The sequence below is a fragment of the Arvicola amphibius genome, chromosome 8 (assembly GCF_903992535.2).
Source record: "Arvicola amphibius chromosome 8, mArvAmp1.2, whole genome shotgun sequence".
In the NCBI taxonomy this organism is placed as follows: domain Eukaryota; kingdom Metazoa; phylum Chordata; class Mammalia; order Rodentia; family Cricetidae; genus Arvicola; species Arvicola amphibius.
The window spans coordinates 75,083,142-75,224,874 of NC_052054.1; the positions used below are offsets into that span (position 1 = coordinate 75,083,142).

At 51.6% G+C, this 141,733-nt stretch overlaps 3 protein-coding genes and 1 non-coding gene across 13 annotated transcripts; 2 read left to right on the forward strand and 2 right to left on the reverse strand.

The window, feature by feature from the left end:
- Positions 1 to 8,578: 8,578 nt before the first annotated feature.
- Grik5 (glutamate ionotropic receptor kainate type subunit 5) lies at positions 8,579 to 69,705 on the reverse strand. Its single transcript, XM_038339450.1, has 20 exons — positions 69,657 to 69,705; positions 66,191 to 66,319; positions 65,750 to 65,914; positions 62,745 to 62,842; positions 62,500 to 62,665; positions 60,421 to 60,599; positions 58,493 to 58,546; positions 58,239 to 58,400; positions 57,135 to 57,287; positions 56,640 to 56,744; positions 56,428 to 56,535; positions 44,309 to 44,512; positions 22,940 to 23,053; positions 22,669 to 22,778; positions 22,140 to 22,313; positions 14,059 to 14,224; positions 13,506 to 13,731; positions 12,058 to 12,186; positions 11,845 to 11,966; positions 8,579 to 9,004 (listed from the first exon to the last, which is right to left on the reverse strand). The coding sequence occupies exons 2-20, from the start codon at positions 66,267 to 66,269 to the stop codon at positions 8,579 to 8,581; spliced, it is 2,940 nt and encodes a 979-aa protein (XP_038195378.1). The 5' UTR covers positions 66,270 to 66,319; positions 69,657 to 69,705.
- On the forward strand, positions 42,201 to 42,274 carry Trnag-acc. The gene has a single exon. It is a non-coding gene; the product is annotated as a tRNA-Gly (tRNA).
- Positions 69,706 to 76,607: 6,902 nt separating the features above from the next.
- Znf574 (zinc finger protein 574) lies at positions 76,608 to 81,966 on the forward strand. Of its 2 annotated transcripts, XM_038339089.1 has the most exons (2): positions 76,608 to 76,735; positions 79,002 to 81,966. In XM_038339089.1, exon 2 carries the CDS (start codon positions 79,022 to 79,024, stop codon positions 81,710 to 81,712), a length of 2,691 nt encoding a protein of 896 aa, XP_038195017.1. In that variant the 5' UTR covers positions 76,608 to 76,735; positions 79,002 to 79,021; the 3' UTR covers positions 81,713 to 81,966. The 2 variants fall into 2 exon arrangements, with proteins under 2 accessions (XP_038195017.1, XP_041911447.1); XM_042055513.1 differs by lacking the exon at positions 76,608 to 76,735 and having other exon boundaries at positions 77,017 to 81,966.
- A 9,402-nt stretch (positions 81,967 to 91,368) lies between these two features.
- Pou2f2 (POU class 2 homeobox 2) lies at positions 91,369 to 130,782 on the reverse strand. 9 transcript variants are annotated; one of them, XM_038339196.1, is made up of 15 exons: positions 130,739 to 130,782; positions 119,376 to 119,441; positions 119,254 to 119,288; positions 119,072 to 119,128; positions 114,429 to 114,545; positions 98,937 to 99,042; positions 98,751 to 98,842; positions 96,456 to 96,569; positions 96,162 to 96,303; positions 95,912 to 96,060; positions 95,656 to 95,832; positions 94,257 to 94,323; positions 92,427 to 92,628; positions 92,246 to 92,319; positions 91,369 to 91,972 (listed from the first exon to the last, which is right to left on the reverse strand). In XM_038339196.1, exons 1-15 carry the CDS (start codon positions 130,764 to 130,766, stop codon positions 91,647 to 91,649), a joined length of 1,752 nt encoding a protein of 583 aa, XP_038195124.1. In that variant the 5' UTR covers positions 130,767 to 130,782; the 3' UTR covers positions 91,369 to 91,646. The 9 variants fall into 9 exon arrangements, with proteins under 9 accessions (XP_038195124.1, XP_038195123.1, XP_038195122.1 ...); XM_038339195.1 differs by having other exon boundaries at positions 96,456 to 96,617; XM_038339194.1 differs by having other exon boundaries at positions 114,429 to 114,611.
- Between the last annotated feature and the right edge of the window lie 10,951 nt (positions 130,783 to 141,733).

Sequence of the window (141,733 nt, forward strand, 5' to 3'; positions counted from 1 at the left end):
GGCTTTCCCAGAACTCCCTATGTATCACAGACTGGAACTCATAACAATCCTCCTGCCTCAAACTTCCAATTGCTGGATATGGTCATGAACCACCATGTCTGTCTCTGAGTGTGTGTGTGTGTGTGTGTGTGTGCACATGCGTGTGCTCATCTTTGAGACAAGGTCTCATACAGTCTAGGCTGGTCTTGAACTCGTTATGTAGCCAGGCTAATTTCTGTTCCTCCTGCCTCCAGCTCTGCAGTGCTGGATTACTGCGGCACCAGACAGTGTCCACAGAGCGAGTGCTGGAACCAACCCAGGGCTTTGCGCACGCCAGGCCTGTGTTCTGCCCACTGAGCTGCACCCCAGCATTCAATGTATCCTTTTGTCTCTTCCTCGGGCCTGTTGAACTTTCCTGGACTGCTGTCTCTGGCGTCTTTCTCTCTGCTCTGTCTCGCTAGCTGTTTGGCATTTATTTGCTAGCTTGTACGCTTCTCCTTCGGCCTCTGTGTCTCTCCCGTCTCTATGTCTCACTGAGATTGCTTCTCTCCTTTGTCTCTCCTCCCATTTGGTGCTGTCTGTCTTTCTGTCCCTGGCTCTCGCCATCTGTCTCCGATACTATCTCAATACTCAATCTCTGAGCCTCGGGGTCGCCTCTATTTCCCAGGTGGCATCTGCCGGGATCTCAGGTCACCTCTGAGGGCCCGTGTTGTCGTTGTCTTGCTCTGCAGGGGCGTGGCCATCATCCTTACCTCCTCAGGGCATTTCCTGGGGTCACTGCCTCGTTCTTGCCCGTGTCACCTCTTCTCTGGTTTGTCCATCTTGCCCTAAATCTTTCTCTCTGTCAGTTTTTCTCCCTTACTCTCACTCTGGGATCTTCCTGCCTCCATCCCTTTATGTGTCTCTGTCTCAACTAGAGATTCCCTTTCTTTCTTAGACTGCTTTTATTCTGTCTGTCTGCCCCTCCCCCACAGGTATCTTACCATGTAGATCAGGCTATTCTCCATTTGTGGTGGGCCTCCTGCTCCTGCCTTTTAAACATCTGGCTGCCAGGCTGGAGTAGGACACCCAGCTCTGACTGTCTGTGTGTCTGTCTCTCTCCTTGCTCTACGTATTTCCATCTCTGCACACTTTGGCACCTGACTTTCCAGTGCAAGGTCTCCATGGAGGTCAATGCCTGTCTCCCCTGCTCTTTGCTTGGCTGGTTTCCTACATTGTGGATGCCTCAAAGGACTCAGCCGATCTTGGGGGACCCCCAGAGGCCAGGGAAATCAGGAGAGGAAAGGGCACTCCAGATGACAGCTGGGACAAAGGCTCTGGTGGGAGGCACTGTGCTACCTATCAGTAGTCACAGGCTTAATGGGGAAGATGTGACTCTGATTCTTCTGAGGACAGCTGTGTACTGCAGACAGTCTTGAACAGTCAGGACTCAAGGAACGAGCATGAACTGGGAGGGGGTACTGAAGAGCAAGAAAAAAAAGCCTTAGGCCCGGACTGAGTTCCAATTTGATGACCTGGGCAGGTGGGGAGCATGGCACCCAAGGCTGGCAGGCTCGGTGGGCTGAGGCTCAATGCTTGCTGAGGGCTGCAGACAGATCCTGCAGGCCCAGGGCCAAGCTGGGATCCGAGGCTCAGCACAGCTCAGCGTTAATCTCCTTGTGACCTTGTAGCAGTCTGACTTGCCTGCTGTCTGCCCCCAGACCCAGAGCTGACTTTGGAGTATAGGGAGGAGCCATAGCCTCGGAAGCCTGGGAATTCCAAGGAGGGGGTGCACTGGAGAGGCGGGAGCTTGGCTCCTGGCCAGCCCTGCAGCAGTACTGCGCCTCAGACAAGGAGGCACGGAGACTTGGGGACAAGAGGTTGATCCTCCACCCCCCTGAATTACGGGCTGCAGGGTGGCGTGTCCACCTCTGCAGATGAGGCAGGCACAGGGAGGGATGTGACAATAGCAAGTCAAGTTGCAGAAGTGAGCAGGGTGACAGGCACAAGAAGAGATGGGGTCTGGCAGAAATAGGGGGATCAGCTGCCCCATTCCCAAATCCCTAGGGAGCTGCAGTGTGGGCTCTGACACAGAAGGGCTGGGACCTGGACTCCTAGGTGTGAGGGAAGAGGCTGGGCCTGACCTCCAAGGTCTAAGGGAGGGGGACGGGGGTCAGAACCCTCCTGTCTGAGAAGAGAGGGCAGGAGCCTGGAAGGACAGTGACGCCCACTCCCCTGGCAACCCAAGCCTTAGTTCCTGCTTGCCCTTGCCATGACCAGCCTCCCTTGAGGGTGGCTTCCATCTGTTGGCACGAAGAACTGAGGCTTTCCCAGGGAAGGCAGGAAGACCAGATGGACACACTGCGGGGCAGGAGCACCTCTAGGGGTGGGGGACATGCCTGTCTTGCTGCAGTCCGCCTCTGCGGCTCCTAGCCATTTCCCATGCGGTCTGTCTCCCTGCCACCTGCGTGGCTCACACAGCCTCTGCATGCCACTGCCCCCACCCCAGGGTACCTGTGACGTCCTTTCTAAACCTCTACCTCAGCCTACCTGCTGAGCCCAGCCTCCTCTTCCCATCTCTCAGGTGGGCTATTTATTTGTTTGTTTGTTTATTATTGGGGTAGAAATGTCTTTCCCTTTCTCTCCATGTCAGCCTCAGTTTCTCTTTTTGTCTCTGTCTTTCCACATCCGTCTGCCACCTCAGTCTCTCTCGGCGTCTATGTCTTGTTCCTTTCTTTGTTTTTCGGTGTCTCTCTCCCATGGTTTCTGCCCGTGTCTGTCTCTCCCACATCTAAGTCATTTCCTTCCCCACCTCATCCCCATTTCCTTATCTAAGACCCCCCTTGCCCAAAGCACTGTACCCCTCCCTTCACAGCCAATCTTCCACATTCCCCAGCTTCATTCCACTTACCTGAAAGCCATCACCGACTCTCATCCCCCCTTTCTCCCCTAATCTTCCTCCACCTAGTTCTCCTTCTCATCCCCCCCTTGCCCACCCAACCCCCATATCAGTAGCTCCATCCCCCACCTTCATCTGTAGGCCCTTCAGCCTCCATCCGCCATCTTTCTCCCCATCTTTCATGTTCCCTTTGGCTCCCCCATGGTGACCCTTTCTCTTTATCCCGTGGTCCCGCAACCCATCCTCTTCCTTCCCTGACAGACCCCCCCCCCCCAGTTCCCAACCCAGACACACAGGGAGGAATCCAGGGCTGCAGCAGGGGTCAGGTGGTCAGTCAGGGGAGGAGGCTGCATCTGCTGGAGAGACGTACAGACAGAAAAGGACACACGGACACGGAGGCAAGGACACAGCCAGGCATGCAAGCTCCCCCCACCACATGGCTGTGCTTGTACACCCTTAGCCAGGCATTTGTCTGTCAGCCATTTCTCTCCTGCTCCTCCCCCTCCTCCCAGCCTTCATGTCTGTTCCCCCCAGATTAGGGCCCCTGCACAAACTCTGCAGCCCCAAGTCGGTCACTGCAGATCACCCTTATCCAGGCCTGGAAGGAGAAAGAGAGGTCGTCTCATATCCATCCCATAGCCTGTATCTATCTCCATTGGGCCAAGGGACCCGGGAAGCGGAGGGGGTCTTCATTGCCCCCTAAACACACTAACAGAGCTCTCAGACACACCCAGACAGGTTGCAGGCTTTTAGACGGAGTGGGGGAGGACACAGATGGCTGCAGACCCTGCTGCTAGAGGGAGTCGGGAGCACGCGCGCACGCATTCACCCTCAAGCAATTGCATTCATGCAACGGGCACACGAGCAACCGCACAAGGTCAAACCAAGATGCTAAGGGTTAGACCCCTCCCCTGTAGACAAAGCTACCAACATGCGCCACAGACCCCCTTCGACTCAGTAACCCGCTCTCCCTGACACACCATCACACGAACTTGTCAGGTCAGCCGGCACGAGGGTCCCCGCAGACTCGGCCCCAGAGTTCAGGAATGCGGGAGCCCCCAAACTCCCGCACAATCCAGTGTCACTAAACCCACAATGTCACACACACGCAGCGCCCTGCCTACCCCTGCACCTACCCCCATCTTGGCGGCTCCGTGGGAAGAGCGGCGGACGGGCTGCTAATTGGTGGCCGCAGGGCGGGCTCAGGCGCGGGCTTGGGCTGGTGGGCCTCTGCAGCGCCCGCGCCGCGGTGGGAGCGTGCGTCTGTCGGTCCGTGGGTCCCACCGCACAGAGGCTGCGGCGGCCGGGGCCTCCGCCTCCTCATATGCCCGCGCCCGCGGGGGGAGGCGGCCCCGGCCAATCAGGAGCGGTTATAAGATGACGGACAGCCCGAGGCCCGGCCTCCGGTACTGCAGCTGTACTCCCCCTTCCTCCCCACCGCTCCAACCTTGTCTCTGCAAAGTGGCGGCGCCACCCGGGAGCTGAGCACGGTGGGGGGTGGGGATCCCGGACACCCCACGGTGGATGATAGACCTAGAGACCCCTCTCAATGCAGGGAGGGACCTCAGGGATGGAGGCTCTGAGGGAGGAAGCACCCCGGAAACTGCCTTCTTCTGGGAGTTTAGTGGGCACAGGTTAGGAAGAAAGCCCCAGTGAGCTGCAGTAATGCAGGGCCCTAGACCACCACCATCTTGCAGTATGTAGAGGGACCCCAGGAGTCTGTGCTGGACACTGTTCAGGAAGAAGGTACTGCAGGAGAGGATATTGGTAGGGAAAGCTCCCGAATTGAGGAGGAGTATTGCAAAGGCAGGAAGGAGTCCTAAGACCCTGCTCACTGTGTCCCAGCCCTGACTGAGCTACCCAATGAGATACCACCACACACATCACACAGGAACACGGCAAAGCCAGAACACAAGAGGAAGCCCCAGGACGCATCTGCACCCCTATTAGACACCACAACAGGCTCACAATCATATCCCAGTCACACCTTCACACACAACACCAGTATCCTTCAACCAGAGGCTCAAAAACCGTTAGGAGGGGAATCCACGGAGAGCACACAGCTCTCACACCCACCACAGCCGCACAGAACCACAGTCACGATGCAGAAGTGCTGGGGAGAGGGCCCACGCCCTCAGAACACCACCTCACCGACTTGCATCACACACTGCACCACAACCGACCTTGCACCATCTTACACAGAATCAACAGAGTTCTCCCCTTGGCACCATTGCACACACGCAGGATGCACACTTCCTCCAGATACCTACATGAGCCTCTGTGGCCACTGATGTATGTGCACGCCATTAAACACACCTAAATACACAGTGCTCCCCAGTGGGTCAGGGCATAACACACGGTACAAACTGGACACATGTGCTGTGAATGACAGGCAATAATGTACACAGACCCACACATGACACAGTCATTCAGAACCAAACCACGGGGTACCATCCCACACATAATAATATGATCATGTATGACTTTGGTGCACCTCCAACATCTGAACATCCCTACCCACACACCACACCCACACCACAGTGTGTGTAAACAGGCACACAGGCACACACACACACACAAAACAGCCATTAGTTTCCACACTAGAGCGCGAGGAGTTGGCGCCTCCCGTCCCCACCCTGAGAGCACTTTGCTCATGAGGAACATTCCTGACTCTCCCTGGGAATGTTAGTAGAAATTAGGGGTGGGGAGAGGAGACGGGAGTGAGCCTGGCGCATGGGGTCAGGGTGTGGTGCGGATCAAGATTAAGACGGTCATGCACACCTTTAATCCCAGCACTGAGGAAGCACAGGCTGGCAGATCTCTGTGAATTCAAGGCCATCCAGGTCTACACAGCAAGCTCCAGGGCAGCCAGGGATACGTAGGGTGACCTTGCTTTAAAAAAAATGGATTAAGATGATACTGACTTCAAGGGGACATCCAAAAGACTGAAAACCAGAGAGAGGGACACAGAGACACCGACAGATGGCCTTGGGCAGGAATAGCTAGGATGGCAGTAGAAGGAGGAAGGGGGCTTTCCCTAGCACCTAGAGCTTCTTCACAACCCTGTTCTCTGATGGCCTGTTCCCTCTCTCCCACTGTCCTTTGTTGCCATGGTAACAGGAAGGCTGACTCTGCAGCAAAGGAGGTTGGGCCTGCAGATCAGCCTTGTTGCCATGGAGATGAGAAGGAGGAGGGGCCCCATCTTTCAGCTCAGGTGCTTTGCTCTCAGACACCCCTTCCTCAAATCTGTTCCCTATCCCCGGGATGGAGGGACTGTTACCAACATTTATCCATTTGTCCCTCCCTTTTCTCAATATGGAGGTCTGTGGCTGATCCACAGAGAACAGGGTTAGAGAGGCAGGCAAGGCTGGGGAGGGGGTCCCAGCCTCAAGGAAATATGTGCTTGTCCTTCCTTCTAGCCAGGCTGGGGGTCAGAGGCCCCCCCACATCCCACCCCAGAAACAGGCTCAGGCTCCCTCATGTAATCCCTTCTCAGACACTAGCCTGGCTAGACTGATGACTGGTGCATCATGCTCCCAGCGCTCTGCAGAAGTAGTGGGGGAGGGAAGACTTCGGAAGGTCACCATGATGGAGGACGACAGCAGAGCTCACAGGGAGAGGTGGAAGGAGTGAGATCAGAGCTACAGATAGAAGCCATACCAGAGCCAAAGAGAATTACAGACACAAGACAGAAGAGAAGATCTGCGAAGGCAGAGGAGGAAAAACAAAATAAAGCAAAACAGGAAGATTGTAGCAGACATGTTCACTGAGAGTGACGGACACGGGGAACCTTAGAATGCTGGACAGAGGACAGGTTTGCCAAACATGGAGACTTGGCGATAAAACGGGGAGAAACTTGGTGGGTTCAGAAATAAGGACAGACCCTAGAGAAGAGCAGTCTCGTGCTATTGGGATAGAAAGGGCCCGGGAAGCCAGAAAAATCCGCAATGATAGCCACTTCAACCCCAGGGTAGGGTGATTAATCAGTCCCTTAGAGAGCTGGAGACAGCAAAGATGTTGGGGATGGTCTGGAATGGCAAAAAAAGCAAGAGTCTGAGACACAGAAGCGGCCAAGTGGAGACTGAGGACACAGCGTTAAGTAGCCTGACATGGAGGTGCGGGGTGGGGGTCCCTTGGGGCGTGGCCTTCTGCCAGGGGACCACGGAAGGCTGGGCAGAGGCTGGGTTGCTGCGCGCCAGGCTGGCAGCGGGGGTGCTGAAACGGACAGCTCCCGAGTTCCCGTGGATTCTGAAGGGCGGGCCCAGCTTCTGCCCTCACCAGCTCCGGGATCTTAATATGTTCTCTCCAGAGTTCGGGTCCCCCTCAGTCTTCCTTTAGCTTTCTATGACTTCCTGTCTGTCACCCCAATTCCCTGTGCCCTTTATCTTCCGTTCCATTTGAGTTCCCACTTCCCCACCCCCGCCCGACTCTGTCCCCTTCTGCAATCTCTGTCTCTAAGAATCTCTCCCTCTGCCCCCGCCTCCTTCTCTCCTCTTTCTAGCCCTCACCCGTTTTGTCCTCAAGATCTTTCCTCTTCCCTATTTGTCTGCTTCTCCCCCACCCCCGCTGCATCTCTCTCCCTTTCCTGCTCGGCCTCGATCTGGCTCAGGCAGTGTGACCTTCAGTCGTCCTCTCTCCACAGAAACCTCGAGTGGCGAGAAAGGCGGGGACAGAAGGCAAGCCCACACTTCTCCCTGCTCAGCCTGCCCTCAGCTCCCTTCCTCCCCGCCTCTGCTTCCCCCCTTGAGGGCTGGGGAGGGCCTTAACTTCAAGGATCAGTCACTCTTGAAGGTGGTTTCACAGGGGCCACACACGCGACCCCCAAGTTCTCAAATCATTATAGCCCAGTACCATACCGCCACTATAGGTGCCACCCCAGGCTGTAACAGTCCCCAGGTTCTCCCATCCCCCAACCCCATCTGGTTTCATTCTTTCCGTGTCTTCCCTTCCAGTGTCTCCACCCTTCCAGATCCTGCATCTCTCCATTTGTCTCAGGGTCTCTGTGGCAGCCTCCTTCTGTCCTGAGAGAAGCAAGGTCAATGGAGAGGGGGCCAATGCCGGGACCTGAGCTGACCTGCATGCTTGTGGGCATTGCCCAAGGTGACGAGTGCGTGAATCTCCTGCTGTTCTCGCGGACTCCCAGGATCTAAAAATGCCCGCTGACCTCCCACCCCCCAGAAAATAAACCACACGTATCCCCAGTTTTGGGGTTTTGTTCTTTTTTTATTCCAACAGGGACTGAGATGTGGCAGGGGGAGGTATAGGGGCCCAACTGACCCTCTCCCTGGGGGCGTCTCATAGAAATCTGAGGTTTCTCCCCCCAAAATAGAGAGAAAGAGAAGAGAGGAGGGGCACCAGGAGACACCCACATGTCCAGAGGCCCTCCCCACCTCCAGAAGTGTGGAGAGCCGTGTCAAGTCTTGGGGAGTCTGAGCAGTCCCAGGTTGGGGTCCTCCCCGCGGACCGCTTTCCAACTCCGGGAGCGGCCCCCACAGTCCCCAGCCCTTGGAGTCCTCGGTCTCTGCGCTCCTCCCGCCCTCGGTGCGGGATGGAATGCGGGTGTCTGCGACACCCTCGCTCGAGTCCACTAGGGGGCGCAGGCCGGCTCCGGAGCTGGGCTGGAATTCACCGGGAACTGAAGGCAAAATCGCGGCTTCCTGTCCATCTGGGGCGCATCGCGTCCCTGAAGTCAGTTGGGGCGTATGCCGGCCCCGTCCACGGTCATTCGTGCTCTGTCAGCTCGCGGGGTCCAGTGGGGCCTGGCCGCGGTCGGGGCGGGCTGGTGGCTTCGGCTGGGGTGCCCAGGCCACGTGGGGGGGCCCCGGCCCCCGAAGCCCGCAGCGCCTGGATGCGCCTGCACTCTTGGCAGACGCGCACGTGCGTGCAGGGCGTGGGAACCGCGGGCCGGGGTCCCCCGGGAGGCCCCGGGTCGTCCAGGAGGCGCTGCGGACCCCCGTGCGCGCCCGCGTCCCCGCCCGCGCCGGCCGAGTAGAGCTTGCCGTTGCTGAGTCGCATCTCGCGGACCGCGCGCAGCGACAGCAGGGCCCGACTCGGGCCGCCCGGGCGCCGGCGCCGGCGGGAACGCGAGGTTTTGCGGCAAGACACGGCGTGGCGCAGCTCCTGCAGCATCTCCTGGCACACCGACACCTGGTGGTGGTGGGACGGTCACCGCGGGGCACGACGCGCCCTCCTCCCCGCACCATCTCCTTCTGCACCTCTCCTCTCCCTCCCACCCTCTCCTCACCTCCCAGTTCTGTTCCCATAGAGAATGCTTGTTTTCTGTACCCTCCCTCATCCCTCTCTCAGCTCCATGTTTCCTTGAGTTTGTCCCTGAGCCTGCCTTTTACTTTCTGATCCCTGTCTTTCCGCACAACATTTTCTGACTGCCCCTGTCCCCCCGTTTCTGCCCCACATTATTGCAAGGCATATTTTACCGAGTGCTCAGCACTGATCTGGGCACCCCTACTAACAGCAAAGAATAAAAGAGAATTCCTGGTTCTTGGGATGTAGGTCAGTGGTAGAGGCCTTACCCAACACGTGTAAGGTTCTGGGTTCCATCCCCAACAATGGAGAGAGAGAGAGAAAAATAGAGCCCAGCCCTCCTCAAGTATGCACACAGAAAACAACAAATGGGGACATGAGACATTCTGTCAGACAGGTGCTTGGGAGAGAAAACAGTCATAGTGTGTGTGTGGCTGGGCAGGATGCTGCCATCCAAGACAGTGCAGAAGAGGAAGTCCTCAGTGAGACTCCATGTGGAGGCTGCATGAGCCTCATGATAAAAGCCCCGCGGGTGGGGGAGACAGCACTGTAACAGGAAATCCAATGCAAAGGTGCTGAGGTGGGGCCTGGCTTGGGAGGAATGGGGAGAGAGGGAGGAGATGAGCAGAGAGTGAGGACCAGTTGAGTAAGGCCATCAGACCATGATAAGGCTCCAACGGGAGGCAAGGGAGAATTGATGTAGGAGACTGAAGGCTTTCTTAGGACTGCTTGAGCAGGCTGAGCAGGGAGCCCTGCAGGAAGGTTGAGGGTAGAGACCCTGCTGCAGCAGGCTGGAGCAGAGGGATGAGAGAGGCCTCTGGGCTGTCTTGTGAAGGCAGAGCCCACAGGGTTTGCCGAGAAATGGTGAGGGACAGGAAGGAGTGAGGGCTGGATCATGCTTGCACTTGGCACTGGAGACTCTGCCTTGTGGAGACAGAGCAATGCAAGCTTGGACACTTGGCATTGTGCTTCATTACTAGACATTCAAGTGGGGCACTGTTACAGACTGCGGAGCTCATGCCTTGGGGAGCTGAGACAGGAGAATGACTACTACAAGTGTCGGGCCAGCATAAGCTATGTAGTGAGTTCAAGGCCAGTGGGGGCTACATAACAAGGCCTTGTCTCCAAATACCAAACCAGGGTTAGTGAGATGGGTAGGCCACCGGGGCCGGTGACCTAAGTTCCTTCTCTGGGCCCCACAATGGTGGAGGGAGAGAATGGATTCCCCAAAGTTGACTCCTGACCTTCACGCTTGCATTCAAACTCAAAAGCTAATAAACAAAACCAAACAAAAATCTTAGGCTTGGGGAGACACACTTCTGGGAGTTATGGCACCTAGTCTCTATGTCCCACCCCTTGGCAGTCCTGTGGTCCTCTCCAACATTACATCAGGATTGTGCTGAGTGACAGGATGTGACCAGAATCTCCCATTTCTCTCTTGGATCGCTGCTCTGGGGGATATGAGCTGCCCAGGCAGGAGGGCACTTAAGCAACTCCATAGAGAGGCCCTCCTTCGAGGAACAAAGGCCTCCTGCCAGCTGCCACTAAGTGTATGCATTATGCTTTTAATTCTTGCTCTGGATGCTTGATGTCCTAGGATCTTACAGGCTGGTGGAAGGCTGTCTTTCTCAGAACCGGCCATGTTTCAGAGAACAAAGGGCCAACCTTCACAACAAACCAAACAGTAGTGGGTGAATCTAGAGAGATCTAGGGCTGCAGATCTAAGGCTGATGCAGGGGGACTGCCAGTTTAAGGCCATCCTGGGCTAAGGGCTGAATTCAAGGTTAGACAGGATAACTTAGTGAGACCCTCTCTTAAAATAGAAAGTAAAAATAGGGCTGAGGATATAGCTCACTGGCAGAGCACTTGCCAAGAAACTGCCAATGAAGGGCTTTGTGGTAGAACATTTGCCTGGCACACTCGAGGCCCTGGGTTCTATGCTCAGTACCACTGATACATTAAAAAAAAGACAGCCCCCATGTTCCAAGCCCACCAACCCGATTCCAACCAGCCAGTCCCTCCTCTGTCTTCTCTGCTGCATACAGTCTCTGCCCTGCCTTTTCCAGGAAAACATAAGGCAGACTGGCCCAGCCACTTCCTCACCCTGCGTCCCTCTCCTGGCACGTGCCACTCCTCAGTGGCACAGTCTTAGATGTGTGTGACAGGGGTACGCCTGCACTGCTACCACCCGAGAGGCTGAGGCGAACTGTGGCAATCCTCCTACCTCAGCTTCTCAAGGGCTAAGATTATGAAGTCACTATGCTTGGTTTGTCTGTCTGTCTGTCTCTCTCAAAAAGGGTGTCATGTGGCTCAGGCTGGGCTTGAACTCCTTATGCAGATGTGGACAGTCCTGAATGGCTGACCCGTGTGCCCACCTCTGCCTTCTGAGTGCACCGCCACACCAGCCGTTCCTGTTGTATTTCAGTATCCTGCCTCTCAGCCTTGGGGATCCTCCACACCCTTTCTTTGATGGGTCCTGGAACTCTCATCACTCCCTCGGCTCTCCTTCGCTCCTCTGTCCTTTCTCCTACCCTAGAACCTTTATCCAGTCCTCTGATCTGTCACCCCCTTTATCTAACCAGGGGTTTCTTGGCTCCCCTCTTACTTCTGGCTCCTCGATCCCCCTCCCCAACACCTCTTATATCCTCCCTCTACTTCATCCAATTTCCCACCACTTTGGGCCCTGGGGTCTCCCCGACTCCAACCCCAACCACAGTCAACCTCACCTCCTCGGACTCCGCTGACCTCCGCGTGGACCAGATGAATTCCATGACTGCCACGAAGACAGCAATGATGAGGCCACAGATGAGCACAACAAAAATACCTCCAATATTCTCCATGCCCAAACCTGGAGGGTGGGGACAGCCAGAGTATGGGCAGTGTGGGCGTGGGCCCAAGGGGCTTTTGGGAAAGAGCAGGCATAGGAAGCGGTGGCTGACCTTTGGCCCTGTGGTCCTCCTCCTTGGGGCACCGGCCGCCCTCCCACCACTTGCGCTTCAGGATCTCCAGCCTGTTGTTCTCTTGGAGCTGCAGGATGGCCAGCGTGATCTCATCCCGGAACGGGGAGCCTGGCCAGGCACATGAGGGGATCACCATGGGCCCCACTGCCCCCAAACCCCACCTGCCCTGCCACGTCTCCCAGCTTCTACCCAATCTTGTCACACAACAGCCAAGAGAGGTCAGGCCTCTCCAAGCCCTTGGCAACTATGACGAGGCTCTCTGTCAGGGGGCTGCCATTCCGAGGAGGCCAGCACACTGGCCTCCCGGCAGGTCCCCGCATCTGCCAGACAAAACTCTACTTTAGGGCCTTGACTTCTGCCCAGAACACCCTTTCTCTCCCCTCCCTCAGGTCTCTGCTTACACACTGGCTCCTCACGAGTCTTCTATGGCCACTTAATTCAAAATGGCACCAAGTTTTCCACTCCCTGTCAGTCTCTGCCTCTACATCTGTCCACAGCCCTTGTCAGCACCTACTGCTATAGAGCATGGCTCTGTCTGTGGTCTAAAATGCCTGCCACCTGGAAGGCCTCGCAGCAGTCGGCTTAGTGCATCCCTTCTGTGTCCGCCCCTTCCCCCTCATGTGTTCCCCTCAGGCTCTCTGCTCTGAAGTCCCATCTGAATGCCAGGCAGGAGAAGATGAGTGTTTCTTGGGTACCCAGGGGCCAAATTCTGGGCTGACAGAGTAAGCACCCAAGTCTCACGTTTGAGAAAACATTACCAAAGTCTGGAGACAAACTAGCACTTGGGTTTCTCGCGCTGGGCAGTGAAACAGTATGTATGGAACTACAAACTGTTTCTCCCTGCTCCTTCCTGCTTTTTCTGGGTGGTTGCTCTGAGCTAGGATATAGGCTTGGTGTAGAGAATATGAAGCAAAGAAAACCAAGTCTTAGCTGAGCATGGTGTTAGAGCTGAGCACGGAAGTGGTACACACAGACACACACACACACACACACACACCACACACGCACACACGTCCCTAGTGTCCCTAGTACGTGGAAGGTGGAGGTGGAAGGATCAAGAAGTTCAAGGTCATCCTCATCTATAACCTGACCTACTTGATGGTGAATCCTCACCTCAAAGAACTGAAAAACAAACAAACCCAAATCCTGTCTCCCACAGAGGTGTAGCACCTTGTAGTTCATGTTTACTGAGGAGTACATGCAAAGTCACCTCAGTTCTCTTAATATCCCCCGAGGCTCACTGGTTTCTAGGCTGGCTTTTTGCATGTTAAAAGTGTAGAAGCTCAGGATGGTGACCACACTTGTCCAGGGTCACACGGAAAGGCTGCTTGTCTTATGGAGTTGGGCGTGGGATATTCCTGAGCTCACACACACATCTTGTTTAGTCAGCCCCACATCCCACATTTCCGGTGCAGCCATGCTCATACCCAGCGGCATGCCGATGCCATAGCCCTTGGTGTCGAGGAGGCCCCCGATCTGGGTGAGGTTGCAATTGAGGCGCCGGTGGTACTCATTCATGGTGGACTCCAACAGGAAGGCGTAGCGGGAGTTGAGGACTCGGGCAATTCCTTCCTCAGTGCTCTTGACAAACACGCTAGGCTGTTTTGACTGCATGTAGTTCCACATCCGCTGGTATGTCTGGTACCGTGAGTTCTTGGCAGAGGGGGTATGAAGGAAGATGGGTGAGGGCCACTCTGATGGTTTCCCTTGAGCCCTGTCCCTTCCCTTTCCCACATACACAAGAGTAAATTCATCTCAGCTTGTAGCTCCCCCTCCTTCCTCCTGACAACTCATACCACTTGGCCCAACCCTCCCAGCAGCCTCCTTGACCCTGCTCTGCCTGTGCCACCCAGGTCTGCCTCCATGTTTCTGTTCACTGGGTGAGAGTCACTCTCCAGCCAGGCAGCGGCTCTCCCCGCAGCAGGTCAAGGATGTCGACTCCCCTCATACCTAGCCTGAGGGGTCCTAGGGGTAACCCACCTGGAAGAAGGTCATGGTGGAGCCGGCATGGATAGTGCCGTACTCAATGTTGGTCTGATCCGCCAGGTCGTCAGCCGACTCCACAGGCACCTCCATGCGCTGCACCGTGAGGAATGCGGCCAGGTTGGCCGTGTAGGAGGAGATGATGATCAAAGTGAAGGCCCACCTGAGGGGTGGGAAGCGTGAGCCACAGGCTGGAGTCATCTCTTGCACCTTGACCTGTAACCATGGCCCCCTCCTGAGTGGCTCCTCCTGACCCTTGACCCCAGTGGCTCTAACTTTCAAAAGGCTCAGTGCCTGCCAGTTAGGGCAGAGGGCTGGAGTGGGATTCTAGAGCTTGACTCCCAGGGTTAAGTACTGCTTCCAGAAACTTCTGACTCCAGGTATAAGAGAGGAAGATTGTCTGGAAATACGCTCTCAATGTGAGCAGCAAAAATGCTGAACAGAATAGAGGAAATCTTTAGCAGTGCAGAGATTAGAACTAGGGTCTCAAGCATGCTAGGCAAGTGCTCTGCCCCTGAGCCACACCCTAGTCCACACTGGGGGATTCTTGGCAGGGGCTCTACCACTGAGCCACGCCCCAGACCCTTACTGGGTATTCTAGGCAGGTGTGAAGATGAATGGGGTTTCAGAGACAGAACACTCAAAAGGAAAAAGGCACACAAAATAGGGTGGGGTGTCCCGAAACACAGGGTTCGCTTGAACCTTTTACTGGATATCAATGTGAGAAGTGAGACCTCATGAGGACAGAAAGACAAAGAACAACCCTGCAGTGTTCACACAGGGAGGGAATTACATCTGTAACTCCAGTTCCAGAGGATCTGATGCTCTCTTCCCTCTCTGGGCATTGTACACATGAGGGACACACACAACAGGCAGGCAAAATTGCCATCCATATAAAATAAACAAAATTCCACACACATACACACAAATAAAATGATGGGCAAGCTACACAATGTAAACACTAGGCATCCAGAAGCTGTAGTGTGGTGCTAACCTCAGAACAAGCACTGGGGCCAGGACCGAGAGACAGGATCCGATGACAGAGGGGACAGTTCAAGAGGACGGAACAGTCCCACATATCAGTGTCCATAATTACAGAGTTCAAAACTCAAAGTGGGGCTGGCAAGGGACAGTCCAGCGGGTCAAGGCATTTGTCACCAAGCCTGATGACATTTTGATCTCCAGGTCCCACATGGTGGAAGGAGAATGGACTCCCATAAGCTGTCCTCTGAGCTCCACAAGTGCTCCATGGCACGCACAGACCCCTCGGTAAATAAGGACAATCTTTGTTTGTTTGTTTTTAAGACAGGGTTTCTCTGTGTATTCCTGGGTGTCCTGGAACTCGCTCTGTAGATCAGGCTGGCCTCAAACTCACAGAGAACTACCTGCCTCTGCCTGTTGAGTGCTGGGATTAAAGGTGTGCACCACCACTGCCCAGCAATAAAGAAAAATTTTAAAAAGTAAAAACTGATTATACAGTGGAATGCTTGCCTACCTTCTCTCAGAGAGGAGCTAGGGCATGGCTCAGTGGTGGAGCCCCTGCCTAGAATCCCCAGTGAGGGGCTGGGGTGTGGCTCAGCTGTACAGAACCTGCCAGGAATTCACCAATAAAAGGCTGAGAGTATAGCTAAGAGGCAAAGTGTTTTTCCAAATATCTGGGTTTGACCTCGACAAGGGAGAAAAAAGAGGTGGGGGTGGGAGAGTGGGAGAGAGAGAGAGAAAGCAAACCCAGAGCAAAGTAGCCATCTGACAACTGCAGAGCACACAGGGAGACGCCACCACTTCCCTCTCTGTGGTTGATAGGACAGCCGCACAGAGATCAGTGAGGAGGCAGACGCCGTGGACAACCTCAAACCACTCACGCTCAATGACATTTCTAGAACATTTCACCCACCAACATTGCAATTCATCTCCAGGCAAGCACAGGGAACATTTCCCAAGACAGACCATATTGCAGAGCCACGGAACGAGTCTCAATAAATTTAAAAGGATTAAAGACCTACAGAGAATGCTCTCCAACCACAATGGAAGTGAATTAGAAATCAATAACGGAAAGAGCTGGAAAATCCCCAAGTCCTGGCTCAACTGGGCGTCTAGCTGGGTGACCTTGAGGCTAGGCTCTGGCGTCCTCACCTGGGCTGGTCTCATCATTGCTGGCTCTGCCACACAGGGATTTGTGAGGACTGGGCTAACCTAAAACACAGACTGTGCTAGGCACGTGCTTACTGTAACTGTCTCAATGACACTGCCCGACTCACGCAGGAGAATAGGTATCCAATGGGGTTGGCTGCAGGACCCCAGGGCAGCCATTTGTTCTACCCTGGCCTCCCCTGGTAACCCTCCTGTCCTGCCAAGTAACAGTGGCCAGGCCCTCTTGCAAGTCACAGACCCGAGGGATCCTCTCAGGCCCCACTGGCGTCTTAGCAGGCCTTAACAACAGGGCACTGGCCTCTGCCTAGCACATGTGCAAAATGTTCTGTGTTCGGGGAGAGTGGACAGAAGGGTAAATAATACAGCTTCCTGAGAAGCCAAACCTCTGATCCTGACATGACACCCGGGGACGGACATAATCTCTCCACACCCACCTCATGGGCCAATGTGATTCACTACCAAGAAATGACCTGGTGGCTGCCCAGCACACATCAGGTGCCAGGCTGGCCCTTGAGACCGCAACATGGTGGACAGGTGGAGGCAATGGGTACAGGGGGATAAGGACTGGCTGCTCACTGAGCTATATGGACAAGGTAAATTTGGGGTTAGCTGTTAGCACCTAAAAGAATCAGCCCAAGATGGCTGGATCCACGAAGAGGCTCAGATGAGGAGTCTGGAAGTGAGAATCCCTAGCCCGGTGCATTCAGGCATGGCCTGCAGTGGATACATGCATCTAGAGGGTGTTTCGTGTTGGGTCAGGTGTGGGGCACTTTGTCAGTTGTCCTGGTTTCTGCCAGTGGACGGGCTGACAACATAGAAAATTGAGGGCACGGCTCCCAAAGCCTGACTCCTCCACGCAAGGAAACATGTATTTCTTACACGGTCATAGTATGAATTGAAATCTCCAGAGCGCAGCTCTCACTCAAATTGAGGGCTGGATGCTGTTGTGTGGGGGAACTGCTGAAAAAATATCCACCATTTCTGGAAGTCACATTTAGGACAGCAATTCCACCGGTATTTGAGTCACCAAGTCTGAACGTTTGGGCCAGCTGCACCAGGTCCCAGTGATTCATACCAGCACCAGCACGTTCCTTTGCCAAATACTTCCGAGTGTCAAACGCTGAGCGTCAACAACGTTCCAATCAATGACCTTACTTCTCGGCATCCCGCACTGACTCATTATAAATAGATGTCACCTGTTTTGTTTCTGTCCTCTCTCATGTTCATGCACAAGCATTTGCTTATTGCTCTTATGTTATCCAATTACAGATTACATCACCTAGCTGGGCATTGTGGTGCGTACCTTTAACCCCAGCACTTGGGGCAGAGACAGGTGGATTTCTGTGAGTTTGCAGCCAGCCTGGTCTACATAGTGAGTTCCAGTATAGTCAAGGCTACATGGTGAGACTCTTTCTCAAAAAACAAACAAATAATACATCAAACCACCTTTTTTTTTTCTCATTACAACTAGAGCATTGTACTGAATAAAAGCTTTTTAAAAAATCTTGTGTCTCTGTACATGTGAATACAGTACCACTGGAGGCCAGAAGGGGGCGCTGGATCCCCTGGAGCTGCAGTTACAGGCAGTGGTGAGCCTGAGCCTACTAACTTGGGTGCTGGGAACTGAACTTGGGTCCCCTGCAAGAGCAGTACATGTTTTCTTAATCACTGAGCCATCTCACCAGCCCTAAAAAATTGAATATCACCTCAAGATGAAAAAGCATTAAAATAATATTAGTTATGAAAAGGGGGTCTGCAAACACTGCTGGTGCTGGTGGATTCATGGCAGGGTGGGGAGAAGGCAGTGGGCAGTGTGAAGCCGAAGCTGAGGACTGAAGTGCCAGCAGATGCTAGCAGGGGGCAGTAGTAGGGGGCACACATGCTGTCGGAGCTAAGGCGGTGACTGGACATATGGATACAATGGTCACATGTGAAGTGAGGGTTGAGGGGAGGGGAGAAGCCTTGCTGCTAGCTGGATCAGGCCGACGGGCTACTTGACAGGAGGGTGTGGAGACGGTAGCTGAGGAGGTAACCCGGAGACCTTTCTGGACACTGAGGTGTGAAGGTAGGCAGGGCTCAGAGAGCAAGGAGAGTGAGGTCAGGGGATTATCCACTTCCCAAAGAGTGACCAAGGGAGAGCCCCCTTGTGGTAAAGGTCAGCATTTGGGCATGCTGATTCAGTCCTGAGGTTGCAGGTATGGCTAGGGGAGACTGTGGGCTGAGTGAACACTGCCCAGGAGGCATGTTCTGACCAGGGCCCACGACGTCCCCTAGGATGACAGCATCGATGCCCTACAGTCCTCCTGCGGGATGGTGGGAACCTGGCCTGCAGTCACTGTCACTGAGTCACATGAGGAGACTAACAGTGTGGCTGAATGGGCAGAATGTGTGAGAGGACGAGGGGGTGTGGAAGAGCACGAGGCCGGGCAAACAGCTGCAGGGGGCGATGAATGGCTTCAGGGGTGACAAGAATGGGAGAGGGTAGGGAATGGCCGTGGTTAGACAGCGCGGCACTCAAGCAGCAGGTCCAGGCTGAGGAGGAAGAAGTTGGGCTCACAGAGTGGAGGCCACTGGCTCTGTGCCTTTAGGACAGTACAGACTCATCACCTGAGGACCACTGTCCACAGCTCTGTCAGGGCCCCTGTCCTCAGAAGCCCTGTGCAGCTGGTGCAGTGCTGTGCTGACCTCGCTAACACCTTTCATCCGGGATGTGAGGGAGCCAAATGAGCCCCTTCCACCGTCAGCACCAGACATCTGCCCCTCGACCCTTGGAAAACATCGACCTTTCAGAGCATGGTAAATGGGACTCCAGAGATGATATTAAGGGCTAAGACGAGGAAGTGATCCTAGACCGTGCAGACAGGCCTGGTGAACACAAGTGTGTGGATGTGGAAGCAAATCGGAGGTGAGTCTAGTGGAAGAGCAGTGGAATTTCAGGTTCTTCCAAGGTTGAGGCAGGAGGGCTGAAAGCTCAAGGCAAGCTGGGGCTATAAGAGAGAATTCCAGACAAGCATAAGCAGCTTGATGAGAACTTGTCTCAAAATACAAGAACAAAAATTTGGTTAGTGCTATGGCTCAGTGGTAGAGCCCCTGCCTAGAATCCCCCAGTGAGGGCTGGGGGTGTGGTTCATTGGGACAGCCCCTGCCTAGCATCGCCCAGGGGGGTAAGCAGCACTCCTGCTCAGCATGCACAAACCCCTAGGTTCAATATCTAGCTTTGCAAAAATAAATAACAAGTAAGAGAGAGATTTGATGAAGTTATGCTATTTTTGTTTGTTTGAAGAACGAGGACATAGGTCAGAGAATACAGGAGGATTGTAAAAGTTGGAAAAGATGACTCTTAGCCCTGTGAGATCTACGGCATGGACCACATGGTGACCAATGCTGCCTGACAAAGTTCCAGCATTTCAACATTGCAGACCACCCTTCTCCAGAACCTTTTAACTTTCATTTTAATGATTAGTGCCTTTCCCTTGGGAAATTTTGTGCCGGGATTTGGTAAAGGATGAAAATGTGTACAATGGTAGCCTCTCTAAACAAAACAATTCTTTGGAAAAAAATACCCACCACTGACCAAGTAACCAGGAGTCCCATTGTGCCCTCCTAATTACACCAAGAACAGGAATGTTAGATTTACTACACACGCAGGACCCCAAGGATGAAATGCCTACAATTCAGATCCAGAGCCTGAGGCCATTAAGGGCAAGAGTTCAGCTAATGAGTGTAGAGGAGTCAGAATGGTACAACATAATGGAAACAGGGTAGGACATCAGGACCGTCTCCTTTGGGAGTGGTAAGACGGGAACAGGTCCATACAGTAAGACTAAGAAACTGTATTCAATATAGGGTCTGCTCCCCAGAAGAAGTCCTTTTCCCAAAGCCAGGCATTTGGATAAGGGTCTCCATTCCTTCAGGGGCTTGAGGAAATGTCCTGCTTGCTAACAGCCCTTTTCTTAACCTGAGGGTACCTATTACCACAGTCAAGGCTACATTCCTCAGCCCCAGATCTCTAAACACACCCCAGTTTACAGCCCCTTGCCTCCTGCCCAATCCTTTGTGCAACTACAGAGAATAAAAGGTGTATTCTCTTTTCAATTAAATGCTGCTGGCAACCAACCTGATTCACACACCCCCATCCCCAGCGACTCTACACATCCTTTTTGGGACCTGAACCCCAGCCAAAGCAGGTCTCTGACAGATCTGGTTTGGGTTTCTGACTCCCAGAACCAAAAGACAGTACATTTGCGTCATTTTTTAAAATAATTGCCTTATTTATATGTGCACTGGCGTGAGGGTGTCAAATCCCCTGGAACTTGAGTTACAGACACTTTTAAGCTGCTATGTTGGTGTAGGGAATTGAACCTGGCGCCTCTGGAAGAGCAGTCAGTGCTCTTAATCACTGAGCCGCCTCTCCAGACCCATTTGTGTAATCTTAAAGCACTACATTGGTGGTGATCTTTGTAGCAGACATAGGAATGAACACAGAGGTACTGTCTGGATTTCTGTTTTTCCAGTGCTGGGTATTAAACTCAGGGCCTTGAGCACACTAGGCAAGTGTACACTTGGCTATATTCCTAGGCCCCATCCCTCCTCATTTTAAGACGAGGTTTCCTGTAGCTGAGGCTTTCCTCAAACTCAGTACAGCCAAGGATGCACTTGAAGGATGCTCCTGCCTGTACCTCCCAGTGCAGAGAACACAGGTGTCTACCACCAGGCCCTGTTTACGCACCGATGGGAACTGAAGCCAGATCTTCACACAGGCTAAGCAGGCACTTCACCACCAACTGAGCTATATCCTCCCATGCCTTGGCTGCTTGGTTGTTTACTGTTATTATTTGTGTGTGTGTGTGTGTGTGTGTGATGTGTGATGTGCACATCACAGTGTGTATGTGGAGGGCAGAGCTCTGCAGTTGATTCTTTCTGTGGGCTCTGAGATTGAACTCAGGTGGACAGGCTCACGCACAAGCATCTGTGCCCACTGGGCCATCTCTTTGGCCTTCTAGTTAAATTAGAGAGCTGTGAGTTCAGTGAGGGACCCCGTTTCTAATAATAAAGTGGAGAGCAATAGAGACGAAGGTCAGTGTCAGCCTCTGGCCTCCACACACTCTAGCACACATGTGCACACACAACTGCATGTATACATATATGCCCACACACATCTACCACATCCACCATCCACGCCAAAATACAACAAAAGATCCAAACAAACAAAAAGAAACTCACGCCTGCCTCGGTACATAAACATACTTGTGCATACACATGAATACACACACAAAATAAGCAAATAAACAAATATTTTTTTTTAAATGCAGGCCAGGCACGAGCTGTAGCTAGCATGAACTTCTGGGCGCATGTCCCAGGGGAAAATTAATCTTATCCAGGACACTGGGTCCCTACTCTAAATCTCTGGAACAACCAGGGCAATGTCTCAGACAGCAATAGCAACGCCCCTCTGGTCATGTCAGCACAGGCGACTCACTGACGCCCGAGCCATGGGCCCTTCCCTTTCCTCATGTGCTTAGGATGAACTTGGTCTCCTGTACATGCTAGGCAAGTACTCTACCACTAAACCATGGCCCTAATCCTTGGTATTTTTGGACGCTGTCTTATTAGTAGCCCATGGTGACCTTGAACTTGATATTTAAGGTCAAGCTACTCTCAAACTCACAATTCTTCTGTTCCAGCCATCTTCAAATGCTTATAAAGGTGACAGACTTTTCTGTCTAATTTTTCAGATGAGGGAGCCTGAGGCAAAGAGAGGGGACATCCCCTACCCAAGGCCATAGAGACGGTGGGCAACTGTTGAGGTTGGGCTCTTCATTGCATAGCATGGAGGGCACCGGGAACTCCCTGGAGAGAGTAAAGCAGCCCCTCTATCCCTGAATGGAAGCCTCCCAGCCCTGACAGTGTAGTACAACGGGGCTCACCAGACTCCGCTGACACAGCGCGTGGACAGCGCCCGGGGCATGATCTCTGATCCCTGTTGCATGAAGCCACCTACAGGGAACCAGAGGCTGTTGCCCAGCGTGTACTGGTTCTCCAGGATATGGGGACGCGCCCGAAGGCATGGGTGAGGATTGTACCACTCGTAAGGGCTCAGCCTGTGGAGAGATGAGTGGGTGGGTGAGGCGGAGGTGCAGAAAAGAGACCGGAAGAGGCGGGGAAAAGAGTGACGGACACATGCAGAAAAGGGGGAGGGCAGATAGCAGAGATGCTAACACATCACCAAAGTAGACTTTGCAGTGGAGGCAAGAGAAGAGAAGCAGAGAGAAAATGAAGGAAAGAGGCCTGCCAAAGCCCAAGTCAAACCCCCGAGGGGGGAGAGAGAAACAGACATGGCAAGAAAGACAGGAAGGCAGGTATAGGGCACCCGTGGCATTGACAGTGCCGGTGGTCTGTGCGCTGGACTCCGGCCTCTCTCCCCACCGGCTCCCCAGTAGCAGGTGGTCCACTCACCTGGCAGCCAGGAAAAGGACACAGCTGACAGCAAGGTAGGCAAGAAGCATGAAGAGCCACACAGCAGGGGAGAAGGGGTCCAGGAAGGAGAAGTAGCCAGGCTTGCGGCCCTAGGGATGGAAAGAACAGTGAGAGCAGCTACCCCTGCCACAAGGTGTGTGCTCAGCCCCTGCACCTTCCAGAAACTCCGAAGTCCGACCAGTCCACCAACCCCAGGTCCACTTAAGCCCATCTCTAGTCACCCTCCCCACCCCCAGCCCTGGAAAAGTACCATGTGCACTCTGTAGAGGATGCTGATCCCCAGGGTCATGAAGGGCTTGGAGAAGTCGATGACTTTCTCCCGCTCCGCGGTAATGGTGAAGGCTGCCACAGCCAAGTCTGCCTTCTGCTGGAGGGGAAGCAGGTAGGGTGGAGGGAGGGAGGCAGGAGACAGAGGTGGGCAGTTAGGGACACTAGAGGTATCTCCGTGAGAGTCAGAGCTGAGACTGGCCGCAGCTCTATCCCAGTCCCCCTGGCCTGCCGGCTCTGAACACTACTATGGTCAGGTCCATTGCAGCAGCCCTGCCTTTGGTTTGTCATGAGAAAGAGTCCCATTCTGCTCAGGCTAACCTTGAACTCATTATATAGTCAAGGCTAGCACTGATCTCCTCTTCCTCCCTAAGCCTCCTGAATGCTAGCACTACAGGCTTCACCTCCTAAATGTTAGCATTCAGGCTGACAGCCTTATTATTTTATTATTATTACTTGTTTTTTCCTCTCCCCCCTCTCTCTACTGGGTACCTATAGCTTTGAAGCCTGTCCTAGAACTCGCTTTGTAGGCCAGGCTAGCTTTAAACTCAGAGATCCACCTGCCTCTGCCTCCCGAGTGCTGAGATTAAAGGCGTGCGCCACCACTGCTCAGCTAATAGCCTTGTTTCATGAGAAAGCAGGAGACTAGTGTCCAAGCCACCAGGTCTCTGCCTTGTGCTGGGACCTTCGTTTCAATAGATGGTGCTTATTAATTGCTTACCAGAATGGATAGAAGTGTTTTGTTTTGTTTTTCATAGTGCCAATGTGCGTACACATGTTCATGTGTGTGGACAGGGATGTGTTCTATGCAAATATGAAGTCCAGAGGTTCAGGTTGGGTGTCTTCCTTGCCTGCTCTCTATTTTTTCTCTCGAGACAGGGTCTCTCTGTGTGGCCCTGGCTGTCCTGGAACTTGCTCTGTAGACCAGGCTGGCCTCGAACTCACAGAGATCCACCTACCTCTGCCTCCCGAATACTGAAATTAAAGGTGTGCGCGACCACCTCCTGGCTCCACCTTACTTTCTGAGGCAGGGTCTCTCACTGAATCTGGAGCTCAGTGGTTCAGCTACACAGCCTATTGATCAAGAGCCATGAATCATCCAGTCTCTTCTTCCCAGGCACTGCTGCTGTTCCTGGCTTTATAAGTGTGCCGGCGATCTGAACTCAGGTCCTCGCACTTGTGTGGAGAGGACTCTACCCACCGGGCCATCTCCTCACTCCCTGGACAGGATTTCCTCCTGATCCTCTCTGTCTAACCCAAAGCTCTCTGGGGGCATGGCTAGTTCCATTTACAGAAGGGGGAGTCTCAGAGAGGCAAGGGAGCAGCTGAGACCATGCAGTGGGTGTGACCACGACAGCAGGCACCGTGATCTAGACAGTGTCTGAAGGACACACTGGGCTAAGGTCCAGCTCAGCCGCAATGATCTTGGGGAAGGCTGCACACTTCTGGTGGGGAGGAGTGCTGTGGGATAGGTCCGAAGTGGTGCAAGTGTGAGACAGACAGAAAGGTGTAGCCTGGGCTGTCCTGACCTGCAGGGAACCCCTTTCTGCGTGAACTCAGGATCCTGTCACTTTGGGGACGTCAGTCAGCTGTTAGCTGAGGGCTGACACAAAGCAGGGAGGAGTCTGCATCTCACACGTGGGCATGCTCACACGTGCTGCACCTCACACACGGGCATGCTCACACGTGCTGCACCTCACACGCGGGAATGCTCACACATACTGCATCTCACACGCAGGCATGCTCACATGCGGGCATGCTCACACGTGCTGCATCTCACACGTGGACATGCTCAACACATGCAACACCTCACACGCAGGCATGCTCACACGTACTGCATCTCACACGTGGGCATGGTCACACGTACTGCAGCTCACATGCAGGCATGTTCACACGTGCTGCATCTCACACACGCTGCAGCTTACATGCGGGCATGCTCACGCATACTGCCTCACACACACTGTCCAGTCATTTCTACAGCACAGTGGGCTTCGTGCACTATGACTATGCATGTGCTGAGACACTGGCCAACAGTGACACACACATGGCTCATGGGGCCATGACAGACACATGAAACAGGGGCACACAGTGACATCTCTCAGTTGAGCAAGAGAACAGGTAGAGTGGGCCCAGGGAAAGTAAAGCATCACTTCTGCCCCACTCCCATGACTGTAGGACCTCAAGTAGGGGGTTCATGTGTCTAGACCTTGGCTTATTGTTCTGCAAAGGGGTTTGGTCATTGGAACACAGCTGTGCCCTTCCCCACACTTCAATTTTGTATCCTGGACTTCAGCCAGGAGATTCCCAAACCCAAATCTGGGAAGAGAGCTTGTCCTGGAGGGTGAAGCTGAGAACACAAGAAGCATAGCAGTCCAGGCAGAAAGAAAGTGGGCAGTCGCAGGAAGGGTGCGTCCCTAGGAAGGCTGGGGTTCAGGGCCCTAGAGAGTGTATCAAGAAGGGAGGACATAAGCCAGGATTGGAGCCCATGGTGTGATGACCTATGAGCCAGGTCATGACCTTTGTAACTGAGAGTGGCCTTAAACCCAAGAGAGAACAGGCACATGTAATTCAAGGTCAGAGAAAGATGCCACAGGCCCAAAGGACAACTATAAGACAGGTGGATCTCTATGAGTTCGAGGACAGCCTGGTCTACAGAGTGAATTCCAGACAGAGAAATCCTGACTCAAAAACAAAACAAAAAAACAAACAAAAATAAAAGCAAAATTCAACGTCAGCAATGGAGAGGTAGCTCAGCCTGGAAAGTGCTTTTCTGGCCAGCACAAGGCCCGGGTGAAATCCCTGGTACTGTGTGCAAAAGGTGGGCATGGTGGAATTCATTTGTGACCACAGCATCAGGGAGGCGGAGACAGGTGGATCCCTGGGGCTCAGAGGTCAGGCAGAGCAGTGTAGCTGGTGAGTCCAGGCCGGAGAGAGAGCCTGTCTCAAGTGAGGTGGACAGCATTTCTGAAGATGATGCTCAAGGGTGACACACACAAACAAGACGGTGTGGCGATGCCCAATTTTAACCCTAGCACCCGAGAGGTGGGCAAATGCAGGGGACTCTCTCAAGACCAGCCTGGTCTATAACTTAAAAACCCAAACCAGAAACAAACGAACCTAAGGTCAAGGAAAGAACAAATAGGCCCCAGTGGAATCCAGGGCCAGGGAGAGAGAAGGCAGATCACAAGGATCTGATGATGACCCAGAGCCGAGAGACACAGCGAAGGTCCAACAAGGAAGGCAGGGTGAATGAGGAGTAGCCTAATATAGCTGAGGTCCACAAGACAGCTCAGCCCTGAGGCATAACCAGAGGAGGTGTGTGGTGGTGTGCACAGGGATTCCTGGGGGCTGAGAGTGGGAGCGTTCATCCTTTTTTCTAAACTGGTCACATGTGTGAAGGTGAATTGGTGTGGGAACCATCATGACTAACACAGGGATCCTATCGTGTGTGTGTGTGTGTGTGTGTGTGTGTGTGTGCTTGTGCATCAGTAACAGTCCTTCCAGGGTGGCTCAGGACCCTAGTACAGACAGATGAAAACACTGGCCTTTCAGATATACCCCAGTGTTCTATGGTCCTTACATAAACTGTTCGGGGATCCCCCTTCCTCCCCAGACAGCCTGTAGGGTTCCTCTTTGCTCTCTGCCCATCTCTTGCGGCTCAGCAGCCTCTTTGTTCACCTGCCTCAGACCCCACACCTGCTGCCTCTTTCTCCTGCTCTGCTGGGGAATGCTCCCAGGTCTGTCCACTCCTCCCCTCTCCTTCACCCAGGTCTATGGTCTATGCTTCCCAGTGCTTTTCCTGGCAGTCACGCTTGCCCCCCAGCACCCTCCCATCTCTCACAAAGTGCACACTCACTCTCCAGATATAAGCTAAAGGGATGTCTCCTGTTCAAAACACATCACGAGGATGGAGAGATGACTCATTGGTTAAGAGCGTGTACTGCTCTTCACCAGCATCTACATGTGATGGAGGATTCTCATTGGCTAATAAACAAACTGCCTTGGCCAGCCCTTAGGTGGGTGGAGTAGACAGAACAGGATGAAGGAAGTGAGGTAGATGGCTCAGTCAGATGCCACGCCTCTCCTAAGTTAGGCAGACTGCTGTGCCTCTTCTCAGGAAGAGAGACGCGATGGAGCCAGCCACCAGGTCAGACATGCTGAATCTTTCCCGGTAAGACACCACTCGTGGTGTTACACAGATTGTTAGATATGGGTTAGTCAAGATGTGAGTAAGAGGCTGAAACTAAGGGCCAGGCAGTGTTTAAAAGAATACAATTTGTGTGTTGTTATTTCGGGGCAAAAGCTAGCAGACGGCTGGGAGCTGGGCGGCGGAAAGCAGCCAGCTCGCAGCTCCATACTACATACATGGAGGTTAAAAGTGTCTGTAACTCTAGGTCCAGGGGATCTGACACCTTCTTCTGACCTCTGTGGACATGAGGCATCCACGTGGTGCATGCAAAATACTCACACACATGAAATAAACCTTAAGAACAAACAAACTAATACACACACACAATGGCTTCCCCTATCACTCGGGAAGAGCTAGCCTCCTGTCTTGCTGGCACGCCTACATACACGGTCCTCTACAGAGTTTGCTCCAGCCACTGTGGCCTGCTTTTTGCTCTCCAACTCTGCAGACCCATTCCCTACTGCAGGGCCTCCCTAGCTCTTCCTTACCACCAGCAGCTAAAAACCAAACTCACGATCAAGGAAGAAAGAGACAGGTCTCAGCAACAGCTAACTCCTCAGTGTTGAGGAATCAGGCCTCCTAGAGCCCACCTCACCTCTGCCCCAGAGTCCTCTTTTCTCACATTACCGTTGCTGATTTGCATTCTCTTAAGTGTCTGTTTAGCAATGCATTAGGTGTGGTGGTGCACGCGTGCTTTGGATTCACTCAGGAGGCAGAGGCAGGCCGATCTCTGTGAGTGCAAGGTCACCCTGGTCTGCAATGTGCAATTCCAGGCCAACGAAGGCTCTATAGTGAAATCTGTCTTTTTTCAGAAGGGAAATGATCCCAGACATTCCTCCAAAGCCCCCCAGATAGCTCAGATTTCCCTTGACATCAGTAGCTTAAATTACAAAATGTCTGTTCACTTCTGTGCCTCTATTACTAAACCACAGACCCTTCAAAAGTGGGGCTATGTCATTTGTTTGTGGCAACTGCACAGAGACCAGGTCAGAGCAGCAGTTGATGTATCTCATCTTCCAGAATCCTTTGCTAAAGCCTGGGAACATCAACGCAGTCTCCCGGACCTCCGAGTTGCCTCCTCTCTTCTGTACCACCCTGGGACCCTAGTCCCATGTTTCCCCATGTGCAATACTCCCCTCTGTGGCCACCATTCTGCAGTTTCCCCAGAACAGCATGTTTGGTTCCAGAGTAACTCTATGCAGAGGGACCTTCAGACCCACATGTGAGGAAATAGAGGCTGGGGAGAATGGCCATTTGGATCTAGCTGACTCTGGGATTTGGAATCACTTGCCCCCTGATGGGGATTTTTCATGCCTGCAGTTCCCACCCTCCAAAGCTAGGAGCATCTGAAGTCACTCCCAAGTCAGACCCCGCCGTGTTTGCAGGGAGCCCAACACATGGGTGCTGACCACCCTTGTTCTAAAGGTTTATTTTTATTTTTGTATGAGCATTTGACTGTATGTATGTACACCACAGAGACCAGAAGAGGGCACCGGATCCCTGGAACTGGAGTTATAGACAGTTAGGAGTCACCATGTCAGTGCTGGGAGATGAACCTGGTCCTCTGTCCAGAGGCCGGTCCACGCACATCTGTCTCTCTCACCCTGGTTATAGTCACCACACTCGGCCCTTCTGACTCTGCTCCCAAACACCCGAGGAACGACATTATCCCCTCTGCCACTGACGCCGGCTCCGACTTAGAAAGCTCACTTCTATTCCCCAGACCACTAGGCTGGCAGCCTAAGGAACCCCAAACTACAACCATCACACCAGTCCTGCTTAAATGCCACAATAACACTCACTCTTCATCTACTGGCCAGCATTCTCAGCCGGCTTTTAAAGCCCGGAGCATCTCTGTCTTCTGCCTCTAAGGGCCTACTTCAAAATTCTCCCATGAGGCTTTGTTTCACCTGCTTTCACCTGCCCATTCTGCTCGTTCATCCATTCATCTACACAACACATCTTTTAGGACAAGAAAGGGCAGGGGAGAGGCAGGGTAGTGGAGCACTTATGACACCAGGGCAGGAAGAGCTATGGGAAGTAGGAGGACACAAGGGGAGGACAGACTGACGAGAGGCAAGAGGAGGATCAATAAAAATAAACACTGCAATGAAAACAATCAGTACTTTGACTAATAGCAAAAGAAATGATGGCGGTAGGGTCACCTGAATGCCCCAAAGCCAATAGAAACCCTTGTGACTGTCCCTCTGATCCGTCCAAACCCACATTCTAGGTGCTTACAACCCATTATTTCTCCAAATGTTCCACTAGAATCCACCAGTAGGGGGCGCTAGAGGAAGGCTTCGAGGATGCCAGAAGAGGGAAGGCTTGCTTTGCCAGGTCCCACCCACAGGGGGGCACTAGGGGAAGGTTGCAGGTTGTAGGATGGAGGGTTTGCTCCTGCCTGCCTCCAGATCTCCCTTCCTAGCTTGGGTAGCTGTGGTTCCTTCACCCTTTCCCTATAGCACCTGCAGAGCTGGCTTCTCCCGGAGCCGGCCTCCAGGGGGCCGAGTTACAGATTCTTTGGGCTTTCAAATAGCTCTAGCTTTCTTCCCTTTGCTACCAGAACTAGGGATGCAGACCAAGCTTAGCTGGAACATGGCCCCTTTGTTTACATATTGTCCGACTGCATTTCCGTTTGACAGAAGTGCTAAGTGCTTATGACCAAATGGCCTGAAAGTCAAATGTTTCCTGTGTGGCTCTTTACCGGGAAGTCTCTCACTCCTGACTCAGGGGTCTCTTATTCTCTTACTTAGCAAGTCAACGACTTGGTGAGGGTCCGTCTGAGGCATAAATGACCCCCAAGTCCCGATGGAGGCTCAGGTCACACAGCCCTCAGACCCAGGAGGAGTGTCTCAAAGGCCAAGTCAGAATGGAGGACATCGGTTCGCCTTCATAAGGGCCCACTGGCACCTGGTCCTGTCCATCTTGGGGGACTGAGCAGCCTGCATACTTCCTTGAGTCTGCTGCACAGCCAGCCCCGCTCCAAATGCAAAGCTGGAAGGGTCCTCTGGTAGGCAGGCAGATGGAAGTCACACTATCTAACGTGGTATGAATTGCCACGAACACCCAAACAACCTGCCAAATGTCAACAACACCAAGCCAAAAGGAGTCCCCTCCTCCGGGTCTAAGTCTGGGTTCTGTGGGACTCTGGGCTCTGAGTTGCTGTCTTTTGACTCCCCCAGTCTTACAGGCAGGAGTTGTTGCCACTTGCTAGTACTGATGGTTGAGCCACAGCCTAGTCTTGTATACGTGTGTACATGCCATCCGTGGTGCTCATGTGTGATCAGAGGACATCTCTCTCTCTCTACTCTGGGTCCCAGAGTCATCATAGCCATCACCATCATCACCAACATTTCCCCACTGAGCCACCTCACCGGCCCCTTTACCTTCTACTCTGGGACCAGGTCTTTGCAATCCTCTAGCCTTAGCCATGTGAGTGCTGGGAGTCCAGCAGCCCCACCATGCCAGACTAGTTAGCAATTCTCTCTTGGGCTGGGGAGGTGGCTCAGTGGGAAAAGAGCTTGCCGTGTGAGAATGGGGACCCGAGTCAGCTCCCTAACCCACGGAGAGGGGCATCACCTGTCATCTCAGTACCTAGGGGAGGGGACACACAGCTGACTTCATGGGGCTCACTGGCCAGTCAGTCTAGCTGGAAAGTTCAGTTAAGAGGACCCGGGTTCAGTGCCCAGCATCCACATGTCAGCTCATGCCCACCCGGAACTCCAGTTCCAGGGGATCCAAAGCCCTCTTCTGACTCCCCTGGGCACCAAGCACACATGTGTGATACACACATATAAGTGCAGGCAAACATTCATACACATAAAATACATTTTTTTAAGAAATAGGGTGTGCAGAGCCAGGCATGGTGATCCCAGCACAGTGGCAAGCAGATCTCTGTGAGTTCGAGGCCAGCCTGGTCTACAACAAGTTCCAGGACAGCTAGGACTCTGTTATACAGAGAAATCCTGTCTTGAGAAACAAAGAACAAAAAATAGGGTAGACAGTGTTAGAAGAGGATACTTCTCCTCCATATGAGCTTTGCGTGTACATGACCTGGCGTGTGTGGGCTCACGCGCACACGCATGCATGCATGCATGCATGCACGGACACACACACACATTCTACACATACACACAAGTCCGTCTGTTTAAACAACTATGAGGCAGGCACGAGTACACACTCCCACCAATCCCAGCACTTGGAGGACCGAGGGAAGAGGATCAAGAAGATAAGGGCTGGGGTATGGCTCAGTGCATTCATGAGGCTCTAGGTTCAATCTGCAGTACACACACACACACACACACACACACACACACATACACACACACACACACCCCTCCCTCATATGCCCACTATGATTCTGGTGAGTTAAGCAGTTGTTTTTATCTCCATATTGGTTGTGGCTGATTGATATCAGAAATGACTACTGCTAACCCCACTAAGGAAACTGCTTTCGGCTCCTTGGATGCGATCAGCGTACTGCTGGCCATGCAGTAGTCGGCACAAGACTGTAGGGACCTGGAGATCAAATTCTACAAAGTCCATATCAGGGCAGAAAGTGGGAACACTGATGTTGCCCGGAGGCAAGGCTCCGACGACAAGCACTCAGCTCCGGGAGGTCTTTAGAAATCAGTGTGGATGAAAAGGCATTTGCCGGGTCACTCGTGTGTCTGTCAGCTGCACTGATGTGCTCCAGTAAAGACACTTCATTTGGGACAGAAACTGCAGCTGAGTCATCACCTGATCGCCAGCACAATCACCCACAGTCATTCTCTAGGACCCATCTGTCTTCCCATGGACCACACAGGCAGTGGAATGGGGGTGGGGTCAGTACCTCTGCCCTTCCAAGCTGCTGATGTTAGGGCTAATCTCTGCAATTCTACAGAGGATAAAGAACTGCATTAGTGGGGCTGGAGAGATGGCTCAGGGGTTAAGAGCACTGGTTGCTCTTCCAGAGGTCCTGAGTTCAGTTCCCAGCACCATCCACCAACCGCATGGTGTCTCACAACCATCTGTAATGAAGTATTGCACTCTCTTTTGGCCTGCAGGCATACATGCAGACAGAACACTGCATACGTAGTAAATAAATAAATCTTAGAAAAAAAGAACTTTGTTAGAATTACTATGTAAAGAAAGATAGAACATTCTAAGGAATAGGTTCTTGCTACCACAGTGGCCCCGGTTCCCTGGGTCAGTGCTCAGGACACTAACCTGGGGTTCTACAAGCTTACAGAAATTCACATGAATTTCAAACATACAGCCAGGAACTGAGGAAACACAAGGTGGAGCCATCCCCCATCAGACGCTTTCTGGTAAACTCTGACCCAATCAGCCCTACCTTGATCCAGCAGGCAAAGCAGGAATAGTTTAAATCAAATGTTTCACCTTTTACCAAGATGACAGGGGGCAGCCTACAAAAGCAGTGACAAGGGATGGTTGTAGTCCTGAAAAGCAGTTCAAAAACAGACAACAAAGCCACAAAAAGCATCTGTCTGTCTGTCTTTGCTCTACCACTGAGCTACATTCCCAGCCCTCATCTAGTCTTTAAGGACAGGGTCTCACTGTGTAGCTCTGGCTGTGTAGACCAGGCTGACCTGAAACTCAGAGACCCACCAGTCTGCTCTGCTGGGGTCAGCGGTGTGCACCGCCACGCTCTGCTACCTGGCCATTCTATACAGAGAATCTGTCGGGAAAACAGTAAGGGGTTGGGAATGGTGGTGCGGGTCTACTATCTCAGCTCTCACGAGGTGGAGGTAGAGAGTTCAAGGTCATCCCAGCAAGTCCCAAGGCCAGCCTGGACTATGTGAGACTGTACCTCAAAAATTAATTAAGCTGGGCAGTGGTGGCACACATTTTTAATCCCAGCATCCAGAGGCAGAGGCAGGCCAGATCTCTGTGAGTATAAGGCCAGCCTGGTCTATAAAGTGAGTTCAGGTCAGTCAGGGATGTTACACAGGAAAACCCTGTCCAAAAAAACAAAACAAAACAAAACAAAAGAAACAAACAAAAAACCCACAAAAACTAAAAATCTTCAATCCCAGCACCCAGGAAAGCAGATGTAGATGGATCTTGGCGAGTTTGAGGCCAGCCTGGTCTATATAGTGGGTTCAAGGACAACCAGAGCTACACAAAGAAACCCTGCCTCAAAAAAGCAAAAAGGAAGAAAGAAAAGAAGCTGAGTGTAGTGACTGGCAAGTATATCCCGGTTACTCCTGAGGGTGAGGCAAGAGGATCACTTGAGTTCAGGACTTACATGAACAACATAGCAAGACCCCATCTCAAGGAAAAGATCAAGGGAAGAGAGAAAGGAAGCGATGGGAAGAAGGAAAGAGGGCTGGAGAGGTGGCTCAAGGTTGAGCGCATCAGCTGCTCCTGCAGAGGGCCCAGGTTCCATTTCAGCAGCCCCATGGCATCGTTTGTCTGCTTTTAACTCCAGTTCCAGAGGATCCACAGCCCTCTCTGGCTTTCACAGGCACCAGATACACATATATAGAAAGTTTTTTTTTTTTTTTAAAAAAAAACAACCTCTATTTAAAATGCTATGTAAGTAAAATAAATAAATAGATATCTGCATGTCGATTGCAGCCATGTATCATTCTGTTTAGGTTAAAAAAATTCAGGTACTATTTTGGGCCGTCCTCGTTGGCACGGCTTCCTTTCAGATTGATAATATCCACTGTTGGCAAGCGCTCAGGAAACTTGACATTCTCCTGCACTTTGGGTGGGAATATAAATTGGTGGAGCCTTTCTGAACAGCCATTTGGCAGTATGTACAATTCCTGTTCTTTGACCCGGCCCTCCTACTTCTCACAATGTATCCCTCAGGAACGTTCTCACAAACCCACAGGCCAAGTTCAGAGGGACAGAGGCCGTGCCAGCGAACACTGGATGCCACCCAGCCGGCTATCAATAGGGGATAGGCTTAATAACTCATGCGCCAGCCATAAACGGAATTCCCCGGTCTCCCTCTCAGTTTCAAACAAATGCAGCATACAAATGCAATTATTCTTTCTTACCCTGACCACTGCATAGTGGGAAGAGGATGGACTGTCCATTTGGTTGCTCCTGCCCAGCGCCAGGCAACCTGACTCCCTCCCACGCACATCCAGTGTGGCAGCACACCTGCCACGACTGCCACGCTAGCCCCGGCCACGTCGGCTAGGTCTGAGCCCCCTCTCGTCCAGCAGTCTCCCACACTAGCCGTCTGCTGCTTTCCCCTCCAGTAGCTGTTTCCCAAGAGAACAGCCAGACTACACACGTCCCCCTAGCAATTTAAAAAGACTCAAGTGGTCTGTTTGGTTAAATGTCGGGCTATGGAAAGGAATGTAAGAGAAGACTTGGTGGGAGGTGCTGGCTGTCAAGCATGCCTACCTGAGTTCAATCCCTGGACTCTACACGGTAGAAAGAACTGAATTCTCTGAATTGTTTTCTGACTTCCACTTGTGTGGCATGACATCCGTGTACACACACACACACACATACACACACACACACACACACACACACAGGTTTTTAAAAGGACTGTGGTACTGATACCTGTGATAATGTAGAAGACCCTCAAAAACAGCGTGGTATGATGCTGGAGAGATGGCTCAATGGCTAAGAGCACCAGCTGCTCTTTCTGTGTTCAGTTCCTAGCGCCACAATACTTGGTGGCTCACAATCAGTTGTAACTCTAGCTCTAGGGGGCTCTGACGCCCTCTTCTCATCCCCACAGTCACTGCATGCACGTGGCACACAGGCACACATGCAGGCAAAACACCCACATGCTTGAATAAATAAAATGTTTAAAAAAAATCACGAAGCCGGGCGGTGGTGGCGCACGCCTTTAATCCCAGCACTCGGGAGGCAGAGGCAGGCGGATCTCTGTGAGTTCGAGACCAGCCTGGTCTACAAGAGCTAGTTCCAGGACAGGCTCTAAAAAAAAAAAAGCTGCAGAGAAACCCTGTCTCGAAAAACCAAAAAAAAAAGAAAAAAGAAAAAAAAAAAAGAAAAAAAAAAATCACGAGTGAAAGAAACCAGATTCAAAAGTCTGCATGTTGGAGGACCTCACTTATATGAAGTATCTGTAACAGGTAACTCCATAGAGATGGAAGAGGATTGGTTTCCAAGCCTAGAGTGATGGAGGGGGGATTAAAAAATACTTATTTATTTACTTATTATGTATACAATATTCTATCTGCATGTATGCCTGCAGGCCAGTAGAGGGCACCAGACCTCATTACAGATGGTTGTGAGCCACCATGTGGTTGCTGGAATTGAACTCAGGACCTTTGGAAGATCAGGTAATGCTCTTAACCGCTGAGCCATCTCTCCAGCCCTAAATTACTTGTTTTTTAGCCGTGGTCTTCACTGGGGCTTCAGGAAGTGGGAATGATTACTTAATGAGTCCATGAGTCCAGGGATTTTTTTTTGAAAGGTTATGAAAATACTTTGGCATCAGATAGAGGTGGCGGTTGCACAGCAATGAGTGTATTAAATACCATTTCACTGTACTTTTGTTGTTTGAGACGGGGTCTTACTATGTAGCCCTGGCTGCAATTTACAGCTTTCCTCAGCTTAAACGCTAGAATTACAAGCAGAGTTGTGATTACTACGTGTGTCCTCTAGAATGGCCACTCTTGGGTTGGAGAGATGGTTCAGTAGTTAAGAGCACTCACTATTACAGAGGACCAGGGTTTGGTCCATGATGGCTTGACCATCTGCCACTCCAGTTCCAGAGGCTCCATCATCACCCTCTTCTGGCCTCTGTGAGAACTGCACACGTGGTGCAATAACATGCAGGCAAACGCTCAAATACATAAAATAAAATTAAAAAATTAAAATGGTATCAGGCATGAGGGAGCACATCTTTAATCCCAGCACTTGGGAGGCAGAAGCAGGCGAATCTCTGTGTGTTCTAGGCCAGCCTGGTCTACAAGAGCAAGTTTCAGGACTGTCCGGGTTGTTACACAGAGAAACCCTGTCTCAAAAAGGGGGTGGGGGAGATCATTTGACCACTAGGCCCTGCCGTGGCTTCCCTGCTTAAACCACGCAGTATCTCCACAAGGCTATACAAAAACACTCGGAATCTGTCTCCCCGGTCACCACCCCTGGGGTCTGTGCCCTGCCAGACCTTCACTGTCTCCCTTCCTCCTCACACAGCCATGCTTTCACACCTTCAAGGCAGATGATCAGTCCCACTTCCAGGCGACCCTCCGCTGGGGAACACCCTGCTTCCAGACCACTACCTTCATGCAGACAGTATGGATGTCAGTGTGGCGATTTCTCAGAAAATTAGGGAACAACCTTCCTCAAGACCCAATAATACAACTTTTGGGTATATATATCCAAAGGATTCTCAATCGTGCTACAAGGACATGTGCTCAGCTATGTTCATAGCAGCTTTGTTTGTCATAACCAGAATCTGGAAACAATCTAAATGCCCCTTGACTGAAGAATGGATAAGGAAAATGTGGTACATTTACACAATGGAGTACTACACAGCAGAAAAAAAAATCTTGAATTTTGCAGGAAAATAGATGGATCTAGAAAACATTATTTTGAGTGAGGTAACCCAGACACAGAAAGACAATTATCACATGTACTCACTCATAGGTGGTTTTTAAACATAAAGCAAAGAAAGCCAGCCTACAAACCACAATCCCAGAGAACTTAGACAACATTGTGGACACTAAGAGACTTACATAAATCTAATCTACATGGGAAGTAGAAAAAGACAAGATCTTCTGAGTAAATTGGGAGCATGGGGACCTTGGGGGAGGATTGAGGGGGCGAGGGGGAGAGGCAGGGAGGGGAGCAGAGAAAAATGTAGAACTCAATAAATATCAATAAAATAAAAAAAGATATATGGGCCGCCAAGATGGCTCAATTGGAAAAAGTGCTTATTGACAAATCTGATGATTTGCGTCCAATCCCCAAGACATGAGTACCACAAAGAGAGCATCAGCTCTACAAGATGTCCTCTGACCTTCATGTCTGTGCCATGGCACACCAAAGTTTTAAAAATGTAACTAATTTTTTTTAAATGAGACAAATCTATGTATACTGGCACACACCTTCAACCCCAGCACTAGGAGGTGCAGGCAGATGGAGTTCTGTAGCCTGGTCTGCATAATGAGACTCTGGGGAGGAAAACCATAAACAAACACACAAGTGAGGACGAAAGGGAAGAACAGATGACACAGCATTGCGTGTAACACGGAGCCACTGTATGCCTATTAGTCCACCACCACGGCAGTAGAAGCGGAGAAACAGAAATTCATGGTTGTTCCAGTCTACACAATGAGTTCCAAGCCAGTCTGACCTACGTGAGACTCAATTTGAGAAAAAAAATACTATATGTCAATGGATTTAAAGAAAATGACTGAGACTTCTACCCCATATTCCTCCTGTCTCCAAGCTGTGAGACCACTGTCCCTGCGCAGCCTCACTGAGTTCCCGCTACTCCCTCAGATGTCAGACCACTTTGTATCACACATTTGAGCCAGGGCCAACAAACGCATTGTGTTCTTGTTTTGTTTCTCGGTTTTTGAGACAGGGTTTCTCTGTAGCTTTGGAGCCTGTCCTGGAACTAGCTCTTGTAGACCAGGCTGGCCTTGAACTCACAAAGATCCGCCTGCCTCTGCCTCCCGAGTGCTGGGATTTAAGGCGTGCGCCACCACTGCCCGGCTTTCTTGTTTTGTTTCTATAGTACTGGAGATTGAACCTAGAACTCAGAGCCAAGATTGTGCAAGCTAAGCACTCTACCACTGAGCCAACTACACCCCAGTCACATGACTGTCCCCCACAAGGCAGCTCTGACTGTCCTGGAACTCATTCTGTAGATCAGTCTGGCCTCGAACTCACAGAGATCTACCTGTGTCTGCCTTCCGAGTGCTGGGATTAAAAGCATGCGTCATGATCGCCTGGTAAAGTAAATATATTTTGTGAAAGATAGAATAACTTCAACACAGTTTTGTAGCTGCAAAGTTATACACTCTACTTATGCAACAAGGTGATTTTGTTTACTGTTTTGTTTAGAGACAGGGTTTCTGGATACAGTCCAGGTTGGCCTTGAACTTTAGATCTTGCCTTGGCCTCCTGAGTGCTAGAATTACAGGTTTGCAATGCCATGCCTGGCTGCGAGATGATGCTTTATTTTTGGTTTTGATTCTTATTTTATGTGTAAGGGTGCTCTGTCTGAATGCGTGTCGGTGCCACTGGAGGACAGAGAGGGTTTTGGATGCGCTGGGACTGCAATTACATACAGTTCTGAGTCACCCTGTGGGTGTGTGGGAATCGAACCTGGGTCCTATGGAAGAGAAACTGTTGCTCTTAGTTGCTGAGTCACCTCTTCGGTCCCAAGACGATGGTTTTGTAGGCTCATGAGAGCTATCTTACAGCAATATTCCTTTTCATTTCTGTACCTACCTAACTTTCTTAACACGTTGACATTTTTGGAACTAGAACACCAATACAGCAGAGTATTTACAAATGCCAATCTAGGGAACTTGGTGCAATCCCTGGAGACAGGGTTGGATGGAGACTGTAAGCAGACTGGAGTCAGCCACAGTGTGTTTGAAGAACATTGTGTACCTGCACAGGCAGGGTTGGGCCACGGTTCTCCCGAGTCCTGGAGAGAGAGACGCTGTCCACTTGTTCAGCATCAGCTCATAGGGTCCTGCCCCCGGGGTGTGATATGCAAGGTGGTGTGGGCATTGTCTAGGCTATGACAACATGTGTGCTGATCTCATCGGTCCCTCAGTTATGCTCCCTAAGTTAGGGGTACACCAGAACTCAGATGGGTAGCTGCCTGTCTGCAGGTCCAGTTCAGACCAGGGCTATCTGACTCCACAGGCAATGCTCTAACACCTTTTGTCACACACCCCACTGACCATGACGTCAGCACTGAGCACCGACATGCTATGGTCCACCTTAAAAATGTTCCAATTTCATCCAAAGTTCTGTGAGGGGAAAATATTCTGTACTATTTCCAAAGGGGAAACTGAGGCTCAGCGAGATGTGGTGGCTTGCCAGCGATTCTGAGGGACCCACTGCCTCACCCCCCCACCCCACAAGCCTGGAGCTTACCAATCAGCTGCTAACCACTGTGCCACTGTTGTGGATACCAGTGGACCCTAGACTTTGACTGGAGATCAAGGAACTGGATGCCCAAGCGGCCCTGGGTGCTAGGAACACACAGTCCTACCAATGAAAGACGCTCCTTGACCAAGATCCTGATGTTTCCCAAGGGCAGATCACTGCTGAAGACGCTTTTATCATATCAGGAGTATAAAGGCCTCGAGGCAGGCTGCAGGGCGGATATCCTCACCCAGCCCAGCTCTAGAATGTCCCTTGGGATGAGGAGCAGGCACAACTGTATAGGAACTAAGCTAAGAACTGAGCTAGGCACGAGGAACTGAGCTTAGTTCCTAGCTCCCTCATTCTAAGCCCTCTGCCTCCCGAGGCTGGCCAAGGACGTCTGGTCTACCTCTCAGCGTCAGGAAAGCCTTATCTTGAAGCCCTGTGGCTTTGGCTGAAGCGAACAGCAGGTCAGACCTGCACTGCAGACTGAACAAACTAGTGTGGAATGACCCAAGGTGAGGCAGCTGGTGAGGAGATTAGCAAGGGGGCAGGGCTGGGGCTAGGGATGCCATTCATTTGGCAGAGAGCTTGTCTAGCATACATGAGGTTCTGGGTTTGACTCCCCAAGGGAATCGCTAGGGGAGTTCTAGGCCAACCTGGGATACGGATATGGGAGATTTTGTTAGGGAAGGAGGAAGGGAGGAAGTTAGGGAGGGAAATAAAAGGTCCTTGCAGAGGACCCAGATTTGGTTTCCAGCACCCACATGGCAGCTTACAATCATCTGTAACTCCAGTACAGGGGAAATCTCATGCCTTTTTTGGACCTCCATGGGCACTATACATGCTGGTAAATATTTATATATATAAAACAAAACAAATAAATCTTTAAGAAAGAAAAGAGGGTCAGAGCCTGAATTCCCAGCACAGAGGGAACAACAATCCCCAGCAATGGCCACAGGGTGTGATAAATGGACCAGATTCTGAGGATCCCTGGATGCAGCCTGGAGGTGCCAGTGTGTTGGGCTGCCTTCCGTCTGGAAGTCATTCTCCAGCTTGGGACCAGCTCACCCAGTCACTAACCCCGTGGCCTCCTTGCTTCTGAGGCAAATACTAATCCCTCATTGTGAGGCTATGGGAATGGGAAGCCTGGACAAAGGCCTGAAGGAACATTTGATCGGCCACAGCAAACACTGATCAGGTTGCTCTAGGCTTCCCAACTAATCCGCTGGGAGGTCTGCAAAGGGTGTAGCTTTAGGGACAGACACACGCAGCTGCAGCCCTGGGAACTGAGACGCACTCCACGCTGTGGAGCCCCAGGCCTCTAGCTGGCAAGAGGGCAGCGCTGCTCTGGAGTTAAGTAGTGACTGGAAAGCTGCCAGGACATGCGTGAAGTCAGCCAGGACAGCTACTGCTGCTGGGTGATGTGGAATGGACTCCCACGTGGTTCTGCAAGCCTGGCCACGCCACAGTAGGAGGCACAAACTCAGCAGGACCCAGTCTCAGCCTCTGTGTGCTCCCAGCCTGTGTCTCCTCCACTGTTCTCTCTGTAAATGTCCACAGCTGCCCCAGCAGACACAGGGACATGCTACTGCATTCTCCTTTCTGGCACTTTCTTCCTAGGAGTCAACAGGTCTGCGCTCACCAAGCCCTTCCTCCCCTAGTGTCTACTGCACACCGACTCCTGGTCCACCACACCCTCTACAATCTTTACTTTGGCCCTCAGGTTGGCCTATCCTCTTTCACACTTGAACCAGCTTGATCTGCAGTGGTTCACACTCTTTGACCTGCCCACTAAGGACAAGGCCAGGACTGGCGCGGCTATTCCAAGGCAAAGCAGAGAGCCTTGTACACAGTAGGTGCTCAATAATACCAGCTGGATGGCAAATGGATGACTGTATGCATGAACTGACCGTGCTGACAGGAGTAAGAACAATAACGGAACAGGTCACAGGCAGGTGGCACCTCTGCCTACCTAGCCTTGCCCCAAGTCTTTTATAAAGATTATCCGTTTGTTGCTCATAGTCATGCTACAGTGCCGGGAACCATTCTCCAATTTTATATGAAGGTAACCTGTCAAAGGTCACCCGGGCAGTACACAGCAGAAGCAAGATCTGAATGGGTCTGGCTGTGCTGTAATTTGGTCCTGGACACCAAATCCTGTGTTCATCTGGTGAGGCCAGAGCCATCAAGGTGAGGGAAGGTCTGCCTGAGGTCAGACAGACCTTAGCTGACAGCTGGCTTCAGTGGGTAAAGCCTAAGAGCCCAGAGCCCGCACAGTGGAAAGAGACAACCAACTCCTACGAGGTGATTTCCGGCACACACACACACACACACACACACACACACACACACACACACACACCATCTTTTCTTAAAAAGAGACACAGCCTGTGGATACAGGTCACGGGCAGGTCTGAACCTGGGGTGGATACAGGAACACTGGCTTTGGACCTTCTCCCCTCTGCTCAGGCCTCCTTTTCTGGGACTCAGGTCTTAGCACCCACTCTGGGGGCAGAAGACTTCAAACCAGCCGGCAGCTTCAGGGGACTGTGCCTTGGGGCTCGCCTGCAGGCTGCAGCAGGGAGACCAAGCAGCCAGGACTGGCCCCCACCTCTGCCTCCCCAGAGCAGCTCTGCTTTTGTCTGGGCTTCTGAAGACACTTTCAATGGAAGGAAAGGTTCTGCTGTTTAAATAACTTTAGAAAATCAATGCCCTGAGGGATAAATGTCCTTGTCTAACAAAACACCCGCTTGTGTCGATCTGGATGACATTCAGGGGTTCCAAAGGAGTGAGTTCTCTCTCTCTTGGGAGAGACAGGAGGGGGAGCCTAGCCGAGTCCAGTGTCAAGGCTGATCTCACTGCCGTTCCCTGCTCTGTCCACCAGCTCCTGTGTGGTGAACCACATGCCTGTTTTGCATAGCCTTTCCTCCCTCCATTCACCCACCTGGTTTTCTCTGGAATAAAAAAATTAAACCTATGAGGAGTCAGGGATGTGGCTCAGTTGGTAAGAGTGTTTGCCTACCATGCACAAAGTCCTGGGTTCAATCCCCAGCATCTCCCATAAGCTGGGCATAGTGGCAAATGCCGGAGAATGCTGGCACTTGGGAGGCGGAGGCAAATGATCAGGGTTATTGTCAGCTACAAACTAAATTAAAAAGCAGCCTGAAGTGGGGTGTGGTGGTACATGCCTTTAACCCAGCACTTGAGAGAGAGAGGCACATCTCTGTGGGTTTAAGGCCAGCCTGGTCTACAGAGTGAGTTCCAGGATAGTCAGGGCTACACAGAGAACCTGTCTCAGAAAAAAGTAAAATAAAATAAAAAAGATCAGCTTGAGCTACTGAGGCTTCTGCATGCATACACACACGTGCACACATATCTAGAAACACACATCCATTGAACACACGCACAAAAAATGGGGAGAGAAAACTCCACAGTCCCGTTGTCTGACAGGCAGCATGCGACGAACTGGTCCATGAGGCCTGAGATCCTCACTACAAGCCTGTCGGGTATTACCCCCATCTTAGGAAAGGGGAAAATGGAGCTTGGAGTTGGGAAAAGATCAATCCAAGGACTCCAGTTCAGGTTGGTGGGACTCCAGAATATTCTTTCCACTGTGCCCTTGCCTCCCACCTCTCACTCCTGCCTCTCCTCCCTCCTTACCTTCACGCAAGCACTTCCCACGCAAGGCAGGCCCAGCTGGCTCACTCAGAGCCACACTCTCAGAGGGCTCCCCATCTACAAACCATGTTCCCTCTGCTCCTCAGCACTTCCTCGCCTCCCGACTTCTTCACGCCTTTCCTTTTTTCAAAGATTTATTTACTTTATGTGCATTGGTATTTTGGCTGCATGTGTGTCTGTGTGAGGGCATCAGATCCCTTAGAACTGGAGCTACAGACAGTTGTGAGCTACCATGTGAGTGCTGGGAACTGAACCCAGGCCCTCTGGAAGAGCAGCCAGTGTTCTTACCTGCTGAATCATCTCTCCAGCCCCAACCTTTCCTTTTCTTTGAGGGGGATTGGTTGGGTTTTTTGAGACAGGGTCTTATTATGTAGCCTTGGCTGGTCTGGAAATCACCACGAGATTGGTGTTGGTAATTCTCTTGCTTTGGACCCTTGTCTGCCACTGTGAGAGTCTCGCCTTGCAGCCTGGGTTAGCTTAAACCTCTGATCTTCCCCCACAGCCTGCCATGTGATCAGAGAACAGGTGTGCATCCCCAGGACCTGATTTCCTGTTGATGCTCCCCACCCCCCACCCCCCGCCGGTCCATCCCTTCAGGCAGCAGCATCTCTTTGGGGAAGCCCCGGGTGCCAAGTGCTGAGTTAGAGTCAGGGGTCTGCTCTGGGTCTCTCCTATGAATTTTCTAAGTGAGAAACCACTGTGGTAACTTGCTCCTGGCCCGTAACAAGACTCTTAAGTTCTTGGGGGCAAAGTGTCTGCTCACTGAATCCAACACAGAGAAGGACACAGAGTTGGTGCTCCCCACACACCTACTGAGGAAAGGTGTGAGCTGACGGACAGCTCTGGATTTTTGTTTAGTTGGTTCTGCAACAAGGTCTCAGGTGACATAACCCCAGCTGGCCTCAAACTTGCAACCAATTTAGAACGACCTTGAATCCTCCTGCCTCCACCTCTCCAGTGCCAGGATTACAGGCCTGCACCACCACTCCTGGTTTACATGGATCGCGCCTGGGGTCTCTGGCACGCTATGCATGCCCTCTACCAACTGAGCCACACGCTCCGCCCCAGAAGACAACTCTTGGGGCCTGAAGTGAGCCAGGCCTTCCCGACGGAACCGGGCAGAGAGCAGTCCTTGCTCTTGGTCTTGCCTCCTAGAGGACGCATCCCTTGATGACTTCAGGCTACCTGATTCCTACTCTGTGTCACAGTCATTCACTCATCAAACCTCTGAACATAAGAGGAGCATCTGGCAAAAACGCAGGAGGTGACACAATGCCGTACTTTTCCTACCTGGCCCCGAGACACCCAGGGCAAAGGTAATTTAGCGCACCATCAACCTTTCGCCTGTTTCTTTTGCTTTGTGCTGATCTGGCCCCACCTTCCCTTCCTCTGTTCCCAGCCCCCTGCCAGCCATACCCGGTTGATGAGCTCGCCAACCATGCCTGTCCAGGAGCCATTTGGCTCAGGTGCCCCGTACAGTCCATCCTCTACCAACCGCAGGCGATACCGGAAGCGAAGCAGCTCCGCCAGCTCCCGAAGCATGTCCACACAGAAGCCCTCGAAGCGCTCGTTCCCCGACAAGGCCTGGAAGTTAGGCCTGCGCATGACATACGGGTTCTCCTGGGCGGGCAAGAGAGAGCAGAGGTCAGAGACTGAGAACTTGGGGGGTTGAGTCAGAGATCCCGGGGCCCAGGACCAGAGGTGTGGATGACAGAACCCCTGCATGCTTGTCCGCTTTTTCTGTTTGTTATTGTGTGGACGTGTTGGGGGGTGGGGACTGGAGTACAACCCCAGGTGCCACCCCTCAGGAGCCTTGATCTTTCTTTAATTGTATTTTGTATGTATGATGTTTGGCCTGCATGTGTGTTTGTGTACCATGTACATGCCTGCTGCCAGCAAAGGCGAGAGAGCATTGGATGCCTTGGACCTCAGGTGGCTGAGAGCTACCATGTAGTGCTGGGAACTGAACCCCGAGCCACCTCTCCAGCCTTGCCATCTGCCTTTTTTGTTTGTTTGTTTACTTGAGACAGTGTCTCTGCTTGGCCCAGAATAGGTAGAGTAAGGTAGGCAGAGTGGCTTGCAAGCCCCGGGGATCTGCCTGACCCTGCCTCCCAGGTATTAGGATTACGAGCCAGGCTGAGCTGTGTGCTGGTTTCTGAGACTTCCTCTCATGTCATCCAGGCTATCTCCAAACCCAATGTATAGACAAGAGCAGCCTTGAACTTCTGATCCTCCTGCCTCTGCCCAAGTGTGTGCGACCATACCTGGTGAAGGCACATATACTTCATTTGGAAATGCTGTGAGTGGCCGGGCGGTGGTAGTGCACACCCTTAACCCCAGCACTCGGGACACAGAGGCAAGCAGATCTCTGAGTTCGAAACCAGCCTGGTCTACAGAGTGAGTTATGGGACAGGCTCCAAAACCACACAGAAAAACCCTGTCTCAAAAAACCAAACAAAATAGAATAAAATACATGCTGTGAGTGGAGAGCGGGCCTGAAAGCCGAGGGGTTTGGGGATGCATCATGGGCTCTGCAGCCCCTTATGAGACTCCAGCAAAAACAAAAAGAAAGGGGGAACGCTGGGGGGACTCAGAATGGGCTGGCATCAAATCAGAATTCTCTTCTGACACACCTTACTCGTCATCCATTTTACACATACAAGTACACACATGACCCTGTCCAGTTCCACCAGACAGCCCTTGCTCTCTGTCGTTGCATACATGGGTAATTTCAATTTCGAGTTCTTCATCCGCCGCCCCCACCGCACAGCCAGCAGTGACTCACTAAACCAACTTTACGAGCCACCAATGTGGCCCACGAGAGTATCCCTCATCAGGATTTCGCTCTAGCCTGAGCTGCCACGAGGCAGGCAGGCATGACACGCCAGATGGTAAAACTGCAAGAGAATTTGGAAGCCTGGATTGTTCTGTAAAATCCCCTGATTATGAATGTCAGCGACTCATTCAAATTCTAATACCCTTTTTTTAGGCCACATGAACACACCTGCCAGTTTGCAATCTCTGGCTTTTTGCTGTGCGGATGGTCTTTTGTAGGTGTTGTTTTGAGATTTTAAATTTTTATGCATATGGGTGTTTTGCCTGCCTGTACATCTGTGTGCCGCGTACTTGCCTGGAGCCCAAAAGAGTCAGAAGAGGGCATTGGATCCCCTAGAACTGAAGTTATGGACGACTGTAAGACACCACGTGGGTGCTGGCAACCAAACTCAGGTTTCTGCAAGAATAGCCAGTGCTCTTAGTTTTGTTTTGTTTTTGAGACGAGGTCTCGGTATTTAGACCAGGCTAGCCCCAAACCCACAGAGATCCTCCTGCCTGTCACCTGAACTGGGATTGAAGACGATGCCTTCAAACTCACAATTCTCCTGTTTCAGTTTTCTGAATTCTAGGGTTATATGCTTATGTGTCACCGTCAGTAGTTACACTGAAGTAGACTTTACTGATCTCAGCATGACAAAGAAACACGGAGGCAGAGAGCCTTTCAGGGTACCAGCAGAGCAAGGGTGTCTGGAGGCCATTGCAATAAAAATGTAACTTATCTAGGCAGTGATTGTCTAAATGGGTGGCAGGACAGTGTTCCTTTACACAAAAGAATTTAGGACTCAAAAAATACCCAGGAGAGAACTCTTTGGTAATGATATCCACGATGTTTACCATGAGATAGACCCCTCCCTCTTTCCCTGTCCTGTGTGTAATCTTTAGATTACTTGGCTTGAAAAAATGATTTATCATTAGCCAGGCAGTAGTGGCCCACACCTCTAATCCCGTCACTGGGGAGGAGGCAGAGACGAGCAGATCTCCGCGAGTTAAAGGATGTGTGTGTGTGTGTGTGTGTGTACACAATGGAGAAAGGCATGCATCCATAGCACACATGTATAGGTCAGAGGATAACTCTGTGGAGTCTGTTCTATCCTTCCACCTTCATATGGGTTCCAGGGATCAAACTTGGGTTCTTAGGCTTTTCAGCAAGCGCCTTTGGCTGCTGATCCCTCTCACTGGCCCCAGATTATTTGGCTTTAAATCTTCACAGAAGTCTATAACAAAGTGAGTACTGTTAGAATTTTTTCTTTGCAAAGCTGGGGATTGAATCTAGGGCCTTGGCATGCTAAGCAAGCACTCTACTACTGAGTCACACCTCAACTCCTCACAGGGGGATTCTAGGCATGGGCTCTACCTCTGAGCCACACCCCAGACCCTCACTGGGGGATTCTAGGCAGGGGGTCTCCCACTGAGCCACACCCCCAGCCCCTCACTGGGGGATTCTAGGCAGGGGCTCTACCACTGAGCCACGCCCCAGCCCCTCACTGGGGGATTCTAGACAAGCCCTCTACTGAGGAGCTATAGTCAACCTTCTTTTTAAGTTTCCAACTTAAAGCAGGGCCTTGCTAACTTGCCCAGGCAGATCTTGAAGTCATACTGAAGACCAGAGGAGCCATGATTCTTCTACCTCAGTCTCCCAAATAACTGGAATGAAAGCCTGTGCTTGTTTTTTGTGCATGTGTACTGGAATTCAGAGAGGGCAGGTGGCAGTATCGGCTATTCTACCCTGCTGCCTCTTCCAACAGCAGGCGTAGGTCACTCCCCCACTGCTTGTGGTAGCTGGCTTTGTGACTTGTCTTGACAGGATGAGGTAGAAATCAAGTCAGCCGAATTCTGGAGCCTTAGCCTTCAGAGCAGTTCTGAGACTTCTAAGCCCAGGCTAGTCCAGAGGAGAACAGGTGAACTAGAGCCTGGAAGCCAAAAGGAGCACCCATGGACATTCTGGGCTTTCTATACTTTTTAGCTACCAGATGTATGTAGCCAGTGAGTTCCCAGGAAACATGATGAGAGCCACCAAGCAACACACAGAATCTCTAACAGTCTTAGTCTCTGAGTTTGGGGGGAGTTTTCAAAAGACCATAGACAGCCATTCTTCCCACAAGACCAGGTTATACCACAGGCCCTTGTATTCTCTGACCAACCAAAGCTGAGGGACACACAGAACAGAGGGAGCTGGAGCTTTTCTCCCGCCCAAGCAGCTTCTCCAAATCCAAAATTGTGGAAGCGGGGATGGGAATGTGAGATAACACTAATAATAGCGGTGGCTGCTAGCATTTCTTGTGGGCTTGCTATGTGACAGCTCTGTCAGCGTGGGAGGGCAGCGGTATTATTACCTCTGTCTTACAGCTGAGGACACGGAAGGCCAGAGGAACAAAGTCGTAAGTCAGTGAGACTCCAAAGGCCCAAAGACTGAGCTCAAGTGGACAGAGTGGGGCAGTGGGCATGGGAGAAGCCAGACTCCAGGTCAGAACACAGAGGAGGGTGCAGGCTAGGGGTAAGGCGTCCAGGCCAAGGCCACCAGGCAAAGAACAACAAAGGGAAGGAGAGAGTATAGGGCTGAGACCAATCCAGGCTGTACACACCAAAGTCACGCTCCTAAAGCCAACCTCCAAAGCAAAGACTGAGGGACCTGGGCTCAGGGTCTGTCTGCAGCAGCCTGAGGCTATAGAGATGATGGAGAAGGAAGCCTAGCATAGGACACGGGCTAAAAGGACTTTAACTTACAGTCCTGACATTCAACTAAATGGTTGAAGCTCCCTTTCTTCCCACCTCCCCCCACCCTTTTTTTTCTATATTAAGGGTTGAACCCGGGTTCCCATTGAGCAATGCTCCCAGTGCTGTTTGTTTGTTTGAGACAAAGTCTCACTAAATTGGCCAGGCTGGCCTTAAAGTAACTCTGTAGTCCAGCCTGGCCTTAAACGAACCTTTGATCCTCCCAGTGGTTCTTTGGTTGTCTGTTTGTTTGTCAAGACAGGGTTTCTCTGTAGCTTTGGAGCCTGTTTTGGAACTAGCTCTTGTAGACCAGGCTGGCCCCGAACTCACAGAGATCCGCCTGCTCTGCCTCCCAAGTGCTGGGATTAAAGGCGTGCGCCAGCACTGTCTGGCCCTCCCAGTGATTCTTAAAGGAGGCTCTTAGTCAAGATTATCAGACTTCTTTCAAGACACTGTTTCAGAACCCAAAGCTGGGGACAAGCTAAGGATGCTTCAGAGCCAGCTCTAAGAAGCTGTCTCACGAATGGATGAACATCTATGCACAGAAATACGGGTCCAAGAACAATCATTGCACCAGGGTTTGGGGTGGGAACAAAGATCTAATTTGGAACATGTTAGAGAGATCATCAGTGTCATAAAAGGATCCTAGGCAACTACAAAAATAGCAAGGTCTATAAGATATATTAAGAGGGAAAACCCACCAGCTACAGAACAATATGTACAATATGCTATTCTCTGTGAAAGAAGGATCTGGGATGTGCTTCTACATAGAGACATTTCTGGAAGAAAGAAAAATGAGGAACCAGGGAGGGACGGAGGCTTTTTGTCCTTATTAACTCTTGGGGTTTTTTGTTTGTTTCTCTTGAGACAGGCTCTCACTAGGTAATCCTGGTTGGCTGGAACTCGCTGTATATAGACCAGGTTGGCCTCAAATTCACAGATTCACCTGCCTTTGCCTCCTGAAGGCTGAGATTAAAAGTATGATCCCCCCTCACATAAACACAATGTCCTTATTACTCTTTATGAAAATCCTGTTTTTCCCCTTGGTTTAAGCTATCTTCTGTCCCCTAATCAATACCATGAATTTTTTTTTGTTTTGTTTTGTTTAAGGTAAGATCTCACACTGTGTCCTCAACTCCTTCCACCGAGTTCTGGGATTACAGGTGTGCACCACTACCCGGGGCTGGTGAGGACCTTAAAAACTAAAGTGATGTCCCTGAAAGTGGGTGGAGCCATGGTAAAGGGGAACATCCAACCATGGGGTGGGTGGTGGCTCCAGCGGGCAAAATGCAAAAGGGTGCAAGTGTGGAATCCTTAGCAAACATCTGCGTAACCCAGAGGTGGCAGGGACATGTGTAAGCCCAGTGCAAGGAGGAAGTGGAGAATGACAGACCAGGGGACAGGGTGAGCCCCCTGGGACCAATCTAGCAAAACAGCAAGCTCCAGACTGGAGAGAGAGAAATGGGGGGAGGGGACGAGCGAGAGCAAGCCGGGCAGGAGAGAGCCAATTCACACGTTTTCCTCTGACCTCTGGAACAGCACCGTGAAACCCTTATGAGCAAAACACATATATGCCCGCCCCCCGCCCCCCCCCCGCAGTGAAATGAAAATAAACAAGATAGAGGGGCTGGCAAGATGGCTTAGCGGGCAAAAGCATCAAAATTGTGATGGCCTGAGTTTGATCCCCAGAGCCCACATAAAAAGCAGATGTGGCTGTGTGTGGCAGTGCACATCTTTAATCCCAGCACTCAGGAGGGAGACGCAGGTGGTTCTCCGTGAGTTCAAGACTAGCTTGGTCTACAGAGCAAGTTCTAGGACAGCCCCAGCTGTTACACAGAGAAATTCTGTTTCGAAAAACCAAACAATAATCATACAAAGAGCCGGAGGTAACAGCTGAAATCTGGAATCTGAGATTCCACCCTACGGCAGGGGTGGATCAGAGGCTCACCTGACTACAAGCTCACAGGCTAGCCTACACAGAACAGCAACAAAAACAGGAGAGATCCTGCCTCAAAACAAGATGAGAGGAGAGAACCAGTTCTCAAAGTTATCCCTGAGCTCCACACATGGAAACATTAAAACTGGTTGAAGGGGGCCAGTGAGATGGCTCACGGGTAAAAGGCGCTTACCACCATGCCTAAAGACTTGCATTCCATCCCTGAGACCCACATGGTGGAAGACGAGAACCAACTCTAGCAAGTTGTACACACATGCGTGCGCACACACAGGCATATACACAGACAGACACAGACAAACACACAGAGACAGACAGACACACAGACAGAAACACACAGACACAGATACACACACACATAAACACAGAGACAGATACACAGACAGAAACACACAGAGAGACAGATACACACAGAGACACAGACAGACACACAGAGGCACACATACAGAAATACACACAGACAGATACACACAGACACAGATAGAAACATGCAGCACAGATACACACACACACAAAGAGACAGATACACAGACAGAAATACAGAGACACAGATACAAACATACACACACGCAAAGACAGAGACACAGACAGACACACAGAGACACACATACAGAAATACACACAGCAGATACACACACATACACAAAGGTCGATAAATAAGTGGAATCACTAGAAATAGTCTCATGTCTCATACATGCCAGGCAGACCCTCTAATGGTGAGCTATCTACAGAACCTCACTTTTACTCTTTATTCTGAGACAGGGTCTAAGTTACTCGGGTTGGCTTTAAAATTTCCTCTGTAACCACTGCATGCTACTTATGATCCTCTTGCCTTTCTTCAGAGTAGCTGGGGTCACAGTCCTGGCTTCAAACCTTATTTTATTATATTATTATTATTATTATTATTATTAATTACTGTTGTATGTGTGTGCACATGATGCACACGCATGGAAGTCAGAGGACAACTCTATGGAGTTGGTCCTTCTCTGCCCCCATTAGGTGGGCTCTGGGTATTGAACTCGGGTCATCAGGCTTATGTGGCAAGTGCTTTACTTGCTGGCCCAGCTTGAGATCTTTTTATCAAAAGGTTCAACTGAGAATAAAAAGGTGGGACTGGAGCAGTTGCTCGCTCTGCACTGCTCTTCCACAGGCAAGAGTGATTCTCAGCCCCGCATGGCAGCTCACAACCACCTGTAACTCTGGCTTCAGAGCTCTGACACCCTACTCTAGCCTCTTTAGGAACCAGACATACACGAGGGCAAAATACTCATATGCACTGTGCTGGCTAGTTCTTATGTCAACTTGACACAAGCCGGAGTCATCTGAGAGGAGGGAGTCTCAATGGAGAAAACATCTTCATAAAATTGGGCTGTAGGCAAGCCTGTAGGGCATTTTCTTAATTAGCGATTGATGTGGGAGGACTCAGCTCACTGTGGGTGGTGCGATCCCTGGGCTGGAGAGCCCAGGCATTATAAGAAAATACGCTAAATATGCCATGGAGAGTGTGTCACTGACATCACTCCTCCGTGACCTCCATCAGACCCTGTGTCCACGTTCCTGCCTCACTTCCCTGCAAGATGGACAAGCTGTAAGATGAAATCCTTTCTTCACCAAGTTGCTCATGATCAAGGTGTTCTACCACAGCAACAGAAACCTAAGGCACACATAAGATCATAAAAATAAAATAAATTTAAACATAATAAATAAATCATTTTAGGGTCTGGAGAGATGGCTCAGGGGTTAAGGGCAGCCCCAGAGGACCCGGGTTCAATCCCCAGCAACCACAGGGCAGCTCATAACTGTCTGTAACTCCACTTCCAGGGGATGTGACACCCTCACACAGACATACATGTGGGCGGGCACAACACCCATGCACATAAAATTTTAAAAAAAGGAGTAAACTTTTTAAGAAAATAGGCAAGGTGACTCACAGAGGGAGGGGAGATGTCCGTGATGCATGGTTTCAGGCAAAGGACATATCTCCAGAAAGTGGAATTCCAAAATTAACATAAAGGTCAAACAGAGCCCCCTTTGGGGACAGTACTGGGGTTGAGCCCAGGGCATTACAGACACATGGCAGGTGCTTTACCACTAAGCCACATCCCCAGCCCTTTTTTGGAGATGGGGGTCTCACTATGAAGCCCAGGCTGGCCCGGAACTCAAATCATCCTGCTTCCACCTCTCAATTCTGGGATCACAGTTGTGCACTCACTTCTTAAGCTCCAACATCTCAAAACACATCCCGGAAGAGGATTTTTTCAGATGGCTAATCGACACACAAAGGTGGTCAAATGCAAACAAAAGCACCACGCTGTCGTCGTCATCGGTGGTGGCACCTTTATGTACTGCCACCAGGGAAAATGGAGAATGATGGACCACTCAGTCACAGAGTGCGGGGAGAAGGGGAGTGGGACAGCCATTTTGGCAAAGGCTTGAGGCCTCTGCTAAAGCTCAGACACGCGTGACGCAGCATCCCCACGCCACAGAACACACCCATGGATGCCTCAAAACAAGGTCAGGAAAGTTACACGAAACAATGTTCTCAGTGCAACGACTCATGACAACAAGATCCAGTGCCCACCTACAGCTGACGGGTGCGTAAACTGTCAAGAGACTGAGCGCCACACAACCATGTGGCTCTTATAAAGACACCAGGCCAAAGGCGTCAGCTGTGACACCACACAATATAACACCATTTCTATGTACAAAGGTGGGAGGTTGGTGACTGGAAGGGAGACAGTGTCAGGACAGGGAGCCAGTTATATAAGTGTGTTTACTTTGTGAGAATTCAGAGATACAAGATTTATAATTTGTGCAAGTCACAAGAGTATGTATGTGTAGGTTACACTTTTAAACTTTTGTAAAACTCTCTTGAAGTTGGGGGCATGCTTCAGTGGTAGAACTTCTGCCCTTGAACCCCCGAGTGAGGGCTGGGGTGTGGCTCAGTGGTAGAGCCCCTGCCTAGAATCCCCCAGTGAGGGACCCTAGAGTTTGATACCCAGCAGGAGACAGGATAGGGACAGATGACCTCTTGAAAGTTAAAAAAATTAAACTAAAATAAAATAAAATAAAGTAGGGAAGGTTCTAGACCATTCCTGGAAAAGCTGCTTTTTATTGAGCCAGGACCCAAATCCACGTGCATGGATTCCGGGAGTGTGGTTTATGGGATCCTGACCTAACCCAATCCTTGATCACTGTTAGGAGCACTTTATGCTCTTACTTTTTGTTGTTTTGTTTTATTGAGACAGGCTCTCTCTAGGTAGTCCCGGCTGTCCTGGAACCCAGAGATCTGTCTGCCTCTGCCTTCAGAGTGCTGGGATTATGCATGTGCACCACCACACTAGTTTATCCCTTTACTTTTTTGGGGGGGGGGGTTTGAGACAGGGTTTCCCTGTAGTTTCTAGAGCCTGTCCTGGAACTAGCTCTTGTAGACCAGGCTGGCCTCGAACTCAGAGATCCGCCTGCCTCTGCCTCCCAAGTGCTGGGATTAAAGGCGTGCGCCACCACCGCCCGGCTATCCCTTTACTTTTAAAGTTAATGTTATTATTTTATGTGTTTGGGTGTCTTGCCTGCATGCATGCCTGTGTACTACACATAGTAATGCCTTTGGAGGCCAGAAGAGGGCATTAGGGGCCCGGGAACTGGAGTTACAGACAGTTGTTAACAACGACCAGGTGGATGCTGGGAACTGAACTGGGATCCTAGGTAGAGCAGTCAGTGCTCTTAACGCCTGAGCCACCTCTCCAGCCCTTTTTCCCCCTGTAAAAGTACCAGAGGCATAGAAGAGAGTGCTGCTTAGGTCACACGGGGTGTAGATGGCAGTGTCACGTCCACAACACAACTCTGAGGACACGAAGATACGGAAAGTGACAAGATGTGGTATTAGGGACAAGCACACAGATTCTGTCACCTCAGATCAGCTCTGACACCTTCTGGCTAGGCCATCTTCAACGTGTTCCCGAACCCTCCATTCTCATCTGAAAATGGTTTCCGTGAAGGTGCTGAGCTCAGAGCTCTGGAAACTGGGGCCTCAGCAGTGTGCTCAGCCATAGGACTGCTGACAGCCACATTTGCTAAGGATCCTGTTCCAGGCATTCAGCAGGGCGTGGCAGTGCACGTTTTTAATCCCAGCACTTGGGAGGCAGAAGCAGGTGGATCTCCGTAAATTCGAGGTCAGCCTGGTTTCCATAGAGTTCCAGGGCAGCCAGGGCTACATAGGGAGACACTGTCTCAACAACAAAGTAAAGTAAAATGATAAGTGAGAAAGTGCTGATGACCCAATGGGAGTGTCCAGCTCCACACAATGAGGATGTTTGTCTAAACTGACAAACACCCAAACGGCCTTGCTGCCCTATGGTCTCCGCACTCCTGTGCTCCACCTGTGAGCCTTTCCTCCAGCCTATGTCTGTCTTTATCTCGGGGAGCCCCTCATGACCTGGTATAGAATGAGTGCCCTGGTGTTGGTGCCACCTCCCCCTCAGTGCCCCTTAAGAGCACCTGTTCACTCGTTTATGTGTCTCTAGAATTTGGGCCTGGACAGGAACATAGCAGCTACAGCACATATTTAAGGAATTAAGAAAAAGAATGGAGTCCAGGAATCAAGAACAATATTGGTTCTCAGGCCTTGGGGACTCTCCTGAAATCCTCTCCCTAACTCTGCTCCCCACCAAGGCCTCACCGCTTTCAATTCCAGGACGTATCAGGGATGGAGCAGAATGCACACATAGGTGCCAACAGGCCCCCGTCAACCAGGCCTCAAGGCCCCTCAGAAAGGCCATTAGGAGGTGTCTGGCTTCCGTCTGCAAGCCATCTGTCCCTCTACAACTGGCTCGCTGGCTGTTCTCCATGGGTATTTGAGGTCCACTTTAGGTCAGAAGCTCCCTGGGGAATGGGCTGTTAATAAGGGCTCCTAACACCCTCTGGAAACTGTCTCTGAACTTCATGTCACAGCGATTAGCTGCCCGGCTCAGTGCTGTCGGGTATGGGGACAAAGCAGGCTGGAAGCCATAGACTTGGCTGCTGCAAAGAGCGAAGCCACCTGGCTTGTCCAGCCCCCAGGCCCAGCTGCTCCTGCCCACCAGGCCCCGTGTGTAACCCCCTCCATGACACAGTGCGGGCAGGAGGCAGCAGAACGCAATCGAGAGGGCTGGGCTCAGTCGGATGCTCTGCCCAGACAGGAACTTGCAGGGGGGCTTTCCTTACTTTTGTTTCCCAGCAAGGAAACAAAACTACTTCATCATGGAGCAACTGTGAGATCAAGAATGATACCTAGGAAAGGTCTAGTGCACAGTGGCTCCCAAGAGATTACTTTGTTTTGTTTTTGGAGACAGGACTTTATGTACCCCAGGCTGGCCTTGAACTCCTCATCCTCCTGTCTCCACTTCCTGAGTGTATGGCCTGTGGTGCAAAGTACCAGACCCAACCTTTGTGCATGCTAGGCAAGGACTCTACCAATTGAGACAGATCTCAGTTCCTCAAGAGCAACTGTTGACACACCAGGCCCACGTCTTGACTTAGTCGAAATAGGGATTGGGATTCCCCATGACACTAGATGGGCTCCTTGCTTGGTGCTCAGAGTCGAGGACTAGAGTTTCAAAGGACAGACTCAAGACTCCAGCCTTAGAGATGAGGCTTCCAGTCTTGGCTCTGCCACACGCTTGCTGTATAATTCACCTCTCTGACCCTAGGTGTCCACATTTTCAAGGTGGACACTAAACATCTGGTGTCTGTCGACACATTAGACTTGCAAGTGTGGTACAAAAGCCATTAAAGAGGACCTATCAGAGAACCTGGTTCCCACTGCAGGCCTATGTCCGCTGTGTCCTCTTCTACTCTGTCTGTGGCTGGAATGGTGACACCTTGGTCACAATCTGGACTGCACAGGACACATCCCCAGTTACACTACACTGCCCTGTGCTGCCCGAGGGACTCCTCCCCATCCTGAGGGGTTATGGCAGGCGCCGAAGATGTTCAGGGAAGATCCAGCACTAGGGCCTCTCCACCTACTCTCCCTGGCCTCATTTGGGTCACTCACCAGGATAGTCGTGACCACCAGTGTCTTGTTGGCTAGAGTCTGTGACAGGTTGATGTCCAGGGTAGTGGCGTTCATGGCCAGGGTCCTGTTCGAGTACCACACCCCTATCTGGGGACAGAGGGGACATCATCAGTACAAATGCTGTTTATATTCTTGGAAGCCTTATGGGCCACATCCCAGTAGGGCTCTAGTGTCACCCTGGGGCTGCTCACCTCACGGTGGCCCTGGCGGGACTTCTCCAGGATGCGCAGTGTGTAGTTGGTCCTCTGCCCTTTGCTGTTGAACTCAACCCGCCCGGTCAGCCCGTCATACTCTACCTAGCAGGGCGGGAGGTGGGGCAGAGGGAGAGGAGGCGGGGCCCAGAAATAGGAGGAAAAGCCAGGCAGGGAAGGCCAGGCAGGGGCGAGGCAGCCACGGGGAAAGGTGCAGAGACAGGTAAAAGGAACAGAAGAGGCAGGGTCAGAAAGAGGACAAGAGGACGATACATATACAAGAGAACAAAGGCAGAGGAGCAAGGCCCAAAGAGCACATAACCCCGACAGGGACCGTGGCATGGACAGACAGGACACAGGAATGAGGAGGCGGCCCAGGTAGTGGAGAGTCAGGATGGGAAAGGCAGAGGGTAGGCAGGATAGACACAGTCATTGCCCCTGCCTGAGGCGGCTGCTGCTCCCCACCTCCTCCATGACCCCTTGCTTCTGGCTCACCATGCGTAGGTAGTTCATGAGGCTGGTCCCATGGGGCCAAATGTTGGCCGAAGTACAGGCCAGTGGCTTGACGCCAATCTCCTGGCTTCGGTTCAGCTCTCGGACGGCGCTTACCACCACATGCACAGCGTCAAACATCAGGGCAGCAGACAGCTGAGTGAAGGAGAAGGCAAGGCCGGGCAAGAAAGTGTCAGCCCCCAAAAGTCTCCCGTGGAGTCACCCCAACCTTCAAACGCCCGTTCTTGAGGGTGTCGGAAACTGGTAGGTGGGGTAAGGGATGCGGGATGGACTACGGTGTCTTTCTGGGTACGTGGGTGACAGTGGGGAAAGTGTACTGTCTCGTGCTGTACACGGCCACGTCTGTTTGGAGAAGGTAATTTCTGAGTCTGTTGTTTTGTTGTTATTGTATTTTTGGTTTTATAAGGCTGGCCTGGAACTCGATATCTAGCTGAGGCTGGTCTTGAACTCCTGGTCCCTCTGTCTCTAGCTTCCAAATGCAGGGATTATAGGCATATGCCACCATGCTTGGCTTGTTTGAGAGGAGTTAGCCTCGATGGCCAGTTGTCTTCCTGAGACAGCCAGGTAACATCTGCGTGTGCCTGGGTCACACACGGTATGGGAAGGATGAACACGGAGTGAGCGAGGAGACAGGAGAGTTTAAGTGTTGATCCTGGCCATCTCAATCCCTTCCTGAGGTTCAGAGTCCTCCACTGCAGCATGGAGGAAGAGCTGCCTCCACCCTGAGCTCAGCTCTGGGGGTCATGGAGATGGCATGCCTTAGAACAAAGGCGAGGAAAGGCGGTGCTGAGAGCTACGTAGTGAGACCCTGTCTCCAAACAAGCAAACAAATAAAATAGGAAGTACAAGTGAGATCTTCCAGCCAAGGAGACATCTGAGCAAAAGCTTTGAGGGGGTATGCATGGAAATAGGGGCACAGGTGGGAAGGACAAACGCCCTGAGGCGTGCCTGCCCTGAGAGGTAGAGGGAGGCTTGGGTGGGCCACACTCATCACAGAGCCTCACTGAGGTCTTGGGTCCCACAGGGTCCTGTCCCCAGAGTCAGTGTGCAGTGTGTCTTAGTGCCAGTGGGTATCTACGCGCTCACCGCAGGCCCGGGATAGGTGCTGGCTTCACAGTTCTCTCTCCAGGACATGTTGAGACTGCGCACAAACTCCGGGTAGAAGGGATGGGAGGTGTTGAACATGGAAAAGCCCAGGATGTTGGAGGAGTCCTCTACAATACCATCCAGATGCAGGATAGGGAAGTCCTGGGACCAAGAAGAGGGGTGAGGCCTGAGGCAGGATTGGAGCAGGGAGGTGTGGTAGGCGGGGATTGGGAAGGGCATAGGTTGGTACGCACCATGGTGGTGAGGATGTACTTGTAAAACGCTGAGGTCATTCCTAGCTCCGAAGCCTGAAGAAGACAGCAGAGGCCAAGAGGCAGAGAACAGGGAAGGGGGACCCCAAGAGGGGAAGAGAGATTTAGAGGCAGGCCTGGTGAAGAGACAACCCAGATAGCAAGAGCGAGCAGGAGACAAGTGAGGGCCTGTTGAGTCCCCCGTGCTGGCCGGGGGAAACAATTTTCCTAGCAGAGAATGGGGCCCTCAGATGTCTACTGTTTCCTATGAAGGCACACAAGACTTCCTGCTGGAGACAGATGGAAGCCTGGGAAGGGGGGCAGGCAGGGACAGAGTCCTTAACCTTACCCCAAGTCACCCAAAACCATTGGTGTTGCCAGTGTTTAGAGCTCAGTCTGTTTGGCCATCCATCAGAAAAGCAGCCGGCTGCCAGGCCTGGGGGCACGGGCCTGTAATCCCAGCTACTCAGTTGGCTTAAGGTGCTGAGACTGTAAGCGCAAAGCCTGTCTGGGCTACAGAGAGCTTAAGGCCACGCTGGGCAACTCTGGAAAATCTTGGCTCAAACGAAAGTAAAAAGCAGACTGAGGATCGAACTTCAGTGGCAGAATCCTTGACTAACAGTTATGAAGCCCCAGATTCAATTCCCAGAAACATCAAAAGAAAAGAGGAGGGAGGGAAGGAAGGGAAAGGAGAGAGAAGACAGGAGGAGAAGGGAGGGGAGGAGGAAGGGCGGAAAGGAGGGAAGAAAAAGGATTTCTGTGATGGAAGGCAATCAGTTAGAATCTCGGGGTTCATTCTTTGAATCCCTTCCTCCTCACGATCCTTGAGGAGGACAGGTTGGATAATACCCAGCCTGACCCCACATGAGAATTCTAACAGTACATGGCTCCAGCTTGTTTTACTAGGGGAGTGGGAGCAGGGCATGGACCCGTGGCTATCAGGGAAGGGCAAGATGGAAGAGAGAAGAGACCTCAAAGCACACAGTTCCATGGGAGAGATCTTTGCCCAGGTGGCCTGTTAACCCAGAACCTCCTCCCTCAACCCTCTATATCCTCAAGAGTCTGCTTAACACTTCTTCCTGCAGGCTACGATCAGCAGTGACATATGGTTTTAATTAAGAGAAAAATAAATGAAAAACAAATGGAAAAAAATAATACAAATTTGATTATCAAGAAAAATTAAGCGCAGGGGAAGTGAATGAATGATTAATGAGTGTGGCTCACTGACGGATGAGATGTGCTAGGTCCATGGGGAGAAGTCCTGGAACTCTGGGCCCTTGCCTCCAGAACCCCAGCTTCTTTGTCTATATGATGTTAAAATATCAGACTTACGCAGTGCGGGAGAGCCCCAGTTAAGGATGTCCACGAACCCCTCAACACAGAGCTCCAAGAAAAGTCCTAAGGTTCTCACACCCAAGGTCAACCTGAACTGCCCGCCCAGAGAGCTCACCTCCCAAATGGGCTGGAGAGACGGCTCTGCTGTCAGGAGTGTGAAATGCTCCTGCAGAGAACCTAAGTTTCATTCCCAGCACCCACATGGCTCACAACCACCTGGAACTCCAGTTCCGGGGGAAACCCACACCTCTGGCATCAGCACTTACGTGCACACACCCCCGCACACATATACATAATTAAAAATTATAAATCTTTTTAAAACGAAACAAACCACAGTGACAACAGAGTCCTAAAGAGGGATGACTCAGACATTTAGTCTGGGCCAATGTGGCTCTAAGGACTTTCCCTGTTTCAAGCTCATTACCCTCACAAGCCAAAGAGGTAGGACCTACTGCTGTCTGCACTTCACAGAAAAAGAAAGGGACTATCCCAGGTCATGTGACCAGGGAGCTACAAAGCAGACAGACCCTATGAAACCCACAACCCACCACTGAAGTATCTGCCCCCCCGTTCTGTGGAAACAAGAGGGGGCCCACCTTACGAAGGACGAGGTGGGAGATGGACGCGTTGGCATCAATGATGATGGTAGAGACTTTGTCATCTCGGATCTCCTTGAGTAGCGGCGTGGGGTCCCGGCTGTCGTCCAGCATCCTCACTGACAGTGTCTCCTTAGAGATGAGAAAGCCTCGTACCAATTCTTCCAATCGAAGCAAGCCTGAAGGAAGGCCGGGCCCCAAGTTAGAGCCCTTCCTCTGCCTGCCCAGGCAGGGAGCACACAGATGTTCCTTCCCCTCTCCCAACATGGGGCAGCTGGGCCAAAGAAGACTGGAAAATGTGCTAAGAAGATGGAGTGGCTGTCTCCAAAACAGCTGGGACCCTTAGGGCACTCAGCTTGTGGACTTTATGCTTTGAGAGATTCCCTAAGTAAAATTCCCTGAGACATCTCCCCAGATTTCCAGATGTCTGACCTACCCTCTCCCACCCCTTCCTGGGTACACACTGGAATGTCTGACATAGTTAATTGTCTTCTCTGCCCATCTCCGTCCTTCGGGTGACAGGAGATCACTATGTGCCAGTTGCTCAGGCCAGAACCTTGACAGCAGGCTGAGTTCTTCTTCTTTTTTCTGCCCTCACTCACCGTGTCTCTATTTCAAAATACATCAGATCCTATCATGCCACATCATGGTCACTGCCCTGGCACAAGCCACTGCCATCTCTTGTCTCTTGCATTGGCCACGCTTGCTTGAGTCTGCTCCCCACACAACAGCCAGAGGGATGGAAGCAGATGTGGCTCTGCTCTGTGCCAAGTATCTCATCTCCTCTCTGTCATTTAATGTTTCCACTTGCTCCGGCCACATGGGCCTCCTCTTTGTCTCACGGAGTCAGCCTTCTGTCCTGCAGCCTTAGCCTGGCTGTTCCTCTACTTGGGACCCCATTTCTCCAGGTTCCTCCATGGCTGACCCTCACCTGCCCCGGATCTTTACTCAGACGTCGCCTTCTCTAAAAGGCCCATGCCCACTACTTCTCCTACCCCCACTCCCATTCATACGACAGGGACAACCATTTGTGTCTACCTGCCCCATGGCTGTCCTCCTAACGTGAGTCTGACTTCAGCAGGTGCTCAGTAGGAACCTCCAGAAAGAGAATTCCTCCCAGAAGTTCCAAAACTCAGTGCCCTCCCCCAACCTCCACACTCACAACCTGCCCCCAGACCACCACACTTGAACATCTCCGAGAACGTCACACTCAATGTGTGCTCTCAAACAGGCTGCTCTCCTCTTCCCTACTGACTTGGTGTCACTCACAACCTGAGCACTCTCCTTACCCCATCCAACTTTTCTCCTCAGGGAGGCCTAGCTCTCCACCCAACCGCCATCATTTCACCTAATGCATGTCTCCTGCCTCCTGCTGTTCCCTCTGACACTCGTACATCCCTGTGCAGTGTGTTACTTCTCACTACACAGATCTCGTCCTGCGCTGTTGCTTGGAAACCTCTAAGGCATCCCTGACCCCCTCACCTCACCGTTTCACACTCTTGGGAGTTGTACTCTGGTGCCTTCCACCTCTGTCCCACAAGGTCCAATGTTTCAAGTTCAGTTTAGAGGCAGCATTCTTAGGGTATGGGCTCTCGGCCTCAAACACAGTCAGAACCCTTTCCAAAGGACCCACACATCTCCTGGCAGCCCATGTGCCCCTCTGTGTCCCAAATGCTCAGTGGCCTGAGGTCCTTCTAGACTGAGAGTTGCATGCAGGGGGGCAATTACAAGCAAAATGAGATGATGAATACATATGAAAATGTCAAATGAGATCTATTATTTTGTAAACTAACTAAAAATTAATAACACATTTTTTAAAAGTTATGCACCAGCACAGCCCCCTGCCACCCTGCAAGCCTGGTGAGAGCTGGGCAAAAAGGGTTCACCACCAGTGAATCACACGGGTCGCTCTGGGACAAGAGGGATTCTATGGAACCAGGTGCCCCAGTTCCTAAAGGGGAAAGAGGCAATGGGAACTAAGAAGGTGCCTGGTGGAACCAGGGAACTGTGTGGGACATTAGGGCTCTTAGAAAGGGTTGTCTAGAGAGAATGTAAACAGAACAGCCAGTTCTCCCTCACACTCAGCCTTGGCGCAGATGAGGCTAGCCGAGGGGTAGTTAAAAGACTTGAGGATTCGGGAGACCGCCAGGCTGACGTCCTCATTACTGGGGTACAGGCTGACAGATGCGAAGCGAAGGTACTGAAGGCGGGGCGTCTCCTCAGGACCCACCTTGATGTGGGGAATCTGGACAGAAAGGGAGGTATTGCTTGCCAGGGATCATAGCCCCACACCCCAGCTCCCAGTCTCCCACTCCCCACCTCACCTCCTTCTCCCCACAGATATGGCTGACGGTGGAGGCAGAAGCTGGGCTGGAGGAGGGTCCCAGGACAGACACGACCCCCTTGGGCAGTATCTGACACACTGTGAGGGAAAGAGACCAGAGTCAGGGACCCTCTGCTTTTGCTCCCGCCCCACCCACAAGAGAACCACCCCACCTGGTTCAGGAGAAGACCCCAGAGGCTCAGAGCTGTGGGATCCTCCTCCACCAGTCTGGATTTCAGGGGACCAGTCCCTGGCTTGCTCAGACAGAGGGAGGCAGAGAGAGACAGACCAAGCCAAGAGTAACACAGGAAAGCATGTGGACACCATGGGACACGTGTGTGTGTGTGTGTGTGTGTGTGTGTGTGTGTGTGGTGTGTGTGTGTGTGGTGTGTGTGTGTGTTGAGGCAAGGTCTCACTTTACAGCTCAGGCTGTCTCGAATCTTACTATGTGCTAAAACATCTCCTAGATTCCATCCTGCTCTTCTGTATTAAATAAACTACTGTTTTAAATGAGGAGTTTAATATCTTCACTGGCAAAAATGGGAAGGTGCAGTCATAAAAAGCGGACCGTTCTTCCATAAAACTGCTGTAGGATAAGCTTTGTAAGAGGGATCCCTAAAATCTCCCTCCCGATAAAGTCATGTGAGCTGTGTCTTTATTCCCACGCCTCCACACTAGTCGAAGAAATAATTTAGGTCCGGGCTGGCCCTGGACTACAACAGCTATGTAAACAACTCAACTAAGGCCTTGAACTCAGATTCCTCCTGCTTGGGCCTCCAGGCCTGACCACCATGCCCAGCTCTGTGGGCCTCCTTCCGAAGTGCAAATCAGGAGCTGGCTTCCTCTACCATGCAAGCTCTTCAGTCACTCTACTACCCACCGTGCCCTCCTGGGGTAAAGCTAGCACTCGAACCGGCTATGTGTGGGGAATGAGGCAGGTGGTACATGCCTAAGTTGGCCATGCTGAAGTAGGGCAGGGGTACAGAGGATGGAGGGGGATGATCGGGAAAAGAATCTGGAGATAAGTAAGAGCCAAGACTAATAGCTCTCGAGAGAGAGTGGAAAGAAAGGGACATTTTCAGGCATGCGCTCTGTGCAATGGTGGGGCCTTCAACACGGAGGACACAGAAGGAACAGGTGTGGGTCAAGAAGTGATGTCCTGTTTAGATGCTTTAAGGCAGCCATGGCAGAAACTCAGGATGGGTTAAGAGAACAGTATTGGCTGGGGCTAGACGTCATGTTAGAAGACTTGCCTAGGAGTGTATGAGGCCGTGGGGGTAATGGAGAGAATAAGTGAGTGACAGAGAGAATGAGAATATAAATGAGATCATAACCGCTAAAAGGGTTACAAACTAATTTGAGACATGGCTACACCTAGGAGCTCATGACCTGCAGGATTCTGTCAGGAATGGCTGGATCCAGCTACTCTATAAACACGCCAGCAATCGCTCTTTAACTCTGGGTCCCGATTTCCTTTGACTTGGCTTCATTTTCAGGATCTGCTCAAACACACACTGACTCCAGTTGGCTAAGATGGTCTCACCCTATACCCTGTTCCTTGCCTCAACCCTAAATGCAGATCTGTTCTATCATCTGCCTCTTCAGTCTCCACCTCTGCTTCTCCCAGACCGTGTCTGTGACGCGCCAGTCCAAGAGGCCTCAACAGTCTACCCCGCTCTTCCTCTCAGTGATGAAACACCCACGATCTAACAAAGCCCATATAAGGCCTGGGGGGTGTGTGTGTTTACATGCTTGTTTATCTGTTGTGCTTGGAGTAAAACCCATGTATTTTTTAAAAATTTGTTCAATTTATTTTTTAAGATTTATTTTTATTTTATGTGCATTGGCATCTTTCTGAATATATGTGTGAGAGTGTTGGATTCCCTGGAACTGGAGTTTACGACAGTTGTGAGCTGCCATGTGGGTCCTTGGAACTGAACTTGGGTCCTCTTGAAGAACAGCCAGTGCTCTTGACCGCTGAGTCATCTCTCCAGTCCCAAACCCATGTATTATGGATGCTAAGCACAGTTTTGGTTTGGTTTAGTTTTTCAGGCAGGATCTTCCTCTATAGATCCAGCTGGCCTGAAATTTACTCTGTAGCCAAGATTTAAGATTGGCTTAAAGTTCACTGTAACTCTCCTGCCTCAGCTTTCCAAGTACTGGGACTACAGGTGTGAGCCACCAGGCCCAGCATAAAACAAGTCCCGATACAGAAGGTTGTAAAGAGCTAGTATGGTCCCAGTATAGCTGGGGCAAGTGCTCTGGTAAGTTTTGTCAACTTGACAGAAACTACAGTCACCTGAGAAGAGAGAACCTCACTTGAGGAACTCTTTCTATCAGACTGGTCTGTAGGCCAGTCTATGGGGTGTTTTCTTCATTAGTGATTGAAGTGGGAGGGCTCAGCCCACTGTGGGTGATGCTACCCAGGGGTAGGTGGTCATGGGGTATCTGAGGAAGCCGGGAGGAGCAAGCCAGTAAGCAGCATTCCTCCATGGTCTCTGCCTCAGTTCCTGTCTGCAGATTCCTGCCTTGAGGTTCTGCCCTGGCTTCCCTTAAGGATGGACTCTCTAACCTGCAAACTAAAGTGAACCCTTTTCTCCAAAAGGTGGTTTTGGTGAGTGTTTTATCCTAGCGGCCAACAGCAGACTAGGATATCAGGCACTATCACTTACTAGGACCATGAGTATCAACAGATACCTCTGCAAGCCCTCCCACAGGGCAAGCCAGCTCTGCAGGGTGCGCTGGAACAGCGCCACACTCCACTTCCTGCCCACCTGTTCCAGAATGCCCTTCCTGACCCACCAGGGATCTTGAAAGCCCCAGGCCTTAGTGCCTGGACCTCCCAACCCAGCAGCATCCACTTCCGTGGGACATAAACAGGCACGAAGGAAGGAGAGCAGGTGTGAGCAGATGAGTGTAAAGTTGAGCTGAGGAGGCCAGGGGTGGAGTGACTGGCCGAGGCCCCACCTGCCCTGCCTCACCCCACGCCCCCGCGGCCCCGCTCACTGGTGTCCGTGGTCTCGTACTGGCTGTCCCGCTGCAGCTCAAAGATGTCAACTTCCACTCGGGCCTTGGCTGGGACCTCGATGATCCCGTTGATTTGTTCCCGGGCCAGGGCCAGGGCCAGACGCTCACCGCGGCCACACACGGTCTGGTCGTCCAGGATTGCAGCTGAGAGGAGACAGGAGTTGGGAGGGGCCAGAGTCCTGGGGCCCCCGAGAAAGGGTATCTTGTGGGGTCTTGGATTTGCGGCCTCTAGACTGAAGGGAGATATAGGTACGAAGGGTCTGGATTCCTGGATGTGAGGCTGGACAGCAGGGTATCTGGGCTCCAGAGTCTCAGGGAAGGATAAGCTGGGAGACAAAGCACTTTGGTGTTACTATGCCTGAGTTCCCTGGAGGGACCTGGAGGGAGAGTTTCTGAGGAGGTGGGGTGCTGGGGCCTCACCCATGCGCAGTGATGACAGCACCTGGCAGCTGGGGTTGGCGAAGGCAACTATCAGCAGCAGCAGCAGCTCAGCCGGCATCTTCCTCTTCTCCTCATGGGGACGCAGCTGCCGCGGCCCCCACTTGCCACCTGCAGAGAGACCCCCCCAGCCCCAAGGGAGATGGCTGATGTGGGGGCAGAGTCTTTTAGAAAAGCTGTTGGATGAGGTGGCAAGCATAATCCTCCCAGACATCACTGGGGAGGAATGCACAGTTCTGAAAAGGCCTGCCTCACTGAACTGAGCTCATACCAAGCTCATAGAACTGAGCTCCGGAAGATGGAAAGGTCAGAGGTCACTGATAAGACAGTCATTGCTAGAAATTTGAAGTAGGAGTGATTCTGGGGACCGGCCCACCCCAACAGGAAACTGGGAGGTACCACCATCACCCCAGTCCCGCCCCTGTCTCTGGGCAGGCAGCCGTTACTAGGCAACAGAAACTGGCTGGAGAGGATGCAGTGGTTGCTAGGCAACCCCATCCCAAGCCTCACTTGCCACCTTCCTGATGTCCCTGGTTCCCACAATCCCATGGGGGAGAGGCCTGGGCACCCAGGGTCTGATAGGTGATATTATCTTGGAATTAGGAAACTTGGTGAGGGGGAAGGCGGAAGGGAAGGAGGAACAGAGGGAGGAACTCCACATAGCAAAGTACCTAAAAAGAGAATACAGAAGAAAAAGAGGAAATAAAAAAAAGTATCTGATGAGAAACTGCAAAATGAAAGATGCAGGGACTCAGAAAATGAGAAAAGAAGGGGAAAACAGGCAGATATATATGAGAGAACAGAAAGATGACAGAAACAGCCAAAATTGCAAAGAAACAGAGAAGGGGAGTTGAAGGAAGTTAGAGACAGGACTGGGAGAGAGAGAGAAAGAGAAGGGGCAGGAAGATGTGAAATAAAGGACAGAGACCGAGGAAGGGAGCACCAGTACATTGGGATAGGTGAGAAATGGGAAGAGAAAGACAGAGAACAGGGACAGGCACACACTGACTCAAGCCACCAGCAGAGTCCCACAGAGAGAAAGGAAAGCTGGACCTCATTGCCTGCACCCTGTTCTGGCAGACAGGTATGGTGCATGTCTTCACAGAGCCAGTCTCAGGGAGTCCGGGTTTGCTCTGAGCACTCCAGACCTTTGGAAGTGTAACTGCCGGGCGGGATGTGTTTTGCCAGATGTGCACATGGATCCCTGGACCTGGTTGCAGACCATGCTCCAAGGCTAAAGGGTTATTATAGGGCCCGGAGCACTGCAAAGTATATCTAGTGTCCCCCTGCATCCCACCTGGACCTGTGGAAAGACTTCAGCTGGTGACAGATATATATGAGAGAAGCCAGAAGGAGAAGTACTGGGGAAGGGCTTGGAATTGACTTCTATAGCCAAAACAGTCCAGGCCAAGGAGAAAGGTTGCCTTATCAGTCCCATACTTGCCCCTACTTCTTGGGTGACCTTGAGAAAGTCCTCCCGCACACCCCTCAGTCTTTGGTAAGGAGAGCCTGAGGGATGGGGGCATGCTCAACAGACTGGTGGCTGCAGACTGCAATTGAGAGCTAATGTGGGGACTTGACCAGGACAGAGAGCAAGGAATTCTGGGAGAGCTGGAAGGAGCGTTCTCAAGGGGAAGGGCAGGAGGGAGGGGGGTTCATCCTGGGACATCTAGAACAAGTGGGGATTGGGAACTACAGACAAAAAGCCTGAGACAGAGCAGAAAGGCAGGGACCCACAGGTGGCAGACACAGATGGGAACAGAAGGACACAGGCACTATAGGTTGCAAACAAACACAGAGGTCCTGGAAGGACCACACAGAAAGGTAGCCCCAAAGCGGAGACTATAGCTAAGTGGGAAGAAAAGACAGACTGACACTAAGTAAGGCATCCACACCAGGATGCAATTCCTGCACTCTGAGGGCAGGGGGATCACTGTGAGCTTGAGGCTACTCTAGGTTGCATAGGGAATCCCTGAACATCTTGGGTTAGAGTTAGACCCTGTCTCAAAAACAAACAAAGACACAGCAAAGGAGCAGATGAAGAATGCAAGAAGGAGCAGGGGTCAGCCAGGCCCAGGACTCTCACACCCAGCTCAGGTCAGGTAAGTACAGATGGAAACAGAGCCAACCACAGAGGGGAGCTGAGGAGAGGGGACAGCCAGGCCCTACAGGTTGGAGGAGAGACATCATCAAGGGGAGATACATGCAAAGGACAGGAGCCAAAGAGGAGAAGAGAGAGGGCCAAAAGAAGAATAACAACAAGTATGACATCCATGGGGAGAGCAGGGTGTGGTGTCACACACCTGTAATACCAACAATCAGCAGGCAGAGGCAGGGGGATCGGGAGTTCAAACCTAGCCTCAGCTACATAGTGAGTACAAGGCTAGTCTGGGCTATAAGAAACCCTGTCTCTAAAACCAGAACAAATTAACAGAAAGAACCATGGGGAGCAAAGAAAGAAACAAGAAGTTGCTAAGAGAGAGACAGTCTGACACAGACAGACACAGACACACAGAGTGTGAGCAAGGGATGAACTGCACAGCAGCCAAGGCCAGAGGGACAGAAGCCAGAATGAAAAGGCATGTGGGAGAAGCACACAGGGAGAGAGCTGTCCACACAAGCTAGGGAGGGGAACTGAGGCTAAGTGAATGCCCTGGAAGGGCAGACAGCCCGCACAGATGCAGAAACTCTCCAGGAGTGCAGAGGATCCCAACGTTCAGAAGTGGGGAGAGAGACTGGAGGGTGGGTGGAAGAGCCAGGGCAGAAGCCAGGGAACAGAGGAGAGAGCAGTGGATGGGGACGGCTACAGAGGGGAAGACTGGGGACCCAGAGTGGGTCTGGAGGAGGGAAGTTGAAAGGTGAGAGGTGAAGCCTGGAGGTGGAGAGGATCAGGCAAAGAATGGAAAGACAGAGTGGGAAGAAGGCTGGATGGGAACTAGCATCTCCTACAGAGAGACAGCGTTAGGAGAGGAGAGAACAGAGAAGTTGGGCACAGTTGGACAGGCCCGGGAGGTAGGCGAAAAGCAGACTTGAAAACGCAAAGGCATTTCCAGACAAGAGGTGAATGGGATGGAGCCTATGGTAAGGCAGAGAAAGAGGAAAGGGAGAGAGGAAATCAACACACAAGTCAGGAGCCAGTGTGGGTCTGGGACCCAAAGCTTGGAGAAGGAACAAGCCAAGAGTCCCTATGAGGAGCGATATCACGGAGCCAGTCAGCCCACAGGACGGGGGAAGCTGGGACTGAGGGCAGATGTAAGGTGTGTGCCCAGAAGTAAGGGTGAGAAAAGGTCGTGGAGAATGAGACGTTGAGAGGGAAGGCACAAAGCAGTGGGGGAGTAGGTTCCTTGCCATCCACGGGGAGCAGGGACTGTGGGGGCCCTGCCAGCCGGGCTAGCCTGGCCTTCCAGGTCCCAGGACCCAGCCCAATCCCCGCCCTGCAGACACTTACGGATCCTGGTGGGACGGAGGGCTGGGCTCCCTCGAGGCCCGAAGAACGACAACCAGGAGATGCTCCGATTCTGGGTGCTGGTGAGGCTGGGGCCGGGGGAGAGGGCAGTCCACTGGGCCCCCTCCCCCGCCGCCGGTGGTGGCCCCCAACTAATCCAAAACGATGTCTCCCCAGCAGCGGGGAGGAAGGACAGGTGGAAAAGCAAAGGGCGGGCCAGGAGGGGAGGAAGGGGAAAGGAGAAAATGGAGGAGAGAAGGGGAGAGAGGAGAGGGGGAAGGAGCAAACGGAGGGGAAGGAGGGAGGAAAGGAGGAGAGGAAGGTGAAAACGGAAGGGAGGGGGGCACAGGCAAAGCCGGGGGAGGGGGAAGCCGGCCCAGGAAAGGGCCCCCGCCCCCTCCCCTAGCCGGGCCGGCCTGGGGGGGGCACAGGGGGTGAGGACTGGGTGGAGAAAAGAAAGCCGGCCATCGGGAGAAGTGGGGGAGGGGAGGGCCTATTGGGGGGGAGGGGGCCGCCCCCTTCCCCCCCTCCCCCCAGAGCCTTGGCCCTGCCCTGGATGAGGCTAGGGCCTGGAGTCCTCAAGCCCTCAGTCCCCACGGGAAAAGCATGCTTGGGGGCCAGGAGAGGCCGGGCAGTGACAGGGTAACTGGCAGCCCTGGACAGACCAAGAAGGGGGCAGACGAGGTGGAGGGACGAGGTGGGAGGAGAGGATGGAGAGAAGCAGGTGGAACGGGAAGGCGGAGGAGGGTGGGGTGTCCCGGGGGCGGCCCGCTCTCGGTGGGAGGGCCTGGCCGCAGACTCTTGTCCCCTGTGAGCAGCAGCCGCCGGCGGCTCCGTGTCCCCAGCCGGACTTGACTCCCTGCTGCCGGCCGGTCGCTACTACCGCTGCCGCCACCGCTCCTTCTCCCTTCCTAGGCCGCCGCCTGCCCGCCCGCGCTGGGTCCTGGAGCGCGGGGGGTGGTGGTGGTGGTGGTGGTGGAGGGGAGAGATGGAGGGAGGGAGGCAGAGAGGAGGCGGGCTGGAGGGAGGGAGGGAGGCAGGCAGGGAGCAAGGAGGGAGGGGAATAGGGGAGGGGGAGATCGTATTGGTCGGGGCTGGGGGGCCCTGCGAGGAGAATGCTGATGAGAAAAGCAAGCTGCATTGGATGAAGGGCCCAGCCCCGGGGCCACCCCCTCCAACCACACCATGCCACCGCCCTGCCCAGGCAGTCCTGGGTACTGGAGCCCATGGAGATGAGAGGCATTGGTGGGGAGAACCGAGCGAAGGGCCTAGAGGTGGGGAGAGAGGACTACAGATGGAGAAAAATGCAGAGAAACAGAGAGGTGGGCCAAGGCCCACAAACTCACAAGGCCAAGGACAGGGAAAAAGCCCAGGCATAAAAAAGCAAGCCACTTAAGGACAAGCGAGCAGTTTAGGGACACAGGGGTGTCTGAAGGTGGGGAGAGGCCAAAGTCAGAGAGACAGACACAGAAAGACTCCTCGGGATAGGGAGCCATAAACAGAAGGGGCAACCAGGAAGCATACACAGAGCCCAGAGAGCAAAGAGAGGTTACTGAATAAGGGGACAGTCCCATGGGCACAGGAGAACCACAGAGACAACCATGTGGTTCACAGACACAAGAGGCCCACTGAGGCAGGCATGGCTAGCTGGTGGAAATGTAACTGGATAGCCTCTGGAAACAGGCTGATGATGTTAAAGGGGGGAGAATGGGAATTCTCCATTATGCACCAAGAACTCCTGGGGACCCACAGAGATGAGTGGGAAGGGAGAGGAGACCTTCATCTTCTCGCCACCTGAGCAGTGAGCCAGTGGGAAGGGGATGACAAAATGGCAGGAAACTGGAGAGCAGAGCCAGAGCTGAGAGAAGCCCTCTCCGACAGGGAGTTCTGCTGTCTCTCTGAGGGAGCCCAGAAGGGCAGGGGGATGGAACAGAGAATCAACATAGATCTTCAAGTGGGGGTGGTTGGTGCATGGCTGGGTGTGTGTGTGGGGGGGTGAAATTTGGGGGGAAGGAACATGACAGTTGGTGCTGAAGGCTGAGCCCGTGACTCACCACCACCCCCATGCTCGTGATGGGGAGGAGACACTGACACTCTCACGTGCAGCCCCCAGCACATGTGACCACATGCCTCGCACACACAGTTGGCACGTGGCAACTCAGACTATGCCAGGCCTGGCACGGTGAGCTCTGACTATGTGGGACATGCCTAACAGACATGTGACACATACACCTGACCCTAAAGGACCAATTTCGTATATACCTCTTCATCCTAGTAGAGCTAACACAGCCTCCTTAACTCTGCTTCAACCAAGCTTATGGCCAGTACCCGTGCCTCTAGGTCTTTGCTGATCCAGGTACCTCACCATCTTCTCTAGACACAATCTGTCCCAAAAGTCCCAATCCATTGCTACCACCAGAATGTCTGACCAGGCCTCAGCTTCCTTTGCAGGGACAGTACCTTGTCAGCCCAAATTAAGCTGGGATAGCCAAGCAAGTTTAAGAGAAGAGCCTGAGAAACTAAACTGGAATCTCAAGAGGGGAGAAAAAAAAAAAAAAGGAAGCCTCAGCAGGGGGGCCAGAGAGAAGTCTCAGAGGTTAAGAGCATTGGCTGCTCTTCCAAAGGTTCTGAGTTCAATTCCCAGCAACCACATGGTGGCTCACAACCATCCAAGATGAGATCTGGTGCCCTCTTCCAGCCTGCAGGCATGTAGAACACTGTATACATAATAAATAAATCTTTAAAATTACAAAAAGGAAGCCTCGGCAGGAACAAAACACCATTCAAGAGTACAGAACCTTGCCCAAAGTTGAGCCGGGCTTGTTTGTACTTTGACTCCTATGCAGGTGACTTCACCCCAAGGGCAAACCCAGACTACATTAGAGAGAAGCTAGGCCCTAACCTTAGAGCTAACCAGACCCTACCAACTGCTTTACTCATCTTTATCTTTTATTTTTAAAATCTGCAACCCTGCTCTCTTCCCCCATTCGTGCCCCAACCCTATCTTTTGCTCTTTTTTCTTTTGATTTTTATTGAGCTCTATATTTTTCTATGCTCCCCTCCCTGCCTCTCCCCTCCCCACTTTAACCCTCCCCCAAGGTCCCCATGCTCCTAATTTACTCAGGAGATCTTGTCTTTTTATACTTTCTATTTCCCATGTAGATTAGATCTGTGTAAGTCTCTCTTAGTGTCCTTATTGTTGTCTAAGTTCTCTGGGATTGTGGTTTGTAGGCTGGCTTTCTTTGCTTTATATTTAAAAACCACCTATGAGTGAGTACATGTGATAATTGTCTTTCTGTATCTGGGTTACCTCACTCAAAATAATGTTTTCTAGCTCCATCCATTTTCCTGCAAAATTCAAGATGTCATTATTTTTTCTGCTGTATAGTACTCCATTGTGTAAATGTACCATATTTGCCTTATCCATTCTTTGGTCGAGGGGCATTTAGGTTGTTTCCAGGTTCTGGCTATGACAAACAAAACTGCTATGAACATAGTTGAGCACATGTCCTTGTGGCACGATTGAGCATCCTTTGGATATATTTCCAAAAGTGGTATTATTGGGTCTGGAGGAAGATTGTTTCCTAGTTTTCTAAGAAATCACCATACTGATATCCAAAGGGGTTGTACTGGCTTGCATTCCCACCAGCAATGCAGGAGTATTCCCTTTTCCCCACAACCTCTCCAGCATAAGTTGTCATTAGTGTTTTTGATCTTGGCCATTCTTACAGGTGTAAGATGGAATCTCAGAGTTGTTTTGATTTGCATTTCTCTGATGACTAAGGATGTTGGACATTTCCTTAAGTGTCTTTTTTTTTTTTTTTTTCCGAAGCAGAGTTTCTCTGTAGCTTTGGTGCCTGACCGGAACTAGCTCTTGTAGACCAGGCTGGCTTTGAACTCAGAGATCCACCTGCCTCTGCCTTCCAAGCTCTTTGCCCTTTGCTCTTCTTGAAGTGAACCATTTACCTTATGACCACAAACAATCCACCCACTAGGGAATTGAGTATAGATGGGAAATCCTCTCCTAGGGTCAAAAGATGGCTTTCTTCCCTTCCTATGGGAACTTGGACACATTTTTCTGGGCCTCTGTTTCTTCGTACCTCAGGGTAGTTGTTTCTCCCTTACAGTGTTGATCAGAGAATTAAATAATGCATGGAGAGAGCACTGGGCAGAGCCCCGAGTGTCACCTAACGCACTCGGGTGCCAGCTGAATTTGCTACTTCCAGAGTCTAATAAACATAAAAAACTAATGTCTCAAGCCAGTCATTGTGTTGTACACCTTTAATCCTAACAGGCAAAAGGACAGCCTTGAGGCCAGCCTGGTCTACATAGAGTTCCAGGGCAGCCAGGGCTACACAGAGACCCTATCTTAAAAAATAATGCTGTCCGTATAGCAGTATAGCCCAAAGTCAAAACTAAGGAAGTCCAGTTTAAACATGTGGGCCTGCTGTTAGGAGTCTAGTAAGAAGTCAGGGCACCCAGTTAGACACCACCAGAGGGCAAATGAAGAGCCAGACAAACTTTATCTGGTTCTGTGTTCAGTTCCCTAGTGTTTTGGCTTTAGATGGGGAAATGACCCAACTCTGAGACTGTTTTCTCATCTGAGAAATCAGGGACAGAGTTTGACCAAATGCACCTCTGATGGCTCCCCTGACTGTGGATTCAAGGAGCTTCCAGAAAACATTGGTGTCCAAATTTGGAATTCAAATATAGACACTGAACATCTTCCTCAGTCACTCTCTGCCATATTTTTATATTTAGGTTTGTGTGTGTGTGTGTGTGCGCACACAAGCACAAACATGTCATGGTATGTGCCGAAGTCAGAAGACAGTTTTCAAAGAGTTGGGAAGAAGCAGTAGGTGCCATCTTGGGAGCACTTGGCAAGTATCGGGGTAGGGATTTTGGAAAAAGTGTGGGATATGGAGGCACACAATGCTCCGAAGGCCTGTGAAGGAAGAATTACAGTCCCCAAATCCCCGAGGGCCAGTGGCAGAAAACATAACACCACTCAGCCGAAACGAGAGAGGGGACTAAGCAGAAGCAGACAGGCCGAGTGAAAGGGGGAACCGAAGCAGGGGCGACGAAACGGGGAGGGGAGGATAGGGAAGAGGAAAACCTAGTGCTTTAAAACCGTCTCGAGTCTCCTTTCACGTTGTGGATCCCAGGGTAAAAACTCAGCATCAGGCTTAGGAGCAAGTGGCTTTAGGAGCTGAGCCATCTCACTGGCTCTCTGCTTTTTGTTTTCTGAATACCGGGTCCTTCTCTCGATTGTTTTCATTTTGGCTTTCCTTGAACTCAGAAATCCGCCTACCTCTACAGGGCTTGAAGGCATGCATCACACTGCCCAGCAACGGGGTCTCTTATGTGTAACCCAGGCTGGCCTGGAACTCCATGCCTTCTCATGCCTAGGGGGGTCCTGAACTGTGCGAAATGGACAGTCACCCAAAAAAATGGTACACGCCTTTTTTTTTTTTTTAATTTTTGTTTTTTGAGACAGGTTTTCTCTGTAGCTTTGGAGCCTGTCCTGGAACCAGCTCTTGTAGACCAGGCTGCCTGGAACTCACATTGATCCACCTGCCTCTACTGGGATTAAAGGTGTGTGCTCCCACCACCCAGCTCGCACCTTTAATCCCCCAAACACAAGAGGCAGAGTCAGGCAGATTTCTGTGAAACCAGCCTGGTCTACATAGTGAGACTCTATCTCAAAAACAAGAAAACCAAAACTGACTCGATCTATTATGGATCGATTTCCTTCATCGGCATCTTTACCCCACAACTTCAGCTTCTTCCAATGGAATTTACTGTGAGGGCCAGCCATGATAATCTAAGTCTGGGCAGAAAGGAAGTTCTTTACTTCCTCCAACCATTATCACCGGGACTCTGGCCATCGATATAGTCTTAATAGTTTACCCTGAGACAATGCCTGGCAGGCCAAGATTAACCGATCCTCACCCAAGAACAGACCATTCAAATAAAAACACCTGCCAGCACTTCACCAGGGCACCCCTAGACAAATGGCAGCCAATCAGAGGTCCTGAACCTCAGAGACCCCCTCACACCCACCTACTATAAAAACCCAATTCTAATTGAGCTCGGGGCTCTCCGGATATTCCAATACCTTGACCATGCAGAGAGACCGAATTTGCAAACTTGATTAAAATAAAGGCTCTTTGCTTTTACATATGGGACTCGGTCTCCTTTGTTGACTTTTGTGAGGACCCACGGATTTGGGCATAACACTAACCGAGCTTTTCCTTTTTCTCTCTCCTACCTTTTCCCGCTTCCTGCCACGTACTTTAGGTTTCCCTCTTCCCCTAAACGTCCTTTCCTAACATTTTCTTTCCATCCCGCCCTGCCTTAATTTACTCCCTTCCTTTCTCATTCCCCCCTTAATAAAAAAATGAAATCTTTAAGCCTCGGTTTCCCCCTTTCACTCGGCCTGACTGCTCCTGCTTGGTCCCCGCTCCCATTCCCGCCGAGAGGTGTCTCATTTCCTGCCACTGGCCCTCGGGGGTTCTTGGGGAGCTATCCGCCGGCCTTCAGAGCACTGCGTGTCTCAATAACCCACACCTGGTCCAAAACCCCGACGCCCGGCCTTGCCGGGCGCCCCCAAGATGGCGCCTACTGCCTCGTCCCGCCTCCCGACGTCATCGCGCAGCTCTCCGTTCAGCGATGCCCTTTCGACCATCAAAGGCGGAGTCCAAGAAGACTTGGGAGGGGAGGATCCTCTTGGGAGGCCTAAAGGGGCGGGCACTAGCTACCTGGAGGCCGAGCGGTGGGGGAATATTGCTAGAGGATTGGCTGGGCGCTGCCTGATCCCGCTCCTCCTCGCTATTGGCTAAGTGCTCAGAAACTTGAGCTCCGATTGGTCTAACGGCAGGGCCAGGCAGGCGATGATTGGGCGCACTGCGCAGTCAGCGAGGCGGAAGGTGGGAGGGGCGTTGTTGAGGGCCCCCGGACGAGAGCGAGGTTGCGGAGCAGGCGAGACGACGGGCGCTAGAGAGGACGCGGTGCTAGAGTGGCTGTGCGAAGGGAGCTGCAGCCCGTGGCCCGGCTTGGGGCCGGCTAGACGGCCGAGTCGGGTGAGTTCCCGCGGGAGCGCGGAGGCCCGGCCCCCACCCCGCGCCTCGCTCGCGTCATTCGGTCTGCACGCTGAAGGCCTGGAGGAGCGCGCCCCGGGTGCGGGAGGCGGAGCGGCCGTTGGCCGCTGGGCGCGCGGGCCGGGCGGGGGCCGGGCCGGGGCGGTGTTTGGGGTAGAGGGACTGGAGTTGTGTGCGGGGCTGAGTGAGAAGGGGCAGGGCTCGGGCTGCGGGCTGGGGACCGACCTTGGCGGGAAGGGGAGGTCCCGGAGCTGCCTCGGCGGAGGGCTCTCTGGTTGCATGGGGTACCCGGGCCACGGGTGGGTGCGCTGGAATGGGTCCAGGATCGAAAGAGGACGATTGGAGGGCTCTTGGTTGCTGGGGTGGGGAGGTGGCCCGAGAAAGGAGGTAGTGAATGCAGGGAGGAAATCGATTTCTGCCTGGAAAGAACTAAAGCAGAGAAGGGGTTTGAGGTATCTTTAGAACTAAGGGAGCGGTCCAGGTGTGGAAAATGGGGTTATATTAATACAGAAGGCCGATAAACCCACGGAATTGAGGGTTAGAATACCCTTGGAAAGTACTGACAGCTATCTTTATGTTCTCATGGGTATCCATAGGTTGAACTGGGGAGGGATTGTTTTGTTTTGGGTACAGGTAAGTAGGCAAAAGTGAAGTAGTCCTGGGTGTAACTGGGGAGAGAGAATGGTGGTACTCAGGGACCGGTGGGGTTGAGAGTGAGATGTGATATACTGATAACTTTGGGGTTCTGGGTATCCCCATAGTCGTAGGCTGCTGAGAAGGATTATGAAGAAGAGGGGGCTCTTTTTGCTGTCTTTGGGTACTGATGGAGTTTTTATGTGAGAGACATTGGGAGCCCTGAAGAGGATAGAAACAGCGAGAAGGGAAAGGTTAAGCCACTGTGAAGGATAGGTTGGATGTCCCTGGACAAGATTAGTGTGTGGGGATCTTCTTTGCAAAAAGGACAAATTTATTTGGAATGGGGATATGAAAGTTCCTGGAGTGGGTTAGGATAGATTTGGATCTTTTCTCAAAAGAAGAAAGGTTTATTTAGATTGATACTGTTACGGGCTTATGAGATGGGTTAAGGTTGTAACGTTGGCCTGGACCTTAATGCAGAAAAGGGTAGTTTTTTTATCCCCCCCCCCCCCCCCCAAAAAAAAAGCTCATAATAGGCATCCCTAGATGAGTTGTGGTGGCCTTAGGAAAAAGAGGGAGTCATGCCACCGAGAAAAGGGGATCCGGGTGCTCAGAGAGGATAGCCCAGTATACTTGGTCTTGATGGAGGGGAAGGGGCATGAGGAGGGTGAGAACATTCTAAATGTAAAGGATTGGGTTTCTGTGGAGTTTCTTTTCGGTAAGGTTGATGATACGGGAGGGCTTTTATTTTCCAGACAGAGTTTCTCTGTGTAGCGTGACTACCCTGTAACTTGCTCTGTGGGCCAGGCTGACCTCAAACTCAATGAACTCAGAGATCTCTCTGCCTCTGCCTCCTGAGTGCTGGGATTAAAGTTGTGTACCACCACTGCCCAGCTGAGAGGCCTTGATGTGCTTAGCTTGAACCAGTTTTAAGAGTCTGAGGACCAGGAAATGGTTAAGGTAGGAAACCTGGAGATGGATTGAGCCTGGGAGAGAAAATTGGAGATTGGGTAACTTGATGTGAGGAATCTGGGCACTGTTGGTTAGCAGAGGTTGCATGGCAAGGGGAGGCTCAGACCACTGGAGCCTAAGGTAGAGTAGAGATGTTGGTTTGTACACTAGTTTGAGTGGTCTGAGTGTAAAAAGTTTGAGCCTATGAGGAAGAGCAGAATCCATGTAGGAGGGCAGCCGGGAAACAGGCCAGGAGGGTGAGGATTCTGTGGGTAGGCTGGCAAAGGAGTGCTGTCCCGGGCAATGGGGAGGAGTCACAGGAAGGTCTGTATCACAGGGAGAGCAGCTCCTGTTTTGTGGACAGGGCCTTGGGAACCTATTCTGAGGCCTGGGAATGGAGAGGATTAACTAGGATCTGGTGGGTGGAGTTTGCTGCAAGTTCTTTGAGAAGGGAGCCTTCGGGGTGGGGTCTCTAGGAAAAGACCACTGGAGAAATTTGTGTTGCCTGTTTGCTATGTTTGGGGAAGGAAGGATTCTTAGGGAGTGGAAAATCTAATCCAGAAGTTGGAGGAGGAAGTATGTCTGCAGGTTTAGAATGTAGAGGTGACACAGGGAAAGAACTGCCCTGGAGGATTGATGTCTCCGCCCTCCCTTCCCTCAGCCCAGGGCCTTGCTGCTGCCATGACTGAGGAGAGCGAGGAGACATTCCTGTATATCGAGCACCGCTATGTCTGCTCTGAGTGCAACCAGCTCTATGGCTCCCTGGAGGAGGTGCTTGTGCACCAGAACTCCCACGTGCCCCAGCAGCACTTTGAGCTGGTGGGCGTGGCTGACCCTGGAGTCACAGTGGCCACAGAGGCAGCTTCAGGCACAGGCCTGTATCAGACCCTCATACAGGAGAGCCAGTACCAGTGTCTTGAGTGTGGACAGCTGCTCCTGTCACCTAGCCAGCTCCTGGAACACCAGGAGCTACACCTGAAGATGATGGCACCCCAGGAGGCAGTGCCTGCTGAGCCACCCCCCAAAGTGCCCCCCTTGAGTTCCAGCACCATCCACTACGAGTGTGTGGATTGTAAGGCTCTGTTTGCCAGCCAGGAGCTGTGGCTGAATCACCGGCAGATGCACCTCAGGGCCACCCCCACCAAGGCTCCTGCCCCCGTTGTCTTGGGGTCTCCAGTTGTCTTAGGCTCCCCTGTGGGCCAGGCCCGAGTAGCTGTGGAACATTCATACCGAAAAGCCGAAGAAGGCGGGGAAGGGGCAGCTGTCCCGTCTGCAGCTGCCGCCACGACTGAGATGGTGACAGAAGTGGAGCTGCTCCTCTACAAGTGCTCCGAGTGCTCCCAGCTCTTCCAGCTGCCGGCTGACTTTCTGGAGCACCAAGCCACCCACTTCCCTGCTGTCCCAGAGGCCGAGGAGCCTGCCACAAAGCAGGAAACCCTGATCCCCTCACCCACCGAGGTGCCAGCGTCTCTACCTGACCCCTTGCCAACCTCAGACCATAGCTATGAGCTGCGCAATGGGGAGACCATTGGACGGGATCGACGGGGGCGGAAGCCCCGGAGGAACAACAGTGGAGAGTCAGGTACGGCAGCCACCCAGGAACTCTTCTGCTCAGCCTGTGACCAGCTCTTCCTGTCACCCCACCAACTGCAGCAGCACTTTCGGAGCCACCGGGAGGGTGTCTTTAAGTGTCCCCTGTGCAGTCGTGTCTTCCCCAGCCCTTCTAGTCTGGATCAGCACCTTGGTGACCACAGCAGCGAATCTCATTTCCTATGTGTAGACTGTGGCCTGGCCTTTGGCACAGAAGCCCTTCTCTTGGCCCACCGGCGAGCCCATACTCCAAATCCTCTGCATTCGTGTCCCTGTGGGAAGACCTTTGTCAACCTTACCAAGTTCCTTTATCACCGGCGTACCCATGGGGCAGGAGGTGTCCCTTTGCCCACAGCACCAGTTCTGCCAGAGGAGCCTGCCGTTAGCGTCCCTGAGCCAGCCCCGGCAGAGACCAGAGAGCCAGAGGCCTCAGAGCTCCCCGTGTCTGAGGAGAACCCAACAGAGCCTGCGGCTCCAGGCACTTACCGCTGCCTCCTATGTAGCCGTGAGTTTGTCAAGGCTTTGCAGCTGACCCGGCACCAGCGTTTTGTGCACCGACTAGAACGGCGTCACAAATGCAGCATTTGTGGCAAGATGTTCAAGAAGAAGTCTCATGTGCGGAACCATCTGCGCACACACACAGGGGAACGGCCCTTCCCCTGCCCTGACTGCTCCAAGCCCTTCAACTCACCTGCCAACCTGGCCCGCCACCGGCTCACACACACAGGGGAACGACCCTACCGTTGTGGGGACTGTGGCAAGGCTTTCACTCAGAGCTCCACTCTGAGACAGCATCGCCTGGTGCATGCCCAGCATTTCCCCTACCGCTGCCAGGAATGTGGACTGCGTTTTCACCGCCCTTATCGCCTGCTCATGCACCGCTACCACCACACAGGCGAGTACCCCTACAAGTGTCGTGAGTGTCCCCGCTCCTTCCTGCTGCGCCGGCTGCTAGAGGTACACCAGCTTGTGGTCCACGCTGGGCGCCAGCCCCACCACTGCCCATCTTGTGGGGCTGCCTTCCCCTCCTCGCTGCGGCTTTATGAGCATCGGTGTGCAGCTGCTGCCGCCCAAGCCCCACGGCGCTTTGAGTGTGGGACCTGTGGCAAGAAAGTAGGCTCTGCTGCTCGTCTGCAGGCCCATGAAGCTGCCCATGCTGCTGCTGGTCCTGGAGAAGTCTTGGCTAAGGAACCTCCGGCTCCCAGGGCCTCAAGGGCCACTCGCGCACCCGTCACTCCGTCCCCAACAGCCCTTGGTGGTGCAACCTCTGCTGCCCCTGCAGCCCCTGCCCGGCGGCGTGGCCTGGAATGCAGTGAGTGCAAGAAGCTGTTCAGCACAGAGACATCACTGCAGGTGCACCGACGGATCCACACAGGAGAGCGGCCGTACCCGTGTCCAGACTGTGGCAAGGCCTTCCGCCAGAGTACCCATCTAAAAGACCACCGGCGCTTACACACAGGTGAGCGGCCCTTTGCCTGTGAAGTGTGTGGCAAGGCCTTTGCCATCTCCATGCGTCTGGCAGAACATCGCCGCATTCACACGGGTGAACGACCCTACTCCTGCCCTGACTGCGGCAAGAGCTACCGCTCCTTCTCCAACCTCTGGAAGCACCGCAAGACTCACCAGCAGCAACACCAAGCGGCAGTGCGGCAACAGCTGGCAGAGGCGGAGGCCGCTGTGGGCCTGGCTGTGATGGAAACTGCGGTGGAGGCTCTGCCCCTCGTGGAGGCCATTGAGATCTACCCTTTAGCGGAGGCTGAAGGGGTCCAGATCAGCAGCTGACTGGCCCCCATTTTCCTCTTCAGCATCACCAAGCCCTGATGCTGCAGGTCTCCAACAGCCCCTTAAAACCTGTGTACATATTGTGCCCCTCTTTCCTCTCCACCATATAAGTTCTGTAACTAAATTTATTCTCTTCTCTGAGGAGGTTGCTCTGGGGTCCTTGGTACATAAAGGACCCCCTTCCCCTCCCCGCCTTCCACTTGTTTGGTGGTCTCCAAATGAAGCAGTCAATAAAGACTGAGTTGGACATTTTTGTACTTTTGTCAGGCTGAGTATGTAGGGTGGATTTGAGGGAATCATGAGACTAGGCACTAGCTGACTTCCCCTGGCCGCATCCCTAGCACCTCAATAGAACTTGGTACAGTTTGCTGGACTGAAAAAGCAGCCAGAGTCCATGGCATGGTTCTTTGAAACAGACCTCTTGTGTCAGATGAAGGCAGCATGTCTTGCCACTAGAGGGCCCCTCAGCCTAAGGAAAATCTTTAAGCAATTTGGGTGTTGAAGGAGCGGGTGTTGTTGGAACATCGAGAGAAACATTGGTGCTTGGTGCGCTTCTCAGCCCTGGCCTCCATTTCCTGCCTGATGTGGTTGCATCCCACAGAGGCATCTGGATTTCTCAAACTAGATCCCTGAAGGCAGGCAGACTTGGGTCAGGTGTGCTCAGCAACAGTGGCGGAGGAGCTCCTGGGCTTTACCTCATAACAGTGTTGGAAGTTCTGAGTAATGGCTTCTAGAGTAGGAAGTGCCTTGGCTCACCACGCCAAGTTGTGACTCAGCCAATGGACATTTATTAGGAAGAAAGTGCTGGAATGCCTGGTCAGTGTCTGACTGTCTACTCAACTACTCACCCCCCATACACACCCCAAGAACTAAGCTATATCCTCATCTCATTTTGAGACCAGGTTTTGCTGGTTGCCCAGCTGGCCTTGGGTTCACTGTGTATAAAGATTTATTTTATTATGTATACAGGATTCTGTCTGCAAGTATGCCTGCATGCCAGAAGAGGGTACCAGGTCTCATGGATGGTTGTGAGCCACCACCATATGGTTGCTGGGAATTGAACTCAGGACCTCTGGAAGAACAGCCAGTGCTCTTAACCCCTGAACCATCTCTCCAGCCCCTAAGCATCCATATTCTGTTCTGTCTGGCCCATGACCTTGCCTAGCAAGAAAGTGGAAGTGACCAGATGAGGACTGTTCCAGCCCCTTCTGTTAGAATCCCTCTACTCAGAAGGACACTACTTGAGAGATGAAAGGAGCTGGGCGGGAGGGCGGGGCCTTAGACCTGCCCCTGAGCATACCTATCACTCTGGGGCTTGATCTGTTGCTCAGATGAAAGAAGACCTGCCTCCTGCTTTCTATTTTTATGCCACTGTCCTTAATTATAATAATTAAGAAAACACTGGTTACAACCTGGCAAGAGGGCCCATTTGCTGCACAAACCTTGTGACCTTTGAATCCCAGAGCTCATGATGGAATCAGCTCCCTTTAACCTCTGCCTACCAGCTTTTATAGGTTGCCCTTTAACCTCTGCCTACCAGCTCCCATGGGTTGCCCTTCGACCTCTACCTGTGCACCATGGCCTGCATGCACTTGTAGTCACAAAAACAAATGGTAAAAGCACCTGTTGGATATCCCTGTCAGTTACTTTAAACACACAGTTGGTTTTCCACTAGAGTTTCTCAATCATGGATGCCATCTTCGGTGCTGGGGACCTAAGCCACTAACCCCAAGTACCAGGTCCTAGTCCCCAGGAACCAACCTCCCCCTTGGGAGATCTGTACTGTTTGTAAAAGCTATCTCAATTAAGTGGCTCGACAGTCAGATCCTTTGTCCTTGTGAGCCAGATGCAAAGCAACTGAAACAAAAAGGATAGGAATGGAGGAAAAGCACGATGCTGGTTGGCCACAGTATTAAGGCATTTTCAACAGTCATTAGCCCCTTGACAGTGGAGTGACCTTCCTTCATGGAGCCCCCTCCCCCACAAAAAAAGTCAGGCAGTGGTGGCACAAGCCTTTAGTCCCAGCGCTTGGGAGGCAGAGGCTGGTGGACAGCCAAGGCTACACAGAGAAATCCTGTCTTAAAAAAAAACAAAGTCTAGAAAGGTGTTCCAGAGGACCCACGTTGGGTAGCTCTCAACTGCCTGTAACTCCAGCTCCAGGAGATGAGATGTCCTCTTCTCACATATGGGCATCCTCACACACACCGTACACGGGTACATGTACACAGAAAAAGACGAAGTTGATCAGCCCCCTGAGAGCTTGGATGGCTTTTGAGCCTTAGTCCTAAAGAAAGATAATACGTTCCCAAATCAGTGGATGTTACATGTCTCCTTTCTAAGATGTACAGCCAGCCAGCACACCCAAGGTGTAATCCAGGAACCTGCACTGGGCAAGTAATGAAAGCGACCTCAGGCTCTTCTAAGAAAGGCTTTCCTTGCCTAACTCCCTTTGTAAGAGAGGATTGTTCTTGTGTATGGCCCAGCTCCTTGCCTCAACCTCAGCGAGCCAGAATTGCCACCACACCCAACTGCATTGCCTGCTTTATTTAGAATTTGCAGGAGCAATAGCCAAGGGAACAGAGCACTGCCCACTAGTGGCTTATAAAACTTGACAAGAGAGGCCAGCTAACTAGGCAGGGCATGCCCAAGAGCCTGGACATTATTATGCTCCAGGTAGATGCATAGTGGGGGCTTCAGGACCAGAGTGTGCTCTCAAGTGTGTGAGTCATGGAACATCTACGGTTCTGACTGCAGCCCCTTGAAGGCCAGCAAAAATCTTCCTCAGCCAACTATATTGACTTAAGAGGGGAAAGTTCTTTAAAAAAAAAATGGAGATGGGGGGCTGGAGAGATGGCTCAGAGGTTAAGAGCTCTGTATGCTCTTCCAGAGGTCCTGAGTTCAATACCCAGCAACCACATGGTGGCTCACAACCATCTGTAATGAGATCTGGCACCATCTCCTGGCGAGCATACATACATATATATATGTTATATGTTATATATATATATGTTATATATATATGCTGTATATATAATATATATATGATAAATTAAAGAAAATAATGGAGATGGAACCCATGGCCTCGCATATGGCTCATGTCTCCAATCTTCAGCCTTTCCTATTGGCTCGCCTGGATCCCAGCACCTGTGTTCCAGACAGGATGCAACAAGGACAAAGAAAGGCCAGTGGCTCTGTTGAGACCAGTTCTGATTGTCAGTGGTAGCATCTGGGAGTCACCCCAGCCCTGACCTGGGAAGTTGCTTCGGCAAATGACTAGTTCGAGATGGCAGGATAATCTGAGTTAATGTCCCTCAAAGGAGGCACATACATCATTATTCAATCTAACTTCAAAGTCGCCGTGTGTATGTGTGCGCGCATGTGCGTGTGCATGGCTGGGGGGGATTGAAACCTATGACCTTGTACTAGTGAGCCACATCCTCGGTCCCCTCGCCTTTTTGAGCCAGGGTCTTACTGTGTAGCTCAGGTTGCTTCAAAATCTCAATCTTCCAGCCTCATGTATTATTCTCATTTTTGAGACAAGGTCTTATGTAGCCCAGGTTGGTCACTTGAGTATACAAAACTAATGCTGACCTCTGCCTCTGCCTCCTGTGTGCTAGGATTAGTGGTCTGTGTTCATGTTGTATGTACATGTGGAAGCTTGAGGGCAACCTCACTGTCCTCAGAAATGCTGTCCACCTCCTTTGAGACAGCACCTCTCGTCCTGACCTGAAGTTGACCAATTATGCTAGACTGGCTGGCCACCCCATTCACAGGGCTCCACCTCTCTCTGCCTTCCTAGTGCTGGGATTCCAAGGGTGGAGGCATTTTTACATGCATCTGGGGCTCCAATCCAGATCCCTGTGCTTGTAAGACAAGCACTGAAGATTGAACTCTTATTATTAACCTTAATTTTTCAAGACAGTGTTTCTCTGTATAGACCAGGCTGTCCTCAAACTCAGAGATCTGCCTGCCTCTGCCTCCTGAGTGCTGGAATTAAAGGTGTGCACCACCACTGCCCCAGCTTATCAACTCTTATTTTAAAGGTCTTTTTAGTTCTTTTGGGAGGCACCTAGGAAAGGAGGTGGGCAGTATTGGCTGATTTCTTGGCTTCTTCGTGGTTTTTACTGAAGACAGTATTATAGAGAGCTGTATATTCTCAGCATTACTTATTTATTTAGGCTGGGTCTCACTGTGTAGACCTGATTGGCCTGAAACTCAGTGTAAAAGAGACTGGCCTCAAACTCAGAGATCTGCCAGTCTCTTCCTCCTGGCTGCTGGGATTAAAGGTGTCCACCACCATGTCCAACTCTCCTAATAATTTAACCATCCCATTCAGTTCCGCAACTCCACGAGGTAGGCATTTTTCCTGTCTACCACAGAAGCCCATGCAGTAGGCATTGCCCTGTCTACCACAGAAGCCCATGTGGTAGGCATTGTCCTGTCTACCACTAAAATCCACGAGGTAGGCATTGTCCTGTCTACCACGGAAGCCCGTGAGGTAGGTACTGTCCTGTTCTATAGAACCACTGCAGCTCATGTCTATTGAAAAATGGCAGAACTGAGATTTTTGAATTTGAATTCTTCCTAAATCCCTCAAATTTTCTAAATGTAGAAGAAACATTCAGGTCTTCTAACCATTGTGTGTGTGTGTGTCTGCCTAGAATGGCCTTGCACTCACCATGTAACTCAAACAAACCAGCCCCGGTACAAGGCAGTGATCCTCCTGCTTCAGCCTTCACAGCCTGGGACTCTGGTGCCAGGCCACCACTCCTGACCCAGTATTGGAACAGAATCATCTTTACCCTCCCCAGTTCACATTTCCAACCCACAACCTGACCTGGAAACAGAAGGCCAAGAGACACCAGACATCATTTCTCTCTGTACAATTTTTTATTTTTTATTTTTTGATGTTTGTTGTTCAGATGAATGACACAAGTTACAAAAACAGGGCCTTTAAAAGAAGCACATTGTACAGTGAACAAGCAGATTGAAGTTAAAAACACTGAAACACTAACCGCTACCACAAGAAGACAGGGAAGGGGTCTGAGGGGAGGAAAGGGGCTGCCAACACGGGTGGGTCAGACAACCAAAAGGAGCAACCTCGATGGGCCTACTTCCTGGCCCGCTACTTACCAAGGCTCCCCAATCCTGTCTCCTCCACCTGGGCATTCAAATGAGTACGTGAGGGACAGCCACACCCAAAAAGGTGGAGCCAGTCAGATCTTTACCGGCAAAGTGGTCACTGCCCTAGTGCTTGGCCTTGGCAGGTGACAGTGGTGGCAGTCAGAAAGGGGCCAGAGGAGGTGATCAAAGACTAGGCCTCCTCTTCAGTCCCAAAGATGTCTGCCCTTCTGCCCCCACTCCCCAGCTATGATCCAAAGGCCCTCTGTTCAGAAGCCCCTGTCACCCTGCAATTACATAAATAAATAAATATTGAGCCCCTGGGCTTAGAGGACAGATTGGGGGAAGGGCAGCAGGGCTAGAGGAAAAGGGGACAGGGGAATAGGGGGTCACAGACAAAGTAAGTAGTCGTCTCCGTCCCAGCAACACTTTTCTGGATTTTTTTTCTTTGCTCCTTTTTGCTTGTTTAGGAAGGAGCCAACACCAAGGACAAATACTTAAAAATATACATTATTTTTTCTTTTTTTCCCCGAAGCCTTTGTCATCGTCGTCTTGCTTTGGAGACTGCTGAGGTCAAAGTTTAAACCACACAAAAGAACCGCGGCTTAAAGTTTTTGTGGGTTTTTTTGTTTGTTTTTGTTTTCTTTTTATTTTTTTATGTTTGTTTTGGGTTTTTGTTTTTTTATTTTTTTATTTTTTAAATTTTTTATTCTAATTTTTTCACTTTTTTTTCCAACGTATAAAAAGGTAGCGGAGTTGTCTGTGGTTTTTTTTTTCTTTTTTTCTTTTTTTCTTTTTTAAATGGTTAAATCTTTGGTTTGTTTCTTTTTTCTCTTGGAGGCCTTTATCTCTCGCACTTGCCTTTCCCACTCAGAGACAGGTGGGGGCCATGTGTCTCAATCTTGCTCATTAGTCTCTCTCACCCTGGGTGAGATGGAGAGAGAGACACCCTGGGAATGAGCTGAAGGAGAAAAACTAGTCAGGTCAAGAGGTCATTCTCCTGACTTGACTAGTTCCTGGCTGGAGCTCCCAGGGTGAGGGCTTGGAGACTCTCTTGGTCTTCTGGGAAGATGCGTAAGACCCCAGTTTCTAAAGGGGCTTGGGAACCCCATCCATCCATCCATCCATCCATCCATCCCTCAACCACCCCTATACATACATCCAGCCCCTTCCTCCCACTTCTGTCCCTACCCTGTCCCTCCAGAAGGGAACAGAGAGGCGGTTTCATTACTGGCATTATTTATTTTTGGCACAAATGGCCCACCGTTGGGGCAGACCAGTCTCTGCTCCTCCCTTAAGGGAGTCAGGGCTAGAAGAAGGGAAAGTCAGAGCACTGCCTTCACCCCAGTCCACTCAGCTCTCCCTCAGCCCAGGCCCCTGGTCCACCATCTGACATCTAAGGTGGTGCAGGGTCTCCCTCCCCCACCCCATATAAAGCGTCCTAACCCTCCAATCTCACTCACACACAGACACACGGACACAGGCTCTGTACAGACCACAAAATAAAAACGATGAGATAGTTTTGTTTCCCGGAGTCGAGGCTGGGGTGACAGAGTGGAAGGGGCAGGTAGGGGCAGGAGGGACTAGAAGTCTCCCCACCTTCCCAAACCTAGCTCCCCCAAGCCCCCAGCCCCTTGCCCTGGCTGGCCCCCAGCCAACGATATTTGGTTTCTTTTTTTTTTTTTTTTTTTAACATTAAAGTTCTGAGGTATTTGGTGCCTTATCTCGAGTCCTCGGAGGAGGGGTCCCGGGGGGGGGGGAGACCTGGGGCTCACCTGCCCCTCCCTCCCACCCTCCCACCCCCTTCCCAATATTTGGTTTCACAGCTGTATTTAAAGCTTGGGATTTGGTTATTTTTCCCCCTCCCAGGATTTTTTCCTTATTTTTCATTTCCCAGTGTGGGGGTTGGACGGGGAGGGTCCCCACCACCCCCAGTGCATGGGGGTTCCCTCCACCAATGTCAGGGCATCTGCCCGTCCCTGCCCCCTGCTTCCTGCTCTCTTTCTGCCCCACTCCTCCACACTGGAGTAGGGAGAGGTCCCAGGTAGGGACTTGATAGGTAGGAAGCAGGATGAATTGGGTGGTGAATCCTGGATTTTTCTCTTTTTTTTCCTTTTTGGTCTAGAATCATAGTTTATGTTTGAGTCATCTCCACCATGCCTTCCATGCTGCCTGTCTTCTCAGAGGGTTTTTTGGGGGGTTTGGTTGGTTGGTTGGTTGTAACTCCTTCATTCTGCTCTGTTCAAATGTCTTCCTATCCGGTCAGGAGCCCTTGGCCCCTTCTCCAGCTGTGGGTTGGGGTCCAGGCTCTCTCGCTAGCCGCTTCTCAGGAAAGTATAATAGACAAACTCAGAGGTAGGGTGAGGGCAGGGAGTCGGTTCAGCAGAGCTGCTTACATTCCAGAGAGGATAGGTGGACGAGGTGCCAACCCCATTGGTGCCTGGTGGGGGGCAACCACTCCACCAGGGTTGGGTAAGGCGCCCAAGGCCCGAGTTAGTCTGGAGTCTCTGCTACCTCTGGGACCCGGCCCTACAGTTTTGCTTCTGGGTGGGAGAAGGGAGACCAGAAGAAAAGAGAACGCTGAGACCTAGGGGCTCTGGCTGCCTCTCCTCAGAGTGTCTAGGATGGAAGGGGAGCCCTGGGCCATTGCCCAGCTCTTCCCTCCCTCTGCTCCTGCCCAGCCAGGGGCAGGGGTCACTCTGATTTCAATGGCTCGCGTCCTTCACAGCAACTTTGGTTTGAGGAGAGATACAGAAAGAAGGCTATCAAGAGATGTGGTGGAAGAATGATGAAGAAGGGAGAGGAAGTCAGAGAGGGGAGAGAGAGAGAGAGAGAGAGAGAGAGAGAGAGAGAGAGAGAGAGAGAGAGAGAGAGAGAGAGAGAGAGACCAAGAGGGAATCAAACTACCCAACAGTTGGTTTTCCTTCACCCATTCTTTTTGCTTTCCTTATTTTTTCTTTTAAAGCTTTTTCAGTTGATTGGGGGGAGGCAGGGAGGGAGCTTGGGGCTCTTCACCCTCGTCCCTGACACCCTCTCTCAGCCCCACCCACCCGCTTCTGTCCACCCTGGCTGAGGGACAGGCCCCCCCAGCCCCCCCTCCGGCTTTCCGAAGACGACGTCCATGAGGTATTTGTGAAGAGAAAGAAGCATCCATCGTCCCATCCGCCTTGGGGACCAAAGGCCTGGACCACTGTGCAGGGCTCGGCTCCACCTTGCGGCTCCTTCTTGTCTTGAAGAGTCCTAGTCTTCTTTCCCATATATATATATATATCTATATATATCTATAAATTCTTTTTTCTAGTTTTAATTTATTGTTTGTTTGGTTTTCTGTTTTATTTTTTGTTGTTTTGTTTTTTGGTTCAGAACTTTGTTGACCTCCACGCTAGAAGGAGGACAAGGTGGCCCCCAGCAGCATCTCCTCTGTCCACTGTTGAGATATGTCCAGGAATAGGCAAATACAGGGTCCAGCCAAGACTCGTGGAGGTCTCATGGGAGTGGTGGCCACCACAGCGCCCTCTTACATGGTGAACCACAGGACATGGCAATGTCACCACCATGTGGACCCTGATGGAGATGCCATCCGGAGGAGCCCACAACTGGGGTGTGTGCGTGTGTGCATTGGGGGATGGAAGGGAGAGGTATCCGCCAGTGTCAGAAAGGGCATAGGGTGGGCGGAGTGAGGTGAGTTGATCTTTTTGGTTTCTGGTTAATGTTAAAGAACGTGAAGGATTCCACGGATAGGCACTGGAATATGATTTTTTTTCAGGGAAACTGACAGACAAGATGGAAAGAAAGACAACTTGGATGCTCTCACCTCATCACCCTTTGCTTGAAACAACCACCTTCCCAGTCAGGGGAGGAGGAAGACTCCAGACAGAGAGGGTGATGTAGCTGAGGAGGGGCTTTGGAGAGCTGGAACTTGGCAAAAAAAAAATTAAATTAAATAAAAAAATTTTTTTAAAAGGCCTAGCCCACCCTTCAAAGGGAGAGGAGAGGTACAGGGAACAAAAAGCCCATACCCACGCCTTCCTCTGAACTCTCCCTAGGCTGGGGTTTGGGGGGATTAAAGCAAGACCCCTGCCCTGTCCGGGAGAGCTGGGGGGCAGTGGAACACACAGAAGGGACACATTCTGTTGAGCACAACGCTAAAAATTCTGTACATCCTTTGGGTGAAGCTACTGAATATTTGGTGTAAGGTTGTTCGGTCCTTCCTCTTGCCTTCTGGAAAAGACCATTTGGCAGGTGGCTCTGGGCCCTGGGCCTCCTGCCCCAGGCAATGCCCTGTCTCCATTGGCCCAGGGCTGGGGCTGGGCCAGCAAGCCTGCACATTCTCTAGTTCCTTCTCTGCTCACCCCCAGCGGGGGGTAAGGTTAGGAGTTGGCCCCACAGCCAAGGCTCAGCGGCATGAGGTCCGACCTGCTGGAGGCTGCTCCGCTCCTGGCTGAGGGTTCTTATTTGGTGTCATAGCAGTGAGTACTCCAAGACCTGGCTCGCAACTGGTTTTTGGTTTGTTTGATTTCGGGGGGGGGGGGTTGTTTGGTTGGTCTGGGGGCGTTTTTGTTCGTTTGTTTTTCGTCTCTGGTTCCTTTAGGGCAGCTGGTTTCTGTTGTGAATATTTTTGGTTTTCTCTTTTGTTGGTTTCTTTTTCTTTTCTCTCTTAATTTTTTTTTTTTGGTTGATTTTTGGTATTTCCTCCTTTGTCACTCCTGCTCCCGGGATCCACTGTATCCCCCACCAGCCTCCTCGTCCCTTTTTGGGTGGGGGACCAATGTCGGGGGAGTGAGAGGAGTAGGAGGGGAGGCATGGCGGGCTCTCACTCAGCCTTGGACCCTGCCTCGGGTCCCCCTGGGCCTCCAGGGGTCTGTGCTGCCACTTCACTGCAAGTGGAGGATGATGAGGACGAAGAAGACGAGGAGAGCCCAGGAGACTTGCTGGAGATGGAGGCTGCCACGGCTGCAGCCGCTGCTGAGACCAGGCCCACGCCTGGCGGGGCACTGAGCAGGGGCAGCCCAGCGTGATTCAAGAAGAGAGGCGAGGTCACTAGGCCGGGGCTCCCTGGGGCCGCACCGGCTGCCCCCAGCACCAGGTTCCCGCTGCCATCAAGGCTGGTAAGGGGCAGGGTTCCACCAGAGGCCAGGGCTGGTGAGGAGAGAAGAGGCTGAGCTGGAGGTAAACCAGGCCATGGAGACCTTCGCCTCCTTGTGCCCTGCCTGAGCGCCCCTGGCTCCCCATCTGAACCACTGACTCCCATCAATCAGCAACCCTCACACCTTCCCCAAACACAGACAGGGATGAAGAGGCGAGCAATGCAGTGAGCAGGGCGGGATGACATGGCTGGGGTAGCAATGAGGGGGCTCGAGGCCCAGTCGGGGCAGGACTGGTGGCAATGGGGTGACATGAGGCAGCACGCACCTTGGATAGTGGCCAAAGGGTTGTTGCTCATGAGGGCTGGACTCAGCCCAGAGCTCAACCCCACCATTGTGCTTCTGCAAGAGCAAAGCAGAGGCATTAGCGGGGAACCCAGGACAGAACTGGGGTGCATCTCCCCACCCTGCAAGCAGCTGCGACCTCCCACCTGTAGTTCTGCACTTACCCCGTGCTGGGGTTCAGGCCCGACAAGCCGATAGCTGAGTGGCTGCCTTGAGGGCTTGGGTTTGTGCTGTTGGTGGTGGCCGGGGGTGGGGGAGTGACAGAGGGGATGGAATTGAGGGGGGGCGCGGTTACGCCCCCGCCCCCACCCCCTCCTGCTGTCCGGCTGGGGTGGAGCGTCCCCACAGCTGAGGATAAGGTAGTAACTGTCAGAGAGAGACAGAATTCACAGTCTTCAGCTTTCTCTGGTCCCTTGTCAAGGAAGTCAGGGCAACCCCTATTGCACACCCAGAATCTCACCAGTCAGAACAGCACACTGTCCCAAACCCCTCCCTCATAGTCCTTAGATCCCCATCTCATGTCACAATAATTGCTGGCACAGGCTGTCTGCAGACCATGCCCCCAAACACCCTGACATTGACAAGAAATGGGTTGCCTAGGAGACATGTTCCTATGGTTCCCTCCAGGGGCCAAAGATGGGTACCCAGGACTTCTGTGCTGCTGGGAACTCAGGAGTGGGCCACTGAGGACAGATCCCACGGTTAGTCCCAGCTGTGTCCCATGGTGAGCATCTCAACCTCTCTGACCTTCAGGTCCCTCATGGAAAATGGGGGGGGGGGGGAGAATGGGAAAAATCTCATGAGCCAGGTGTGAGAATTTAGTCAGTTGATTATACTTTATAAAGAACCTGGACCAGTGAGTGCCAGTTTCTTCTTACTAGTTAATAATCCTCCACTTAACTATTTCTTAACCCGAGAGGAATAGTAGTGCTTGTTTTGTGTTATTAAAAAATTGTACAGGAGGCTGGAGAGATGGCTCAGAGGTTAGGAGTACTGGCTGCTCTTCTAGAGTGCCTGGGTTAAATTCCCAGTAACTGATGGTGGCTCACAACCATCTTTAATAAGATCTGGTGCCCTCTCCTGCCATGCAGGCAGAACACTGTAAACATAATAAATAAATAAATCTTTTTAAAAAATTGTACAGGCTGGAGAAGTGGCTCCACGGTCAAGAGCACTGGCTGCTCTTCGAGAGGACTCAGGTTCCATTCCCAGCACCCACATGGCAGCTCACAGCTGTCAGTAACTCCAGTTCCTGGAGATCCGGCATCCTTTTCTGGCATCTGTTGGACACCATGTGCTCACGATGCACAAAAGAACACATAAAATAAAAACAAACATTTAAAACCTTTAAAAAATAATCAGTTAGGTAGTGGTGGCACATCTTTAATCCCAGCGCTCAGAAGGCAGAGGCAGGTGGATCTCTGAGTTTGAGTCCAGCCTGGTTTACAGAATGAGTTCCAGGACAGCCAGGGCTACCCAGAGGAACTCTGTCTCAAAACACCAAAAGAGAAAAAAAAAAGCAGACTGATGATGGACCCCAGAGCCCTATGCACATTGATGAAGCTCCATCATTGAGCTTGTACCCGTTCCTCCTACACTCTTCCTAGTGTGTGTGTGTGTGTGTGTGTGTGTGTGTGTGTATACAGATCTTGTGTGTGCATTATACACCCATGATAATTATATAAAACCTGAAGCTCAGAGATTTGCAACAAGTTCCTGGACTCGCAGGGCATATAGGTGACAGACACCAGGGACAAAGACTCAAGTGTGTCCACCCCAACAACCATCACACTTTCTCATGGGGAACTGTGAAGCTGACTAGGGGTTGCTCTGGTGGACAATGTGAGGGACCTGCCCACTGCTCTGCCTGTCCCCCCCCCACACACACACCCAAGACTCAGCCTTGAGGTCCATGGCTGCCCAAAGCCATTGCTAACCCTCAGACTGTGGCCTGTGCAGCGTCCCCCCAGCGCCCCTCTCAGCCTGCCCCTAACCTGTTGTGCTCAGGCTGCTAGAAGCTTGGGACAGTGGTAAGGTCCCTGCGCCCCCTTGTGGTGTGACCTGGGGAGAGAGGAAAGAAAGTACAATAAGACACTGTCACAAGGGAGCCTCCCACGGCGTTCCCTGTGCATACACGGCTCCAACTGCCCCCACACAGAGTGTGGTAACAGGGCTCCAGGGGCAATGCTGCATTTAGATTCTGCCACTCATTTTCCATTATCCTCTCCCACATGTACCCCAGGTAATCCTGGGCCACAAGCAGAAGGCGCAGTGTGACTGTCAGCTGAGAGAGTCTTCCATCTCTCCTCTGACACTATCCTGTCCAGCTACTGTCCCTGCGGAGCTGCGGACTGTGCCTTAATAGCTGCTCTGTCTGCCCTTGCTGTTGGCTCTCCTGCCTGTGTAAAAGAGTCCTGCAAGCCTGGATTACAAAGTAAATGGGAGAGGTGGGAAGATCAGGAGATTAGAGCCTCTCCCCTCAAATGAAAGGGCTTATGTGTACTGAAGCAGTCTTACCCTGCCTTCAGTCCTAGAAGCCCTAAGCGATCTCCCCACATCTCTCCTCCACTCCACCTCTTACTAACCTGATGGAGATTCCTGGTAAAATGAAAGGCATCTGCCCCTGCAGGAACTCCACTCCCAACCCACTTCCCAGCAGCTTTCTTTCTCCACAATGCCTTGCGCTGGGATTTGGCACATCTTGGCATCTGTGCCTATGTGCATGCTGGACCTGGCAGCAGGTGGCCTTCTTGGTGGTCCTCCTTCACATGGCTGGCTAACTCGCAAAGGGTCCCTCCTTTCTCCCCAGCCCGAGAGTTGGGGGGTTTCTCTCTGGACATCAAAGTCCTTTTCACAAACAGAAATAAAGGGACAGAACAAAGGATGTCCCCAGTGTGTCTGGTTGTGGTGCTGCAGGTACCTCGGGGGTCTAATGGTGGCCCTTCCTGTCTCTGTGGGTGGGAGCCCGGGTCGTCCTACCTGGGTTGTCCTACCTGGGTTATGATGACTGGTCCTATCCCTCCCTCATGGTGATGGCAGTGTGTATGTGGGAGCCTGTACCCACCACATAAAACCACAGCTGGGGCCTAGGAGATGGTTTGGTAGGTAGAGTCACTTGCTGCCAAGCCAAATGACCTGAGTTTGATCCCTGGAACCTTCATGGTGCAAGGAGAGAACCGACTCCCAAGAGTCGTCATCTGACCTCCACTCAGGTTGGGAGACATGTTTTCCTGGAAACTAGGTTCCTTTGTAACTGTGATCTGTATGTGATGTAGTGCCCCCAGAACCAATTCCTGCGCTCTCTCTTCTAAGTTTGCTTCACCCAGATGCCTACAGGTTTGTGCCCCGACCCCTGAGCCCCACACCTAGCCCTCCGGCCCCAGCTCTGGGTACCAGGTGAGGGCTGTAGCTGGTCGGCTTTCCCGGGCTGGGCAGCATGGGGGCGGCGCTGCAGGGGTTGATGCGTTTCTCCTTCTGGCGCCGGTTGCAGAACCAGACGCGGATCACTTCCTTCTCCATGTGCAGCTGCTCTGCGATCAGCAGGATCTCCTCTGAGGTAGGCTTCTGGTTCTACAGGCAGAGAGAGTTGTTGGTGGAGCTGGGTCCATCTACCTGATACTCTTCCCGGCCGCCAGGGGGCGAAGCTCACCGCTAGAAAACTCTTCTCTAAGGCGAAGCGGACATTCGTCTCGATGCTGGTTCTCTTCTTGCGTCTCCGCCCCGGCAGCCCGTCGAAACCCAGGCTGGGGCTGCTCAGCTGGTTGGGGCTGGGTAGGCTTGAGTCCACAGACATAGTTTCTGCGAAGACAGGAGACAAGGATGTTAGTGATCGCTTCCCACCCTGCTCCAGTCAATACCAATTCCCTGTGAGTCCCGTTGGCGCCTCTGTCCAGGCTCACCTGCGTCATTGAGCCACTTCTCCAGGAGGGGCTTGAGTTTGCACATATTCTTGAAGCTCAGGTTAAGGGCCTCGAAACGGGAAATGGTCGTCTGGCTGAAGTCGTTGCCATAGAGCTTACCCATGGCCAGGCCCACATCACCCTGGTCCAGAGAGGAGGAGGTGGGGTTTTGGAAGTCAAGGCGGGGTCTCCTGGTCCAAGGCCAGATCCAAACACTCCATCAACTGAACACAACCCCTGCATCTTCGTTCTGTCACCCCCGCACACCCGCCGCCCCATAAGATGGTCCCAGACCTGCGTGAAGCCCAGCTTGATGCGGCGTTGCTTGAAGGTGCGAGCGAATTGTTCCAGTTCCTCCAGGTCGCTAGGCTCCTCCGGGTGGGATGGTGGCTCCAAGCATTTTGGGGGCTGCGGGTGTGAGAGGTGCGGGTCGGGCAGCGTGGGGCGAGTCACAGCCTGGTGGGGTGGGCGGGTGGATGGGATGCGGGATCGAGGACCCGAATGTGCCTAAGCAGTGGTTGTGCGTCTGCCCTCTTCAGCTTCCCCTCACCTGCCCAGGACACCCACACTAATCACTAATCCTGTTAAATGTGTGGCTCTGTTGTTCACCATGGTCCTCTCAATTACCAGAACTCTTGGCCTTCCCTAAGAGACCTGAACTCCTGGAAGGAGCAGCCAGTGTCTTTATGTGATGGCTCAATGGGTTCAAAGCCTAGAGGTGGGGGCAGTGGGTTCATCTTCTGTCATCCTTCACCACTGACGTTTGGAGTAACGCAGACTGAGTCTCACCCTTCCTTGTGCCTACATTCCCTTCCATAGAATGGATACCATCACTATGACTCTGCCTGCCCACTGAATTGTTAGGGATTAAGGTTTACTAATTAGCAAGCTGTTCGATGCCCCCCCCCCCCCCACACATAGGTACAGGGTGAAGGCTGAGGTTCAGTCTACAGATGTGACGATAATGTGTAGAAGTCTGGACTGCAAATGAGTACTGTTTAGGCTGAGGATGCTGAAGATGGGGAGGTGGTGCACGCGGAGGACGGGAGGCATATGGGCTCTATCTTGAGCTCAGTTTCACTGTGCATTTAAAGCTGCTCTAAAAAAAACAAAAGCCTGAGAGCACATGTACAGTAGCTCAGGAAAGCAAGACGGAGGCTCTGAATTTTAAGGTCAGCTTGGGCTACAGTATGAGTTCAATGCCAGCCAGAGCATCTTAGAAAGATCATCTCAAATTAAAATGTAAAAAAGAGGGCTGGCTGGGGACTTAGTTCAGTGGTAGAGCCCCTGCCTAGAATCCCCCAGTGAGGGGTTGGGCATGGCTCAGTGGTAGAGCCCCTGCCTAGAATTCCCCAGTGAGGGGCTGGGGTGTGGCTCAGTGGTAGAGACCCTGTCTAGCATACTCAAAATTTTGGGTTGACTCTGTAATATTACCTAAATATAAATAAAATAAAACAAAGTCTTAAAAATGAATCGTTTGCAAAGGAAGGAAAAAGTAGAGGAATGAATAAGGAGGACAGCTGGAGGATAGACAAGATGCAACACCTTTCTCCAGCGTGATTCACTGACTTAAAAACGAGAGGTTGGAAGCAGGTGGTTGGTACAGGGATGACTGTGCCCGGAATCTCTGATGTCCTAAAATTCTGGGGTGGGTATGTTTGGGAAGTCATGGTGATGTGAGCCCCTGTTCAAGGCATCACTTTGTAATCAGACACATCAACAGTTTGGTAGCGGCAGGACTATCATCCGGGGAGAGGGAGCTAAGGATGCCACCCCACGGCAGGCAGGACAGCTCTAGCAGCCAAATAGGTTCCGACCCTGCTGTCACAAAAACGCTTAGCCTTTCAGGGCATTTGGAATTTAGCAGCCTAGACCTGTGCTGGCCTGTGAACTTTTCAATCTTTCCAAAAAGAGTTCACACATACATGTGCGTGCACATGTATGCTTGTGTGCATGTGTCCGTGCAAGCGGGTAAGTGTGTGTACACGTGTGTGCACATATGTGCGTGTGGAGGGCTGAAGTCAACATCAGGCAGGTGTCTTTTCTCAATCACTTTTCTTTTCATTCTTTCTTTTTTCTTTTTGAGACAGGGTCTTTCAGTGAACCTGAAAGTTACTGATTTAGCTGGGGTGGCTGGCCAAGGATCCAGCTATGGTCAACCTCCATGCCCTCCGGGATGAAATCACTCCCAGGTTCAGCTTTTAGCCCCTCGGTCCTGAGGATTCCTTGAACTCGGGTCCTTGTACTAATACAGTGGGCACTTTGCCAACTGAGCCACCTCCCCAGCTTCTGAGTTAAATATTTCATCAGGTTTGCAAAGGCATCCATGTTTAGAAAGGCTTTAGAACCACCTTCTGGTTTGAGTTCCTTCACTGTACGAAGCACCCAGACATGGAGCTTAGTTTCCCTGAGTTCCTTATACAGAAAGTGGACAGCAGAGTAGGGTAGGGACTCAGGTCCCTCAAGTGCTCAAGGATGTGTGGTGGGCCCATGAAGCAGAGACTTTCACAGCCTCCACCCCACTCCCATCCACTCAGCCCTAGCTCACTCCCCTGCCAGAGGCTTGACAAACTCTGCGGAAAGTCTTACCTGTGTAGAGAGTCCAGCCCGGGGCTGGGAGGTCAGGAGAGCTCCCTGGGTTTGCTGAGGTAGCTGGAATAGATTTGGCGTCGGTAGCAGGCCTGGGGAGACAAGAACACGGAAGGTTAGTGGGTGAGGGGCAGGTGATGGGTACTGAAAGCATGTGGGAGGGCGTGCGCTGGGCTGGGATCTCACCTGGCTGACTCTGCTGGGCCTGTGGCAGCAGGAACTGAGCAGGTGGCTGGAGGTGGTGGCCGGGGACAAGCACCAGCTGTTGGAGCTGGAGGAGTTGCTGTATGTCCTGGCAGAAGGACAGAAAAACAGACTGAATCCTGGCTTGATCTCCCCCTTCAGCAGCGTGTGAGTCCCCAGTGGGGCTGAAGCCAGGAGTCATGCAGCCTGGTATGGCAGGCTGCGGTCTATGGGACGTGGAACGACACACTGCCCATGGGACACCTGGACGTCCCCTCCTCCAAGCTGCCCCGGGAGGGCTTGCTCTTTGCCTTCCCCTTCCTGATGAAATATTTGCCTTGCCTTACATTCCCACAGAACAAACAGACTTGTTTAAAAATGTAAACCAGGTTAAGTCTTTTTTCCCTTTCTAAAATGCTCCCAAGGCATGTGGTATGATGTCTGGAATTATCTCTAACGTGCTCCAGCAAATAGCAGGTGTGCACATTGGTATGGACGCCTGGAGAAAAGCTTGAGCACTAATTTTGATTGAGAAAAGAGCTCAGAATGTGAATCTATTTGGAGATAGGGTCTCTGCAGATGATCAAGTTAAAACAAGGCCATGAGAGTGAGTTCCAGTGCATTATGGTTGATAGCATCATTAAAAGGGGGAAATTCAGTCGGGCAGTAGCAGCGCACGCCTTTAATCCCAACAGTTGGGAGGCAAAAGCAGCTAGATCTCTGGGAGTTTGAGTCCAGCCTGGTCTACAAAGGGAGTTCCAGAACAGTCAGGGCTACCCATTGAGACTGTTTCAAAAAAACAAACCAAAACAAAAAAGGAAAATTCATGTCAGGAGTGGTACTGCCTGTTTATAGTTAAAAGTTTCATTTCAAGGGGTGCGGATCTGGGGAGATGACTTTAGTGGTTAAGAGGACTTGCTGTTCTTCCAGAGGACCTGGGTTCAAATCCCATCTTTGACACCTGGCAGCTCACAACCGCCTGTAATTCCAGGTCCGGAGAAACTGACACCCTCTTGGCTTCCATGAGCAACCACACACATGTGACACGCACAGCCACACATGTGCACATAATAAAAGTAACAAAAAGTATATCCATTTTTGTTTGTTTTTGTTTTTGGGAGACACGTTTACTCTGTGTAGTCCTGACTATCCTGGAACCTGCTCTGTAGACCAGGCTGGCCTCAAACTCACAAAGATCCACCTGCCTCTGCCTCCTAAGTGCCAATACTGCCCAGCTCAAAAATAAAATCTTTTTTTTTTAAAGATTTATTTATTTATTACATATACAGTGTTCTGCCTGCATGTATACTTGCAGGCCAGAAGAGGGCACCAGATCTCATTACAGATGGTTGTGAGCCACCATGTGGTTGCTGGGAATTGAACTTGGGACCTCTGGAAGAGCAGTCAGTGCTCTTAACCTCTGAGCCATCTCTCCAGCCCTCAAAAATAAAATCTTATAAAAAGAAAAGGACTGTAAGTGTTAGCTCAGAGGTAGAGCCCCTGCCTAGAATCCCCTAGTGAGGGGCTGGGGTGTGGCTCAGTGGTAGAGCCCCTGCCTAGAATCCCCCAGTGAGGGGCTGGGGGCGTGGCACAGTAGAGAACTTGCCTAGTACATGTGAGACCAGTCATTTAAATGCCCAGTACTGTTATGACCAAACAAACAAAAAGGGTGTGCTGGCAAGATGGCTCAGTGGGTAAAAGCGTTTGCTGCCTATCCTGACAACTGATCTCCAAACCAACGCCTGACCTCCACACGTACATCATGGCCCATTTGCAACCCCTTTCCCCACACACAGAACAAATGTTTTTAAGGGGGGGGAGAATTTTGACAGAGACACAAATAGAGCAGAGATGATGTAAACAGATGCAGGAAAGAAGACCGTCTACAAGCCAGAGAGAGAAGACCAGAGCCCCTGCCCACACCTCCTGGCTACATTCCTTTCTTCCAGAACCATGAGAGAATGCATGTCTACTGCGATGTCACCATACTGTGGCTCTTTGTCACAGCAGCTCTAGAAACTAATACAAGCTGAGCGTGTGCCCCGACAGTTCCATCCAGCGCCAAGGCCCACCAGCAGTGGAACATGGGTAAGTGACCCGATTCCGCAGATCAGCGGCAACACAAACTTCCATATGTGGTCATGGCACCCCATATCCTGTTTATATGCCATTTGAGTGTTAAAACTCCAGAGGCTTCCAGGTGCGGTCAACACAGGTATGCTTGGTTAGTGGGGACCCACTGAGCTGTGTGCTTGTGACTGGCATACTTTCCTGCATTTGTCCTATGTTGGTAACCTATGGCATCCGTCGGGACTGAGTCTACACTATGCCCCCACCCCACCCCAGATACCCTAGCCCTCTAAAAGTTCCCTGACTGTCTCCCTCCAGCCCCAGATCAGCTGAGGAGGAAGGAGGCTTAAGTGTCTATTGATAGCAGAGCCTTCCAAGACTCTGAGTCTAAATCTATAATAAATGTTCACTGCTTCTCCTCCCCTCTCCCTCCCCCACTCTGTTCTAGTGAAGCTCTGCCCAGCCTGAAACTGTGTAGGCTCAGGAGGCCTTGCCTCCTGAGTGCTGGGATCCCAGGTATGTGCCACCACACCTGGCTGACTTTTTCTTATAGAAGCTCTCCCAACAGTACACCCTTCAGGGCCCACAAAGGGTACCCATCCTGCTCTCTACTGCCCTACTTACAGGGTGGTGCATTTGCTAATATGTATTATTCCTATGCTAGCCTGAGCCCAACAGGCAGAGGTGTGCCTTATTCAAACAAACAAACAAGCAAAGCCAACAACTTAGCCAAGCCCCAGTCTGGCTACTCAAGCTGAGACTGGGGTTCAGCCCTGATCCTCGCCTTCCTTCCCTCTTCCCATCCATGCAGTCCATCCCCATCTCCCATCTCTCTGTCTCTGTCCCTTTTCCACTGTCGCCATCCCGGTTCCAGTGTCAGCATCATCTACCCCAGGGCACCTGTTTCCTCTGAACAAGCAGAGCGAGTCTCCTTCTGAGTCAAGGCCACACAGAGCTCGGCTTGGCTGGGAATTCCCTGTGTAGCTGAGGATGACCGTGAACTCTTCATCCTCCTGTCACACATGTATGTGCGTGGGGGTGTGTACACATCCTCCTGATGCACATATATGTGCGTGGGGGTGTGTACACATCCTCCTGATGCACATATATGTGCGTGGGGGTGTGTACACATCCTCCTGATGCACATATATGTGCGTGGGGGTGTGTACACATCCTCCTGATGCACATATCTGTGGGGGGGGGTGTTCACGTGGAGAAGGAGGAGTCAGATCCCTCCCAGGTCACAAAACACCTGAGGCCCTTTGTGGCTTATTACACAAATATTGGTATCTGAACCACAGTCTTGTCAGGGAGTGCCTTTGGGCTGAGCCATGCTGATGGCCCCACTGTTATTAGCATATATTAATTACGTAGGACAGTGGGTTTCATGACGGCATTTCCATACTGTACCTAATATATTTCTGACGTATACCCTCTCCTGTCCCATCCCGCTCCTACTGACCCCTTCCACTTACATGACCTTTTGGGGGTACACATGAGACTTGATGCAATTTTTTTAAATCTTTTTTTTCACACAAAAGTTTTTTGGAAAATGCAAAACGCAGTGATGGAATTTTTTTTTAATTTATTAGAAGAGAGGTTTATTATAGAAGAGAAAGTGGAAAATACACTTGAACACATTGGCACAGGGAACCACTTCCTAAATATATCCCTAGCAGCACAGACACTGAGAGAAACAATTAATAAATGGGACCTCCTGAAACTGAAAAGCTTCTGTAAAGCAAAGGACACAGTCAACAAGACAAAACAACAGCCTACAGAATGGGAAAAGATCTTCACTAACCCCACATCAGACAGAGGTCTGATCTCCAAAATATACAAAGAACTCAAGAAATTGGACACCAAAAGATCACATAATCCAATTTAAAAAATGGAGTACAGACCTAAACAGAGAACTCTCAAAAGAGGAATCCAAAATGGCTGAAAGACACTTAAGGAAATGTTCAACATCCTTAGTCATCAGAGAAATGCAAATCAAAACAACTCTGATATTCCATCTTACACCTGTAAGAATGGCTAAGATAAAGGATACTGATGACGAGCTGGGCGGTGGTGGCGCACGCCTTTAATCCCAGCACTCGGGAGGCAGAGGCAGGCGGATCTCTGTGAGTTCGAGGCCAGCCTGGTCTACAAGAGCTAGTTTCAGGACAGGCTCTAAAAAAGCTGCAGAGAAACCCTGTCTCGAAAAACCAAAAAAAAAAAAAAAAAAAAAGAAGAAGAAGAAGAAGAGGTTTAGGGGCTGGAGAGATGGCTCAGTGGTTAAGAGCACTGGCTGCTCTTCCAGAGGACCCAGGTTTGGTTCCCAGCACCCACATGGCAGCTCACACCTGTCTGTAACTCCAATTCCAGGAGATCTGACACCCTCTCCTCACCTCCACAGGCCCAAGGCATGCACATGGTGCACAGACACACATGCAGGCAAAACAGTCATTCACATAAAATAAATAAATCTATAAACATTTTTTTAAAATTAAAAAGCCAGGGCCGGTGGTATTAGCACATGCCTGTAATCCCACACTCAGGAGCCAGAGACAGGCAGATGTGAGTTCGAGGCCAGCCTGATCTACAGAGAGAGTTCCAAAACAGCCAGGACAGAGAAACCCTGTCTCGAAAAAAAAAAAAAAACAACATCAACAAAAACAAACAAAAAGAGAGCAAGCATCCACAGCCATCTCAGGAGGAAGCCATGAGCTTGGGTGGGCTAACACCTCTGTTTCTTACCCTCTGGCTTCAGCTGAGGCATTTCCTTCCCCTGTGAACATGGTGAGCAGGCTATGATGCTGCCAGCAGCACAGAGACTTCCACCAAAGGATGCCTGGATGTTTTCATCATCCACCTTGGCCTCCACTGTCTTTTATCTCCACATGTGGTAGAATCCAAGCTTTGCCGCAGCCTTGCTCCCTCCAGGCCTCCCCTTGCAACTTTCCTGCCCTCTGACCCTAGACCAGCCACACCAACTCCTCCTCGTAACTAGACACAGAGAGGAACCTCTAGGCCTTTGCTATTCCTGCTGAGACCATGTGTTCCACTTCATGCAAGTCTCTGTCAAGTCCCCTTCTGCAGAGTGGCCACCTGTTCCCGCATCTTCCCTTACCTGTCACTACATTCATGACACCACATGCTTTTCTGTCCTGCCAGAACCACTTCCTGTCTGTCTGTCTGTCTGTCTGTCTCCAGTCTGTCTCTCCAGCTACGACGGATGCACTAAATTGTCCACTTTATCCTCACCCAGAGAGGCACCTGCACATGGGGAAGTCTTCTGCTGAATGACGGTGTGACAGAGAGAGAAAGATTCTAGTGTGTGGCCAGCAGGCTCAGGTGGATGCAGCCAGTAGGAGACCCATCTGCCCACAGTTCAGAGAGGCCGCAGGGCTCCCTTTAACCACTTGGGGGTGTGCTACTCCAGCGTGAAATGCTGAAGTTAGAGCAAGCTGTGATGCTGGAGAAGGCCCTGGGCAGCATAGCTCCTAAGTCAATTTGTCCTCTAACCAGCAGGGAAGGCTGGTATTCCCTACTGAAGCAGAGAAGGCAAGAGACCAGCTTTTTCTGCTTTTGTTTTTGTTGTTGTTGTTTGCTTGCTTGCTTTTTTGATATGTGTCTAATATGTAGCCCTAGCTGGTCTAGAACTCACTACCATGCAACCCGAGCGTTTCTCAAACGCCTTAGAATTCTCCTGCCTCTGCTTCCTCAGTGCTGTGGTCATGGGTAGGCATGACAACACCAAGCCTAACAGGTAACATGCCTAACACATGCCTAACGGGTAACAGGACAGCCTGACTTCACTGCAGACAGACAGGAAGACAGGCATATGGCTAATGTGCTCCATGGGTGAAGGGGGTGGGGTGTAAGTGATCGTTTTCTCATCAGGCCATGGTCCCCCCTGGGGTGAGGGTGGGGGTGGGGAAGAAAGTTGTGAGAATTAATGGGAGGAGACCAGGGCCCCAGAGCTGGCCAGCTGCAACGGCCCAGGTGCTGCGCCTCACCCCAGTGCACAGGACAGGAGGCCCTCACCCCGTGGCTCCCACCCCCGAAAAGCCGCACCATGACTGGAGGGTGGTGGCATGTGGGCTATCTCTCATATGTCACATTGTGACAGTTCTGGATGCAGCATTGAATTAAGTCTAGACGGAGGAGGAGGAGGGAGGAGGAGGAGGAAGAGGACGAGGAGGAAGACAAGGAGGAGAAGGAGGAGGAGGGGAGGGAGAGGAGGAGGAGGACAAGTTCAAGGTTAGTTTGGGCTGTCTATCAACTTCCAGCCCAGACTGGATTACCTGAGACTCTGTCTGAAAACAACAATAAGGACAATAGAATAACTTTTGTCAGTTCTGGGAAATGATCCCAGGGCCTCCAGCATGCCACACAAGGGATCTCCCACCAAAGCAATACCTCAGTTCCCCAAAAAGACCTTCAATGTTTCCACCACACAGAAAGACAGATAGTAACGGTGACAGGTATGCTAACGAGCTGACTTTGGAGTCACCGAGCTATTCCATTCTCCAGGCCACAGCTCTGTATCTGCGAGATGAGGATAAACTGTGTAATTCTTCCCTGGGTTTCACTGGGGCCTGAGTGATGCCATTATTCAGAGAGCACTTTAGAAATCTGAACACATTACTTACAAACAGGCACTAGCCACCAGTGTCCCCATAAGGAGCTGTCAATAAAGGGAGCCCCAATCTGGCTTTCAAATCAAGTCTGTCCTCTTTTTTTTTTCTTTTGGTTTTTAGGGACAGGGTTTCTCTGTGTAACAGTCTTAGTTGTTCTGGAACTCGCTCTGCCGACCAGTCTGGCCTAGAACTCAGAGAAATCCACCTGTCTCTACCTCCCCAGTGCTGGGATTAAAGGTGTGCACCACCACTGCCTGACTCTGTCCTCTTCTTAACCACTGACAATGTCCAGTGCCCACCCAGGGTCTGCTGAGCATCAGTCTGGGATTTCCACCTGCCTGTGTGATGTCTCCACTTGTTAACCAAGAGATTCTCCCGGCTAGGTGTGGTGGCGCAAGCCTTTAATCTGAGCTCTCTAGAGGCAGAGGCAGTGGACCTCTGTGAGTTAAAGGTTATGTAGCCAGGGCTACATAGTGAGACCCTTGTGGATGGGGTTGCAACAGGTCCAGTCAAACACTTGCTTCTTCCTAATTCAGAAAATCATCCAGGTACAGAAGCCAAAATCCCAGGAGCCATTCTTGGCCCATTTAATTCCTGTTCCTCATCCATCGCCTTCCTGTGCAAGCCGGCCTCCCTCCCACCCGTGTGCCCACGTCCTCTGACTTCTCTTGATTCTACCTCCAGGATCTGTAGATCCTCTCCCTCTCAGCTAATGCATGGAGCCATAAAGGATCAGTCTTGGTGCCTTGCAGAATAACAGACCCCCTGTCAAGCATGTGAAAAGCCCTGGGCTTCATCCCAGGCTGCCCCAAGGGTTGTCTTGAACTCTTCTGGTCCTCCTGCCTCTACCACAGGAGTTCTGGGATTACAGGCATGTGCCACCATGCCAGTGCTATGTCGTGCTGTAGATGGAACCCAGGGCCCACATAAGCACTCTTACTAACTGGCCACACTCCCAGCTAAAACACATGTGCTCTGTTGTTTTGAGATAGGGTCTCAAGCTATGGCCTCAAACTCAGGGCAGTCCTCCTGCCTCAGCCTCCTGAATGCAAGAATTACAGACATGTGCTGCCTTAGAATAATTTCAGTCTTAGAATAATTTCCTAGTCTTAGAATACTTTGGTCCCTTTGTCTTAATCTTCTCCCTTAGGCCTGTCTCTCCACTCACTTATTTTTGCACGTGTGTGCGTGCGTGTGTGTGTGTGCATGCCTGTATACATGTGTGTACATGTATGTAGGTACTGAAGGGAGGTTAATGATAAATGCCCTCTTCATTTACTGTCCACTTGACTTTTTGAGACAGGGTCTCTCACTGAGCTAAAAGCTCAACAATTCATCTAGTCTGGTGGGCCAGTGAGCCCCCAACTACCCTGCTGTCACCGCCTTCCAGAGCTAGGAGCCTAGCTAAGAACTGTTGTGCCTGGCAGTTTTACAAGGATGCTGGGATGCACCCGAGTCTTCGTCACGCTTTCTCAGCCAGTACTTCATAGAACAAGCCACGTCCCCAGCCTGCAGTGGTTCTGTTTTGAAACAGTGTCTCACACATAGCTGAGGCTGGCCTCAACTCCTGATCCTCCTGCCTCCACCTCCCAAGCTGGGATTGCAGGTGTTGGCCACCATGGCTGGCTTTTTCTCTCACCTCTCAGGAGCTGTCCTTGCCCACTCCATTCCAGCAACAAAGCTTCCTATGAACTTAGAACAAGTCAAGCTGCTTCCCCCTCTGCTTGTGTCTTGTTCCCTCTCCCCGCCCCCCTCCCCACGCTTCTTTCAAGACTGACTCACCCAGTCCTTGGCTCTCAAAGGCCATTTTCTCAGAGAAATCTTTCCTAACCACCCATTAGACTGAGCCCCTCCCTTTCCCACGAGGCCTGTTTCGTTTTGCACATCACCATCTTGTTGCTGGTTTACAGTCTGTTTCCCTGCAGGGTACACAACCCTCTAGGGCAGCTGGCCATGAGCAGGCATGACCTACACAAGGGACCTCACGATGATTCCGGTCACTCTACTAGGAAGAGCTGAGTGGGAGAGCTGGAGGTAGGAGCAGGGGTGTACGCCTGTAATCCAAGAATTTGGGAAGCTGAGGTGGAGGAGCAAGGGTTCAAGGCCAGCCTGGTCTATAAAGAAGTCAAAGGTTAGCTCAAGCCACACATGGAGATTCGGTTTCAAAACAAAAGGGAAAGTGGCTGAAGAGAAGGCTCAAGTTGAAATACCTGCCGCTCGTTCAGAGGACCCAAGTTCTGGACCCAGTACATCGGGCATCTCACAATTGCCTAGAACCTCTGGCCTTATGGGCACCCTCCCAAGCATGTATTCACATAAATGCACACAGGTACATATAAGACAAAAATAAATCGAAAAAAGGATTTTTGTTTGTTTGTTTTGGGTGTGTTGTGATGTTTTAGAGACAGGGTTTCTCTGTGTAGCCCCGACAGTCTTGGAACTTGGCTTCCTTGGCTGTCTTTGAACTCACAGAGATCCACCTGCCTCTACCTCATGGGTGCTGGTATTAAAGGTGTTATTACGGGCTGGAGAGATGGCTCAGTGGTTAAGAGCATTGCCTGCTCTTCCAAAGGTCCTGAGTTCAATTCCCAGCAACCACATGGTGGCTCACAACCATCTGTAATGAGGTCTGGTGCCCTCTTCTGGCCTGCAGACATACACACAGACAGAATATTGTATACATAATAAATAAATAAATAAATAAAAAAAAAAAAAATAAAGGTGTTATTACCACACCTGCTTTGAAAAAAAAGTTTTAAGCGTTGGGAAAAGAAGAAAAAAAAATAAAGGGAATGGAGGAGCAATATTCGGTGAGCTCCTGGCTGGGTCACAGAACAAAGACCCCACCTCTCCAGGTCTGCAACCACTGTCCCTTCTTACAACAACAGGGCTCAGTTCTATCTGGGGACCCGTCCTGCCCCTTGCTCAGGTCCCAGGAGTTAGAAGGGGACTCTGCCTCTGTCTTCTCAAGACCTCAGGCACAGATTCAAACTAGGCCAGTGTGTGCAACTGTTCCCCTGAGCAGGGGGCGGCAGCAATCTTTCACTTGCCCCAGATTGACATTGAGGGACATCCCTGGACCTGGGCCCAATACTCCACAGCAGACCCTTCCACTGATCCAACATTCCCGTTGTCCCTCAGCTGCTGAGTTCAGCTTTGGACTGGGTGGTGTTCCATTTGCTTATCCTCTGAGGCCTCTCCCCCACAGTCCGGGCCCTGGCCCCACCTCTGAGCCTGTCCTGCCTCTCCCCACCGCCTCAGCCCCGCCTCTAAGCTGCCCTGCCTCTCCCTATTGCCCCAGCCCTGCCTCTGAGCCTGCCCACTTTCTTGCAACATGCATGCTTTTCCACTGTCTGCAAGCCTTTCCTTCTGCTCACCCACCTATGAACTGTTGGGGAATAATCTTTTTGTACACTATGAAGATGTGTCTTTGCCAAGGCGTCTTCTGACTGGTTTAATAGAGCTAAATGGCACTGGGCGGTGGTGGTACACACCTTTAATTCTAGCACTTGGGAGGCAGAGGCAGGCGGATCGCTGTGAGTTCGAGTTCGAGGCCAGCCTGGTCTACAAGAGCTAGTTCCAGGACAGGCTCCAAAGCTACATAGAAACCCTGTCTTGAAAAACCAAAAACCAAAAAAAAAAAAAAAAAAGAGCTAGCGAGACAAGCCTAAGTGAAGGCTGAGCTTTCATAATTAATAAGAAGCTTTCATGTCATTATATGGGAGCTGGCAGTCAGGACACACACACACACAAAGACTTGTTACAATGGACTTCCACCACCACCTCCCGAAAGTTTCCTGAGTGCCTCACACACTAGACGTGTCCCTGGTTCCACATTCCCACCAGACGCAGCAGGAACTGTCAGTCACTAGACCCTCTCAGCCTAGGAGACGCCGAAGCATCATTCTGTATTCCTTTTCCACTCCCTAAATACAAAATGACGCTTTCACAGTTATGTTAAATTTTCAGTCAATGCCAACCCCTACTCCAGGCGTTCTGAAATACTCCCCTGAAGAGATGCCTTCCCTTTCCTTGATTGAAAAACTGGAACAACAAAACAGCCCTCATTGATTTGATAAACAGTCACACAGCTCCCTCTGTAGAACGCACCATACCAAGCATTGGACAGGCCAATTATCCAACTACATATAATAAGATCGTCCTTTCTAAGGTACAGCTCAGAAACTGCAGGGAAACATCTTGCCAAACAGTTTAAATAGCGGGGGAATTTTCCCTTTTTATTTTATATTATTATATCATTTTAAAGTGGTGGCTCATGAATCTTTTTTTTTTTCTGCTCATGTTTGTGGTTTGAACCCAGGGCCTCAGGCAAATTAGGCAAGTACTCAAGTGTTCTACCACTGAGCCCTCACTGGGGGATTCTAGGCAGGGGCTCTACCACTGAGCCACGCCCCCAGTCTCTCTCTTGGAGATTCTAAACAAGTGATCTACCATTATGCTAGACCCAACAGCCCTAACAGTGCTTTGGATGGGACTTCGTAGTATTTTCGAATGTAACACATTTTATTTCTGTTTCACTACAAGCCAGGGAGTCTCTTGGGAGGCAAAGATGCCTATGACTCATTCCTAAGTTCCTAGATTCTGCCAGGGTCCAGCACACAGGGGGCCTAGAGATGTTAGTGATCTGACTGCAGAGACAGAGCTGAGCAGGCAAAGGAAGTGGAAGCGGGGAGAGGAGCAGAGAACCAAGCCCAGGAGCTGGTCCAGAGTGATGGGTCCACGGGCATGCCAGGGACGGGGGAGCCGTGCCTGGTCCCTGGGCACTGCCCAGCAGAGAAGATACAGCACAAACTACTCTTGAGCAGATGAGGCCACAGGACAGCTCAGCCCATGAGAATGAATTCCTAGCATTTGTATTCAGCTTTGCACTTGCTGAGCGGACTGAGCAGAAAGATCCAGAATGAGGGCGCTCATTCTGGAGGAGGGAAACGAGCAAGAGAAAGGGCTTGTGGGGAGAAGCACGAGGAGACCCAGTCAGGAGGGCATGATGGGACAGCAGGTAGCTGAGCATCAACCTGACTGTGGTCCTGGGGCTGCATGAAGGCAAGCAATGTTGGTGGCTCACTCCCGAGGTGACAGGATGGCCAGCCTACCAGGCTGCCTACCTCTCCTCTTTATTTTGTTGAGAGGTGGTTCCCTAGACGCATTCAGATGCAACTGCAACAGGAAAGCCCGCATGGGTGTGGGGGACTTGAACTGAGTGTGATGGATGAAGAGGAGCTTTCCAGGTAAACGAAGAGAGTAACTCAGGATGGAGAGGAAAATGGGAGGAAAGCCTATGGGCTGAGTGAGTTGCCCCAAGGCTCTGTGCTGTGTGTGCTACCAAGCGAACATGTGCACCTGCTGCAGGAGTCTCTGGTGGCCCTGGTGGGAGGGGACTGAAAACCATGTCCCCGTGAAGGATGGCTGAAGCAACAGCCACCACAGGCAGGCCATGTGGTTAGAGCCCCGAGCTCCCAGGCCAGCTCTGCCAATCCCACACACACTGTGTCCTGAGGCATGCCATTTAGTCACTGCCAGTCTCCAGCATTCCGTCTGGGCTGAGGGACGATGCTTGACCTTGACCTTTTGAGGTCATTGTTGGCAGGGTGTCTGGTACAGATGCAGCTCCCAGTGATTGCCATGGGCTGAGCAGGGCAAGAGTGGGGCTGTGCTCTGCAGAACCAGGCCCTGGGCCCAGCTCCATGTTCGGGAAAGTCCTGAAGGGGGTGCATCCATAATTAGATGGACCTCCTAAAATGGGTGAACTCCCAGTAAGGACAGCCCCCATAAAGGCTGGACAGTTCCCCCAGGAGTGTGGAGGAGACGGAAGGTGGTTAGGAGAAAAGTGGTAAGAGCTACCCTGAGGCAAGTTAAAAAGGTTTCTCTCCTACAGAATTTCCCAAGCTGTTCACCTCTTAGAATGTGGTGAACTCAAGTGGTTGTAGAAACAAGGCAGGCAGGAGCAGGCTGCTAAGGAGGAGCCCATCTGAAAGGCAGTGCTGGACTTCTCTGCGGACTACTGACTTTCTTTTTCCCTTTACTGGGGATTTAACCTAAGCCTCTTGTATGCATATTAGGTAAACACCCGACCACTGAACCAAGCATCTAGGCCCTCACTGGGGGATCCTAGGCAGGGGCTCTACCACTGAGCCACACCCCAGCCCCTCACTGGGGGATTCTAGGCAGGGGCTCTGCCACTGAGCCACACCCCAGCCCCTCACTGGGGGATCCTAGGTAGGGGCTCTACCACTGAGCCACACCCCAGCCCCTCACTGGGGGATCCTAGGTAGGGGCTCTACCACTGAACAACATTTTCAGCATTTTTTTTCACTTATTTTGAAATCAAGTCTCACTACTTTGTTTGGTTTTGGGTTTGTTTGTTTGTTTTCCTATGACAGGGTCTCACTATGTAGCTCACCAGGCTGGACTCGAACTCACAGAGATCCTGCCTCTGCTTTCCAGGTGCTGGGATTAAAGGTGTGCACCAATGCAACCGCTAAGTCTCACTGCTTTTGAAATACCTCTTGCTACCTGCTACCACTGGATGGACACTATATCCATTACCGTTGAGCCGAATTGTGTCGCACCCCCAAAATACAGGTTAAAGTGCCTGTAAACATGGCCTTTGCAGAGTTAACAAAGTTAAAGTAAGCTCATGAGGGAAACACTAGCACAATTACTGCTGCCCTAAACAGAGCACGCAATCAGGGCACAGGCATATACAGCGAGACCAGTCCAGGTGTCAAGGCAGATAAAATCCGGAGTTGCCCACCTGATCTGTCTCCACCTTGGGCCCTAAGGAACGCTGGCACCACCAGGAGGAGGTATACACAAGGAGGGTTTCTCCTAGCCTTCAGAGAGAGCTCGGCTCTGCCGACATCTTAACTTCGGCAGTGCAGTCTGAGAGGATCCGTTTCTGGATTCTGTGGGTTGGTTTTATTTTTTCAATTCTCTTTTTTTTTTTTTGGACAGAGTTCTGGTCTTGGGTGGCTCAAGCTGAGTTCAAACTCACAGAGATCCCCCTGCGTCGGCCTCCTGAGTGCTGGGGTTGCTCCAAATGTGGGGTTCCATTTCTGCTTAACTGTTTGTTTTTAAACACGGGCAGCAGCTTGTGATGGTGGTCCAGGGAACAAGGCTGGCCACTAATTCATGACTGGGGGTCAATGTGTCAACTCGAGCACTGGGATGGTGGAACCTGGGTTTTTTTTTTGTTTTTTGTTTTTTTTTTTTTTTTTTTTTTGAGACAGGGTTTCTTTGTAGCTTTAGAGGCTGTCCTGGGACTAGCTCTTGTAGACCAGACTAGCCTCGAACTCACAGAGATCCACCTACCTCTGCCTCCCGAGTGCTGGCATTAAAGGTGTGTACCACCACTGCCCAACTGAGGTATTTTTTTTTTTAAATTCAGTTCATGGACTTCTTAACTGGCAGATCATCTTGTGGAAATAATAAAAAAGTGAGGCACTAATTCTCAGGAGTTTTGTTTATTTGTATTTTGGGGTTTTTTTTTTTGAGACAGGTCTCCTGCAGTCTAGGCTGTCCTTGAACTTGTTATGTAGCCTCGGATGGATGACCTTCAACTTCTAATCTGTGTGTTTTCACTTCCTGAGTCCTGGGGTCATAGGTGTGTGCCACCACACTGGATTTATGATGTACTGGGGTTTGAACCCAGAGCTTGTGAGTGCCAGACAAGTACTCTACCAACCAAGCTATACTCCCAAGCACTCTCATTCCCAGCCTTTTCATTTTGTTCTGTTTGTTTGTTAAAGATTTATTTGTTTATTTATTTGTTATATGTGCAGTGTTTTGCCTTCATGCATGCCTGCACACCAGAAAGGGGCGCTAGATTCCACTATACAGGGTTGTGAGTCACTATGTGGGTGCTGGGAATTGAACTCAGGACCTCAGGAAGAGCAGTTATCTCTCCAGCCCAGCCTTTTTGTTTTATGCACACACAGATACCATTCCTGGGAATAAAGGTGATGACTTCTGGCTTTCTCATTGTAAGTTGAGCTTTCGGAACGCGCACGCGCACAGAAAGTGTGTAGGTCAACCCACCGCGAAGAGCACTGAAGTATATGGGATACTCCTTGCGAACCTTGCGTTAACCAACGTAGCGTGAGAGGGCACACTGGTCCAAGACTCCCACCGTTACATAACCACCTGGTACACGGTTAGTGTCAGAAGGGCCCTTGCGGACCAGTTATCCCCACCCTGTGAGAACGCCCTGCTTCTGCAGGTCCCTTGCTGCAAGGACTAGGATGCTTGCTGGCTGCCCTTACCTGTGCTGTGAGCTGGATGGGTTGGGACAAGGTGAGCTGTGGGGTCCCTGGGGGCTGGCTGGCAGGCTGTGATGGTGGCAGGTCGCCTCCCCCAGAGGAGGCTGGGGGCTGCGAGGCGGAGGAGGAGGCAGAAGAGGAGGCAGAGGAGGTGGAGGAGGCAGCGGCTGCGGCGGCAGCGGCATTGGCGGCGGCGGCACTGGACTGCTGCACGGCAGCAGCCAGCAGCTGGGCCTGGGCTTGCTGAAGGAGCAGCTGCTGCTGAGCAGGCATCAGCGCAGTGAGCTGCGGGCGGTGGAGCAGGCAGAGAGCAGGGCAGCAGCGGGGGAGGGGCGGGGGGGCAGAGAAGACAGAAAGGGGTTAGTATTCGGGTCAAGTCATTAGGAGACACATCTTTTACAGGACAGAGGAGAAGAGGCAAGTGTGAGAGAGTGCCTGTGGCCTCGGTGAGACTCATCACCTGCATGGCCTGCCAGTGGATGTGGAGGTTTGTGCCTTCTGCTGGGCCAAATACTTACCCCAGCTAGCTGGCTGCCCGTCAACATGAGTTGGGCCTGGGGCAGATGAGGCTGAGTCGGCTGGGGGGGCGGGGGTGCTGCCTGGGCTGAGTCACCACTGGGGTCTTCAGCCTTGATCTGGGGAGGAGAGAGGCAGGGTCCGGGACCCCAGAATGTTAAGTGGAGGCCAGAGAGAATGCCCACCTGTGAATCAAAAAGAGGGTATACGAGTGGCCGTGGCAGTCCTGGGCTGTCACGGGGAGTGGGCAAGAGCAGTGGCAAGGCCGTGGCTCGAGGCATCTGGTCACTTCTCTGGCCTCAGTGTTCTCTCCCTGTAGGAGAGGCCACCTTTGGAAACCACCTTCCTCCTCCCAGGACTCAGTTTCCCCACCTATAGAATGGGAAATGTTGACGCTAGGAGCCTAGGGAGGTCTCCAGACTTGCACACGCCCCTTGCTTCAGCTTGGGGTATTAACTCTTCTGTTGGTGGTGGTTTTGCTTTTTGTTTTTTTGAGACAGTGTCTCACTATGTAGCTCTGGCTGTCTGGACTTGTGTAGACCATGCTGGCCTGGAATTTATGGAGATTCGCCCACTTCTTCTTCCTGAGTGCTGGAATTAAAGGTGTGCACTACCACACCCAGTTAAGGCTACAGTTGTTATTTGTCCACTGGAATAAAACTTTGGTGAACAGGCTGGAGAGGTGGCTCAGTGGTTAAGAGCACTGGCTGCTCTTCCAGGGATCCAAATTTGGTTCCCAACACTCACATAGCAGCTCAACCATGGATCAGTAACTCAAGTTCTGGGCTATCTGGCACCTCTTCTGGCCCTTGTGGGCACCAAGCATGTATATATGCACATGGTGCACAGACATACATGCAAACTCTCATAAATATAAAATAAAATTAAACTTTTTTGTTGTTGTTGAAAAGAAGGGTCTTGTGTGTTTAAAAAAACCATCGCCAAAGGCTAGGCATGGTGGTACACACCTGTAATCCAGGCACTTCAGGAGGCAGAGGCAGAGGGACTGCTGTAAGTGCCATGCCAACCAGGGCGGTACATGTATTTAAGAATGAACAGATAGATAGATGGGTGGATGGACGGACAGATAGACAGACAGACAGATATAAGTAGATATAACAACAACAAATAAAAAAAAAGCTATGAATTGAAAATGAATGAGGGGGATATGGGAAGGTCTGGAGAAACACAAGGGAAGAGATAAACAATGTAACTATATTATAATATCACAAATATGCCAGGCGGTGGTGGCATGTGCCTTTAATCTCAGCACTTGGGAGGCAGGGGCAGGTGGATCTCTGAGTTTGAGGCCAGCCTGGTCTACAGAGCAAGTTCCAGGACAGCCAGTGCTACACAAAGAAACCCTGTCTCAACAAACCTAATAAATAAATAAGTAAATAAAATAATTCTTTATCCTGGAGAAAACTCAAAAGAAAACAGTAAAACCTTACCAGCTGGAATGGGTATGGCGTGAGTCCTTGTAATCCTTGCATTGGGAAGCTGAGGCAGGAGGATTGTGAGTTTGAGGATCAGCCTGTGCTACATTTTAATACCCTAGCTCCCCAAATAAACAGCTTGGTACTTCACAAACCCATCTGATTATGGAAACAAGCAGACGATACCATGGGGGATATGGGCAAGAGGGGGCGGGGCAAGCGGAGAGACTAAGCAGAAAGCCCCATTTATCCAGGCTGCTCTTACTAGTCATGCACTTCAGAGACTAAAACGCGGCCATGGCAGAGACAATAACGCCTGTGGATGAGCCAGAGGTGGCTCTGGCTTCTCCGTCTCACTCATCATGATACGGACAAAACAGGCCAGGGTCAAGCCATCGTTGACATCCTCCTCTCAGGACCATTGGCTGGTACCCGCTGAGGGTGCGTGCGAGTGTTTGGGAGACGGCCAGCGTGATGGATAACATATCTTCCTGACCAGACTGGATATTAGGGACCATCTTTCAGCTCAGCGTCTCGTTTTGCACAAGGAGATGGGGAGAGTCTGAGATGACTCATGTGGCTGACGCAGCAGGTTGAGAGACTGACATTGTGCATGCGGAGAGAGATGAGCGGACGCAGAGAGGCTCGGGAAAGGTTGATTATAGGACAGAAGTGTCACAAGTTTTAGGTATAAAAAGATGAGGGAGGAAATGACACTATTAGAAGTTGGAGATATGAGCCAGGCAGTGGTGGCGCACACCTTTAATCCCAGGTCTCAGGAGGCAGAGGCAGGCGGATCTCTGTGAGTTCTAGGCCAGCCTGGTCCACAGAGTGAGTTCCAGGACAGCTAGGACTACATACTTCTTTGGAAAAAAAAGAAGTTGGAGATGTGGACTTTTTTTTTCCTGGAAAGGGGATTAAAGCATCTCATGGCTAGCTGTAATCAACTTTTAAAAAATATTTATCGTTTTATTTGTGTGTGTAGGTATGCACATGACAAAATGCACATGTGCAATTTAAAATTCTCCCCTTACATCATGCGGGTTCCAGGGATTGAACTCAGGTCATCAGGATTGGCAGCCAGCGCCTTTACCCACTGAACCGTCTCATACCACCTTCCATTAAATTGCTCACAATAAACAGCCAGGCGGTGGTAGTTCATGTCTTTAATCCCAGCACTCGGGAGCCAGAGACAAGCAGATCTCTATGAGTTCGAGGCCAGCCTGGTCTACAGAGCGATTTTCAGGACAGGCTCCCAAGTTACAAAGAAACCCTGTCTCAAAAAAACAAAATAAATAAATAAAAATAAAAACACCAACCCCCCAGGGTTTTACTACATTATGTGTGTGGCTGCTGAGAATTGAACTCAGGACCTCTGGAAGAGCAGCCAGTGTGCTCTTAACCCCTGAGACATCTCTCCAGCCCAGCTTTTATTTTTGATGCAGGTCTCAGGCAGCCCAGGCTGGTCTCAAATTCTCTAGGTAGTCAAGGATAACCTTGAACTTCTGATGGTCCTGCCTCTACCTCCCATGCCAGGTTTATGGAATTTTGGGGATCAAACCCAGGATCATCGTTCATGCTAGACAAGCACTTAGCCAATGGAGCCACATCCCTGGCCCACTGTTCTGTTTTGAGACAGGGTCTTGCTAAGTTGCCCTGACTAGTCTGGAATTTACTATTGCAACCTAGGTTGGCCTCCAGAGAGCTGGTATTGAATGCCCATCACAGCACTCTTGACCGGGATGACAGATTAAGCATCTCACCAATGCTGGCTAATCTTCCCTTTCAGTCAGTGGAGAAGAGGCCCGGGGGTAAGACCCTTCAGCACATAAGGGACTCTGGGTAGAATTTAATAATCATTGTATTTATTTCCATGGTAAGTGATTCTGGTTTTCCATTCATGAAATTTCCATTTAAAACCCATTTATTCAAGCTGTTGAAAAACGAAGCCGTTCATGAGTTGGTAATTGTCGAAACTGATTGATGGGTTCCTGGGGGTTGGTATTTTCATTACACGCTTCTATTTTTGTATCACATTTTCCATAATAAAATGTTTTTCAAAATTGAGCCACTTAACAAAATTATTATGTAAATAATAATCCACAGTGGTGCATAGATACGTCAGGGATGGGAGCACGTGGGATCGCTGCAGCTGGGGAAACTCCAGTGCAGAGGAGGGGAGAGAGGTGGAGATACAGCTCAGGGTCAGAGAAGCCACGTAAAGTATGGAAGAAGTTCCAGGCCTGGGAAGGGGAGGAAGACCCTTCACTGCCTCTCACTGGCTTCCCAAAGAAAGCTGCGGTTGGGAACAGAAGAAATGGCAAAGATGGACGGGCACACACTGCTGGGGCTGAAGCAAACACTAAGCCTGAGGTCAGATCAAGAGTTGGGGAGCCCTTCTGACCCCGGTCCTGGGTTCAAGTGCAGACAGAGTACAAAAAACATTTGCTCACAATGTAGTTTGTCCTCCCAGCACTGGGGACAGAACAGACATGGGAAGGACCTCAGAGGCCACCCAATCTCCAGTTTGACTGCCCTCCCCTCCCCCAGTGTTAGAGAAGGGGAAACTAAGAAGCCCAGAGAGGGGAAATGACTTTCCCATGGTCACAGAGCAAGGCTGCAGGGTTGGGTGAGAAGCAAGTCTGAGCTTCACCTCATCCTTCAGCCACCTCTGGCCAGGGCTCTGTCCATGCCCCCACATTCTTGCTTCTCCTTTTAGGCATCTGAACCTGTTCTGTGGCCCTTACCACCATCGGGCTAAATGGAGCCTGGGCGTCCCTAAGTCCGGCAGTGCCTAGCACAGAGCCCGTCCTCTCCACCACCCTGCCCTTCATCCCATGGCTGTCCTCACTGGGTCTGCCAACTTCTCTTAACTTGTTCCTGCTGTGTGTGTATGTGTGTGTAATGGGGTACAGGGGTGCTTCAGGCCCCTTTGGCCAGGGAAGTCGGGATGGGGGAGGAGCCTTGGCTTCCTGTTGTTATCACCCTGGGGCTCTGGGGGGGATTTCCCTGGCCACCCCCACCCCCTAGGGAAGGGGAAGGAGACTGGGTGAGTCACAAGCCTGGGGCAGGAACCCAAGGGTGAGAAGGGGCAGGAGGAACCTTGTTACTGGGTCCCCTTGCAGGACCTGGGTCCATGGCAGACATGCTGAAGATCTCCTTCTTCCCACATACCACCCCCTTCCTGGGACGGTCTCACGGGTGCTTACCTTGGTGCTGGGGCCAGTTGGGGACACAGAGAATGGGGAAGCCTTATTCTGGGGGTTCTGTGAAGAGAGAGTTGGGACAAGGAGATGAGAATGGTGTCGTGAAAAGTCCTGGACACTTATCCCCACTCACCACTGCTCTGTCCCTCCCTTCCCGCCCTCTAGCACATCTGAGACATCCTGACCTGATGGTTAATGTCGGGTCCATTTCTCTCAGTGTCTGCAAAGGGAAAGAAAGAAAGGGCATGTTGCCAACCATCCCTGCACACCTGCCCACTTTCCTGCCTCTGCCCGTCCATCCCCTCACCTGTGTGCTCTGATGGGGAGTCCAGACTTTGCTTCTCGGCCTCCAGGGGCTTAGACATTCTTATTTCTGGGAACAGAGAAGAAATGAAAATGGAGGGAAGGGAGAGGAAGCCAGGAGGGCTCTGAGGTCCCTCTTTCTGCCAACTCCAACCCCCTCTAGTCTTTCCCAACCCCACTCCTACCCCTGGCACTTGGAAGGATCTTTCAGAGAGTTCTGGGTCTCTGCCTTCCCCTGGAAAGACAGGAGAGAACACCTCCTAAAAGCGGTACAGGAGGTGTCACCTGCTGTGAGGCACCAGGACGCAGTGGAATATGGTCACAAGAAGGCACCAGCTGTCTGGAAGGAGCCGATGAGGTTCCATAAAGGAGCCAGTACAACCTCTGGCCTCCTCCCCAGGCAGGTGGCCGAGGCTCCAGTCCTGCCATACAGGGTTTTGAGTGAGACATGTTTTCCACTGTGAGTAGGACAAGTGAGCTGTGATGGGGTTGCCGGAACCCCAAAGTGGGCAGCTGTCAGATCTCAGGGTGTGATTCAGCCGTCCTCTGACCCACCACTTTCCCTGTCCCCAGGTCCCCACATAACTCCCACCGGCCTTCCGTCTCACATGAGGTAAGCCTGGCAGCCCCACCCTACTCCTCCCCAACCCCAATGCCATCCACCTCTGCGTTGACCCTGGTCTTCAAAGCCATCCTAGATTTTATGGTTCCCACAGTCTTGAATGCCAGCTGTGCTCTCAAATCTATGTGCACTCTATAGTTTGTAGAACCCAAGGAAGGCGGCAGGTAGTGAGTCAGGCACCAGAGAGTCCTCACAGTGCTGACACCTGTCATCAAATGTCTGCCACCACCCAGCGCAGAGCCAAGGAGAGCACATGAGCCACTGGCACTAAGATTCTCCATTTCACATGGAGGAAGTTCAGGCTCCGAGGGCTTTCACACCAAACCGAACACTACTACATCAGCAGTGTGGGTATCCTGATTGCACCCTGTCGTTCCTGAATCCAGGGCCCCTGCTTCCAATCTGGGCTAACAGTCCTCGGGCCTTCCACAGTTCAAAACCTGTGCCCACCATGGTACGGACTCCTACCCTGCCTGGGCCTGGGCTGGAGCAAGAGCTGTGTTTCAGCCCCACCCATTCTCAGTTCCCTGAGCCCCAACCCATACTCAGATAAGGCCTTCATATGACATTGACTCTCAGTGGTCTCAGACCTCACTCACGGCACCTCTCCTCGATTATCCCAAAGCCCTACTAAAATCACAAAGTCCCTCCTATCTAATAAGGCATCCAACTTCAGCACGCTCCACATCTCATGCTCACAGACGGCAGGCTGAGGTGTAGAGTGGGGAACTCTGCACAAGTAATAATAATAATAATAATAATAATAATAATAATAATAATAATAATAAATATTCTAGGATTTTGTTATTGAGAATTACTTGCGATGAAACACAACCCACTCGTGTTTGAGATTCCTAATTCAAAGCTTGGTTGAGGGGGCAAGAGAAGGCTTGTAGGCAAAGAACAGCTACTGTTCTTCCAGGGGCCGGGAGTTCGGTTCCTAGCACCCACATCAGGTAGCTCACAACTGCCTGTGACTCCAGCTCAAGTGGATGCAAAGTTTGTGAACACATGCACACACTGCCCCCTCCCATATACATAACTGGAAAAGAAAAATAGCCAAGTCGGGCACTGTGCATCTGTTGCTGGTGTGTGAACACTACAAGCACCCCGTGACCCAGTACCTCCACTTCTGGGTAGCCGGTGAGCAGAGGATACTCTGAGCATTAGCTCAGGGGTAAAGTGCTCGCCTAGCATGCTCACGGCCCTGGGATCCATCCCCAGCAAAACCACACAAACATACACACAAAGGAAGAAGAAATTGTCACCAAAGACCCAGGCCCCAGTGTTTAGACTTTGCATCGTGGCTCCAAACTGGAGAAAACTCAAGTGCCTATCAGAGGACAGGATAACCAAAATGTGGTACGTCCATACAATGGAGTACACGCCAGCAGTGAAAATGAACCAAGTCCGGCTCCAGACACACCACCGAGCCTTGCAGACCAAGTGGGAGCAGTCAAACACAGACACAAACAGACACAGCAGGATCTCTAATACTTAGAGCTTAAAACCCAGGTCATGGTGACCAAGGTTGGTCACCCCAGGGTTTGAAAGGTTGAGGCAGGAGGATCAGGAACTCGAGGTCATCTACATAGTAAGTTTGCAACTAGCCTGGGCTACAGGAGACCCCATCTCAAAACAAACAAACACTGGAACTGAGTGACAGCCCAGCAGATAAGAAGGACTTGCCAGGGCAGCCTGACGACCTGCGACCTGAGACAGGGCAGCCTGACGACCTGCGACCTGAGACAGGGCAGCCTGACGACCTGCGACCTGCGACAGAGCAGCCTGATGGCCTGCGACCTGCGGTTTCGGGGAAATGACTCCTGGAAGTTGTCCTCTGGCCTTTACACACACACCTTACCACGGACTCCAGTAATCATAAACAATTTTTTAAAAGTTCACAAAAACAGGCCAGGTGGTAGTGGTGCATGCCTTTAATCCCAGCACCACCAAGGAAGAAGCAGGTGGATCTCTGTAAGTTCCAGCACAGCCTGGTCTACAGAATGGGTTCCAGGACAGCCAGGGTTACTCAGAGAAACCCCGTCTCAAAAATCCAAAAACCAAAACAAAATAAAAAAAACTCACAAAAACATAAAACAAACAAACAAAACACGGCTTAGGCCTCTCTAAGGCAGTGCTTCTCAAGCTTCCTAATGCCAAGACCCTGTAATACAGTTACTCATGATGTGGTGACCCCCAACCATATTATTTTGTTGCTACTTCCAAACTGTAATTTTGCTAATGTTATAAATCATAAGCAGGCTATCTGGTATGTGACCCCTTCCAAAGGGTCACTCGACTCCCCAAAGGAGTCCAGACCCACAGGTTGAGAACTGCTGCCCTAGGAGCTTAGGCCCTGTGCTCAGGTGATTGAAGTCACATGGGTGAGCACCTCTGAGGAGCACTCACCAGGAAAGATTGAGGGAGCCAGCAGGGTCTTCCTGTGTCAGACCTCATCAAGCTGGCTTGCTTAAAATCCAAGCACTTAACTGTGTTCTGTTTTTGTTTTGTTTTGTTTTCAAAACAGGGTTTCTCTGTGTAGCCCAGACTGGTCTTCAACTCCCTATGTAGCCAAAGATCATCCTGTACCCACCTCGGAAGCCTTGGGATTGCAGGGCACACTACCACATCCCGTTTACCTGGTGCCGGGAATGGAGCCCTGGACTGTGTCTGCTAGGCAAGCTCTCTGTCAACTGCCCTCAGTCCCTTGTTTGTTTGTTTGTTTCTTAGTTTTGAAGCAGGAGTTTTCTAGCCCAGGCTGGTCTCAAGCTCACAGCAATCCTCCTGCCTCAGCTTCTGAAGTGCTGGTATGGCAGGGTGAACCATACCATGCCTGGCTTGTACATCATATTTCAATGAAGCACAAAGAGGATAGACCCTGGGCTGGCCTCTCAGTGGGACTCTCCTGGGCTGGCCTCTCAGTGGGACTATCCTGGGCTTGTCTCTCAGTGGGACTATCCTGGGCTTGTCTCTCAGTGGGACTATCCTGGGCTTGCCTCTCAGTGGGACTATCCTGGGCTGGTCTCTCAGTGGGACTATCCTGGGCTGGTCTCTCAGTGGGACAGTGCTTGCCTTTTGTGTACATGGCCCTTAGTATGATCATTACCACCTCCAAAAATAAACAAATAAATAAATAAAGTGACTGGAGAGACTACTGGGTCAGTAAAATGCTCACTGTGCACACACAAAGGTCGAGTTCTGATGGGGAAGCTGACCAATCCTTTGTCTGAGGGGCGTGACCCCTCCGGGGCACAAAATACCTTTAAAAGATCTGTGTTTTGTTTGTTTTGCCCTCTTAGTTCCCTGCTCTTCGCTGGAACTCTGGCTCTGTAAGTTTCTCCCATTTTCTCCTTTTATTAAAGCTGAGTATTTTATATAAGGCAAGTTTGGTTATTTCCAATTGCCGACCGACCACACCCGCTTCAGAGTTCAGTCCTGAGCACCCACGTAAAAAGTCGGGTATGTATCCTTAATTTCACCACCGTAAGAAGGGAGCAAGACAGGGGGACCCCTAGGGCTAGCTGGTCAGCCAGCCCAGCTTAACCAAGGCCCAGGTCCCAGTGAGAGACCCTGTCTCGGAAAAGTAAGTTAAAGAGATGGCAAGATGGCTCAGGCGATAAACGTTCTTGCCACTAAGCCTGGGTTCAATTCTGGCACCCACACAGTGGAAGGAGAGAACGGACTCCCACAAGTTATCCTCTGAACTCCACATGCATGATGGCTTCTGTGCACCTACACACCCACACCTTAATAATGTGAAAAATAAAGAGGCCCCACTTCTGGCCTCCATACACACGGGATCATACGTGTATGTATAGTCACCCCATGTGCGCGCGCGCGCGCACGCGCGCGCACACACACACACACACACACACACAATAGAAGCTAAAAACAAGCCACCGCATGTTTCTATGAAGGCATAGACTGGGAAGGGGAGGAGAGGGGAGGGTTGGGGAGGACTGGAGAGGGCTGGAGAGAGCAGGGGAGGGCTAGGGAGGGTAGGGAAGGGCTGAGAAGAACAGGGGAAGGCAGGGGAGAGCTGAAGGGTACTGGAAAGGGTAGGGGAGAGCAAGGGGATCTGGGGAGAGCTGGAGGGGGCTGGGGTGCTGGGAAGGGATGGAGAGGGCTGGGGGTTGGGAGGCTGCGGAGGGCAGGGGGGTTAGGGAAGGAAGGGCAGGGGGACTGGGAGAGGGGAAGACAGGGGACTGGGGAGGGCTGGAGAGGGGCGTAGGTGCTCAGACACTGACTGGCTGCCAATGAGTGTCCACAGAGATGAAGCAGGAGTCAGGCAGGACAAAGGCTAGTCCTAAATCACCCGACCTCAGCCCTTCTCCAGGCAGCGTCTCTACCTCCCTGGGTCCAGAATCCTAGCCCTTGTAGCATCCCTGCAACACAGCACTCGCTCCATTGCCTCCATTGCCAGTTCCTGTGCCTGATTCAGCAGCCTTCCACCTAGCTCCTTCTCGTCCAGAAATATCCGGGTCCCCTAGCCTGGCCCTCAGGTTCTGGCCACCACCCTCCACTTCTCTTTTTACCCCATCACACATGGATACACTCACTGCTCTTCAACACAGAGAGCATCTCGCCCTGCTTAAGGAATCCGCCTGATAGGGACCACAATCGGCAGGTTCTGTGACTCCCACCTGCCAAATGCCTCCACTGCTCAGAATGGGGAAGCCTCTGACCTTGCTACCTAAGAAGTTCCATGCATATCCCTGCCCTCTGCTGTGAGGTAAGTCCCCCCACCCCCAAAGCCACATATCTGGTTTACTTTGAATGCAACTGTATTTGGAGATAGGATTTTTTATTTTTATTTATTGATTTTTTGAGACAGAGTTCCTCTATGTAGCCCTAGCTATCCTGGAACTCACTCTGTAGAACAGGCTGGCCTCAAACTCAGAGATCCACCTGCCTCTGCTTCCCGAGTGCTGGGGTTAAAGGCATGTGCTGCCACTGCCTGGCCAAAGTTTTTTGTTTTTTAAGACAGAATCTTTAAAAAAAAAACTTTTCTTCATTTCAAAATGTTTAATGCTCACGTGTACGAGTACACATATGTGCTACGGCAGGTGAGTGGAGCTCAGAGAACAGGAGTTGGTTCTCTCCTTCCACCATGTGGAAGATCCAGGGATTGAACTCCGGTCCTTAGGCTTGCCTCTTCTCACCCATCTTGCTGACCTTAATTTTTTTTCTTGAGTCAGGGTGTCATGTAGCCCAGGCTAACTCTGAACTCACTATGTAGACAAGAGTGATTTTTAGCTTCTGACTGCCTTGCTCCAACCACCTTCTAAGTGCTGGGATCATCTGCACCAACACTTTAGGAGGAGCTGAGGACGAACCCAGGGCTTCATACCTGCTAGGCAAGCACTCTACCCACAAGCTACATCTCCAACCAGGGGCTCACTGGGTAGCTCCAGATGGCTTCAAACTCACAGTCCTCCTGCATGATCTCCCTCCAGTTCTGGGATTACAGGTATACACCACACCTGATTTGAAAAGCAGGGTCTTAAATAAGGTAAAGCAAAATTATTATCTAAGCTGATCACTGTCGTTTATAAGAGGAGGAATACGGCCTGCAACCTCAGCACCAAGAAAGCTAAGACAGGAGGATTCTGGGAGTTTCAAAGGGGGAGAGGGGACAGAGACACACACAGAGGGAAGACCATGCAGAGCCATTAGGAGAACACAGTCACCTGCAAGCCATAGACACTGGCCACCAAAACACCATCTCAGATCTGCAGCCCCCAGGATTACAGAACATAACAGGGTCCCTTCAGTCACCTGCTCCGTGATACTTTCTTAAAGCAATGCAAGCACCCATGGTTCTTCCCGTCGGGCTGCACCCGAGTCCCAGGACAATGGCATCTGATCCAGGCCCCTCTTCTCTTAGACCAGCCCAGAGCAGGTCTCGACTGACTGCTGTGGGTCCTTTCCTTACAAGCTCAATCCTTCTTCTTGGTCCCTGTCTCACCTCCCCTGAAGCCTCAACACACACCAGTCCCTCTGCCTGGAGCAATGACCTCCACTCTGTCCACCTGCCCTCCACATTCACGCTTCAGGATCGAGCACAGGGTGTCCTCTACGAAGCCACAATCCTGACGGTCCTGGCTGGGAGATGAGAGTCTCTCCCTGTTGTCTGTGCCCCAGTTCCCTCTGCACTGTCATCTCCATCACCATCCAGAGGCTGCAGCCTTCTGGGCCCCATGTGTCTCTCTCATCAGCTTGGGGACACCCCCAGAGCAGGTCTGGTTTTATCTTGGGGTCATCATAGCTGATGGTGACCCCAGGTCCTGAGCTCCATCCTCCAGATCTTTCCCTCTGCTCCCCGCTCCTGGGACCCTTCCCTCCTCTTCTCTTTGAGCCTCTGCCCAGGGTCACCTTGTCTGTACAGCCCTCCCTGGCCTGCCACGTAGTCAGTGTTTCTCTCCTCTCGGCTTCCCCCACTATGCTCCCTATCATACCTTGTCCACTAAGGAAGTGGTCCTGATTCTGCCCTTAGAGGGGATGGTAGCTGGGGATAAAACAATCTAAGGGGAAACACCACTACCATTCTGTTTTTCTTGTTCTTTCTAAAATTTCAAACCATGACCCCACATTCCACGCCTGTCAAGAGAAGGGCCAAGTTATTCTATGGAGGGTAAACAGGTTTCCACTGACAGATGGACCAATTCAACTGAAGTCCTCAAACACGCTAGGCAGGGGTTCTGCCACTGAGCCATGCCCCAGCCCCTTACTGAGGGATTCTAGGCAGGGTTTCTACCATTGAGCCACGCCCCAGCCCCTCACTGGGGGACTCTAGGCAGGGGCTCTGCCACTGAGCCACACCCCAGCCTCTCACTGGGGGATTCTAGGCAGGGGCTCTACCACTGAGCTATGGTCACAGTTCTTCCCTTTGGAGACAGGGTCTCACGTAGCAAAGGCTGGCCTCAAAACTCAGTATATTCAAAGATGACCTTGGACTCTGGTTCCCTGCCTCTGCTCTGAGTGCTGGGCATGCACCAGTGTCTGGTATATGTGGTGCTGGGGTTTAAACCCATGCTAGGCAAGCACCCTGCCATGTAAAGTACATCCTTGGCTCTGATTTTCACTTTTTTACCAGACAGGGTCTTGATAATTTGTCCAGGTTGGTCTTGAACTTGCAATCCTCTTGTCTCAGCCTCCCAGGGAGCTTGGATTATGGCCTGTGTCACCGGTCCTAGCCTGTGCATTGTACTGTGTATTGTTATAGGTCTTCTTGTTTGTTTGGGGATGGGGACAGATGTGGGAGTTGAGACATGGTCTCTCTATAGAGCCCTGGCTGTCCTGGAACTCACTATTGTAGACTAGGCTAGTCTCAAATTCAACATTCCTCTTATATCTATCTGCTGAGTACTGAGAAACAAACATGAACCCGCACGTGGACAGAGCTCCATTTTCACCCTAAGCCAAATGTTGCCCTGGAGTCAGGGGTGGGGCATCAGCCACTGCAGGCTCCGCCTCAGCCCTGGTCCAGGCAGGGATGCCCTAATCACTGCCCCCACTCTGCTGCAATCTGCTGCCATTGCCACCCAGACTTCGGATTCAGAGGCACCTAGGGTGACCTGAGCCTCCAGATCTATTTTCTTAATATATACACACGCTCGTGTGCGAGTGTGTGCTTGCGTGTGCTATGAGGGCTAGAACCCGGGGCCTTGTGCGTTCTCAGCAAGCGCTCTACCACTGAACCACACCCCCAGTACTGGCATGGAGATTTTTAAACCCCCCCCCCCCAGGCAATTTCAGTGTGCTCTAGAACCATGGCACCTCCTGAAGTCTCAATCCCATGGAAAAGTTATGAGACTGTTTATGGTTGCCCCTTCCTGTCATTCCAGGTCATGTGTGACTTTTTGCAGGAACTAGCAGGGAAAAGTACCAGGCTCTCTCGGGGCTGCCTTGTCCCTTAAGTTCTACCACCCTAAGTCCAGACCCACCCCCAGGCTGTCCAAGCTCTGAGTTCACCCTCAACTTGCCCCAAATGGCCCAGGCCTGGGACCCTGGGTCTCTTCTGCCCTCCCCGGCCCTCCCTCCCTGACTTTCACTTCTCCTCTGCGTTTCCCCCAGCCAGTTTTTAGCAGACTTAGGCTAGCTTCTCGTTAGTACTTACCGAAAATGGGGCTAAATATAGAGAGCCCGAGGACTGCCCCTCACCCTCCTGGCCCCATTGGCCTGTCCCCTGGGTCCTCTGCCTCCACAGCCTTCATCAAGTCTATGGCCTGGGAGCCCCCACAGGCAGGGTTGGGCGCTGCCGGGAACCTCTGTGGGCCCAGCTGGCCCAGGCCCCTGCCTCCCCAGCAGTGGCACCTCACACCTCCCAGCCCTACAGCTGTCCCAGGTAACCTCAAGGGACTGAACACTTCCGTGCTGTCAGGAGGGATGGAGATTCAGGTAGCACACATAACAGGTGGAGTGGTGCACACCACAGTCACAGCCAGTGAGGCCAACCTTCCCACCCCTACATGGGTATGTACAGACCCCAGAGAGGAGGGCACACCGAGGACACCAGCCTGAACAGCCTCAGTCTGAACGGATAAATGAATGCATGGAAAGACCCTGGTGGACTAGGGTCGGCACAACCCAAAACAAGCCGAGCTTGGTGCTATCTATCATGTTCTGTGATGCCAAAGCAGCCCTTCCTTAAGTTTGTAGATAGAGGAACTGGGGAAATGGCTCAGTGGGTAAAACACCTGCCATGCAAACATGAGGACCTGGGTTCAAGTCCCTAGCACCCTGTTTTCAAAAAGCAGGGTTCAGTAATTCATGTTCTGCAATCCCAGTGCTTCGATGGCAGGACAAGAGGTAAAAACTACCTAGGAGCCGGCCTATCAGCTAGCCTGTGTTAAAAACTACCTAGGAGCCAGCCGACCAGCTAGCCTGTGGTAAAAACTACCTAGGAGCCAGCCAACCAGCTAGCCTGTGATAAAGAAGGAAGAAGGCAAGGACTGACATCCTGAGGTGACCTCTGACCTCTACACAGACTTAACCACTTTTTTTTTTTAACTTTTGCATGTGTGGCGCACACACATATCCATGCTGTATCCATGCACACCCACATACGCAAGACCTACAGGGAGACACACGCTTAGACATGATACCACAGGCTGGTGTACAAAATGTCATCCAGACACATGTACACAGATGTGTGTTTACTCATATCCAGGGTGGTACACAGACACACACACACTCGCCAATCCAGAGGTACAGACATATCTGATATGCTCACATCCAGAGTCAGAGCACTCTGAGAGATAACCAAGCAGACCCCTGAGATACTTCACAGACGGGGACAATGCAGTGAGTGGCCTGCCCATGCCCACAGTGTATTAATAACATCCTGCCAATGTATTGATTCTTGTCAATATTACACAGTGAAAACCTGTAACAGCTCCTGGGTAGGACTTTTTCTTTCTTTCACCCTTGAGAAAAATCCCCAGTAAAGGGTATAATGTTTGGTCCAGGGCCTACAAGCTCTTGCTTTACCTCAAACAAGCACAAGTCAGTAGTGCAGCCAGGACACATGTGCAGACAGTCTGGATCTTGTGTGTACACTGAACATGTATACAGCCACACAGTCACCTCAGTGAATGAATACATGTCAGTCTGTAATCTGCCTACCTTCAGACAACTCTTCCAGCAAGCCCTCCCTGCCACCATGATAGCTGAACTGGGTGTCTTCTGGGCTCTACTCTGCCTGCTTCCTCGTCTCACACTGACCACCACAGGACTGTCCTTCCCATGAAGCTCCAGCAGGGCAGATCTAAAGCTGTCTCACACGGCTGTGTTCCCAACACCAACACCCAACAGAGAACTGTCCAGTGGACGGAGGTGGTTGAAGGGGCCCAGCCCCACATACTGGTGGACATAGGAGGGACACACGCTAGCCACGACTCATGACTGTGGTCACCCAGGAACATGACACACACTCAGCAGTAAGCAACCATGAAGCAGTGAGCCCTTGCCATGTTCCAGCCCTGTGCCAGATTCCCTGATGGTTCCCAGCATGCCGCGGAGGCATGCTCAGTCTGCACAGAGATGTTCACCTTCTCCAAAACGAGTCATCAGTCACCGGGTATGGTGCCCGTGCAGCAATGCACAAGCACAGAACGCATGCACTATGGAGAAAGCCAAAGAGGGATGAGGCACCAGAGGGACAGGATTAGTGTCATTTTCACTGGGGAGACCAGGGAAGACTTTCATGAGGAAAGGACCACTGAGATGAATGAGATGGGGCAAGAGATCCTTGCTAAGGCCACCCAGCAACCCCCAGCACTGGATTATGCCCAAGCTACCCGAGAGTGATAAACACGGGGCTTGCACTACCACACCCACACATACGCACACTTGCACACACCAGCTTGGAGGAGAATGGCACCACCCAAATGCAACAGTTTGACCTTTTCCCATCCCTGCTGCAGCTTCACCCAAGTTGCCCAACCCACCTGTTCCCCACGTGAAGTCCAGCTTCCAACACCTGACTCCCTCCCATCTTAAGTCCCCTCCGTAGGGAGACAGACTGGAAGCTCCCAGTGCCTATCACAAAACAGCAGCAAAGGGGAGCTGAGGAGAGAGACCAGGGGAGGGAAGAAAGGGGCGTTCCTGAAGCGCTGGTCGCACAACCAAGGAGGACAGCCGAAGAGGAGGTGCAGGGAGGGTCTGCAGTGGTGGTCAGCAGAGCGGCCCCAAACATGCCGTCTGTCATCCCCAACCATTAGAAGACATTAATCGCTTACCTGGAGCCCCCATGCTGGAGTGAACCATGCTGCCCGCCAGCCAGGGCTGGGGAACAACTGTGTCATCTCCCCGCCCTCTCTAGGGGCCAGCCCTCCCTGCCGGAAGTCACCCCAGGAGGAAACCACAGGGTCGGTCCGCCCCCTACGCAAGGGAAAATACCCTGGCCCACAGACCTACCCTAGTGGCCCAGTCGACCCCAAATCATGTGTGTTATTTGAGGGTGGGGGGTTAGTGGGGTGGAAAGCGAGGGAACTGGAAGAATTGACTCTTCCAGGGACCACACCAGGAGGTGTGTCTGTACAGTCCCCCTGTCCCCCAGCATGGGGGTGAACACATCTGGAACGGGGCGTGTGGGGCTGAGAGAAGTGAGGCCACACAACAGCAATGGCAAGCATAGTTCTGGGTTTATTCGCGGAGGCTTCTCTCAGTCCCTGACCTTGCACCTCCCACCTAACAGGTGTCACCTTACAGGCCAGTATTTTGTGCTTCGTTTCACAAACGGAATGACAGGATCAGAGAAGTGAACACTGGCTTTCTCAGGGACCCAGGGCCAAGAAGCAACAAAGCCAAAAAACAAACAAAAAAAAAAACAACAAAACAAAACAAACAAAAAAAAACAAACAAAAAAACCAAGATGCTATGGACCAACCAAGGCCAGCAAGCAACCTGTGCCACCGGTAAGACATCCCGGGCCACCACTAGGAAGAAATAATGCCCATGGGCAGTGGCAGTGAGGGAGAAGGGTCGAAGCCGTAGCCAGGGACATCTAGAAGTTTGTCAGAGGCTAAGTGCGTGCACCCCCTACCCCTCACCCCCGGCAGTGGAGCTGAACATGAGTCCGGAGGTTTCCTGTGGGGCCCTTCCCGCCGCTCGGCTCTCAGCCCTGCGGTTTTCTTGAAGCCCGCCAGAGGGCGGCAGCGTCCAGCCAATGGGCTGGAGGGCGGGGCCGGCTGCGGAGGAGGGAGCCCCGCCCTCCGCTCCCTCCCAGCCCGCATCCCTCCTCCTCCTCCCCCCCCCCCCCCCCGCCCCGCGCGCACACCTGCGAGGGTCACACAAAGGCGCACGACTCCCGGCGCACGGTGGCGCAGACAAAGGCTCGCCCGAGCCAACTGCCCCCTTCTTCCTCTAAGCTCCCTGAGTCCGAGGTTGCTGAGCTGCCGTGGAGTCCCAAACAGTTCTCCTATTTACTAGGGCCAGCCAAGACACTCTACACCCCAAGTTGGAGGGTCCCCCAAACCTCACGTACTCACGCAGACGCCTGGATTCATTCTTCTACACACATACACACACTGAAGTATTTCTTCTCAGACCCCCAGCATTTTAACCAAGGTCCCTCCACCACACATACTCCTACCACCTCATACAGACCCACAGCCACCGACACATCTGCACACACGGCCAGCCCAGGTCTGGCCACAAGTGCCCACATTTCCACGTGCAGAGCCACGAGGGACACAAAGAACTACCTGAGTGTCCTCTGCCCCTAGCCCTATGCGCCTGGACATTCCAAGACCTGGCAGTGGGCCTGACGGGAACGGACTCAGCTCTTATACCACACACGGAGGGGCAGTTCCTAGGCATCTACACTCTACAACATCCTATTATCGGAAAGGCCATTTCGGAGAACATCTGCAGACCCACAGCAGCCGGCTGCAGGACTTCTAGACGCGAGGGTCTTCCCGGAAGAATCGGGGGCAGCAGGGTAGTGGATTCTTGTCTTGGAGCCTCATTCACCCTGTAAGCTCCATTTTCGTTTAAGATTTATGTTTGGAAGGGCTGGAAATCAGAGTGGTGAAGGTGCTTTAGGGCGTTTTTTGGAAGGATAAAACTCAGCTGCTACCCCTCCTCCACACCCCACCTTTTACCAGTTCAACGTCATGCATGTCAGAGCATAGACACGGGGCTAGGCCCCAGATGGTGAGCAAGGAGAAGGACCACCCATTCATTTCCAGTGAGATATTCCTGGGTCTACAGGAGAGGCCAGGGTGCAAGGCCTCAATGGTCCCCACCTAAGGATAAATCCACCCCTTTTACCTTCCAGGGTGAACACTGAGTCTGAGCCTCTGGGCCTATGCAGGGAATCCCGAAGAAGGGGCCAAAAACAAAGGGGCAGAGTTTGGGGGACATGACATGGGGGGCTGGCAGATTGGAATGGGGTAGGTAAGGTGTGGGAAGTGATCTCCCCGCCACAGAAGAGGCCTGGGGCCTCGATGAGTTAAGGCAGGTAGGGCACAGCCATGGGGAGCAGTGGGGGCCACTAGAGGTGCAGGCAGCCTGGAGGGAGGCGGTACGGGGTAGGCAAGACTGGGCTCAAGGCTGAGCGGTAATTAAAGGAGACGTAGGGGGCTCCCCAGGGCCAGCGGGGCCGGTAACTGACACGCGGGCCCCATTGCTCCGCTCATATTTCTCCCCGGATCGATACGTTTGACTCCCGACAAGACAATAATCGCTTGTACGCGGCCGGCGAGTCGATCAAATACATTATTAGAGCGAGGTCCCCCGGGGGCCCGCTGGGGAGCCGTAGGGGGGAGCAGCCAGCCCACCGGGGACAGTAGAGTGAGATTCTTCACCCCTCATGGCCCCCTGCCATGGCCTCTTCCTCTTGGCCACCCCTGGGAACCTTCTGCATGGCTCCGTCCTCTGGTTTCTCTCTGGACTCCTGCTCTCCTTAGCAGTCTTACCACCTAGCAGCCATGGTCTGCAGGAAACTGAAAAGGTCTCTCCCCCCGGGCGAGAGGCATGCAGGTGCTCAGAGAGGCCCCTCGGACCCCTAGCCTGATGGGACTTAGAGATGGAGTCGCAGGCCATGGAACTGGCACTTGAGGCAGAGGATGAACTAGGCCCTAAAGAGTCAATAGTAGCAATCTTCGGCTCAGCCTCCATCTAGATTTTAACTGTAAACACGCTGGTCTTTGGCAGAGCCCAGGTCAGGGGGCAGCCTCTGGAACATTAGGGACCACTGACTTAGCAGTCTGAACAAACAGGAAAACAGAATGTTAGGGGTAGCGAGCAAACTCGTGCACACAGGGATATGTAGCTGGTCTCACTACCCCAGACACTCTGCAGCCAAGCTCAGCCCCAGCACTGGAGTGTGCAGAAGCACCAAGTGCCCACCTCCTGCCCGCTCTCTTGGTTTCTGGACTCCATCTGAGCTCTGTGATTTTTTAAAAGGTTTATTTTATCTTATGCGTATGAGTGTTTTGTCTGCATGTATGTCTATACACCATATGTGTTCCTAGAGACCACAGAAGTCAGAAGAGGACATTGGATTCCCTGGAACTGAAGCCTCAGATGGTTGTGAGCTGACATGGGTGCTGGGAACCAAACACCGGTCCTCTGAAAGAGCAGCACCTGCTCTTCACCACTAAGGTGTCTCCCAGCCCCTTAAATCTCTCAGGTCCCTAAGTTTGTGCTGCAGGCCCTTTACCAACAACTTATCTCCCTGCGGCTCTGTGAATATTTTAAAGACTTTTTTAAAATTACTTTTAATTATGTGTATGAGTCTTTTGCCTGCATGTATGTATGTGCACCATGTACATGCCTGGGGCCCACAGAGGCCAGAAGAGGTCACTGGATCCCCAGGGACTGGAGTTACCAACAGTTGTAAGTTGTTGTGTGGTTGCTGGGAATTGAACCTGGGTCCTCTGGAAGAAAAGCCAGCACCCTTAACCTCAGAGTCATCTCTCCAGCCTCTCTGTGAGCATTTTAATGAGCACAGCGACATGGGATTTCCCTCTGTATGCTGTGAATACCATTGGTTAATAAGGAAACTGACTTGTGCCTGCGCCGGGAATAGAGGTGGGGGGAGGGATAAACTGAATGCTAGGAGGAAGAGGGCGGAGTCAGGGATGAGCCATGGACCCGCCCACAGAGACAGATGCGCGGAAACTTACCTGGTAAGCCACAACCTCATGGTGATGCACAGATTAATGGAGATGGGTTAAATAGAGATGTAAGAGTTAGCCAGTAAGAAGCTAGAGCTAATGGGCCAAGCAGTGATTTAAATAATATGGCTTCTGTGTGATTATTTCTGGGCTGAGCAACCAGAGACAAACAAGTGGCCTAGGGGCTGCTGGGGAGGGATGTACTCAAAGGCATTGCGACGGTGTGACAAGACAGAGCCAGGTTATAGCAGTAGGAGAGAAAAGACTTTAGCAGGTATTCCTGGAGACAACAGGCAAAAGCAAGATTTGGAAACTGGATGATGATGTAAGTTGAGAAGGTGCTGGAATCAAAAACGAACCCCAGGTACCTAGAACGCATAAGATATAATGGAGGGGGCTAAGCTCATGAAAATTAGAGCCCAAAGAGATCTCGACCCTGTGGGAGATGAGAGCCTATGACAGCAGAGGCAGCGTCTGTGGCTCCTCCCCCTCCTCTTCCGTTGAGACAGCATCTTGCCAGGCTTTTGATTCTCCCACCGCAGCCTCCTGGGTGCTAAGATTACAGACCTGCGCCCCTACACTTAAGTTGACAGAAATCTTCTGGTAGCTATTCTGAGTCAAGAGATCCCTCAGGAAGACATTTGGATAAACTGGAGGCAAGATGGGTGGTGGAACGGCTGGGACAGTGGTCCAGGAATGGGGCAAGGAGCAGATGTGGAGGAAAAAAGACAAGCTGGTGGCAACAGGGGATGACGCCAGGCAGCAGCACAGGCTTTGTGGATCCACATGGACACAAGCAGGCGTTCCTCCCCATACCCTGGGTGCCACCCCCCATTTCCACAAGGCTTCTAGAGTTTCCTGGTCACCTCAAGGAAGAAGTGAATCTCTGCAATGTGGTTCAGAGGCCATAAAAGGTCAGCAGGACTGGAGAGATGACTCAGTGGTTAAGAGCACTGGATGTTCTTCCAGAGGCCCTGGGTTCAGTTCCCAGGACCCACATGGCAGCTCACAGTCACCTGTTACTCCAGTTCCAGGGGGATCTGACACCTTTGTCTGACCTCCATGGACACCAGGCATACATGTGGTACACAGGCACACATGCAAGCAAACTCCCCCCACACACACAGCCCCATGAGGCACCTGCTCTGGCACCGACCACCTGATGACTGAGGGTGAGTACCCTGGGCTCAGTTCTCCATCTCTGTATAGGAGGCAGGCTGTCCTTGAACTTGTGTCAATCCTCCTCCCTCAGACCCTAGTGCTCAGATTACAGGTAAGAGCCACAGGTGGCTCATTTGTGCATGTGTGTGTATGTGTGTGTGGATGCTCATGGGTGTATGTGTGTGGAGGCCAAGGTCAACAGTAGATGTCTTCCTCAATTGCTCCTCATATTGTTATTAATGTTATTATTATCTTGTTTTTTTTTTTTTTTTTTTTAATTTTTTAAAAAATTATTTATTTAACTTTATGTACATTGGTGTGAAGGTGTCAGATCTCGTGGAACTGCATTTTCAGACAGTTGTGAGCTGCCATGTGGGTGCTGGGAATTGAACCCGGGTCCTCTGGAAGAGCAGTCAGTGCTCTTAACCGCTGAGCCATCTCTCCAGCCCCGATTATTATCTTGTTTTTTGAGACAGTGTTTCTCTCTGTAGCCCTGGCTGTCCTGGAACTAGCTCTGTAGACCAGGCTGACCTCGATCTCAGAGATCCACCTGCCTCTGCCTCCTGAGTGCTGGGATTAAAGGTGTGTACTAACATGGCCCAACTTATTATTATTACTTTTTAAGATAGGATCTCTTACTGAACCTGAATCTCACTGATTCTCCTAGACCTGGCTGGTCAGTGAGCCCCAGGGATGCTCCTGCCTCTGCCTCCCCAGTGCCGGCATAGCACGCACGCATTGCCTGTGCCTCCCCAGCGCCGGCACAGCACGCACGCATTGCCTGTGCCTCCCCAGTGCTGGCATAGTACACACGCATTGCCTGTGCCCAGCCTTTTTTTTTTTTTAAAACATAGGTGCTGGAAATCAAACTCAGACCCTCGTGCTTGTGTGGCAGGCACTTTGCTGACTGAGCCATCTCCTCAGCCCTCCGAACCTGCTTAGTTTTCTGTTATGAGGTCTAACTGTGCAGCTCAGGCTGGCCTTGAACTTAAAATCTTCCCACCTGAATGCAAGGGGCAAACACCATGTCAGGGGGCTCTTCCAGCTCTCTGTCTCAAAAGAGTCAAGAGCAAGTGAGATGATCCAAGCAACTATGGAGAGATGGGATCAGGGAGGGAGACAGAGAAGCTAAAAGGGTTCTTCACACAGACCCCTCTGTGTGCTTGTGATCACCTGAGTCCTAGCCAGCATGTTAGAGGTAGGGACTGTTATCACCCACTTTCTTCCTATGAAAAAAATGTGTGTGTTGGGGGGTGTACATGCATGCACAGGAGCGCATACATATGGCACACATCTGTGTGGAAGCCAGACTACAACCACAGGAATCATCCTCAGAAATGCCTCCTTTGAGATAGGGTGTCACACTAGCCAGGGGCTCACCAATTAGGCTAGACTGGCTAGCCAACAAGTCCCAGGAATCCTCCTGCCTCTGCCTCCACAGAGCTGGGATGATGAGCCTGTGTTATCACACCCAGTATCTTTTAAAGTGGGTTCTGGGGGCTCAAATTCATATCTTCAAGCACCTTACTGGCAGAACCATGCTTGGGACCCCTTGTTAATTTTTTGAGTCAGCACACAAAATAGTGAGCTTCATTTTGTATTCTTCCCATTTTAATGACGGGGAAGCAAAGAACAATCATAGAACAAAGTCCCAGAGTCTCCCTGAGCTCAAAGACTGCGTCTCTTGCTAGCCTGCACATGTCTCAGCCTATATCTCCTGGGGAGAGTAGTTGGCACCCAGAGCCACCAGTCCCTTGTGGAGCAGGTACCTGGCCATGGGCTTCCCTGGAAGAGACCCTACTCTCATCCCAGAAGCCCCAACGTCTCCTTCTGTACCCAGACTCCTAACAGCCCACAGCCCCACCCCGCTTTGCTCCAGCACAGAGTTCACATCACCAAACCAAGTCCCTAGGCTCCCAGGCTGCCAGGACTCCCCGACGCAGGGAGCTGTCCAAAAGCTGAAATGTATTTCCCTGGGCGAGCACGCTCATTGGCACCATCCTTCCTCCAGTCTTCAGGGACTCCCTGGAGTTCCCACAGACAAGCCCCGACGCCTTGCCACGCATGCTCTGTAGGCTCCTGCGGGACCTGCCTTCTTCCCGCACAGGCTTCATAGTCCAGCCACACTGGAGAACGCCAAGTCCAATCCCACAGTAGGCCTCTGACCTGGTGCAGCCCTTTGAATAATGCCTCCCTCTTCCTAGTGTCTCCAAGGCCAGCTACCTGCTCCTGCGGCCGCACACTCTGTGGCTTGTCTTTTGTGTTTTCTGCACAGCGTTTTAGAATTAAACCACTGTCTAGTCATTTTCCCGTCCCTGTCTCTACCTAAAACGCAAGCTCCCCGAAAGAAGGTTTCATCAATTGTATTGCTCACTGTGAGATTTCTGGGATCTTAACAACACCGGGCACATAGTGGGTGCCTGAATCCCAAGGCTGAATGAACAAATCCCTTCATGCTCCTGCATCCCACAGACTGAAGTCCAAGGCTGCTCTCCAAATGAGTGTTTACGGCATCTGTCAACCTTATCAGACATTTGTCCTCAGAGTTCTCTTTCACCCTCTACTCAAGAACGGGGGTGGGGCTGAAGAGATGGCTCCACAGTTAAGAGCACTTGTTACTCTTGCGGAGGACTCAGGTTCGGTTCCCAGCACCCTCATGATGGCTCACAACCATTTGTAACTCCAGTTTCAAGGAATCTGATGTCGTCTATGGCAAGCTAGTGTGTCTACTGGGATTAAAGGTGTGTGTTATTGTGCTCTGTTCTATAAGACTGGTCAATGTGACTGTTTTACTCTCAGATCCTCAGGCAAGTTTTATTTATTAAAATACAAAAGAAATGCCACTACATCTGACTGTCCCAGAACTCACTCTGTAGGCCAGGCTGGCCTTGAACTCAGAGATCTGTCTGCCTGCCTCTTAAGTGCTAGGGTGAAAGGCGTGTGTCACTTCTGCTGGCTTCTGTCTCAATTAATAGTACAGACCTGGACATGCCTGGCGGTGTGCACCTATAGAACAAGCGCTGGGGCAGGGATTCAGTGTAATTGGCACCAGCCAAAGTCACTGCCCAGGGAGGGTGTCCCCCGGATACTGAGCATGTTGAGGACATGGCTGGGCTTAATTCAGTAATGTCCAGTCTGGGCCCTGCACTGGACTGGCACAGAACCGAGGCTCCCAGGACTGGAGGGGCATAGTGACTGGTTCAGAGGGTTGTCTAGATGAGGGTTGGGAAATGGGTTCCTCTGTGAATTTGCTATATACCCTGGAGCCAGGTGTCCCCTTCTGTGTCCCCAGCTCTCCTGGGCTTACAGGAACTTCAACATCTTCATCAGACAAGTTCTCGCTGTGCCTAAGCAAATAGGGCCTTATAAGATAAAGGTTTTTTCTTTCTTTCTTTTTTTTTTGAGAGAGAGAGAGAGAGAGAGAGAGAGAGAGAGAGTATGTGTGTGTGTGTGTGTGTGTGTGTGTGTGGTTTGAGTGTGTGTGTGTGAGAGTGTGTGTAGATGTGTGTAGACCAGTAAAGGATGTCAGTATTCCCCTCTATCATCCCCCATTTTATTCTTTTGAGCCAGGGTCTCTCTCTGAACAGGAAGCCAGCAAGATCCAGTGATCGTCTCGTCTCTGCTCCCTACAGTGCTGGGGTTATAGGTGCCTATGAGACCACACCAGCTAGTCGTATGGGTTCTGAGATCTCAACTCTGGTCCTGAAGGTTTCAGAGCATGGAAATGCTCTGATCACTGGTCCATCTCCCCAGGCCTGAGATTCAGGTTTGAGGTTGAGGGCACAGTGTGGTGGCACACACCTGCAATGCCAGCACTCAGAAGGTGGAAGGAAGAGCACAATAAAAGCCATCCTGGGCTACGTAGTAAGATCCCAGTCTCCAAGAAGAACTAACATTCAAAATAATTTGAGATTGAGAAAAACCAGAAACAATCTTGATCTCACCACCAGGATAGTGCTAAGAAACTGTATATTCATACTTAGGAGTTCTATGTAGTCATGAAAAGGATACTGTTATTTCAGTGCTGAGTACCACTCCATAACTCCAGATAGAAGCAGGAGGGTTAGTAGTTCAAGGTCATCCTTGGCTATACAATGAGTCCAAGGCTAGCCTGGGCTACATGAGATCTTGTCATTTTGTTTTTAAAAAGGAGGAACATCAGGTGGTGCCCCTCTTTAATCCCAGCACTGGAGAGGCCGAGGCAGATGGACCTCTGTGATTTCAAGGCTACCCTGTTCTATATAAAGTGAGTTCCAGACCAGTCAGGCTACTTAGTGAGTAGTCTTAAAAAACTAAAAATTTAAATTTAAACCGGGCATGGTGGTGCTTGCCTTTAACCTCAGCACTCGGGAGACAGATGCAGGTGGATCTCTGTGAGTTCAGGGCCAACTTGGTCTACAGAGTGAGTACTAGAGCAGTCAGGACTGTTACACAGAGAAACCCTGTCTTAAAAAGTAAATTTAAAACAAAACCAAAATATAACAAAGGTGGTTGCATCACTAGGTCCCAAGAGTTGGGGATTAGTTCAACTTAAAAACAACGTTAATATAGTGAACCATCCGTGGGAAGAACAGCAAGGAAATGATTATTCCAGCAGGAGGAAGGGCACACAGGGGAAAGAGCTCACATGGTGGGTCCTCTTGGGTGCTGTGAACCTTTGTCACCATCCCCCAAGTCATCCACGTGCACAACTGTGGAGAGAGGTCAAGTCCTCCTTTGGGGGACAATGGGAGCATCACCCATCTCCCAGAACCTCTTCCACGTCACTGCCCAGAAAGAAGCTTGCTGAGTAGGGTAGGTAAGTCCCAGGGCTCCTCAAGGCTGAGCAACCATGGTTGCTGTCCAAGGTACCATGCGGAAGGCTGCCCACCAAAGCCAGTTTCAATACTGATTCCAGCTCAAGAGGTAGACTTCCAGGTTACCCTTGGCTACATAGTGGGATCAAGGGTAGCCTGGGTTACATGACACCCTGTTTCAAAATAAAAACCCCTAACCCTCCCCCCATAAAAAGAAAATCAAAAGAAAAAATTACTCTCTCTGAAGGCTACTTTCCACTCAAATTGTGACAAGGGCTCTGCCAGCTTCTGCCACTTTCCCCTGCTCTCCCTAAATCCCTGATTACATCTTCTATGCAAGCTGACCCGTCTCTTCTTGCAACCCAAACCAATGTTCCTTATCACATCTGGACCTCTGTTTTATTTGTTGAGGGAGGGTCTCACTCGGGTTGCCATGGACTCCTGGACTGAGTTCACAAGGGTCATCAATAGACCCAGTTTTAAAGACAGGTATGTTTACTATCATGTATAGAGGGGCTTGCCACTGATGACCTAAGTTTGGTCCCTAGGACCAATATGGTGGAAGGAGAGAAATCACTCCAGCAGGTACTCTGACCAGCACACTCACACTGTGATGAGGTGAAGTCGACGGAGACCTGGGCAAAGTGGGCAGCTTGGAAACAAGGCCCAGAATCCAGCTCCTCCCAAGTGCCCCATGGTCCCTAGGTCCCTCACACAGTCCCTCCTCCCCTGGCCATTCTGACACTCCTTCCTCCACTGCTCACTCCACACATGACTCCCTCTGATGTCACAGCCCCACTCCAGGAAACTGAGAATGGGGTGGAGTGTGGGGGTCTCCTGTTTGTTTTAATTTTGTTTTTTTCTTTTGTTTTGAAACAGGGTTTCTCTGGCTCTCCTCGAACTCATTTTGTAGACCAAGTTGGTCTTGAACTCACAGAGATCTACCTGCCTCTGCCTCCTGAGTGCTAGGATAAGAGGTGTGCACCACCATCACCCGGCTTTATTTATTTGTGTTCATGTTATTTACTTTTGAGATAAGGTTTCATGTAGTCCAGGCTGGTCTTGAACTCTTTCTGCAATCAAGAATAACTTTGAACTTGTTTGTTTTTTAAGGCAGATTCCTTTACATAGCCCAGGTTGTTTTGGAACTCAC

Excerpts from the sequence above, each read along its gene's own strand:
- Grik5 (XM_038339450.1), bottom strand. The coding sequence starts at position 66,269 with ATGCCGGCTGAGCTGCTGCTGCTGCTGATAGTTGCCTTCGCCAACCCC. Across the intron at positions 23,054-44,308 it reads TTGGCGAGCTCATCAACCGG|AAGGCAGACTTGGCTGTGGC; the intron begins GTATGGCTGGCA and ends CCCCTCCAGCAG. Across the intron at positions 9,005-11,844 it reads GGTCAGCGGAGTCCGAGGAG|GTGTCGGTGTGCCAGGAGAT; the intron begins GTGAGGTTGACT and ends CACCACCACCAG.
- Znf574 (XM_042055513.1), top strand. The coding sequence starts at position 78,977 with ATGTCTCCGCCCTCCCTTCCCTCAGCCCAGGGCCTTGCTGCTGCCATG.
- Pou2f2 (XM_038339193.1), bottom strand. The coding sequence starts at position 130,766 with ATGGTTCACTCCAGCATGGGGGCTCCAG. Across the intron at positions 95,833-95,911 it reads TAGAGAAGAGTTTTCTAGCG|AACCAGAAGCCTACCTCAGA; the intron begins GTGAGCTTCGCC and ends CTCTGCCTGTAG. Across the intron at positions 92,320-92,426 it reads GGCCTGAACCCCAGCACGGG|AAGCACAATGGTGGGGTTGA; the intron begins GTAAGTGCAGAA and ends TTGCTCTTGCAG.